The sequence below is a fragment of the Serinus canaria genome, chromosome 9, assembly GCF_022539315.1.
Source record: "Serinus canaria isolate serCan28SL12 chromosome 9, serCan2020, whole genome shotgun sequence".
Classification (NCBI taxonomy): Eukaryota; Metazoa; Chordata; class Aves; order Passeriformes; family Fringillidae; genus Serinus; species Serinus canaria.
Genome location: NC_066323.1, coordinates 11,778,562 through 11,904,498, shown reverse-complemented (window position 1 = coordinate 11,904,498; position 125,937 = coordinate 11,778,562). Strand labels below are relative to the sequence as shown.

At 46.3% G+C, this 125,937-nt stretch overlaps 4 protein-coding genes across 10 annotated transcripts; all 4 read left to right on the top strand.

The window, feature by feature from the left end:
* The first annotated feature begins 17,543 nt into the window (after window positions 1-17,543).
* On the top strand, window positions 17,544-73,115 carry ATP13A3 (ATPase 13A3). Of its 6 annotated transcripts, XM_050977950.1 has the most exons (35): window positions 17,602-17,691; window positions 18,276-18,483; window positions 18,851-18,903; window positions 37,763-37,856; window positions 39,650-39,823; window positions 40,355-40,525; window positions 40,835-40,905; window positions 44,443-44,523; window positions 45,237-45,306; window positions 46,158-46,292; window positions 47,084-47,156; window positions 47,926-48,057; window positions 49,072-49,251; window positions 50,517-50,674; window positions 51,316-51,504; window positions 52,402-52,463; window positions 53,044-53,194; window positions 53,280-53,396; window positions 54,403-54,420; window positions 54,512-54,665; window positions 54,749-54,869; window positions 56,046-56,170; window positions 57,052-57,230; window positions 57,683-57,805; window positions 57,888-57,967; window positions 58,647-58,689; window positions 58,787-58,896; window positions 59,652-59,748; window positions 60,639-60,711; window positions 61,513-61,690; window positions 62,351-62,538; window positions 62,983-63,071; window positions 63,268-63,348; window positions 67,032-67,121; window positions 68,567-73,115. In XM_050977950.1, exons 4-35 carry the CDS (start codon window positions 37,806-37,808, stop codon window positions 68,762-68,764), a joined length of 3,762 nt encoding a protein of 1,253 aa, XP_050833907.1. In that variant the 5' UTR covers window positions 17,602-17,691; window positions 18,276-18,483; window positions 18,851-18,903; window positions 37,763-37,805; the 3' UTR covers window positions 68,765-73,115. The 6 variants fall into 6 exon arrangements, with proteins under 6 accessions (XP_050833908.1, XP_030083173.1, XP_030083174.1 ...); XM_030227313.2 differs by lacking the exon at window positions 18,276-18,483 and having other exon boundaries at window positions 17,547-17,691; XM_030227314.2 differs by lacking the exon at window positions 18,276-18,483 and having other exon boundaries at window positions 17,599-17,731.
* On the top strand, window positions 71,026-79,936 carry GP5 (glycoprotein V platelet). 2 transcript variants are annotated; one of them, XM_030227318.2, is made up of 3 exons: window positions 71,026-71,173; window positions 73,648-73,832; window positions 76,821-79,936. In XM_030227318.2, the coding sequence occupies exon 3, from the start codon at window positions 76,847-76,849 to the stop codon at window positions 78,767-78,769; it is 1,923 nt and encodes a 640-aa protein (XP_030083178.1). In that variant the 5' UTR covers window positions 71,026-71,173; window positions 73,648-73,832; window positions 76,821-76,846; the 3' UTR covers window positions 78,770-79,936. The 2 variants fall into 2 exon arrangements, with proteins under 2 accessions (XP_030083178.1, XP_050833910.1); XM_050977953.1 differs by having other exon boundaries at window positions 73,648-74,393.
* Window positions 79,937-86,800: 6,864 nt separating this feature from the next.
* On the top strand, window positions 86,801-95,681 carry LRRC15 (leucine rich repeat containing 15). Its single transcript, XM_018913331.3, has 4 exons — window positions 86,801-86,927; window positions 88,504-90,248; window positions 92,781-92,966; window positions 93,849-95,681. The coding sequence occupies exons 2-4, from the start codon at window positions 88,509-88,511 to the stop codon at window positions 95,472-95,474; spliced, it is 3,552 nt and encodes a 1,183-aa protein (XP_018768876.3). The 5' UTR covers window positions 86,801-86,927; window positions 88,504-88,508; the 3' UTR covers window positions 95,475-95,681.
* A 91-nt stretch (window positions 95,682-95,772) lies between these two features.
* Window positions 95,773-102,164, top strand: LOC127059913 (leucine-rich repeat-containing protein 4-like). The gene is made up of 2 exons (XM_050978095.1): window positions 95,773-97,461; window positions 98,950-102,164. Exons 1-2 carry the CDS (start codon window positions 97,412-97,414, stop codon window positions 101,612-101,614), a joined length of 2,715 nt encoding a protein of 904 aa, XP_050834052.1. The 5' UTR covers window positions 95,773-97,411; the 3' UTR covers window positions 101,615-102,164.
* The last annotated feature ends 23,773 nt before the right edge of the window (window positions 102,165-125,937 follow it).

The window sequence follows — 125,937 nt, the reverse complement described above, 5'->3', positions numbered from 1 at the left end:
GAAAATGTTTGTATATCCTTTACACTGAGCTGGTATCAGTTTTTTTTGTGTGACTTCCCCATTGGCTCCATATGACTGTCTAAAAACCTGGTGCTAATTTGTCCTTAAATATACTTGAGATTTTACTTCCTGTATATGTGTCATGATCTGTCTCACTGCCCTAAGTCAGAGAATTGTCTATTAGCAGAATTAATTGAGTACATAAGTATTTGATGCTAAAAAGACTTTACTTACCTGGGGTCAGATTGAAGTGAGATTTACTTCTCAGCTGCCCTTCTGAGAAAATGTTTGTGCACTTGTTCAGAGCTCTTCATTCCTTGTTCAGCACAGGGAGTAATGATAGGACTGGAAAAGCTCACGAAGACGAGTCATGCTTTGTTTTTAGGTGGTGGAAGGAATAACAAATGATACTGGTCTCTTGATGCTATAAAAAGGGATTGCTGTCTTGTAATTCTGTACTTTCCAGGCTTTAAATGTGGATGGAGAGATGAAAGCAACTGCCACAGCAAACCAAGCCAGTTTTGGCTTTGTGACCCTTTGTGTGTGTCCTGTACAGGCAGTTTGCACTGTGTATGCAGAGGGTCCCCTGACAGCAAAGCTCTCATTTCAGCTCCTTCTTCCCCTGGGGTGCCTGCTCTCAAGTTCCTAATTACATCACTGGAGGGAAGATAGTTCCCTGCCATGTGTAAAGTTAAAGTATAATTTCCCTGAATTAATATGGTCAGTGGTATTTAAAATCAGTGTACCGTAGTGGAAAGTGGATTCTCAGCAGAGACTGTTTAATCTACTTCTCCTGGAGAAGGTGATCTTTGCCTTTGTTTCCTGAAAAGGTTGTGCCTTAGCCAAGTCACTCTGATCTGACTTCTCCACCCTCCTTGCAGGAAAGATACCTGCTTTTGTCCCTTACAGTGCTTTAGGGACTTGATTGCTCAGAAACACTCCTTTGGTTTTGTCCTGTTTTGTGTGAACGTACTAACTGTCAAACTGGAGTATCTTTTATTGAAGATGTAGAACTTCTTTTTTCAATTCTGTTTTTCTGCTTTAGAAGCATTTTGAATTGTTAGCCCATGTTGCGTGTACCCAAGTTCTCTGCTTTTGCATTGTCTGCCCTTTCCTGTTGGCTGGGTCTCCATGAGCCACCTTGCTGGACAGGCATAAGGGTCCTTATGTAGACCCTTCCAAACCTAGTGAGTGACAGAAATCCCCAGGGCCTGAGAGTTGGGATGACTTCGTGTTGCTTGCAGAAACTATTTGCCATGAGACCTGCCAAGCAACTTGCAGTGTTTGCATGAGTGAATGGAAGATAATGTAAATATGACCAAGCAAGTAGTGTGTGCTCAGGTGTTAAATGCAAACTGCTCCTTGCTGTGCTAAAGGACTCTTGCCTCAACAGAAGAAGGATGTAAAGACCTGTTAATATTTCATGCTGTTACTGAGCAGTGGGCAAAATAGGTAAGAGGCTTTCCTGTGGTGGTTTGTTTTGTTGCTGAACCAAATCCCTCACTGGGCAGTGCCAGCTGGGCCTTGCTGACAGCTCAGTACAGCACATGGCAGCAGCTGGCAGGCGTGAGGCCATGTGGGCACTGCTCAGAACCAGCACAAAGGAGACAATGTGCTCTGCCCTGGCCACCTGTGAATGAGCTTCTGCTCCACTGCTGTCTGGAGAAGGCCAGCTTCCATTTTGGAGTGCTGTTTTCTTCAAGGGCATTGTGTGTGTAGAGGGAGTGTGCAGGCTGCAACTGGCTCCAGTCTCTTCTTTGGGATCCCCAGCACCCCAGTGCTGTCTCCCCTTTCAGGCAGCTTTGCTTTATAATGCAAGCAGTTTGTTTTCCTGGCTGATGTTACCTCCTGCACTGATACCTGCAGTAGAAATGCAGAACTGGTTTGGGAATATGTTTTGGAGCTGAAATTGCTATTTATGGCATGTTTCACTTGCATTGAGAACTACAGTTCTCCCTGCAGGTCTCTGCTGCCCAGTTCAGGGGGTCTCACACCAGCCTGCAGTCCCTCACAGCACATGGTGTCCCCAGAGATCATGGGTGGGTCTGTGCTGTGCATGGCCCTGGGTGCCACACCTGTGGGGCAGCACTGGCAGCCTGTGGTGGAATCGCCAGCTCTGCCCTGGACATCCAGAGAACTGGGGCTCTGCTTCACACACTTGACTCGTCTAGGCCATCTAGCTACTACAAACAAGCGTTTTGCAGTCTTATTGAGGAAGAGCAGTATGTTTTACTCTGTTCCTGAAACTTGAAGCATCATGGGTGAGCAGTTGAGGGGTAGAGAATGCCAGGATGCAAATCCCTGAGCCACTCTGTTGTGGGTGCTGTGGCTCTTCTAACTGCAGTTGGTGGCAGGTGATGTAGGAGCTTTGCTCCCCTCGGCAGAGCCAGCACTGCACAAACATTTCCTCTGCCCATCACCCCACTGCAGACTGTGGGGCTGTGAGGGTCAGGTGTCTGATCTTTTCCCAATGTCTCAGGTCAAGGATCAAAGGTATGATGGCTTTTTGCACCAGGGAGTCTGCAGCAAGGAACTGCCAAGTGGGATCTCGCTGGTTTTCTGCGGTCACCACGTGGCCCAAAACTACTCCTTGCGTCTCTGGAGGAGGCTGAACTCCCCCTCTCCTGCCGTTAGGGGCCGGCCTTTCCCAGGCAGAGGAGCAGCCCCGGTGCCCCCAGCAGCAGTGCTGGGTCCTGCTCCGGTTCAAGATCCCAGCAGAGGTGTGGGTTCCCAGGGACTCACACCCCAGCACACCCCTGCAGAGCGGCTCCTGAGCTGCCCTTCCAGCCAGCCAGGCAGGGAGGTGGCCAAGAGGACCACAATGGGGAGTGTGGCTCTGGCCGTGGCAAGGCAGCAGCTGAGTCCAGGGCCTTTCAAGCTGTTTCTACAAAAGTGAAGCAACTCCTAATTCTCCTGAGACACTGTTGCTTTAAAATAAGAAGCAACCTTTCTTTTTTCCTCTCTGGTCACAGCTCCTTCCCTCCTCTGAGGAGCTTCATGCCATTGCCTGGCCCCTTCAGGATCCTTTACCCCCATTTGTCTGTGAGGAGCAGTATTGTGCTGTCCCCCTCCCCTGTGTGGTGGCTCCAGTCCAGCTTTTTTACGGAATTTTTTCTTTTTTTTTTTTTTTTTTGCTGCAGAAGGAAAAAAATATTGGGGAAAAATATCCTGGGGCAGCTGGGAGAGGAGCAGGGAGTTGCTTTCCAGAAAAGAATCTCTCCCAAGCAAAATGCCTGAGGTGCCCAGGACATCTTGAGGAAAGAAGAGAGGTCATGGTGAGGACAAGAGGAAAAGAAACCACTACTGAGTCAGAGGAACTCTGCCCCAGTGTTCTTTCTTGCTGTGGCTGTGGGAAAAGGGTCTGTCCCATGGGTGGTGTCAGGGCAGGAGGACTGCATGTGCTGGGTGGAGCAGACTTGGGTTTGCCCTTCTGGAAATGTCACCAGTCCTTCATCACTTGGGAGCTGAGGCAAAGTACCAGAAACATCATCCATGAGGGAAGGTCCTGCAGTCCAGCCAGGCTTTTTCTGCCTGCTCAGAGCAAAGGGAAGCTGGAAGCATCCACAGAGCCCCTTTGTTTTGGTCAGCATTGATAGACCAGTGCAGGCTCATCTGGGATTTCGCAGGGTTTTCACCAAGAGTGTCTCTGCTTGGAGCTTCTCAGAACTAGCTGTGCTCAGGGCAGTGCAGGGGGATGCTCAGGAATCACTTCTGGTGGTCTCAGGGAAAAGGGCTTCTTTTACTCTTGGCACCACATCTTGCTTGGCCACTCTGTACTCCTGAGCCCTCTCCTCATACTGTCTGGGCAGCAAGGGAAGTGTGTGAGAAAAATGGAAACCAGCACTATTCTGCTTTGCCACGGAGAAAGGGAGAACCAAAAACTTTATCGTTTCAAATGCAGCCAGTTCCTCTTTCTGGAAGGAGGCAGTGCAGGTCCTGTGCTGCCCAGGGAGTTGCCTGGGGCTCCCCAGAACCCAGCTGGGGCACTGCCTGCTCCTTTCTCTTCACAGTGGGACTTGGAGGATGTGATGGTGCAGTGGAGCCAGCCCAGCCCTGCTGCTCAGCCTTGCTCTGTGCTGTGCCCAGGCACCTTCAGACAAGCTGCAGCCCTTCCAGGATATCCAGCCAAGCACCTCAGCCAAACAAGCAATAAGCAGCAGAAAGTACTTCTTTGGGGCTCTCTGGAGGAAGGTGAGAAGCTCTGGGGTGCCACCACAGGTTGCCATGCCGTGTTGTGCCTGAAGCACTGCCTGGTGGACCAGGGACAGTTCCCAGAATCTTTCACGCTTGTTCTGCTGAGATATGGCATAGGGGTCCCCCTTTCTCACCACTGATGGCTTCCTTCTCTGGATCTGGGGCTTTGGAAGAGGTGCAGTCTCACAACTGGATTCAAACCCATCAGGCTCCTCTTGTGATTGTGCTGCTGTTTCCCCCTGCATTTAGGCTTACAAGCCATGCCCAGTGGAACTGAAGCCAGCTGATGCACTCAGCAAGGCAGGAGAAAGGGACAGCCTGTGGCTCCTTGCTGGTGGCCACCACATTTCCTGGTGATCCCTGGCTGCTAACTTTAGCACCACAAACCATGGACCAGTGAGATGGAAACCCATCCAGCAGGTTGAGTATGTTTTCAGTGCTCTCTGTGGGGGGCTGACCCATCATTCATGGTCTGCATATAAGGAAGAAAGAAATGGAAGATTGTGGTGTTTCAACGCCTTGGTCAATTCTCATCAAGGTCTGCTGCCTGGCAGTGCCATCCCTCTGAAAGAACTACTGAGCTGGCACCTGCCTTGGACAGTGGAAAATGCACTCATGAATGGGATGGGGATGGAGCCTGGGGCCACCAGACCCTGCCTGGTTTGCCTGCAGCAACAAAAAGAGCATTTGTAGAGCTCCTGTTGATAAGAAGGGCCTGCATTCATATTTCCAGAGGCCTGAGCACATTGGTGAGTGGCAAGGCTCCGAAATACAGACGCCAGACAATGGAAAGGCTGGAAACATAAAGGAAAGGAAATTCTTCTGCTGTATTGCCTTTCCTATGGCGATAAGATAACCTCAAGTGAAACAAAAGTCCCGGCTGCAGACGCTGGGGTGGGCACCTCGGCTGCTTTCTGAAGCTCAGGAGGATGTCCGTGTGAGCCGGGATCTCCCGGCCGCCGGCTCTGGCTGTCACGGGCTGTGCAGCGGGCACATGGTGTTCCCAGTGCTTCACAGTGAGCCCTGCACCAGCGGCCTTGGCCTGGCCTGCTCCTGCTCCATCCCACAGGAACATCTGTGTCCTTCATTTACACTCCTGCAAGGGAAATCATAGAATAGTTTAGGTTGAAGGGGACCTTCAATGACCACCTAGTCCATCACCCTGCAATGAGCATCTTCAATTAGATCAGGTTGTTCATAGCTCCATCTAATCCTGCATTGAATGTTTCTTAGGATAAGGCAACAATCACCTCTCTGGGCAACCTGTTCCAGTGTTTCCCCTCATTGTAAAGAATTTCTGTCTTATACCTAGTCTAAATTAATCCTCCTTCACCTTAAATCCATTACCCCTTGTCATATCACAACAGGCCTTACTAAAATGTTTGTTCTCATCTTTCTGGTAGGTCCCTTTCAAGTACTGAAAGGCAAGTCTAAGGTCAGCCCCAAGCCTTCGCCTCTCCAGGCTGAACAGCCACAACTTTCTCAGCCTTTCCTCACAGGAGAGGTGCTCCAGCACTCTGATAATCTTTATGGCCTCCTGTGGCCCTGCTCCCACTGCTCTATGTCCTTCTTATGCTGGGGACCCCATGGCTGGGTGCAGTCCTGCAGGTGGGATGCCATCCTTCAAGGGTGTAAGTTGCATCACACAGCTTGGTGTCTTGCTTTAAATCTTAACTTTAAACACTTTGGAAGAGCTGAGAAAAATGAGGCCACAACATTTACTAGTGATACATTTCTATTGGGTGTATGAGCATCCCAAAGCCGGTGGCAGATGTTGAAAGCATTGCTGAGTGGCTGAGGGACAGAGTGACATGTTCTATATGTTATAGGTTATTTTTCAGAGTGGGGGGACAGGGACAGAGTGGTGTCCGTGTGGGCAGGACTGGGAGCAGGATTAGGTGCTGCCAAAGAGGAGGCTGTCATGGGAGCAGTGCTGAGTGGGAGCTGGTTGGGAAAGGGCTGGATGATAATCTGATGTGTGTACAGCATGGGCACTCCCCAGAGCTAAATAGGCCATGAGAAGAGGTGCAAGGGGAACAGGTGCCATCCCAGTAGGGATAGAGGTGAGCCCCTGCAGCAGTGTCCTGTCCCAAAGAGGGGAGGTGATGGGGTGGGTACCCTTGGGGCAGCAGAGAAAAGGAGAGGAGTGCCTCTGCTGTGTCACTGAGTAAGGGGACAGTGAAGTCTGAAATGAAGTTGGCTAGAGCCAAATTCAGATTACAGCCTGCAGGCCCAGATTAACTGCGGAAATCATTGTAGGCTATTTTGGGCAGCAAGACTGGGATGAATGATGTGAGGAGTTCAGGGAGGCAGGCCAGGGCTGGCTCTTTGGCTCAGGAAGGCCCCAGGCTGTGGCACTGGGAGCGGCAGGGTGGCTGCAGGAGGTCACCCTGTGCTGACCTGCTCTGTGCTGGCCCCAGAGGCATGTCCCAAGGGCTGCCTTGGTGTTCCATCACTGACACTTCACAAAGCAGTGGGATGGGTGCTGTGCCCTGCAAACAGTGCCTGCTCCCTTCTTGTGGGGGTCCCAGGGTGGGAGCCATGAAGGTGCACACTGCTGTTTGGTCAGGCTGAGGGAAGGGACATTTCAGGGATCTGGTGAAGGCAGGAGCTGTGTAGGAGGGACTGGAGCACCTCACACACTCCTGTGGTTTGCAGTTTTCCAGTAGCTGCACTTGTCCTCTGCCCTGAGGTGCAACAAGTGGAGATCAGTGGCCTCAGCCCTTTCAGATCTTGTATTCAGTTCACCTAGATTCAGCAGAGAGCTGAGCAGTTGGCATAGGCAGACATGCAGGAGTCAGCAGCAGCTTTGCTGGGGTGGCTGTGACACTTGCAGCAGCTATCACTCTCTCCCTTCATCCAGCCCTGGGAAGCAGGAGCCAGCAGCAGAGCAAGAAAGGGCACGGAGCACCAAAACACCAGATAGGTGTTGTACAGCCGTGCAACATGGTTTGCTGTAGCTTCTGCCTGCTCCCAGTAGCCCTCACTGGCTGCTTCTGCTGGGATATTTGGGGAGATACCACTGGCACCAGCGGCTCTGATGGAGATCACCCCAGCAGCAAGCACAGTTGTGCTTAGGGGGATGAGGAGCTTCCCAGTGCATTGCACCGGAGTCAGGTTGGCTGCAGCATCTATCATGGTTCCAGTGCTGTTCCCCCTTCCAGGTGAGCTCAGTGGGTCAGGCAGGGGTCCCTTGTGGAATGTCACTGCAGGGCCATGCTGGCTGTCCCACTGGCCATCAGTCACCCTGTGATCTTCTCCTGCCGTGGGCCTGCAGCAGATGTGAGCCAAGCACCAGCTGCTCCCTGCTCTGGAATGTGGTTTGTGGACCCATTGAACAGGCTTTTGGTCCTCATGACTCTGCTGGGGAGGGTCCCCAGGTGGCCTTGCAGCAACAAGGAGCAGAGAGGTCACAGAGTGCCCTGCTCTCCTCCCTGCATGGATGCTTTGCAGGCAGAGATGGGCTCGTGGGTGGCTCTTAGACTTCCTGGTGAGATGACATAAGCTCTCCAGGTGATGATCCTCTTTGCCCTGGGACTGGGAACAATGTGTGTCTTGTTGCAACCAGCATTTCAGGGGCCAGGCTGTCCCTGGGGTCAGGCTGAGCGTCCCAGGGGCAGGATGGCCACTGGCCACCCTGGATCCCCTGTGTGGTGACAGCACTAGGCTGAGTGCCTTTGAAGTGCCCGGCTGTGCTCTGCTCCACTGTTGGACAGGATCTGAGCGCTCATTGTGCAAAGCAAAACAAACCCTTCCTATCTGTCCCAGGCTCAGAGCTCAGCTCTGCTTCCAGCTGTGAGGCTCCAGAGCCAGCACAGCCCTGCCAGAGACTGCTGATAACCATCTCCCCTTGCAAAAGAGTTCAAGTCCCTGCTCCAGGCAGTCGATGTCACCTTATCAGCACTTGAAGGCTCCTGATAAAGGGGTCAGTCTAACTTCAGCTGCATGGCCACCTGCAAACACAATGTACTGGGTGCAGCCAAGGTGAGGGTGGCCAGGCCCACTGCTCTCTTCCTTTTGGGAGGGTCATGGCTGCCCAGACTCCGCAGGGCACAGCCAGGGCTGGGAACAATAGTGGCCACTGGCGACCACAGGGGGGGCGATTACCGAAAATCATGTGCTCACCCGGCTGCTGCAGAGGCAATTTGTCAACGTCCTGTTTTCCTTTCCCTGATAAGATAGGGCTCGAGGAATACAATAATGCTTTTCTCAGATAAATTGTGGCTCTTCTACCCAGCACACACTCAGGGGAAGCTAATTTTGGCCATGCTGGACTGGTGGGGTCCCAGAGGAGGCTTCTGTCTAACGGGGCTGCAGTCCAAGGGTCCGGGCAACTCCCTAAGCCCCGAGGACTAGGACAGCCCTGGGGGCAGCAGGGGTACTGCCCCTGTGGGCTGGCACACTCCCTGCTCCCTGGGGCACTCCTGGAAGATGCTATAGCTGCAGAAGGAGCTGTTGCTGCTGGCTTCATAATAGGGAGCTGATATGATGTGGCCCAGTGCTGCAGGTCTGCCAACACCTGCTAAGCCCTGTCAGAGACTGGGCAGCCGTGGGCAGCAGTGCTACCCTTTCAGGCACCAGCACATGTAGCTGCACCCTCACACCCTCTTCCCCTGGCCCCATGCTTTGAACTTTATCCTATCCCAAAGGTGGCACCAGGATGCCAGGCCAGTGTTCATGCCCTGGCCAAGGAAAGCTGCCCACTCCCAGCTGTCTGCTCCATGGCAAACTGGCTGAGCCAGGGGGAAACTGATCTTGGCTGTCTGTAGCAAGCCAGTCTCTCCACGGGTCAGTCCTTTACTCCTTTCCCCTTGCCACCACAGTCTCAAGGGGAAAGGAGAAAAAGGCACCATTGGCAAAGGCAGACCTTGCACAATTCCCAGCCTCCCTGGGAACCAGACCCTTTTAATAACATATACAATATTTGTAGGTGGTGGATCTGGCTTTCCTCAGGAGGATAATGAGAAGCACACCCATCTGGCAGAGCTGACGTTTCCATTTTGGCATGTTGCTTGGGATGCACTTTCTGCACAGTTTGAAATCTGAGCATAATCCTATCTTCATGAACCATATTCACTAGTCTGATAATGTGACCCCACAAAAGGTCAATGGAAAAGTTAATATAATTTATTGGCTGATTTAAAAAAAAAATCTAATCATCTCTTTTTCCTTTTTCCTGACCCCCCCCACCCGCACCCAGTGCCCTGCTGACATTTTCCAGTCATTCCCAAAACAATGGCCAGGGTGGGAATGCTCTGAGCGGGTGCAGCTTTAGAGGAGGCTTTTCCTGAGGGGCTGCAGATGCATCTGCCTGCTCAGTCCCCCCTCTCCAAGAGGTGTGTCGGGGGTGATGTGCTCAGCCAAGGTCACCTGCCTGGCCAGGGACAGGGCTGGCACCAGGTCAGGTTTGGGCAGATCTTGTGGTTTCAGTGTTTGCTGGGCATCCTCTGCTCTGTGAGGTGACTGGAGTTCAGCTGCTGTGGACTGTGAGGAGACACACCTCTGTTGTTGATCATCTCTGCCAGTTTTGTAGCTGTGGAGAGTAGGGAAGGAGGATCCAGCCAGATTCCTGGGAGTCAGGCTGTCTTGGATGAAGCCATCAAGGGCCCCATGAGCCCTTTCTAGGGACACAGTGCCCTGGGAGGTGCCATGCTGCTTCTAGGCAAGGCTGCAAGAAGCTGCAGTGCACACGGGTGAGTTCCTTTGCACGGCTGTGTGTCAAAGGGGATGTGCACTGGTCTTCCTCACCATCCTCCCTTTGGGTTTCCCAGGCACCAAGAGCACCCACAGCACTCTCAGCCCGGCCTGTCTGCAGAGCACCAAGTGCTGTTTGGAGCAATTAAGCAGCCAGATGTTTGTCAGGGCATGACCTGTCCTGGGGGAGCAGACGAGCTTGCTTGTTAGGGTGGAGCTGCAGAAGTAATTACGAGCTGCAAAATTAATTAGACCTTTCTTACTCTAAAACCTCAGGGATAGAGAAGAAAGGACCCCAGAGGGCAAGGAAGGGTGGAAAGGATCCAGCAGCTTCTCTTGCAGCCTTAGCTGCTACTTCGAAGTCGTGGTTTTGGAGCTGCCACACTGCAGAGCTGAAGAGAGCGCATTGGGAAAACATCTAGCAAGAAAGAGCAGGGGAAGGAGAATCCCAGAACTGCCCACTGTCAGGCTGCAGCACTGCAAGGTCTGTCAGGTGCTGCCACAGCTGTGCATGCAAACCCTGGTTCCTGTCAGCAGCTGACTGTCCTTCCCACCTTCTTCAGAGCACTGCTCCAGGCCTGACTCTTACCAAGGAAAGACTGGAGAGAGGGAGGGAGCCTGAGCAGTATGGCTTGGAAAGCAGAGGGCAAGGGAAACACAGGTAATGGTGGTTTCAGAACAGCAAAATGATGTTCTAACATGGTCTCACCTTTATGAAGCTGGTTTGTGCACGGGGCTGGCTGTAGCCTGGGGCTCCCTGGCCGTGCAGCTCTGCCTGCTGCCCACCCTGCCTGGCACTGCCCACCAGCAAACCCAGCCTCCCCCATGCAGGAAAACTGGGCTCCCACACTGAATGCTCCCCTGCCTTGCTTTCCAGTGTCCTGAAGGTGAGCCGACCTTCTCCAGCCCTTGCATAAGATGTTCTTTGTCCATCAGCACATTTAGCTCCTGCTCTGTTCCAGCTGGTGCCAGGCCATGTGGGCAGGGAACGCCAGTCCTGATGGCAGCAGTGCTGCCAGTCTGCGGGGCGGGTGGGGAGACACCGGGGCATCAGAGGGCACTGCAGAAGCACAGTGTCTCAGATCATCATGAACTCATGGACTTTGCCCATTTAGCTGAAATAACAGAGATGAAAAAGTTATTGAGGATGACTGATGGTGGGTCAAATGACCAGACAGCGTAACCTGCTTCATTCTCTGAGGCGCCATGCCAGGGAGAAGAGCTGCACACAGGCTTTGGTTCCTGTCCTCTCTGAAAGCAGAGTCTTTGGAGAGCACAAAGCAGAAGAAAGGCTTCCCAGCCCTCTGCTTTGTTGTAACAGTGCCGACTGCCAGTCTGCCAGGCACTTTCCCAGGAGATGCTGTGGGAACAGGGTTGCAGAAGTCACTTCAGCAATAACTGCTTGGTCTACCCTGGACCATGCTAAAATTGTGTCCAGTTTCAAAGTACAGCAAGGGTTATGAGTTGTTCCTTAACCTGGCTGGATGGGGGCATCTTGGTTTGGGATCTGTGATGAAGTCCTGGAGAAGTGGTTGTGAAATGCTCCTGTTCCTGCCCATGTTGCAGTCCCTGGAGGCATGGCTGTAACAGAGAGATTTGTGTTTGGCTACCTGGTAGCAGGGTGTGCAAGGTGTCTCCTCACCTGGAGTTCAGAGCCCTTCAGCTCCATCAGAGATGGCTGGGACAGTGGCCTGTGTGGAGCTCCAGCCTGGCCCAGAACAGCTGCAAGATCTTCTGCTTCTCTGCAAATGATGTTGAAGGACAGAAGGTGGAATCAAGGGTTTCATATGCTATCAAATCAAGTCCAGGGCTTGGTTTGTTTTTTTTTTTTTGTTTAGTAGGGTAACTTTGCTGTGATAAATATGTCTCAGAAAGTGGGAACCCAAACAGCAATAGTTCAAAGGCATTTTTCCAGTGCCACACATTTAAGCTGCTCATCACAGCACAGCTTTGTTGGGCGAAGTGTAACAGGGATCGTGTCCTCTCTTCCTGCCAAGGGTGTAAGAGCGAGGCACCAATTCACAGATCTTGAAGAATGTGACAGTGGTATTTCAGCAGCTCTAATGCTCTGCAGCCTGTGAAGGCTGCACAGTAACTGAAAGGAAATATCTTTGGTTTTATTCACTTGGCTTTATTCCTAATTCACTCTTTGATGCCATCAGCCTGGGATAATAAGTTTTCAGAGATATGCTTGAAATTAAGGAAATGAGTCTGATTAAGGCCTTTAAACATACTTTGAGAGAGAAATGTATAACAATAGAGGTATTAAAGGTCCTATTTTCAAGCAATTCTAATATGAAATCAAAACATTGAGCTGCTAGATGGTGAGATCCATTAGCAGTGTGTGTGCATTCTTCAGTTGGAGAGGGTATCACCTTCTTCAGCTAGGAGAGTTGCCAGAGAGCTTGAATCTGTCCTCTGTGCTGGGTGGGCAGTGATCAGCAGATTCATTTCACAGTAAAATACTTTCAGCTAAATAATAGAAGCACAGACTCTTGTCCTTTGCCTGTTGTATTTTGCTGGGTAGAAGTGATGGTTTCTCAAGAGTCTCATGTTCAAGGTTTGTATGTAGGGGTCTTTAAGCTCAGTTTAGCTAGTTGCTTTATTTTTCTTAGCAGTTCTGAGGTAATTTAGCTGTAAATAGGTTACCTAGTATGGGGTTTATGCTGTCCATTGGTCAGGGTGGAACTTGCCCCCATTTACTGGGATACTTCCCAGTGAAGTCAGCAGCATTGCAGGTACCTCCTGGGTCCCCTTGGCAACTTTTCCCTGTGACTGGGACCACTGCTACCAAACTCAACCCTCTGTCAGTGTGGCAGCCTTTGCTCTGCTGTTACGAGCACCAGTGCTGATGTGGTTCCCCAGGATTTCAGCCCAGTCTGCAGGCTGGATGGGACAAACCCTGTGCAAGCCATCAGGAACTGGTGTCCTCAGTGGAGACAATCCCTCAGGGAGCTTTTGTGCATGTGCTGCACGGCAGCTTTCTGAAATGCTATGGTGGAGGTGTGAAAGCAGATAACAGCACTCAGATCCCACTTCCTTAGGTATGATGTGAGCTAGGCAAAGGCTGGCAGTCCTACTGACTGAAAGACTTCTGCCTTATTTTAAAAATAGAAGGGAAAAGAAAAGGGACAAGTACCAACAAAAAGGATGTGCCAAGTAGCTCCACAGTAATTCTATTACAGCTCTGTGGCAGCAGGGAACCAGGAGAGGAGAGTGGAAAGTAAATTCTGTGGAGAGAATAGTCTTCAGAGGACCTGAGAAGCAATCTGGAGACAGGAGTGACCTCCTTCACTGCTTCCCATGGCAGTCATGGGGCTAGCAAGAGGAATAGAAAAGCACAGTATTATTTTTTTTTCATCTACTGTAAAAACTGACTTTTTAAGATCTTGTTCAAGTAAATGGAGCAATGAATTTTCCTTTGCCACTGACTGCTGTTGAAGACATGCTGTTGTAATGGAAATAACTAGCCAGGCTATTTTAAACTATGAAGAACTGGATGTCTGGGAAATGGTGGAAAATGGATTGAGTGGCACAAGAGAAAAGAAACTTCATCTGTGACAGTCTTGGGCACTTTGTACCATTTCCTCTTAAAGCGGTTTCACAAGCTCATCTGGCAGAGAAGTGATAAATTGTTCAACAACTCATGCTTGCCAAAGTAGTTTAAGAGCTTTCAAAGGAAACTTTTAAAAACTTGTGGCTTTCAACTGCATGTGAATCATTTTGAAGAGTGAAACTATAATTGCTAGCCTTCATTTAATGAGTTACCATGTACCTGTCTGTGCTCATGAGCTCTGGCACTCAGTTCAAGAGTCATGTTCCCATGCAGATCCCATGCCTGTGTCCAAGAGCCCAGAGGGATGCCACTGCTGTTGCCAACCTACTGAACTTGAAAATCTAAGCTGGCAGAGCCTACAAGCAATGGAGGTCAGAGAAAACACATAAAGGTAGTAGTAGGAGTGTCACGTCCACACACACAGACAAGGCACAGAGCCGTCTCTTTTTGTTTGCCTAAGGATGTATGGGGATTAGAGAGAGCGGGCTGTGGGATTTTATCCCCTGTGTAACACCCTTGCCAGGAAAATCAAACAAACATGGCCAGAGGTGTCCCACAGGAGGCCCTACAGCTGTCCTCAGGCTGGGCTTGTTGGTACAGGGCTAGCAGAGGTGTGCCTGCAGCATCTGGGACCAGATGTGGCCAGCTGGCTGCTGGTGCACTGCAGAGGTGGGTCCCATAACCTCCTCTGAGCTAAGGCACATATTTATACAGCCCTACCAGAAAAGGCAGGGTGGAACACGCTAATATATACACATTAAAGAGACTGAATAAATAAACAGTAGGTTCTGATTTATTTTCTCTGCTACTTGGATATCTTAGTTTTGGCACAAGATAGATTTCACACACAAATGTGATCTCCAGATAGGTTTTTGCCCTGCCTGATTTAGAAACCATGTGCAAAGGAGAAAAACTTCACAAATGTTCTTAAAGCATAATGGTATTTATTCTGTTTATTGCCAAAGTACATAAAATCCTTGGCCCCTTTCAGCTGGGTAATATACAACAGGTAACAGTGCTGATCTCTGCCCTGGAGGATTTACAGTTACAGATGGGAGATAACAGTGGGTACAGTCAGACCGGGAAAGCACATAAAATGTGATTAGTCAGTCTGAGACTCACTAAATGCTGTACCCTTAATAAGCATTGTTCAGCTCATTTGTGCCTCACCTGGGAGAGAGTGCAGGGCTCGGTGGGGCAAAGCCAGACACGGAAAACAGCAAATGCCCTCGACACTGGGGAAAAGGTGAGGGGAGGGAGCAGTTGAGAAATGTCATGTGTAAGAATTGTCCTGGTCACAGAAAGCTGTAAATGACTTGTAAGTTTTATTACCAAGTGGGACTTGTACCCAGTTAAGGTTTCAGGTGGAATATGTGTAACAATGCAATCAAAATTGTCATGGGCAGCCCATTAAGAAAGGCTGCAGGGCTTACCACTCCTCCTGTCCTCAAGCCCCAGGCTGCTTACCTCCTCCCACTGAGCAAAGTCTGGAGGAATTGCACTGTCTGTGAATGGCCATAACATTTCCAGAAGCACTGACAATGCTGGATTCTTTTCTCTGGCTCATTTCCTCCTGCTAACCAATCCCCCTAAGGTGAACAGAATGGAGAAAAATTGTTGTTTTTCTTGTAATTTCTCTTATAATTTACTTCATTTTTTCTACCAGGTTAAACACCTGATGTTTTAAAAGCACTGAATGCTGTGATTTCTGCCTAGAAATAACTTGTGATGGCCTGTGAGCCCTCTCTTCCCTAGGGAAGCTGCAGCCAGGAATGCTGCAGGAGTTGAGGTTGCCAGGCACTTCCAGCAGTACAAACCAGAGTGATGCCAAGAGAGCTGGAAAGCAGGGAGTGTGCCAACCACAAAATTAATCTCTGAGTTAATAAAAGCCTGCATGGTTTGAGGTTTGTGAAGCAATAAACGAGTTCAAATTTGCCAGTGACTGAAAAAGAAAAGCAATTAGGTGTTAAGGGAAACCTTCTAATGGGGATAAAGATATTACATTAGAATATACAATGGGTTGAAAAACATGATGAGAAATTAATCTTCAATTGAAAATTACTAAAGGAATTTTGATGAAGAACATAGAAATGTAGATATTAAAGCAAACCTTTTAACTTCTTTTACTAATAGGGAATGACAGAGTAAGAGCTTCTGTTTAATAGTACTAATAATTTCATAATATTTTTCCTCTGAGTCATATGATAGGCTCTTTTTACCAGTCAGTACTTCATAAAAAAAAATCTCCTTGGCTTCTCCTCATCATAGTAGTTTCTAGGTCTGTATGACCTAGAAAACTGTTTGTACTAATGTGTTTTACCTCTGTTTTTCCAACATCCAGACAGAAGGGTACCCATTCCAATCTCCCCACATTCCTATGACTCTGCTGGAGACAGTGCTAGCAAGTTTGCAAGGCTAAAAGAGGTTATGAGAAAAAGTGAGCCTGAGGAAATACCTCAGTGTGGTCCAAATGGAACCTGGAGGAGTCCTTCATCGGTGTGTTGTTAGGTGACTCAAATGTGCACAATTTCAGTGGCATCAAAGGAGGCTTTTCTGGTTTTAAAACAAAATATCTTGCTCAAAAGGGAAGAATAGGCAACAATAAAGACATATATAGATGGGAATTTTGCAAGCTGACAGCAACGGGTAGTTTAGCAGTTTGAAAAAGGGGTAACCAGCTAGGGAAATCCAATAAAATACATTGGCCAGTACCATTGATCACCAGTGGCATTTCCTTGAGGCACAAATAGAACCCCAGCAGTGATTTAGGTTGGATGTTGGACAACAAAAATTGCAGTGCAATGAAAAGATCCTGAAATGACTCAGTAATTTTTATGTTCTTTGTTTTAAAAATTGACAGATTAGTGTCACCATATTTGAGGTATTTCACATGGTCTTTCACGTGTAACCAGAGTGAATGAAAACCACTGGTTCGTACCCATCTTTAAAACTTTCATGCAAAAGTATTTTAAGAGTCGCCTGAGAGGATCACCAAACTCTTAGTACTGATTTCTCAGTGAATACTGTATCACTGAATTTCCAGAGAACCAGGGGAAGTAACTGCTGAGTCATTCCACAAAACCCAGTCACTGGTGTGTCCCGGGTGAGCAGGGACAGAAGCTTGGCCAGTCTGACACCAGCCTTGGCAGGAGCAGTGAGGTGTGCAGTCAACAGAGAATCAAACTGTGACAGTAGAGTCGGCACATTAACAGAAAATAGGTGGTTTTGGGTTCTTTCGAGTAGAGGAAGGCGTCCATCTGATTTGAGTCAGAGCAGCTCAGCGTTATGTGTGGGTGGCTGCCAGAAGGGGCAGGTTTCTCATTTTGTTTTCCTCTCATTCCCTTAAACAGTGGTCACATGAGTGAATCAACTCACCGGGCCAACAAAAAAACTGCCTTTTCTTTCCATCACTGTCAGAATTTCCTGCTGGATTCCCATGCTGGGCTGACTCACCACAGAGCGGTGGGGTCACTGGAGCTGTCACGGGAAGCCCAGAGTGGTGCTGGGGTGATGTGATGTTCTGCCAGATGGATGTAACCCCTGTTCAGTCACTGCTGGGGTTGCATGCAATGAGATTAACAGTCAATGTCTCCCTTCATCTGCAATGGAGAAGGACTACTAGTAAAAAATAGCATGTGAAAATAAATATAGATTCTATTGTGGCTTACAAATCATCTAAATAGTTTGCAGTGCCCTTCAAAATTGAGCAGTTGACAGAAGCAGGGACGGATTATTAAAAGCAGGTGTAGATAGGACAATAGGAAAGATCCCTGATCTCTTCTGTCAGGCTGAGAGGAGGACCCACTCTGTCCTGCCCCACAAAGCCCCTCACAGCCATGTCCCTCCACAGCCATGTCCCTCCACAGCCATGTCCCCCCATATCCATGTCCCCCATATCCATGTCCCCCATATCCAGGTCCCCCACCCGTCTCCCCACGTGCTCCCCCGCCCCTGCCCCGCCCTGCCCCGCCCACCGAAGCCCCGCCCCTCCGGCCCCGCCCCCGGTCCCACGCGACACCCGCTCTTCCGGCGCCGAGCGGCGCTGGCGCGTGCCGCGCCGCCGTCACTTCCGTGCCCTCCCTGCCCCGCCCCGCTCAGCGCGCCCGGCGCGTGCAGCCGGTTGGCGGCCGATCCGCTCGCGCCTCGCGAGGCAGCCGCGCGCGGCGGGCGGGGTGGGGGGGGGAGCGCCGGTCCCGTGCCGGTCCCGCGCCCGCCCCGCCGGCGATGGGGCTGCGCTGAGGCCGCCGGTGAGTGGGGCCGCGGGCACGGCACGGCACGGCCCGGCAGGTGAGGGAGGGTCCGCGGGCCTCCGATAGCGCTCGCAGTCTCCGCCGAGCCGGGCGCGGCACGGTCGCCGGCAGCGCCCTTCAGCCGCGCCGGCCGCTCCTCCGCCCGCGGCAGCCCCCGCGGGGCGGCCCGGCGCGGGCGCGGGGGTTGTGGCGGGGCCGGTGCCGTGGAGCGGGTCCCGGGGCTGGGGCGCGCGTGGCCGGGAGCGCGGGCGCCCGGCGTGTCGCGGCCGCCGGTGTCCGGACACGTGCTGCGGCGGCCCAGAGGCCAGGCCGCCCCCCCGCCTTGCCCGGGGGCCAACCCGGGCTGTCGGGGCCCCCTCGGCAGCTCGGGCAGCTCTCCCGTGTCGCTTCCTCCGTCCTCTCAGCCCGGGCCGCAGTTGTGCCGGCGGTCCCGGTTACCGAAGAGCGCGCGTTCCGCCGCCTGGGCACACGTCAGCGGGTTCTGCAGTGGCGGGGTCGGTGGGAAGTGCTGGTGATCGCGTACCAAAGAGAAACTTTCGCAGCCCGAGATGAGGACTCAGTGCGTCTCATCCTTTTTTCAGCACATGAGTCAGTGCGATCTGCTGCTGCTGACAAAGGTTACGGAGCACTTTTCCATCAGCTGAGCTATGGAGCCGGGGATCTCGCACTGCGAGCACCTCTGACAGCCACTGCGTCATCCCTAAGAGGAGGCCTGTTTATGCCTGTTCAGGGATAAACAGCTACTAGGTGAATTAAACACTGAGAACCTTAACAGAATTGATATTGAAGGTGAAGATAAACTTGAGTTTCTACAGTACTGGCTTTGAAAGCTTGCTCTGGCTTACCTGCTGGGATCAGTGTATCCCTGCAGGTGCTGTAGTTGGAAGAGACTTTTGGAGCCCTTCAGGAAGCTGAGATAGCATAGCCTCCAGCCGTGGGAGATGGTTGACTCTCAACTGTTCTAACATGAGTGCTGTTGTCTGGCCACGCTGGCTGCTTCCTCCTCTGAGGTTGCTGAGTTAGAATTCGTTAATGTGTTTTCTTTGCGGTATGCACTCACTGCAATTGTATGGTGTTTTCTTAGCAGGGGCAATCAAGATTATGTTTCATTTAATCTATTCATTACTCTGACTGGTTTTTTTGTTTTTCATTGTAGGTGACTCAGCTGTTGTATGTATGAGATTTGTCCATCCACTGGCTTTCAGACAGGTTAGCAATATTTTTCAGCCATCAGTTCCATCATGTTTGAAAGAATTCCTACTTTTACCTTTTCTTAGCATTTTGTATGCTGTTCCATCCTGTAGAATATTGATTGTCTTGTGAGAAACAGGTTTTTTGGCATTATTTAAATTTACTCTGTGGTGTAAGTGTGGTCCTCATAAACTTAATGTCCCTGTGTCAGTGTCATGAATGACAGCAGTGTATCTTTATTACACCTTTACTGAGGAAATGTTTGTCTTGGTATTTGGCATGACACTGATGGCTACGTACTGCTGCTTTTGTTAGCTGCTTTTTCTTGTTGGCTAGTTACTAAAGTACAGTTTCACAAAGTTTAAAGAAAATATGCTGTGTAAACTTTGAGCTGTACAATTGACTTGGAAATTGATTGGTACTGATCTAACCCTCCTGACTTCTAAGAAGCATATCATTATCATGATTTAGTGAAACAAAAATGTCATCTCTTGTTGGTGTAGTCACCTGTGGGAAAGAACACTGGCTTCTGGCTACATCGAGTGTTCCAGTGTGAGCCCTAGGTCAGCTGTGAAAAACTAATGTGCTCCAAGGTTATCAGTTTTTAAAGTGCTTCAGAAAATGAGCAAGAGAGATCTTTCTGTTAACTGGTTTTGGTCAAGGCTGACTCTCTGTGAAACCAGGAGGTGTAAGCAGTGAAAGGGGTCTGAGCAGTTCTGCAGACTGCAGCAGAGCTGCTGGACAGCAGCTGCTGCTTTCCCAAATACCTCCCAGGAGCAGTGGGGCTGTTCCAAGCTCTGCTTGGTGTCTTCCTGTAGTGCTGTCTAGACTTTGAGCTTGTTTTGCTCTCCCCACTTAATTTTTTGTTAGTTATCTTCTAGGATCAGGCATCTGTTCCTGTATTTGTTATTCATTTCTTGCTAGTCTGTGGAGGACCTCATGGCATTGGTAGGCACTAATTCATCCCTAACCTGAGAGAGGGGAGTGAAAAGTCCCAGCTGCCTGGTCAGGAAGCTTGCAGTGCCTCCAAGGGAGCGTGGGGGCTGCCTAGCAGGAAGGGAAGTTGCATCATGATGTCTGAGTGATTGAGAAACTTTGTGATTCAGTCCTCTTCTGCTCCTTTGCCATGTGACAGGCATGGCACATTACACAAGCTATTTTGCTGTGTTCCTAAGAAATTATTTAAAAAGAAGGAAATAAATGTCTGTGTTGACATAGAACCCTAAGATTATATTTTCTCGTTTGCCTTGAGGAGGTACTATCCTACTGTTTTCTGTGGGGAGTATAAAACAGCCAACAGGACATGGATTTTCAGTGGGATGAAGACAAATTCCATTTATTCTGTGGAAGTAAAATACCTTTATATTGTTAAAGCCAGGTCCAAGTGGAGTGTCCAGGTCATAGAGGAAATCAGTAGTAGAACTGGGAACTGACATGGAAAGGTCAGGTTTTCATCAAGCATTTTGACCATTGCACCCTTGTTCCTTTTTCTGGAAACTTTCAGATAGCGTTTGCTTTATTTCTGTAAACCACAGAAATCTGCTGCAGGGGGTTATTTTGACTTAGCTTGTCCCAGGTCTGTTGTAGAAATTATTATTTCTGTTGTGATAAATGTCTCAATTGAGTGCTGTGCTTAAGCATCTTCAACTGCAGACCAAGGAGCATGGTTGTACACCTTCCTTATTTACTGTCTGTGTGGTAGACAGACAGTGGGTGCCAGCATCATAAAGTCACCCCAGGACAGAACCTGATGGTAGCTGGCATGGAGAGAGGATGTGTCATTCCTTTGTTGTCTTGTGAAAAAAAGTCCTTTAGTTAAATCTTCTAAAACTCTTGAGTTTGAAAATTAGAAGAAAAGGGTTTCCTTAGATTTCATTTTCTCAGTGCCCAAACCTTATCAGTGTGATGTGAACATCAGTGTTCTGCCATTTGTGTATAGGCTCATCTCATGAATGTCTGCAAGAATTCTGCCTTGGAGAACAGAGCTTGTATTTAAGTGCAGGTTTTTTTGGACAGGGATTACTGGTCTCCACAGCATGGCATCTACTATTGTCAAACCTGCTTTGGATCTGGAGTCGTGTTGTTGTGCACATAAGTAGTTTTTGTCAGCTTTCAGTGGCAAAAAACATCCCAGCATTCTGACTGGTGCTTAGATATGGTTTTGATTAGCATAAGAAGGTTCATATAATACAAATCCTAGTTTAAAAATCCTAATTGTACAAGAAAACATTGAAAAAAATGTTTTAAATAACAGTAATGCTAAAATGTTTCCCTTTCACTGTTACACAATGAGCTAAAAATAGTTTTCATTCATAAAAAAAGCTGCTTCCTCTGTTAAATAATCTGCATAGCAGAGAACAAAAGTTCATTTTATAGTAAACTGTAAACTATAGTAAACTGTAGCTGTATTACAGCTCCTTTATTCCTGATTGAAATAAGATGGTAAACTTTAATTTTTGGTAGCTGAAAACCAGGCTTAAATAAAAAAGGATGGGTGATTCACAGTTTCTGTTAAGGAGGTATGGATGTGATTTGCACAAAGAGCTGAAGTTCTGTGTCTTGCAGCTCCTTTTCTAAAATGTATCATTTCTGCACCATCTTCATGGAGCGCTGTGCAGGGGTTGGGATTGGGAAGGGGTCTCCCTGGCTGTGGAATCTTGCTGATTGCTCTGAAGTGGTGCAGTGTCAATCACATTCATAATTCTATCAAACTTAGCAGAATTATCTGCATTGCATTTTTTCTTTGTGTGTTTTTAATTTGATAGAATTTGGCCCTTTTTTTTTGTAGCTCTGCTTTATTAGAATTGTGGCATTGCATTGTTCATCTTAAAACAGCTCTTTAGATGTGGTGGTAGAACTGGTAGCAAGTCCATTACTTTTTAGTTGGATTGAGATTTTTTATGTGGTATTTAAGACTGAAAGATCATCCTTCAAAATCAAAATACACAACTCTTTTTTTTTTGACCTTTAGCAAATTTATATGGCAGTGATATTTTCAGTTTAGAGGGTGCATGCAGTAACAAAAATGGCAGCTCCTTCAGATTTTATTCTAGCTAGAAGATGTCAAAATGAAAGGTGATAAATGTCAATGGCTGTGAAATTACAGCTGATTCTTTTAAAGGATAGGAGAACAGTGTAATGAGAAGGCTTTTGAGAAACAGTAGTAAGAGCAGCTTAACTGGCTTGGGATGCAAGAAGAAAATACATGTAAAGTGTGAAATTGACAGATATCAAAAAGGCTACAGTGCAAATGGAATGACAAGTAGCAAGAGACATAAAAGTCTGAAGCTACCTGTAAAAGTATCTTGGTAGTAGTAGGAAGATTGGGAAATGCTCACTTGATTTGATTGGGAGAGCACGTCTGCAGGAGGTGCAGAACATCTGAAGGGCTTAGTGCCTGTTTTGCTTCTCTTTCACATAGTGTCATGCAGGTGCTTAATCTTACGAATATTTTTGACAAGGTAATACTTTACACTACAGCATACTTCCACTAGATGTTTCTGTGTCAACTGGCCCTGATGAGTTTCACTGTACAATTCTTAAAACTGCTCAAAAATATTATCTAGAACTACTCAGAAGTACTAGGAGATGGCAAAGGATGAGTCTTCAGACAGTTACAAAGGAGAAGAGCCGAGGAAGATGAGTTACAGTCTAACAGTTCAGTTTGTCCCAGGTTTTTCCATCAGTTGAGATTAATAAGCAAACATTCTGTTCTCAAGTACTTGGAAGATACAGCAGCATGAACTGATTTGTGGGAAAAGTAATTGTGTCTGAAGTCTTGATACCTTTTTACTGCAGAGCAGAAGGCTCAGTGGCTATAGCAGAAGCAGTGGAGGTTTAGTCTCCTGAATTGATTGATTTAAAAAGGTTTTCCTCATTTTAATGGCCTCATAAGTAAATGGAGGCATGATCTGGGGGTAGATGATCCTTTCTGGAGAACTGTAATTAACAACCTGGTGTTAAAATGAGAACTTATGTTGAAGGATTCTGTCCTGGGTCCTGGCCTTTAATGAAAATATTAGTCAGCTGGCTGATTAAATGTTCTTATTAAATTCCCAGGGATTGTGTTGGAGGACATGATGAGAGTTCAAAATAACCTGAAAAACATCACACAACATTCAGTAGGGACAAATGCAGGTACTGCTCTTAGGCAGGAATTGCCAGCTGTTGAACTGCAGGGTGAAGAATAACTGGTTAGCTACTAGAAAAAGGACCTGGGGGTGTACTGGATCACAAGTTGAACATGAGTCAGTGTCATGCTGCTTTGCAGAAAAGGCAAATATCTTACTGGGATGTTTAAACAGGAGTATTGTCTGAGAGACGTAAAGTTGGAATCCATTGGCTTTATTTGCTGTTGATGTACAGTCTGTGCAGACAGCATCTGTTTTGGGTGCCAAGATTCAAGAAGAATTTGGACCACTTGGAAGGAGTTCAGAGTAGAGAAATGAGAGTAATCAGAGTTTGAGGAAACAACTTCATAAATGTGGAAGAAAATCCAAGTTATTTTGGCAAGAGATGAGGAGTTTAGGGGGAATGTAAGAGATTTGAAGTATTTAAAAGATTTGTAAGAAGGAAATGCTATTTTCAGTGGCCATGATGGGCAGGTTGAAGTGGGATTAACTTTCATCACAGAAAACACCAATTAAGTTTTCAACATTTCTCACAGTTAATGTAGAACTTAAAAATGTCTTTACTTGTGGCCATGAAGAACAAGTTTGTATGTTTAGAAGGAATGGTATATGGTTTAGGTTGGAGAATAGACTAAACTCACAATTAATGTCCCTTTCATCTCATTTTGTAAGATTCTAGTTTTAGTTGATGTTAAGTTTGAGCCAGTGAGGGAGAAATAGACAGGATTCTTTTTGTCAGTCTCTTGGTCCTATCATGTGGGTGTAGATCTTGTTTAGAGCTGTGGTGCTTGTATTGGTTTGGAAACATAGGGTGTTTGGGATTACTTTTTTCCCTTGGATGCTGCCTCCTGTGAATGGAGTGAGGTTTCTTGTGCTGTCAAGATGTTCTAAACCTCCGTGGTGGAGGTACTGCATGTTAGCAAAGTCTGTGTGAGTTAAACCTAGCAGAGCACTGATGAATTTCCATTCATTTTAGTAGTCTTGGTAGCTTTCAGATTACTGCTTTATTATCTTATAATGTTTCTCATCCATAGTTACAAAGGTCCACCTTTGGCTTTGAGGATCTCTTTGCAGTTCCCATACTGTGGTAAATTCACCACTGCAGGGTTCCTCACTACGTGAGGATGTACCCATTGCAAAGGGGAAGGTCCAACTGGGAGTGTAGCCATGCTGTTTTATATATCATTGTTTTTATGCACTGTTATCATTGCTTTTGATTGTCTGCAGTAGTCTGCGTGGCAAAACAAAGGATCCAGCTAATCCTTCTATTTCAGCAATTGATTTGTAATGTAACTGCAGTGGGTGAAAACACTTCAATTAATCCTGTGCATTTCACTGCCATCTCATGTCTCCAAATCATTGAAGAAAAGTACAGTTACCCTCATGAACTCTGTAGTTAGGATCTGCTATGGTGTTTCACATCATCAATAAAAAGAGCTTTCTTTCTGGAGGCTGCATTTAGTGCAGCAGCAGACAGATAGCAGTAGCTTAAAGGTCAATGACAGGGATAATGGTTGGCCTCTGGTGGGGAGATTGTACAGTTGAGTTGCATTACCTGCCTGACTTTACCTTTACCCTGTAATAATATTTATTGAACTGTTTAACTGTTGGGTGCCGGTTAATTTCCTGAAAAGTCCTACTACTGTTGGCTAGAGATTTTTTTTCTCTGAGCAGAGGGATAATTTTTCTTACCTCTGTTTCTCAAACAGGGGATCTGTTTTTATCATACAGGCATGGAAGGTTCTCAACATACCTGCTGTTGTCACTAAGTTGTGAAAGCTGGATCCAACGTCCAGTGAATTCAAAGGGTTGTTCCACTGGCTTGAGTAGTCTTTGGCTGAGGGTGTTGCTGTCTGAAAGTGGTGCCTCTGTCACTAGAGCAGTACTCCAGATCTGACAAGCCAGCAAAAAGTTCTTTTCAGACCAACTGGTAATTCAAATGGAAACATAAAAGGGCTGTCAAATGTGCAGTCTTGCAGACTGCATTCTTTAGATTAACCCTATCTTCAGTTCATCCATTTGGTGAGGACCACAAAACTTTAGGTAGTGCTTTGAGAGAGGGTCTTGACATGATTTTCCTGCATCATACCCATGTTTTATTGCTAGAGGCAGCCTACTGAGCCTTAATACTGGCAATATTGAGGGGGGTAATGGTGTTGAGTCCAATTTAGACAGCCAGACTTTAAATGCCAGCAGTGTATAGATGAAACACAGCTTCTGCTGTCTTACAGTTGTACTGTTGTGATGGCCTTCAGCTGCTTGGGTGAGATCAACCTGTGGTGAAGGGCATGTGTCTGGAACAGAGGCAGATATAATGTGTCTGAGTGAACTGGAGCACTTGGAAAACCATTGTTGTGCAGTCTAAATTGGTTGAAAGTCTACTTGTGCTCCTAACTTCTTAATTTTCCTTAGTTCATCTACAAATTTTAATTTTTGTTAGAAATATAATTTGCATTTTTTAATGAACTTGTCTTCTCCAGCAGAAATAACTTTAGTAATGAACAGGCAAAAATAAGAACACACAAATTTCACCACACAAATTGCATGCCTTTGTCGGGTGAGAGCACAATGGAAAATAACTTATGGTCTTGTCAGCCTGACAGAGTCCATATTCAGTAGTGTGCAGATGGAGTTATGCTCATAGCACTCTTCATTCTGCCACCCTTTCCATTACCCAGCAAAATCCCTTCCCCAGAATGATACAGCTTTTTTTAAGTAGGGAGACTGTTGGCATGATTGCATTCTGAGCATGTATTATGGAGGGCTTTTCTGCCTTAAGCTGGTACTGCTATGCTGGCAGTATTTGTAACCCCAGTTCTTATCCTGTGGTCATTTCAGTAGTGACTCTCTGGTGTGTAAGTAGTGGCTGTCTCTGCTGGAGATGCTGTTCCACATAAGTCCATTGCTGGAATAGGTCACAGAAACCTTTGGCTCCCTGGTTTCAGAGCAGAGTATTTTGAATTAGTGCAGTCTGCCCCTTGCATCTGGAACAAAGGTTTCAAAGTTTCCTGCTTGCTGTCATCCTCTGCTGGCATAAATGTCTGTGAAGAAATAGTATCTTAAATGCCAGAATTGTCTGTGTAGCTGAAGTCTGATAACACTTGTATGTACCATTGATGGGTGTGGTGGCAGAATTCATGCAGCCTTATAGTCAAGACAGTATTGCTGGTTGATGAGGTACTGTCAACACAGCAATGTATTGGGTTGAGAATATTTTGATGTACACTCTCAGAAAATACTTTTTGTTGTCCTTGCTTAATGGAAGTAGTTCACTTTTTGTAAAGCTTGTTTATTTTGGAGGCTAATTTTTGGTAGTGCAGACATTGTGCTATATGCAGACAGTTTGCTAAGTTTGATGGGCAGTATTTTATGGTGAATCATCTGTGTGGTGTTTTGCTCTATCCTCCCATCTTACCTTTGCTGGATTCCTGAAGAGTATGTTTTATATCTATGTGTCCCTGTATCAGAGAACATCCTCATTCTTTGGTTACTAATTTTGATTTTAGCTAGGTTAGCGTTTCTCCATTTTGAAAGTGTGGTAGTATATGCAGCTATGAAAAAGAGCTTGGTACCTATAACATCAGCCTGAAAGATAGTAAAAACATAGTAACTGGTGGTTGATTCCTTTCCTAATGTCCTATAGAAAGGAGGTAGTTCAGAGCCTCAGTCTTTTTCAAACATTTTTGATTATTTTGTTTATATTGAGATGAAGTAGTTTGGCAGTTTGCTTTTCTGAATGCTGAAGGCAAGGAGAAACCAGAGTATATGTTCATAAAGCTAATAGATTGAGGGTCAAAATAAGGGCAAAATGAATCCTCTGTGAATTCAGGAGTTCTTTGCAGGATGATGGCAAGCTTAAAATGTGCCACAAAATAATTTTTAAAACACCAGGAAATATCCTCTTAGTAATAAATAAGATGATAGGGTATTTGGCTCATGAAACTCTTGAACTACAAGTCCCTGGGACTGGAGATTGTGCACGGGGGAGCATCATTATGTCACTGTCTCCTTGGCTGCAGGAGAAATGCACATTTGATCTGACCTTTCTGGCCCATTGTTTTGTTGCTCTATTAGCCTTTTTGTTCTTCCATGCCACTGATACAAAGAGTATGGAGTTAAAGCTACTTGGGCATTTAGTATAAGTGAAATTGTGGCAGTCCTCAGTGGTACTTCAGTATGCTGACCTCAGTTTTCACCTAACATTTATGGAAAAGCAAGGCTGAAGGGGGAAAGCTGGGTCCAGCATCTGGACTAGAGCTATCTGGGAAGAGGCTACTTCTGAATGTTTGGCCAGACAGTGGTGATATTTCAGTTAGTGAGGTCAATGCTTGAGGAAAAAGCACTCCTTGATACACTTCACATACTTGAAACATTTCAGTCTTGCTTTTAAGGCAACTTTCCTCCTCATGGGGGAATAGATAGATACAGTTACACCTCTTAATACTGTTATAAAATTTTTCATAGCTAGGAAAGAAAGAAAAATTCTAAAAAAGGTATTTCCATCAGAGATAAAAATGTTGCTCTAGGCAAGATATGTTAAGGCAGAATTCTCCTTTAAGGTAGGTGTGCAGGATAAAAGTTAACTATAAATGGACTGATGAGCAAAAGCTATTACTTATGGGAGAAGCAAGATTCAAGACATTTACTGATGATCATTAGGACTGAGAAGATTGCAGCAGTTGAAGAGATATCCCTTGTCAGATTTTTGCAGTCTGTTGCCATTACACAGGAGATGTCTCCCACTGCTGATGCTGTGGAAGTCATTCCCAAGGGGCACAGAAGTGCTGAATAGTGTCATTTAAACAGAGCTGTTTAAGGCAATGATGAAATGTATTGTAGTAGGATGTGGGGAGTTAATTTAATTTCATGGATTGTAGGAGCCCTTCTCTGAAATACAACTGTTTACTAAATCTCTGAAGCTCTTCTGGGTTTGTAGGACTGTTCTGAATGACTGGGACATAGTAGTCAGATGGATGTGGGCCAGGGTTTACATTACAGGCATGGAGGCATGGAGTTAAATATTACAGTCCTGCATGTCTGTTCTCTACTTGCCTTTGTCAAACTTCTTTTCATGGAAACAGAGACTGCAACTTTTCCCCCTTGATTTTTTTGTCTTGCCTCATATGGTAGTTCTGAGCGTAAATTAATCAATTTCAGGAGTTAAGTTTTCAGGTTCTATAAATTTCTGTGCATAAAAAATTGTCCTGTAATGTAATCCAGTCTTGGAATGGAACTTGTTTGGAGATTTTTGTGTTAATTATTTCAGTTACTGTAATTTGAGATCAAAACAAATTGTCATATGTGACATCTTAAATTGAATCTGTACAGTCTTATAACATTAATATTTAATGTTGTTATATTTAGAGTTTTAACAGTTTCTGTCATGCACAGTATTTCTATTGATTGACAAGATTGTACACAAGAGTTTTTTCCTTGAAGTGTTTCTGATCTAAGTTAAGTGAATGTACCACATACTTCAAACTTTGTGTCAGTTTATTATGACTATTTTAAAAAATTGTGCATTCAGTAATCAGTAGAACCCCCTGGTTTAATGTACAGATTTTCTTACAGAATACTTTTTTAGAAATTAGTACAATTTGGTGTATAATTAGTACAGTCTGTTATTCAGGAATATACTCTTGTGTTGTGTACTTTTAGTAGTTACATAGTTGAACTTTAGGATATCTGAGTTTTGCATTTTGACTTAATGAAACTGAAGAAATACTGCTGCTTTGTCTGAGAATGCTGTGCTGAATGCAGTGAAAGGTATTAAGTCATGATTAGGATGGGAAAGGAAGATGTGAAAGCCAATTGCTTGCTTATGATGAGTATGACTGCTGTAGTCATAGCTGTATGCCACAATATGTGCTTCTGAGGAAACAAAAGTTTAAATGTCTAAACTTTAGAGGAAAGTTCATCTCTTGTCATTAGTCTAGTTGTGCTTAATGATCTCCTTGCAGACAAAGAGAAATTTGATTCAAATGTTCTTATGTTAACCTCAGAAATATTTTCCAAGAATTTAAAAGGAAGAGGAAAAAAGTCATTGCCTCCTTTTATTGAGCATCCATACTACAAAAGCAAATATATCCCAGGAAGCAGATACTCTACATTGCACAATAAGGCGGCAGCCACACAGGAAAGGTTGGGCTCTTGGCACAGCCCCTAAGGGGAAATGCTTCCTTGAAAGGACCCATTGTTGCTGGGTCTGGGTCTTCAGACTCCCAGTTCTCCACTAGAATGGCTGCAGGTCTCTTGGTGCTGGGATGGGGCATCTTTGCCATCCCCATTATCCAGCCAGAATAGTCTTGGTTATTTAATCACATAGAAGGGCTGAGTGAAGTTCACACCTCATGTGAGAAAAAAACGTTTCTTTGGAAGCAGCCTCAGTGCTCAGCTTGAGAGCTCATGCTGGGTGTAATGGCACCATGCCTTACCCAAGATATTTGGAACAGTTTAACTTTCTCTTCCAAGAACAAACAAAACATAGTCTGTGAATTCTAACCCAAATGTCTGGTATACTCTTCCCAGAGACAAAAGAGCTAATAAGCATCCAAAATAAATGGATGCTCTGTTGGATTCCCTGACTGTGGGACAGGTCTTCTTTCTCTCATGTCAGTTAGGTAAGAGATTCAGAAATCTGAAAAGAAATGGGTAAAGACTGTCTCTGTGAGCCTGAGAGTGGGAACAAGCTTTGGGTGATTGTGATTTTTGGTGCTTGGTTTCCAGTTGAAAATTTTCATTAATGTGAATTGCTGCTGCTTGAAGTAAGATAAATGAGATGGTGGGAAGATTAGGTGGTAAAATGCTTGACTAATTGTCCTTGAGATGACCAACAGCTTTCCTAAATTCTCTTCCAACATATCTTCAACTTCTTCATTGCTGCTATATTAATAACAAATTTCTAAGTGGTCTGAAAATAATGATCTGAAGACTGGTTAGAAAGTAAGTTTTGAGTGTAGTATTGGCCATAGTACTTCGTTATCATAATGAATTGACATACTGAATTTATTGTTAGATGTAGAATTATCTTTCCTTAATGTAGCCTGTACTCTATTATAAACATTGCAATTGCTCTTACAGCCTGCAAAAAGTATACTTTACAAAGAATACACTCTACAAATGTAAATACAATTTTGGTTTGGTGATTGTTGGATACAATGGTCTTCCTTAAGCCTAAACACAGAAACAAAAGCTTGTATTATAACAGAAAGCCTAAGATGGGAAGTGATAAAATAGGTATTGAGTGGAGGGCTTTGTTAAAATTTAGCTCGTGTACTTGTAAAATTTCCATGTATTCATTAAACTATTATGTCATTCTTATTGTTAGAGCTTGGTTAGTTGACTAAAGTGTTAAGCTTTGTTTGTAGTACAAATTATAACCTTAACTCCTTTCAAAATGCAGCTGAAGGATTTTTGATCCTCCACAGTTATTTTAGTTGCGTGTCTTACCTGAGCATCTGTTGTACATTATGTGGATAAGTTAGTGTTTAAGGGTTCAGCTGCAAGGTACTGGAGAGCTGTAACTGCCTCAGCTCCCATTTCTGTAAGGTGCATTTCTTCTGTGAGGCTGCCTCTCAAGTAGAGATCTCTTGTGTTTGTAAACCTCATGTTTGTAAAAATACAGATATGTTCAAATAATACTGAAAGCTTTACAAGTGCATTATGTGTGTAAGCTCATGGTAATGCATGTTGAAGCAAAAGTCAGAACCTTTTGGTTTTTAAAGTCACAAAAATGTGATAGCCCCAGGCCTTTGAGTGCCATGGGTTTTATGTTTTAGGACAGGCAAAGAGGCTCTCTCATGTGGGGTCAGGCTTGCCAGGTGGTGTGGGACGTCTTTGGCATTGTGCTGCTGATCACACATGGATCTTCCAAGTCCAGGGTGTAGCAAAATCCATCTGGCACACACCATGGCTCTGGTCCTGGCTACCTGCAACAGTGAGGCAGAATCAGAGAAGCAAAAATGCAGAGTGCAGGCATACCTGTGTACAGAAGCTCCTTGGAGACTGAGAATCCAAAAAGAACAACTGAGAAACTCTTTCCTTAAAGGATGGACAGAGACTAATGGTAAATCCTGATTACAGACTCTTTGGTGATAAGAGGCCATGAGGTGCATTTTAGTAGAACTTTCTTATAGCTGTTTGAGTAGATTTCAAGATTTTTAATTGCAAATGTATTAAAGTGGTACTTCTTTAATTCTCAGTGGCTGCAGGTTCTGCCTGTCTTGTTTCAAAAGCTGCCAGTAGAGAAATTTTAGGAAATAATACATTATTTTTATAGATGCTAAAGTAGGATATCTTATGTAAAAGACAAGGACTGGAAAGTAAATACAGGACTTATGTCCAAGACACTGTGCACAGGAACGTTGATTTCATCCCTTGCAAGCTGGAAATGCTGTGTCCAGATTTGCTTTTTTGGGGGATTGATTTTTAGCATGTGCAGCATATTATGAAATATGTTTTGAGAAGAACATGCTTGTAAGCATTTTATAATCTTTTTTCTTAGCCTTGTGTCAAGGAAAATATTTCCTCATGTCAAGGAAAATGAACTGCCATCCCTTTCTCATAATGATCAGCTGTTGCCCAGGCTGAGTTTTCACCTTTCCTAAGAAGTTGGATGTATTTTCAGGTGGAGTATTTTCTTAGAAGATACATTCATTCCTCTTCCTGGCCCATTACTGCCCTTCCAGTTTGAGTGTTTCTTCAGTTTTAATTTCATTGCTGCCAGAATGGCAGAGATTGAGCATTAGCTGATGTTTTGTGTATGTGTAGCAATTCTTTTACCACCATTTTGGGCCCATTGCATGAATCCCAAAAACTTTCACTATAAAGTTTGGAAAAAATGGACTGTTTGGTAAATCATCTCAGTGTGTGTGAATCTCATGGTGCCGTAACAAGAATAAGCCCTAGTGGTAAACATTGCCTTTGTAAGGTCTATTCCCCTGTAGGGTTGATTTCTTCTTGGGGCAAAGAAGAAATCTTCTTTACCCCAAGAAAGAGGCTGATTTCTTTCTTGGGGTAAAAAGTTGAAAGTTTGGCTCTAAAGTGTAGAAATTCTGAATTTATGAGTGACTAATGTTTGGCTTTCAAGTTGCAAAAAAACCCCTTTTTTTCCCCCTGTGTTTTGGCAACTAGTTGGGATACAGTTGAAGATGATGACTTTCAAGGTGTTTTTTAGTCAGAAATATGAAAGGCTTTTCATGACATTGACCTATTTAGAAACTTAATTTTTAATACCGGAGGTGTAAGGTGGCTCTTAGTGGAAGATGTACTTATTGTAAATAAGTTCTGTAAGAGGAGTTTTAGTCCTTTAGTAGCCTGTTTGGACCCAGGAGAGCCCGGTGAGTCACTAGGACAGTAGCTCAGATGTCAGGAATAGGAATTGTGTTCAGTTGTTTTCTAGACAGGTCAGTCAGGTTTTTTTTGTTAGTAATTTTCTTCCTGTATTAGTTTACTTTGTTTGATTTATTTATTGAGAGTAATTACATAGGGTGCTGAGGAAGATTTACTTGTATTAATCTTTGCACAGAGGTGAATTTGAAGTTTGGCCTCTCTTATATGTCTCTTGTTTTTCTGTCTGCCTTGCTGTCTCTTGGTTTGCCTTTTGTGTTGTTACCAAAGCAGAGCTGGTTGAGCCTTGCCTTGTACAGAAAAGTACCTTGTTTCTGTGATGTTCAGGTAATCACAAAGTTCACTTTCTTAGCTTTACAGCACTCGGTCTCTAAAGGTTGTCTGATCTGGTGTGTGTGATTGCTTCATTATGCTGTGTGATAAACTGCAAAATGCTGAGTGAGAAATGCCTGCATTTCTGACCTGCTGCCTTTAGCTCCTCTAAATGAATGTTGTTGTCTTCACTCACAAGCGCTGTAAATACAAGGAAGGGTTTGGTCAGAAGCATAGATGCTTTTAGCTGGGCAGATAGTATCAGGGCTTGTGCATAGCCCTCCGAGTGTCTGCAGGCTCCCGGGGAGGCATTTGTTGTTTGAATAGAAGGAGCTGGACCGGGCGGCTGATGCCTGGAAGCGCAGCCTCCGCGCCAGCCCGGCCACAGTCTTGCAATTGTTCGGCCACTCTGGAGGGAAGAGGGAAAAAAAAGGCATTCCAAGCAGTGCCAAATTTTCTTTGATATGTTAATCTTTTGATAACAGTTTGAAAAGCCCTTGGAGACTTTTTTTAGATTTTAGACAAAATAGTTCATTTGTCAGGACTTCCCTTGTAGATAGGGTCTCCGTTATTAAGAAGTGCCTCGCTAACTCATGGTAACAAAAGCAAGTGCAGAGGACAGCTGCTGGACTGCTCGTTGGTAAGAGAAACTATTAGTTATCATAGGACTTTTTACAAAAATCTGAGAAGAATAAAGTAGGGAGTCTTTAAGATACAAATGTGTACATTTACTCACATATTTTAAGCAGACAGATCATGAGAGCACAAGCAAAATTAATGACTCAATATTTTTTTATGTGTGTCCATACATGGATTTTATTAAAGACTTCAGCTTTAATAATTTTTTTTAGTCTCAGAAATCTGGGGTTTAAATTACCTGTGGTTGCAGGAGATATTGAAAGTTTCTTCTTTTGGAGCTGTAATTTGTCCAGACTTTAAAAATTTTCTCTTGAAGCTATGAAACTGCCACTTATATTGAAAAACTGGAAGAATAAACAGATGGCAACAACATGTGTATTATTTAGTTTTTAAGGATTGTGGAGTTGGGACAAATGTTGAAGGCAAGAGAGGGAAGATTTTCTTTGCTTCCCACCCCAAAAATCAAACTTTTAGGGTAAAATTTGCACTGAAGTAGTTTACTAATTACGCCAGCTGTTAGAAAACTGACTTGAGATAAGCCTGTAGTCCTTTGAAAGTGTGGCTTGCAGAAATCCTCAGGTGTATTGATGGAGACTTGCTCTGGTGCTTTTAGAACAATTTCTTTAATAAATGCTCCATAACTTGCACCTCTTTTACTGTTGCTACAAATGTTTGTTGCTTTCAAATATTTTGGTGCAATTGCTTGGTATCCTGGTTTAGTCAGGATAGACGAACAAATATGGAGTGGTGTAGTAATTGAGAAAAAGTGCAGCATTTTCTTGATTGTGAGGGATGCATATAGTTTTAAGCTCTGTACACTGCTGTAATTTCTTTAGTGGTCCAATTTGTGATTTATTTTAGCTCCAAAATAAGTATCTTATTTGGACTTAAGTATCAGCTCAGGTCTGAGGCAGCAGGTGCTGCTGTCCTGCTCACAGCTGCACAATCTTCAGGACAGTAACACATTGGAAATGCTGTTCAACTTAATTTTTATATACTGTGTTTTGCAGAGTTGCAGATTTACTGTTTAAGCTTGTGACTCAAGTGTATGCTCTTAGAAGTACTTAACGTTCAGACACTATTCAGCTGATCTCTCCACCATTTGTTAAATTTATACCTACATTGTTACAGAATGTTGCAAGAGATTTCAGTCTCTTGATCTCAGTGGCAAGCTGCCTTTTCTTTTACAGACCTTTTTGATATTTCTTACTAGTCTGACTCTAGAATATGCTTAGCTATACAATAGCAATGCAATAAGTAAAAATTATAAGTGGAGTAATAGTAACTTTCAGCATTTCCATTGGTTATAAGTCTTCTTTCTTGAAAAGGTTGCTATTTTTAATTTGTTAAAAGGGGCAGAGGATTTCTCTGGCTATTCCCTCCTAGGCCAGAGAGAGGCTGAGTGGCAGCCTGTAATTTGCATCAGAGGCACATTATATTTGGATATTCCCATGTTCATATTGCTTATTGCAAGTGGACTTCTGCTTCTCTTCAAGTACTAGTAAAATGTCCTACTTTCTTACTTGGTCTGGAAAGACCAAGGTTTACATTTAAATCTTTAATTGAAGGTTTAAAGTAGTGAAATGTTTAATTCCCAGTCATATTATAGAAGGAAGGAAATAAAACTCAAATGCAGATTGCTAAAGTCTCTTCTGTATTGGTAAGGTTTTTTCAGTCTGACCCAGCAGCCTGAAGTCACCCAAAGAGGCAGCACCATGTGGTGGTGTTCAACCCCAGCTTTCAGCAGGGCAGTGGGACACAAAGAATTTGCCCATTTGAACTCGTGGTGACATGCTTGGGCTGATGGTGTGCCAGAAGAGATATGATAGGAGGGAGAGTGCAGTTCTTTCTTCTGGAATAGGAATCATTTTCATCACCCATCAATGAAGAAAATAGTTCTATAATGCTTTTTAAGTTTAGAGATTTGAATTGGACTTTAATATGGAAAATTACCAGTGGTATGTGCCATGTTGAGAACATCTATTAGTTGAAGGTTGTTCAGTAAATGATTCTGTATAAAATAATGCAGATGGAGCTAATGATGTGAGTCAGAAATAGCCTCCTAATTCTCCTCATGTATTCCCTGTCTCATTCGAGCCAGCTGTTCAAAGAGCTTACTGAATCACAGGAATTATTGCTAGTGCTGAGATTTCCTTTCATACTTCTTCAGACCCACAACTTGATGTTCCTTCCCATTGCCTAAATGAAGGCAATTGCACTTTTCTCTCACACTCCCATGGTGTCCCATAAGGTCCCATAATGGCCAAATGGAAATCTCAGTTGAGATCTGGAAGCTATTTACATTTAATTTTCTGCCTGGTGCTTTCCTGTATCAGGCTCCTTCTTGATATGTCCATCAGGGTTGGAGAGTTGCCTATAGGACCCTTTTTGATCTTACTGTACATCATAGTGGGGAAGTGTGTGTTTGTTTAAGAGCAGACTAGCTGAAGTATGATTAACCTAATAATTCTTTCCTGGACCTTTGAACTTTATTAGGAGTATAATTCTGTAAATACACAGAATATTTCATGACTTCTTGGTTGAAAATATGATTTGTATGGTGTACATAAAGTTGTTTGATGTAATTAATTCAAAGATTATCCTCAGGAGCTTTCTTAGCAGTCCTGTGTAGATTTAGGACAGATTTTTAACTGGTTCTATGTGTTATCTACATCTTTCACTGGATAGAAAGCTCCTTAGTAAGAAAAGTGGCAATTTAAATGAAAGTGTGGTTTAGAACTTTAATGACTTGTGTGGCTTAATTTCCAAATAAATCTGCAGTAAAATTATAGTATAGCAATAGAAAATTGTCAGCTTAACAAGTCAAGGGAAGTGTGAGCTGATGTTCCAATCAAAGGAGGCAGTTGTTGGCAAGTTCCCTCCATTCAGAACAAAATGCCAACTGTATCAGTTTATGAAGTACTGAGCTTCTTCTCTCCTGAGACTCAGCTTTGTGTTGTGATGCAGTTCTCTCCTTTGAGTGTGTGTTTCTGAGGAGGTCCAGTTTTGGGTAGCAAAAGAAACCTTTCCTGTTGGGTTCCTGCTTCATTTATTGGGTTAAGGAGATGGTAGGTGGCAGAAAACACGTGTGGATATGATGCTGTAGATAAGCTGCAGGAGATGGGAGGAGGGACCCTTTGAAGCTGGCATTGCTCGTGAATGTAAGTGCATGGATCCAGGAGCTGGCTTTGAGAGGATCTGACTTGTAGTCTGGTGATTTGGTTTGTGAAAATGTTGGGGAGTTAATGGCAGAGAGGTTGGTAGTGATTGTACTTATTAACATTACTTATTAATAATAACATGTTCTTATTAATAATAACAGCCTGGAAAAGGACAATTAGAGTAGCTGCTTGTGCTGTGACTTAATACTTGAGGACTGGTTATAAGCTGTGGTAGTAAGTGCTGTATTCTGAGAGATTTATCTATGTGCAGTAAATAAAATTGAAAGCTGTACCATGTCAGTGCAGAGAATTATAGTTAATCTATGTCTTGGCAGCTGAGCACTGGCTATTTAGTGATTTTAATTGTGGTAGTTTTTTGTTCCTGTGCATTAATTATAAATTGTATACAATTAACATGTACAAGGGTGCCCAAATAAAGGTTAGATGGTACTTTTGATTTTTCTTGTTAATGCAATGAGGAAAATTCTGATAAGCCTCACTGTATTTAGCCTTAGTTTGTAGCTCTCCCCTTTTGGAGTTGGGATCTGTGTGCACTACATTCATGTTGTAGACAGTGCCATATTTTTTCCATGCCTTTTCTTTTTCATGAAAATTGTGATCATAATCTGTCCTCAAAGCACCTCTCAAGATTAGCAACTGTGAGAGATTTTGATGCAAATTGAGTAGTAGAGGAATTGGAAAGAAGGGGAAAGACTGACCAAAAAGCTTGTCTTGATTTAGAAATAATGAACTGGGGACTAAATGTTTTTAAGCAAGTATTTATTCTGCTCAGATGAGAAGTGTAGATCTCAGGGGTACTGTGTGTTTCCTCTTGAAGGGTAGCCTGACTTGTGAAAGCATCTGATTTGAGCTATTACATATAGAGGGATACATATGTGTAATATTAACCTACTTCTTTTAAGCTTTTTTTTTTAATAGGATTAATTTACATTTCCAGCATGAAGCTTCTAGAACATACCAAAATCTGCTTGCTGCATGTAAAATGTAGTCAAGCTAAATTGGTACAAGCTTCTTCCTCCTCTTAAAGCCTGGTATTTATGCAGGGTTTCACTTGTATTCGTCTGATGTTCAGTCATAAAACTTTTATAGACCTCCTTGGATAGTTACTTCTAGAAACTAGTAACTGTGCAAATTGAAGATAAATATTAATATTTGGTCGGTGTTGGGTTTTATATATGTACTTACTGAAAGTAACTTGAAACAACATAAAACTTAGATATAAAATCAGTAATGTTGTTTCTATTTTTAATTCTTGTCTTGTTGAAGGTCTTCCATATCTCAAGTTGAGAAGTTCCATATCATACTAAACATGGAGAAAGAAGAAAAGAAATATGTCAATAAAGCAGAGGAAGATGAGATGGTAATGAATTCTGTTAATGTTTTTTTATACAATGGAAGAAACACATTTTCAGGGTTTTCTGCTTAAAGGGGGCAGTACATTGGGAAGTGAATTGTCTCTGTTTAAATCAATTTAGCAATTTTATAAGATTATCCTTGGCAATATTATTTGGTATTAAGAAATTAGTCTTGGGAGAGGAAAGGTTTTTGTTAAGGTCAGTAGTCCAATAGATAACACATTTTGGTGCTTAACATTTCTACTTTTACACATGAAAATGGAAACAAAGTGAGTTGTGTTTTGATTTTTCTGTTATTACTAATATTTTAGTGTTCTTTGGTTGTTTGGTTGTTCTTTGGTTTGAAGAAACTTTGGAGTTACTTCTCTCCAAATCTTGGAGATTTTTTGTTGTATTTTAAAACAGGTTAATGTTTCATAATGTGATTCAAAGCAGTAAGCTTTGACGGGAAAGTACCAGCAGCTAGTCTTTCAATTTCTAGCCCACTTGGGGTTCATAGGGATTTTTCTAGTCCATTTGGTATAAATAGGGATTTTTGTTTCCAAAAATAATAGGTTTCTGTGAACTGAAGTTCTTGTTCTGTCCTTGTCCACCCTGCTAGGAAAAGTAGTTCTTCACTAGACAGCTCTAATATAGGAAGTAAGCAAATGCATCTTAGAACAGGAGGTGCTTATGGCCTGATCACTGAAGTTAATATTTTTTTGAGGAAATAATTTTATTTTCTCTTAAAAAGAAGCATTAACTTCTCTCACCATCTTTCACTCTCCTATTTTTATTGTTGAAGAGTGTTTTTGAGCTAAGAGAGAATGGGCTTTATATTTCTGCTTTTTGTCATCAGCAAAGGTGGCAAACCAAACTTCTGAAAAGCCTTTTCTTAGGAAAGGAGTTTAAACAATTTCTAACACTGTTTAATGAAAAGTCTGTTTAAAAAAAAAAAATCCTAGAAGTTCATGTCAGTATGAACAATGGGTAGGACTCAGTGGGAAACTTCATTACCCTTTTACAGCAGGAAATATAATCTAATGATGTAATGTGAAACTCAGGAATGTAACACAGTGTCCAGTAAATCACTAAATTATTTTCTGTTCCTGGCTGTCATCAAGTTAACTTGGTGCTTGCACACTGAAAACGTGGGGTTTTTTTCATGGGAGAAAAAAAAAACTAACTGGTTTTCTAACTGGTGCAAGTTACAGAACCTTAGAGTGTTGAGTTTGTAAAGTAGCATTTCTTGTTAAATGTCAGGCAAACTAAGCAAAATTCTCTACTAGAAAGTGATGTTTGATATATTTAGGGGCTTTTTTAGAGTGTATAAAATTCAGCCTGCAGTAGTAATTCAAAACTGTGAATGCTAGCTAATTAAATGCTATGTCATAAAATCAGCGTTTGACAAAACCACACACTTTTGCTCTTAAGTGTTCAGCTGACTTGTGCTGTGTCATGGTCAAAAATGTTGCTGTTCACTGAGAGTTAAGGCAGGTTGTGTTGCAGCCTCAGTCCTTAGGGAGTAGTGCAGAGAGGAGACAGTCTTGCAACAAAATGTTTTACACAGTGTGGATGATCTGCCTCTGTCAGGCTTTTATTGATGTTTATATTTCTGACTAAGCAAAACAGTTCCTTTTTGCTTCCACTCCACCATGTATTAAGTGTTCCAAATCTTTCTTTCCCCCACAAAAGAAAAAAGAGGAAATGGCTTTGAAATTTGATTTACTTTAAATACTGCACATTATGAAAAATTAATGTTGGCATCCCAGGCACAGTAATTAAGAGAGTCATCATTACTTGTTTTACTGCCATGCAGGAGATCTATGGCTATGATCTGTGTCGCTGGAAGTTGGTGCTAGTTACTGTGGGAGTGATCTGTTCTGGTGGCTTTCTTCTCCTCCTCCTCTACTGGATGCCCCAGTGGCGTGTGAAAGCAACGTGCAGAAGGACTGCTCTGAAGGACTGTCAGGTGGTTCTGCTGAGAACAACTGTAAGTGTGCAGGGGGTGTGCTTCTCCCTGTTTGCAGTTCCTTCTGTGTGCTGGAGTACACCAGTCCCTGCCTTGCAGTGTAGATATGACTGTGCTTTACAGCAGTGCAGAACAGTGCTCCTGGGGACTGGCTGTGTGTAGCTGTGTGCCTCTGTGGGAAGGCTGAAAGCTGTTTGCAGTGGGCAGAGTGAGTAGTCTGTCTTTCAGTTTGAGAATCAAATACAGGAATGCTGTTGTCATCAGCAGTTACAGAACAAATACCTTGCTCCTATAAGCTGAAACATGGTTTCCCCTCCCTCATTCAGCAAAGATGTTTTTGTTCAAGTGAGGTGTAACTGCTGACCCAAGTGCAAAAATGTGCTTTTAGAATTGGGGAAAGAAAATTATTCTTAAGGTAGCTGATATGGAGATATGTTCTGTAGTTCTGTATGGGCTCTACTAATCTATGATCTGTGATTTTGCTGCAGCTGTTGTAGTAAAATGCTGTTCAAATGCTCTTTCAGCTAACTCATTTTTCCCCCTCTTTCTAAGGATGAATTCAAGATCTGGTTTTGTGCAAAGGTTCGCATTATGCCTTCCTTGGGAGCCAATCCTTTACAGAATCCTCACCCTGTCATGCACAAGGTTTCAAATGGCCATGCTGTTCATTTCTCTGAATCTGCTGCAGAAGAGAATAAAAACGATTCGAGAAAACATTTGCCTGTAAGTAAACTTGCAATACTTTGCTGGCTGATTCTCAGGTACTATTGAGAATAAACACACACAGTACAGTACATGTGAGCTGCTGCTTTTCTTTGAAAAGCTAACTCGTTTTTGAGTTGAACAAACATCTCCTCAATAACCTGTTACTGAAAATTGTGGAAAGCTTGAAATATTATGTTGAAAGAAAAGTATTCATTTCTCAGTGAAGCTTTTCTAAATTCAGTTTCTGTCACCTCTCAGAATAAAGTCAGTCAGAAGAGAGGTGTTAAGTGGTACCAGTTTGACATCTATGTTTTCTTGCCCTTACAGATTCGTTACTTCACACATCACAGTGTGAAGTATTTTTGGAATGATTCAGTTCAAAGTTTTGATGTTGTACGGTAAGAATACTTTTTTCTTATGTGTTGTGCTTCAAACTGTGTTTAATAAAAAATAAAATAGCATGCCTAAGAACATGCTGAAAATTTGTGTTATTTTCTGACCAGCTGTTTTAGCTCATAGAGTGTTTGTTTGAACCATAGTTAGGGCAGGGAGATTTTAACTCAGTGTGAATTTGGAAGGAAGGTGTTTGTTTAATCTGCCTTTATCAAGTGTGATTTGTGTAGGGTGACAGGCTGCTTGCTTCTGCAGGCTTTTTTGCCTGTTCTTGGGGTGTTACTTCAGAACCAAAGCACCTGTTCATAGACAGTAGTACTTCTATAAACACTAAAAGGCTTTGCTTATGATGAAATAACTTAGATTTTTTGTGTTGCTGAGCTATACCCAAAAGGAGTATCCAGGAAGAAGAGGAATTCACCAAATACCTTTTTTGCTCATGTTTTTGTGTGTCTATTTCTACTTTAGTGCGGTTGAGCTGGATCTGATCCATCTTTTGTTACTTTTTAGTAACAAAACCAGGTCTATTGCACTGATAAAAAATGTCTTTTAGTGGGCAGTACTAGCTTGTGATGCACTGTATTTTCTTTTATCCAGCAACACTGTTGCATGATGTTAGGGTTGAAGAAGAAAGTTTTTCTTTCTGCGATAAGGCTGTCTCATAGTGCCACAAGTTAAATGAGCACAGGCTTCTCCATTTTTGGCAACTACCCATTAAAACAATAAATTCAGATCACAAAATCTATTTTAAGCTTGAATTAGTAGTGTTCACTGCATTGAACCATCATGTGGAGATGGGTTTTTTCCCCAAAAAGGTGTGTGCAAATAATATGGAAAGTTATTGGCAATGAAAACAATTTTAAGAAATTGCTGTAACACAAGCAATTACAGAACTGAGCTGTCCTCATCTGGGAGGGTGGAAATGTCTCAGTTCTCAGGAGTAAATAATTAAAAGTTTTGTATGCATTTTTTTTGTGTTAAGTCTCCTATGAAATACAGTTGTGCAGGTAGTGACACTCATCATTTTGCATTTAAGGCTCATGTTTTCATGCCTATAGTGCTCCTAATTTAAACTGTTCAAAGGGAATAGTTCTCACAGATGAGATTAAGAAACTGTACTTGTATGTTAAGAACAGGTATTGGAAAAAAATCATATGATTCTATGTGTTTAGAAAAAAAATGTTGTTCCTTAGCATTAAAGCAGTGACTTGAAACTTAGCATTTGTGGCTATTTGACTGTGCCTTTTGATGTTCTTGTGATAACTCAGCCAATTTATAAGCACTGGAAAAATCTCAGATATGCCTGTGAAGTTATGGGAGCATTTATTCAATCACATTCTTGCTGATAAGCCAGACTTTCCTTTGTTTGATGTATTAGCCATGACTGAGCCTGGCCACTTGTTTAGTCCGGTACAGTAGCTGAGCTGGACATGATTATTTAGCTATTGAATAATAAAGAGGAGAAAGAAGTGGATCTGAGACATACTGGATACTGTTAGAGCACTAAGTCACTTTTCCACAAGGTCAGATAAAAATCCCAGTTTGTTACAACTTTCCTCTAAAGGGTATGATTATGTAGTGAAGTAACTGGATACCATGTGCAAAATAATATCTGAGCTTGTGAATGATAAATATTCGGAAAAGAAGTCTTGAAAAATTTGTCCTTCTCTAAGATATGTCTTCTTATTCTGCTCTTCAGTTTGTAGGTATAAACCAAACATTGATATTACCTAATAACATGGTAGAGAATCAAGTTAATATTTATAGAAACAGTCTGTGAGACAGAGATCTTTATAGTAAAACCCTTAAAGCAGGCAGCACATTTGTAGCTGTGATCTAAGCACAACCCTGCATCATGAAGAGCATTCACTTTGGGCTGCCAGTTACACCAGCACTCAGAGACAGAACAGCTTGATCACATCATGAAAGGCTTAGCACAACACAGAAAGGCAGCAAATTAAGATTTCTTGGGCAACTAATTCAGTTATGAGAGCTTGAGTTTCATATCATTGTTCTTTTTATATTACCATAATATTAAGATCACTGTTTTAAACACAGGAAATGAAAGTGTAATTGTTCTTGGACTAAGTCAGACTTGGTCACATAGCCGAAGAGGATGCAACTCTGACCTTGGATGTCTGTTTTGTTTTAGCTACTGTCAACTGAATTTCTGAGTGGGTTGTTGAGTGCTTTATATAATAAACTCTACACACAGGGATTTTAATGCCCTGGGAATTCAGTCTGTAGCAGTAGTGTAAAAAGCAGAGAACATTGTGCTAGAAGCTCTGTCCTTGCATGGACATAGCACACATAGGTATGCATATTTGCATATAGAGCACTTACCTTTAAGGACCCTCCTTAAATCCACTGTTACATTTCTTTTCCTACAGGAAAAGAAAAGTTGTTCATGGTAGAGTGGGAAGAAAAACACAGCTATTAAGAGTTTTGTGTGTTTTTAAATTTAAAATAGTATTTTTAAAATCCTTGGACTTAAAAAGGTTTAGAGAAACCTGGTAAACCTAGGGCCAGGTTAACACATAATTTTCATCTTCTGTTCATGTGCAAGCAGTTGGTGGAAATGTGATCATAGGCTTTGCAGTAGTGAGGATATTTAAAGCTTTCCCTGTGTTCTAGAGAATGGAAGTAATTGTTCTAAATACGCACAACAAAGAGTTGGATTTTTTCTTTTTTTGTACTGGGACAACTCAATCCTTTTTGACAGATAACAGATATCCAATATAAAAAACATTTGTGTGAAATAATGCTAGTTTTGTCATGATGTCTGTGAAAGCCTTTTGGAAGGTGAAGATATTTTCCTGTGTATCCAAAGTATGTCCATGAGAAAATGCCTGTATATTGGGCAGCATACATCTGATTTACTGTGTTTGGTAGTCAACACAATCCCATAGCTGTAAACAAAACAATGTTTTAGATGTTTCTGCATATATGTAGATTTCTAAAGCACAGCATTGGCTTTCACAGCGTATGGAAAAGTCCTGTGAAAATGAATCTTCTGGTGATAAGAAAGAAATGGAAACGTAGGATGCATTTTTCCTAGTCATGGATAACTCTGTGATAGTAAGATGATGTAAAATAGCTGTGGTATAGATTTATTTAATAAATTGATTAATAATTATTTATAAAAAACTTCTATTACTACTTAGAGTCAAACAAAGATAATTTGAAGAAATGTTAATTTACATTGATTTCATATAACATTTTATAAAATTGCTCACTTTTTAGAAGCCTTTGAATACTAGTTATGCTAGTATTATACTTCATTTTTTAAGTGCCTCCATTTTGATTGGAATAGATGTTACTATCCTACAGAGTAAGATATATCAACAAGGAGATTGCTTTTAATGTGTCACTGGTATCTGCAGTTGTGACAAAACCATCTAAGAACACATTTGTCCATAGATTTTGTTGTTTTATAAAATGGTGTCTACCTCTTGGCAAAGACCAAGCTCTTTTGAGTCACTGAAGACTTAATTTTAAATATCAGATTTCTTAAATAATTCACTGACTTTTCCTTTATTTAGAGGTCTAGATGAATCTACCTTCTGCTCTGCAATTCATAACGAACACAGCACAGGACTGACAAAGGGAATGCATGATTACAGGTAATATTGCAGTAGTATTTGAGGGAAGAGTTGTTGATGTTTCATTACCTGTGCTGAGAGTGTTAAAAAGCCCAGAAGACAATTGAGTGATCTGTGTCTGATTTTTTTTTTTAAATGAGACCTTCATACAGGTTGAAATTTGGAAGCATCTGCTTGCTTATCAATTCATCTTCTGGCAGTCTGTGTCTAAAATAAAAGCCTTTCCCTTCAGATAATTTTGAGGGCTTTTTCATGTCACTGTCATTTAATCAGCTCTGATCCCATCAGAGCTTGGTTTCTTGCTCCCTCTTTCATGATTTGCCTTTTTTCATCCTGAGAATAAAACTTAAGATACAGGACCTTGAAAACATTGTTTTACTGCAGGATAAGAGTTAACACTGGTTTAAGCTTAAGCTAATGAGAATCACATACTGGATTTCAGAATGACATATTTAATAACATTGGGCTCATACACAGTTTACTGAGAAATCTTGTTATGAAAGAATCTAAAAAATAAGCTACAGTTTAAATTGAAGTATAAAATAATTATCTTTGTATTGGAACATCTCACTAGGTAACTGTTTTCTGAAAAGCACTTTTTGAAACTATGATAAGAAGAGAGTCACAGATTTGGGGACATGTTATACTTTATCAGATTAGTGGGATTACTTTGACATCAATAAGACTCCTACAAAAATATTAACTTTTTTTTATTTTTCTTTTTTTTAATGCAGAAAAGCATTCTATGGAGTAAATGAAATTGCTGTGAAAGTGCCTTCCATTTTTAAGCTTCTGGTTAAGGAGGTAAAATCTTTTCTTTAACAAATTAAAGAAAAAAGGTATATAATGGAAAGTTGTTTCAAGTGCAATGACTGTTGACTGTTGGAAACCTTCCCTTAGAGCCCAACATTCTAAAACAAAATGGCATAGACCATTTTTTTCAGCTCTCCAGCTCTCCTTAGAGGTAAAGATCAAAGAGGCCTCAGCTATAAGCTCTCCAGAGTTCACAGCCTGATGACTTAGTAAGGACATTAGAAAACATATTAGAATTCTTTGAAAGGGTCAGCATCTTACTTATTTATTGTAGTTAATTTAGAGCATAAAATGACTTCTGTTCTCCATGAGGAGGCCAGGGATTTTATGTTACAACATATTTATTTTAACGAACAAATGAAATGTAGTATTGTTGGATTTGTTCAGTTTTCCTTGTATCATGTGGATTTGAATAACTGGTTTGTTATTTTGTGTTATAATAATACACAGTAGAACTTCTGAACAAAGAAACTCTCCAACCTGATCTAACAGAGTAAGAACTTGAGGTATCAGGGTATTTATTAAGAATAAATAGAAAATAACATCCAAATTTGTTTAAGAATTACAATTTAAGGTGCATCAGATATTTCCATTACCTTGTTTTGAGGTGTAGGGGAAAATGCATGCAGGCTTTGAATTCTGTATCTGTTATTATTTGAGTGAGAACTGTGCTTTTGAGGGGCTGAGGAGGTAGTGAAAAAAAGGATCATTTTGTCAAATCAGAAAGTATGTATAAAGAACTGAAATTGTCTTCTCCCTGGAGGAGGATGATTTCAGCTTTGTTCTGCTGGAGAACCCATGTGACCTTTTGGTGTAACTTGAATGTTCTGTCACTCTTCTAGGTTCTCAACCCTTTTTACATTTTCCAGTTGTTCAGTGTGATATTGTGGATCACTGATGAGTATCACTACTATGCATTAGCAATTGTGATTATGTCTGTAATATCCATTGTTAGCTCACTCTACACCATTAGAAAGGTAAGTTGAAAGAAAATGGATGCATCTTTTTGGCTTTTTACTCATTGCCTTATTTTGTTATGAAATTGCCTACAAATCTTTAAGAATTTTTCAGAATTATACAAATAGAATATTGTTATGCATTTTCCCTCTTTGAACTGAAAGAATTTGGATTTATAGTTTTCTTTGAGACCTTTGCAGCCTTTCCACGCTGGTAAATCAATAGGTTGGCCTCAGGCAGCAGAAACACTCCCTTGCTTAAATAAAACCCGGACACAAGTTTATGTACCAAGTTTTATTGACAGTAGTGATTCCATCTTGCATTGTTTCCTTGTTTGAAAAGGCCCTGCTGAACTGAGCAGCAGTGAAGCATATGGATTGTTAAACTGGTGATTCACTTTGCTCTGTAGACTTAGCTGATGGGAATCAAGGTAGTAATTATCCTTCAATTGCAATCTTTGAATTCAGACCAGAGACAAAAAAAAACCCCAGACAACTTCTACCTTAATTCAAGTTCATACAACTACTGCAGCTGTTACTTTTGTATGTTAATGACCAAATGATTTTATAAGATTTTACAGGACAGTGTATGCTTGCTTCCAGAATGCTGTTAAAATAGGATCCTGTAGGGGTTGGTGCACTCAAACTTTATTTGCCCAAAAGTTTTCTAAACTATGCTCAAGAGAATGTTTTGAGTAGTGTTTTGTTGTTAAAAAATGTTAGTTGAGAATCTCATCACTTGTACTGTAGAATGTGCATTTAGAAGAAGACAAGCTTTGCTTTTGAATAATGAATTTTTCTTCCCTTTGCAGCAATATGTTATGTTACATGACATGGTAGCAGCTCACAGCATTGTAAGGGTTTCTGTCTGCAGAGGAAACCAAGGTAAATGTCACAGGTGGCTTGGAAGGTTTAATTTGCTTATGAAGTGTGAGTGTAAAGTGGGTCTGCATCTGTTCTTTCTTTAATCAGCTTGAAATGCTTGCATTCCTTAGCAAAATTGCATGGGAAAAGAAGTTCAGAGTGGAATTTAGATAGTATAATGTTTTCAGGGTTAATCTTCTCGATGGAATTTTCAGTGAGCATCAGGTTTGTTCTAGATTAGGTGCTTGTTCTATTGCTGTTTCTCATTCTCTACCATTCCACTTCTGTAATTGTCATTCTGGTTTCTTTCCTGACTTAAAGATGTGCATGTGTTGGGTCTCCATTACAATTTATTACCCAACAAGGGCTGCAAGATGATTTCTGAACTTCCCCTCATTTGGATATCACAGCAGTTAAAGGTGTGGTATCCAAAAGGTGTGATGCATGATACTGTTTTTAAGACATACATTGGTGTTGGGTTCGTGTCTTTATACTGAAGTTACACTGCAGCTAATCATTAATATCTTTTGTATAAGCTCAGTTCCTTTCATTTGTCATGTTGCACTCTATCCATGTGCTCTGGAGTTTATTCTGTGGTGGAATTGGGGTTTATCAATGGCCTTTTCTTTATATTTTTAAAATCTCTTCATCCCATTACTGAAATGAAGTTGTATTTCATTTTGTTAATAGTCATGCTTGTCACCACCTGGATCTTGAGTGTGAGGATCTTTATCAGGTTTTATAGGTGGTGGCTATTTTCAAGTAAACTTGTTTGTGTTCTAATATTCAGAAATAGAAGAAATCCTTTCCACTGACCTCGTGCCTGGAGATACCATGTTGATTCCATCCAATGGGACAATTATGCCGTGTGATGCAGTGCTGCTCAGTGGTACTTGCATTGTAAATGAAAGTATGCTAACAGGTAAAGTAAATTTGATAACACAGTGCTGCAGGGCTAAAAGTATCAGCTTATACCTGTGTGCATGGTTCCTTGCAGTATGTTTTAGCAGAAGTGGTTATGTTTATTTTGTTTGAAATGTGTACGTTCTTACAATTAGACATGTTCTGAAGTACTTAGGTACCTGTGTCCTGCTTATCTGCAACAGCCACCTAATACTGCTTGGAAACTCCAAAAATGAGTGATTGTTTCTTGTTAAAAAAATTTCTTCTTAATAGTTTGTCTTCCTGCCTCTTTACTTGATGTTCTCAGTGCAGATGGAATTCAGAAGCCTATCTCTTCAGAAAATTTGTGCCCAAACTTTTTAGCTTCTTCCAAAAATGAAGGTAGTGAGTAGAATGTTCTACTGTATTTAAAACCACAAATTATTATCTCAAGTTGTGCCTGCATATGCTGAAATCAGGTGTCTGATGTATTTAAAGGACAGCTTCAGTGACTAGGATGGACTTTTTGTTATTCCTAGGATAATCTGTCCAAATTGACAGCCTTTAGAAAATTTTAGTTCAGAGATTGTGTGTTGTATCGTGTTCAGTTTTTCTGAATATATTTGATCCTATTGCTACTGCTAGCAACTGATAAAAATTGATTGTTCCCGTAGTTTGAGTGCACTTGGTCACCAAAGGGGCTGAGAAGAATTTTCTTCAGCTTCTAGTTTTTCTGAGTAAAGATGGGGGTGATGCTTTTCAGCAAGAGAAGGAAGCTTTTTATTTTTGTTTTTTATTTTAATGAACTGTGTTTTATATCACAAACTGTGATTTGAAGTAAGGGTCACAGAAGCTCTATAAGGAAGTTAAAGGAGGATAAGGAGTTAAATACCATTTGGGAAGGTGAGAGACTACCTAATATGCTGAAAGGAAGATGACTTGCATGTCTGCCTGTGCTGGTGAAGTGAGATTATATTATTCTACTTGTAGTTGTGAATGAAAAAAAAATGTCTGTTCTTCTCTGATCTTGCTTAGAGACTTTCTTTCCTTTAAGGTGAAAGTGTTCCTGTCACAAAGATTAATCTGCCAAACCCTTCAGAATATCCAAAAGCAGTGGGAGATGAGATCTACAGTCCCGAGGTGCACAAGCGGCACACGCTGTTCTGTGGAACCAACGTCATCCAGACCCGCTTCTACACGGGGGAGTTGGTCAAAGCTCTGGTAGTGAGGACAGGTACTGATTGTTACATTTATCCCTTGTTAATGTACTACTCCTTCTTGTAGGTTTGTGTTAATTGGCTGATACTGCTAAACTTGGTAAAGGAATGTACCCCAGATAGCCTGATAGAAGTCTTAAAACAGTGATGAAACTAGATGATGGTCTGAAGATTAACAGTTGTCAAGGAAAAAAGTCTTCAGCATCAACTTAAAACTTATTTGAATGTGTTTTCATGGTGAACTGCATGTGCCTCTTGGAAAAGGTTTGAGTGGATAGTGGGGAACAGCTGATTTTAGCAGAGTCATTCACAATGCCAAATGTTTTTCTTTACCTAGAGTTATTTCAAATGTTACAGAACATTTACTTAAAAAATGAGTTTGATCTATCTACAGAAATGCTAATTCATATGTTAGAGATCTGGTGTTAAATAATAGTCTATGAAAACCAATTGCATGTACAGCAGGGTGAGCCCAAACAGCAACAGAAATGAACTGCTGAAAGCAAGGCCCTGAGCAAGGGCTCAGCCTTTTCTGTGGTGGCTTGCACGCTGAAAAGCTGTCAGGGAACTGTCACTAATGCCAGAAGACCTGGCATTGACATTGAGGTTGTAGTAATAGACTTTGAAATCTAAGCAGATGAAAAATGTTTTGGGCACACAAAATTGGGCAATGATGTTGGCCTATTTTAAACGTCGAGGCAAAAGTTCAAGGAGGGCCTTGGGATATCTGTTGGTTGTTCAAGTGTAAGACCTTTAGAAGGATAATCTTCTAGTATAATTGTCAAAATGCCATCAGGAGGTGCCTTTCTCAGAAGATGACTCTCCATGCTGCAGTTTTTTCTAAATCTTTCATTCTGGCTCTCAAGGGAACTTAAGTAGACCTGCCATTTAAGTATTTGATGTTGGACTCTGAATATCTTAATTTTCTTTCCTGCAAGTACTGGCTTAATTAGACAATAAATATACCCACTAGCTCTGCACTGTGAGGGACAAAATGCAGTACAGCAAACTCTGCCAGGCCAAACCATGTGAGGATTTGCTGCTGCTGCAGAGGAGGGGTTTGTTTGCATCAGCTGCAGGTCCTTGCCATAGGAGAAAAGCCCTTAGTATGATGTGCACATATAAGCGCCTTAATTACAGTATTGCAAAACATCTGCCGTGGATATTGAGAAACAGTTGTAATGAAATTAGTAGCTTAAGGGTTTTATTGAGGTTTTTAATGTATTTTAATAGCTTTGCTCTTGTTTGTATTTATAATAACTTACTCCTTTTTTGTTTCTAGGCTTTAGTACTGCTAAAGGACAGCTTGTTCGTTCCATACTATATCCAAAGCCAACTGATTTTAAGCTCTACAGAGATGCCTATTTGTTTCTCTTGTCTCTGGTGGTGGTAGCAGGCTTTGGATTTCTTTACACAATTGTCAATAGCATCTTAAATGAGGTATGTTTTCATTTCTGGTCCAGAACTGCCTTACTTTAGAAAAGGGGTGGCCATGACTTCCATCACACTTCAGATGATGTGAAACTATTTGATTTAAAGTGAAAATTTTTTGCTCTATTTTATATCAATGAAATGAGACAAAGTTACTGAGACTAAAATTCAGCACAGAAGCAGAATTTGAGTATCTTACAGAGAAATTTGAGTTTACCTTGGTTTCTCTTGATTCAATTACTAGATTTTTATCTTTGTTATATGTAAGATTACCATCTGACTTATATTTGGAAGAAATAGGATACAGCCCATCTAAACATGCTGCAGGCAAAAAAGTCCTTATCAAGGAATTTAATTTTTTTTGTTGGTTGTGGTTTTTTTTTCCCTCTCCAAAAATTTTGCATTATTCAGCTAATGTTTTAAAGTAATACATTGCCAGGGAGAAAAGTGCACATTTCAAGTTATGATTTGTGTATAATTTAGGACTGGATTATTGTGGTTGCTGATGGTGGGTGAAGATTGTGCTAAAATTCTGGGCAATCCGAACACACTGTACTGGGGAAAACAATGTGTGGGTTTTGCTCTTGGTAGCACATCAGTGAATCTGTAGGCAGTGAGTTCTTGCTCATTGACTCTGACCTCTCTTGCAGGTTCCAGCTCGTACCATCATCATCGAGTCTCTTGACATTATCACTATCACGGTGCCTCCAGCACTCCCTGCTGCTATGACTGCTGGCATCGTTTATGCACAAAGAAGGTTGAAAAAAATTGGCATCTTCTGCATCAGCCCACAAAGGATAAATATTTGTGGCCAGCTGAATCTTGTGTGTTTTGATAAGGTTAGGTGAATTTTGAAACCTTGCTACCTGAAGGAGCATTGTCTTTTAAAAGGGAGTTTGTATAGATAAAAAGGGAAAACTCATTATTTTTCATGTAAGTTAGATGATTTGTGAACTGTTAGCTTCCAGGTATTCAGTGTTTACCATCTGTCAATTCTCCTAATTTAATCTGCTCTAAAAAGTTGTTGCAATTGAGCTGCTTTCTTATCTCAAGACTCCCGAGTCCCAGCTTACTACTGGCACCTCAGAAATGTGAGAGTTGAGGGATTACTAAGAACTTTATTTAGCACACAAGCTTCTGAAAAGCTCAGGTGTGAAGTCAGCCTTTTTCTCATTTTCATTCATTTCAATGAAAAGCTGAGTGAGTGCATTTTGTTATTATTTGTTAACCAAACATGAATGAAAGACAGCAATGCTGCTAGCCAGAATTCTTTGTGTTTGGCTATTTCCCAGATAAATTCATTTTCCTCCTTAGATTTTATCTCAAATAATAAGTATAATACTAACTGTATTATTTCAACTCTAAGTACATTTCACTTATTGCTTTAACTATATAAGCTGGTACTAATGGTTTAGTACCCATTTTCCATTGTCCCCAGTCCCTGAATATTGAGATGTTGTCCAAATCATCTTTGGATTTTAAGGGTCTGTTTCATTTGTCCTGTCTCCAGTGAGGAGCATGACTGCTTTGAATGTTTTTGAAAGTTATTTAACAGGTTTGGAACTTAATTACTAGCAAAAAGCAAGGGAGACACTGTATTTTCTGTCCTGAAGTCTTGATTTGGATGTGAAAACAAAAGAAAATTTGCCTAAATAGCTGTTTATTTTTGCTTTGCTGGAATATGATTTGTTTATGGAGGCATTTTCTTCATGTCATGCCCTTGGTCTCTTTTGCAGACTGGCACACTTACTGAGGATGGCTTGGATCTTTGGGGAATTCAGCGGGTGGAAAATGCTTGGTAAGGATGATCTCGGGGCTGATAGCAAACATGATACTCTTGTACTGTAACAGCTTCAGCAGAAGAGAATAGAAAATTCAGTGTGAGCTCATATATGTTTACATTTCTGTAATGCACTGTAGGAATGCCACTTAAACTGTGGTTTAGGTCTAGTGGAAGTTACAACTCCACAGCGAATCTGAGGCAGAATTTTATTTGTTAGAGTCTGAGACCTCATCATGGTCATACTGCAGAACTGTTGCATATTTCTTTAATCCTGTCCTCCTAAGCGATGACTTTTCAGGCTGCTAAAATGAATTAGCTTAGCTTATTAAGGTAAGTACAAAGTGATAGGAGGGCTTTGTATGAGAGATCAAACTAGACAAGGAAGGAATGAACACTGTGTGTTTGAAGGAGGAAAAAGTTGTGATAGTTTCTGAAGATTCCAGCCCAGACTCTTAATTTATTTTCTGTGATGTGTGAAAACACAAGTGAAGGGACTTGTGCAGTTAATTTTCTTCTGTTAATCTAAACAAACCTTTTGAAGTGGCTCATAATAAATAATTATAGTGCTAAGTATATTATTACTTCATTGTTTCAGTTTCCTTTTGCCGGAAGAGAGGGCTTGCAGTGAGAGCTTGCTGAAGTCAGAGTTTGTTGCTTGCATGGCAACTTGTCATTCCCTTACAAAAATTGAAGGGGTGCTTTCTGGGGATCCACTTGATTTGAAGATGTTTGAAGCAATAGGATGGGTAAGTGCCTTTTTCTCCCTGAATATTGCATCATGAGCAAGTCAAAGTTAATGAATGTATAAATTAGTTGATTTTTTTTTAACAGATTTTAGAAGAAGCAACTGAAGAGGAGACAGCCCTTCATAATCGAATCATGCCAACAGTGGTTCGACCTTCAAAACAACTTTCCGCAGAATCCAAGCAAGCAACCGATCAAGAAATGGTATAAAAACTAAACAATTGATAGGAATTAAAGAACCACATTTTACTGTATTATAAAATTGAAATTGGATCAAAACTGTGAGGGCTTTGATGGCAAAAATACAACTAACATGTTTAAACCATTGTTGAAGGTAGTGATTCAGTATATGCCCTTTTCAAGGTGAGCAAAGTGAGTGTCAGCATTATTGCCTTTATTGGTTGGTTAAGAAGTACAGTAATGCTTTTTGAGCTTATGCCTTTTAATATTGGTATGTTACCAAATTCTTATGTTTTAATGAAATGCTTAGGTGTGCTCCCCTTGCAGTTTCAGTTTAAACAATAATTTGTTAATGTCACTGTGTGGCATGGAATTCTTGCTACTCTGGTACCTTACAGATAATATTAAGTGCTGAGTATAAAAACAAAATGTACTTAGCACATGTAAAAGTTTCTTCTAGCTGTATTTTGAAGTATTTTTAAATATTTCACAAAGGGAAATTTTAAGCATGTGAGTGTATATCCAGATTATCGCAGAGTAGGCTAGTGGGAGGGTATAACAAGTCAGTACATTTGTCTGAGTTGTATTTTGTAGTAGATAGAACTGTCTTTCTTTTGTTCAGAGCTCAGTGTACATGCACAGTAATTTCTGTGCAATAGTTGACATCTGAACATTCTTGCAACTTAGTACATTATTTTTTGGAGGGATATACTTAATAATCATGGCCTCATTCTGAAACACCATAGTACTTAAGTCATTTACAAAGGCTAAACATACAGTTTGGATGTGAAAGGTCTTGGAAATTCTAAACAAGAAATCAAGCTCTACAGTTCTACTGTGTCTCACTTAAAGAATACTAAACAGATGCAGTATATTTATATCCAGCTTTTATGAAATCCATTAAAAATACAATGACTTGATATGAAGAATACTGTACAGTTTCATTTACTGATTTGTGTTGAAATAGTTTGTAGCTGAAGAAATACTCAAAATTGATATTTAGAGTGACTGTATATTTTTTGTTTTTCAGGAGTTGTTTGAGCTGTCGGTAAGTATACTTTTTCATTTGGCACATTCCTGTTTTTCTGAAGATGCATGTGGATGTAACGCTTTTGTTCCTTCCTTCCTGTCTGACACAGACTGGGTATGAAATTGGAATTGTGCGCCAGTTTCCATTTTCCTCAGTGCTGCAGCGCATGTGTGTGATAGCCAGGGTTCTAGGGGAAAAGAGAATGGATGCTTACATGAAAGGTGCCCCAGAAGTGATTGCCAGCTTGTGTAAGCAGGAAACAGGTAAAGGAGCAAATTTTTTTTATTTCTTCCATAGCTCAGCTGAAATATGAATATTTTAATAATTCAAACTTGATCTTTTAAAGTTCCTGTTGACTTTGAGCGTGTCCTGGAAGAATACACTAAGCAGGGCTTCCGAGTTATTGCTCTTGCTCACAGAAAACTGGAGTCTAAGCTTACGTGGCACAAAGTCCAGACTATTAGCAGGTAAGACTGACTTTACTTTTTTAATAAGTAAGAGACTTTAAAAGCTGCATGCTTTGAATTAATATGTAATGTATTTTTGTTTAAATCAATTACTACTCTTATTTAGCTTTTTTCTGTCTTGGCATACATAGTTCTGTACATCCTTTAATGGTGCCCTGGACACACAAGATAAGGAAGTTTTTTTCTGCAATGAAGTGAATTCAGAGGATGAGCTTTAAGCTGGAAATTAACTGGAATATTATTTTCATGATGTCTGATTTACATTATTTTGGCAGAAGACCTCATCTGATTTCTTTACTTGCACATACTTACATCTTCTATGTTTATTAAGGATAATAGCAAGTAATGAAAATCCTCCTATGCATGTTTGATGCAGTTTCTTTGTCTCCTAAAGGCAGCATGTCCATTTTCTCATTGCAGAGGTTTGAAAGGTAGAAAGGTTTCTTCCTTCAAAGAGTAGTACCTCCTGTGAATTATTTTTCAGCTGAGCCTAGTTTTGTGGATAATGTCATCTTTCCCACAGTGCTTGAATGTGTAGCACAGCTATGAAAATGCCAGCTTTGACTGTGTTTTTTTGTATCAGCCCTGTGTGCAAGGTGAACATTTGGCAAAGCAGAGAAATGAGTTTTCCAGTTTCAGCTGTGAAAGTCTGCAATAGCAATAGAATACCCAAGACCTGTAAATACACTGAATTTTAATGTAAACCAATGGGAATTCGTTTCTCTGCCTAATTAGCTAGTGCCTATTAATCTTACATGCCTTTGTAACAATGTGGTAGCTTTTATTTTAAGGTTCAGCTAAATTAGAAAATAGAGGTGTGCACTCTAAACATATCTTAATATTTGGCCTGTGAATGCAGTTAGTTTCAGAGCAGGTTTTCTACCTATAACCTATTTGAGACTGTAATTTCCTTTAGAAAGCATTCTCATGGAAGAAACTGAAAATTGTGCTTGGGAGGAAACAACATTTTCTCCCACTGATTTTCAAATAAAACAAGGGAAATAAGTATAAATTGTTGTGATGATATCTTTCACATCACTTTCTATAAAGCAAATTACTTCATGTTTAGAAATACACATTCCTCTTTACTTTGATAAACAGAAAGTCAGGTTTTTAAAGCTGCATCTAATAATTGTAAATCTTAAAATCTTCTCTTCCTTGTCTCATTTTCATCAGAGATGCTATTGAAAGCAACATGGATTTTATGGGGTTAATTATAATGCAAAACAAGTTAAAGCAAGAAACCCCTGCTGTACTTGAAGATTTGCATAAAGCCAACATTCGCACTGTCATGGTTACAGGTTAGCATGTAAACATTGATACTCAAAGATCCATCTCTTTCTTGTTTTAATTATGTGCATGAAGTCAGATAATAGTGTCAGTGGGTTTACACTGTGTTTATAGCAACAGGGAAGTTTAGAAACTTGTGAAAATATTCAGACTCCAATTTTTTTTCTTTTTGGGTGCAAGTTGCTTTGGTGAGTCAGAGAAACCAGAAAGGCTTCAATTCCACTTTGTAGTTTCTTCTACCCAGCTCCAAGTATAAGTTACTTGATACTGAATTGGAGAATGAAAACCCTTAAAAGTCTTCCAAATCAGGCTAAGTGGAAGGCCTAGTCTAATTTTATGACTGAACTTGCTTTGAGCCAGGAGGTTGGACCGGATGTCCTGAGGTTCCCTACCATTTTGATTTATACTATGAAAAGTCACTTTGTATTGGATTTTTTCTGGGAGAATGACTTAGGTCCTTATAAGCATTCTAGATGTCTGTGCTCAGTGTTTTTTATACAATATGTGTTTCCATTTTAAATCACAGGTTTTGTGGTTTTGGAATGTTTTGCTAGGCTAACAATACAGCTCTGTGTTTGCATGTTCTGTGACTGTAAAAAGCAGTATTTTAAATGGCTGCCTGTTTTCTGCCTGATTTTCCATATACACTAAGATTTGGTCAATAAGACATCTTTACAGCTCCAAGCAGCAGACAAAATTTGTAGAGGAGGGGGTTTACCTGGGTGTTTGAGTGTTGTCTGTAAGCTTGGTTTGCTCTGAGGTTGGCATTGGTATGTGGGGCAGTCCTCATAGTTCTGTACAGGCTTTGTTAGCTTTTCTCTTATAGGGAATAGCAACGTATGTTCTTGATGCTTTTCTGACTGAAACCCTTTTAAATGCAATTGTTTAACAGGGGATAACATGCTAACTGCTATCTCTGTGGCCAGAGACTGTGGAATGATTCTACCTCAGGATAAGGTCATTATTGCTGAAGCACTACCTCCAAAGGATGGGCAGGCTGCCAGGATCAACTGGCATTATGCAGATACCCTCGCAAAATGCACTAGTTCATCACCAGCCATAAACTCAGAGGTAATATGACCATATTATGTATCTATATTAGAGTGTAAGCTGTTAGTTTTACTGTTCTTTTTATGTTATTCCATTAAATAGTAAATCTGCTGTTAAGTGTCAGTTCAGCACTGATATACTGGTTAACTTTCAGATCTTCAAATACCAAAGACTATTAAAGCAGCTGGGGGAGGTAGTTTTTCAACTGTGATATGACATTTGACATTTCACTTGACAGGGTTTTTTTCCCAATATTTCAATCTGTCAAAACTTCTCTAGCTGCTTGTAGTTGAAACATTAAACTACATTTTCTTAGTAATATGTAAGTGGTTTTATTGTATGGGTTTTTTTTTTTCAAATGACCTTCTTATAAACCTAGTCATCTCTAGGAATACCTCTCTGAGTTTTAACTTAAAATGGCAAGGAATCTGTGTAAATCCATTACAGCTAGAGTATTAAACTACTTTTGATAGGATATTCCAGTTAAATTGGTCCATGAAAGCCTTGAGGATCTCCAGATGACAAAATACCATTTTGCAATGAATGGGAAGTCATTTGCAGTGATTTTGGAGCATTTTCAGGACCTGGTACCCAAGGTGAGCATTTTACTTGAGTATGGCACTTTGAGTGGTGAAGAGCCTTTGCCCTGTGAGTATTAAGAGCTCTCCTGTCTTGCAGCTCGTGCTACACGGCACTGTGTTTGCTCGCATGGCTCCTGATCAGAAAACTCAGCTGGTGGAAGCTTTACAAAATGTAGAGTAAGTATTTGCTTAAGCATAGAAAGCAAGGGGGTTGATTGTGTTTGGTGTGATAGGAGACAAAAATTATGCATGCTGCTAGCTGTTTTGCCTAAAGAAAAATGCTGAGCTGAGAGAACACCTTGTGTTAATAGATCAGCCTATTAGCTGATCTAACAGAAGGAGAGTAGTACCATCTGCTGGCTAGTTGGGAAAGTTTCAGACTTTTCCTAAAGTTTTAAATGAGGAATATGTGCATAAACTGACTAACATATTTTATAAATGCAGTTGCTTGGTTTATGAAACAAACCCATCAAATGTCTTCTGTGTATTACAGAAGTTTTATCAGGATGACTTCTGTTTACACTGGTCAATATGTGGCGGTTGGTGTCAGGCCTTGCAGCTTTACAAAATACCACAGAAGTGTCATTGCCTAGAGCAAAGATTCTTTAGACTCCATTGGATATAGAGAGCTAATTAACCATTATTGCTTTGACTGACCTGTCATTGTCGTGTTGCTTTTCTGTCTACTTCCTTATATGTATAACAGCAACAGTAATTGATTTCAGCATTAATGATCACTCATGGGTATGCAAACCCTGAATAACTCAAAGTAATATAGAAGTAATGAACGAAATCTGCTAAATGGACCATGGTTGGAGAATGGTCCAGGATGCTGATATCTGTTTGCTTTTTATAGTTACTATGTGGGCATGTGTGGAGATGGAGCAAATGACTGTGGGGTAAGTGTGTTTGTATTTTCCATACAGAACCATTTAGTTAAATTGTACAGCTGAAGGCAAGTTCTAAAAATGGTCTCTATTTAATGTTACCTGGCAGGCACTGAAGAGGGCACATGGTGGTATATCTCTGTCTGAACTTGAGGCTTCTGTGGCATCACCATTCACTTCCAGGACACCCAGTATTTCCTGTGTGCCAAAGCTGATCAGGTAATGCCACTGACTGTGGACTTAAATGTGTCTGTGTAACTGATTTTGCATGCTCTGTTTTAGTATATATTTGACACTGCAGGCAACCAGTGTGAATTATTTTGTTGTAAAATCCTTTGTCCATGTAAAGTTAATTTTTCAAAGCATGACCAAGCCTTCTACACATTAGCCTTTAATTTTGTCTTAGTCACTTTGCTAGTTTCCATAAAGGCTGTTTGTAATTGCAAGCAGTAAAAATTTTCAGATAATTGCTCAGCACCATACAGAGTAGAAGACAAATTTTCTAAATAGGGTTTGACCAATTTTTTGACTCTAGAATTGGAAATTAGGTAATGATTTTGGATAAAGATCAGCCAAAGAAGAATCTAGGGGTCTGTGGGGAACTAATGACGTAATGCATTATCAGAAACATTTCTGAAGTCAGCAGCTCTGTGGCTGACTGTGTTTATTCAGTCCATGCAGTAAATTAATGCTTCATAGATGCTTGTGTAAAAAGACATTTAAAAACCTCTGTTGGAAAACCGCATGAAGTCCAAAGAGGACTGAAGTTAGGTGGTGGCTGAGCTCAGAAGACATACCCACACTTTGATACTGGGGAGAGTGTACCATTCTGACTCCTGTTTTTCTCATGTCTGTAGCCTAATGTCCCTCAAAGGTTTGCTGGTGTGTTTAATTGCAGCTAACATTTTGGTCGGCAGAACTTAACTGCTTGCACAGAAAGCTTTCTAATTACATGATTGCACCTGTTTTGACAGGGAAGGCCGTGCTGCTTTAGTTACTTCCTTCTGTGTGTTCAAGTTCATGGCATTATACAGCATCATCCAGTACATCACTGTTACTTTGCTGTATTCTGTAAGTATTCTGTCAATACCTGTGCAGTGTCAGCATAATTCAGAGATTTGAAAGTTGATAGATATTTAATGCAAATTATTGCCAGTTTCTTTGAGTACAGCATATGCATTCAAAAATACATTTAGTCTGAAAGTATTGTTAGTATTTTGTTTTTTTTTTTTTCATATTAACTGTACAAAATATATGGTAGTATCTGTTTAGAAAAGGCAATAACCAGTGGCTGAGAAAAGAAAGTCTCTACAGTAGGAAGACCAAATAAGCATATATACAAAGCAAAAATACGGGTTTCAGTTATTTAAAAACTTTCAGCATTTTGAAATAGCCTAATTTATTTTAATGGGCAATGCATTCATTTTATGTTAGAATTTAAAGAAAGTGGAAGTACTGATTTGGATGTGTGTGGGGGAAGCAAAATAGAATATTTCCTGTTAATATGATTGCTTTCACAATAGTGGCATGTGATAGAAGTCCTGTATTTTAATTTATATTCTGAGCAAGTTAAAGGCGCAGAGTATTAAAGGACTTTTGAGGTGAAAATTTTCATAGCTGTATGAGTACATAGTAAGGCTGTGGTGTTTAAAGAGCTGTGGGCCTAAGCTGTTGTTGCATTGGTATGTAAGATTCAATAATAAAATTATGATTACAAACTAATTTCAATTACAAATAGCTTGTCCATCTTGAAAAGAAAATTGTTTCATACTGGGATACATCAGGAATTGTTCTGTGAATTGTAGAGTATTCAGGACTCCTGCAGGTAAAGGAGGCCAGTTTGACAGGACACTGTCTTTTTCGTAGAGGGAAGTTCAAAGAATTAATGCCATGAGAGTGTCAGTATAAATTTTCTGTCGTGTGAAGAAGTTACCAAAGTTTCACTTGTTGTTTCTCTCCAGATCCTGAGCAATTTGGGAGATTTCCAGTTTCTCTTCATTGATTTGGCAATCATTTTGGTGGTTGTCTTCACTAGTAAGTACTCTGTACTGAATTACCATTGTGGCTTCTGTGAACCACTTTTTGCTTGGTCAGATTTTCTTCAATACCTAATTACATGTGGTTTTGAGAAAACACTGTGACATACAGTGAAGATGTTCTGACTATTACATCTATGCATTAAGAAACCCATACCACACTGTGTACTGAGTAAGATTCATCTGAAATTTGTGAAATGTCCTAAAACAAGAAGCAGGTCATGCATGATCTTGGGGAGCTAAGTCTTCACAGTACAGGAAGCCAGTTTTGGAATCAAAACAGGAGTTAGTGCAATATCATCTTGCTCAAATGTTTTGATTCCTTGCATTCCTACTTTGAATTTCCGTCCACAAAATGTTACATTCGAAGTATTGCCTGGTGAACCATTTGATTCCACATACAGGCCTAGCATTCAATTCACTGGCTAACAGTAGAATTCCATTTTCAAATTTAATAAAAACGTCTTAATTGAAGCAATGGCAGTCCAAAAGTCAGGAGGCAAGCTGTAAGTCCTTGTGCCAGACAAAGGGAATTTGGCCAGACACTACTAATTCCTTAAGTCTGATGGCTGCTAGTGTCCCCTGCTATGCTGTGCTGCTGGGGAACCAGCCTGTAGAAGGCACTGTGGTGTTGTTCTAGGGTTCTGTGGTTTTTTCAAAGTGGTTTCACATTTGTAGTTCTGGACTAAATTTTAAAGTGATGTCATGAGCAAGCCATTCTAATCCCACAGAATGTGAACAGGATAACTCTTGAAAACCATAATGATGCAATGTGTCATTTGTTTTTGTTCTTCTGCAGTGAGTCTGAACCCTGCTTGGACAGAGCTTGTTGCACGAAGGCCTCCATCAGGTCTTATCTCAGGTCCACTTCTGTGTTCCGTGTTGTCTCAGATCATCATCTGCCTTGCCTTCCAAACCTTGGGGTTCTTTTGGGTCAAACAGCAGTCCTGGTACGAGCCTTGGACACCAGACTCTGAGTAAGTGTTTCAGTGGCTCTGGGCAGGATACAGTAGTGATTGGAAAGCTATAGGCAATAATGCTCTCTTCTTTCTTGACCGGCCCCTGTGGGGACTTTGAAAATAAAGCTTCTGTATTGCAGCTTGTTAATCTGCTGATTTTCTGTGAAAAAATAGATGGGAGCTACCCACTGGCTGAAAAACAAAACTGGGTCAGAGTCAGATGGCTTGGTCTAATGACTCTTCAGCTTTGAGACAGTTGAGGTAGAAATTTGAAATTTATGGTTCAGATCTATTCTATCTCTTTCATATTATAAAGCTTTGTTTTGCTGTTAGAGTTACAGTAAATCAAATTCATATTTTTGAAAATAAAGAGGTGTTTTAATTTTTTTTTTTTTAGATTGCAGTATTTCCTTACCTGTCTCTGAAGTCTGTCTACAATGATGGTTTATAAACAGTTTATGTAGAAAATTTACAAACTGGCAGCATAAAAGAACTTGAAGCTCTGAATTCACAAAAATTGCCACCTCCCTGCCACAGTTTTGAGTTATTTCTTACTACCTGTAATATGTTCTCAAGTTTAGGCTTTTTTACTACTGTAGCAATTTGTTACTTTTTGTAAGTAAGTGGCCCTATTTGCTTCTTCTCCATAACTCAGTGTTCAATGTTTTTGTGTTGTAGTGCATGTAATGTGTTGGATGCCCAGAACACCAGCTCTGCACACCGTGGGAACGAGACTATTCATGATGAACATTACATTAAAAATTATGAAAACACAACTTTGTTTTTTATATCCAGTTTTCAGTACCTCATAGTGGCAATTGTCTTTTCTAAAGGAAAGCCCTTTAGACAACCATGCTACAAAAATTGTAAGTCCTTTCTTAGTATATACAGTATATTAGTACTTAGTATATTCCAAGTGACTGTGCACTTGTTGACAATTCTGTTGTGCCACTTCAGAAGCACTAGTGTTGCTAGCAGATCATAGTGGAGTTATCCTCTCATAATCACAGCTAGAAATAAGGAAATACTAAACTGTATGGAGAAATTTATCTTAATAGTTGCTTAATTTGTAGATGTGAAAGTATCTGTATATTTCAACTTCCCAAATGAGCCAGTGAGGAGGAGTCAGGCCTTCTCTCTCTTTATGGTTATCAGCACAACTAGTATTGCCCCAATTTGCCTGGAGGGGATTTAGGGGGAGAAGAGAGAGGTTGTTTCCAGGCAGTAATGAACTCGTGATACATATTAAAGCTGTCTAAAACTCTTGATTTTGAGATGGTCTAATTAAAATATTTTTTTTTCTTTTACAGTTCTGTTTGTTTTATCTGTTATAGTTCTTTATGTCTTCATATTTTTCATCATGTTGCATCCTGTTGAAGCTATTGATGCGTTTCTTGAGGTGAGAGTCAGCAGATCTCGGGTGTGTCAGCTTCCTCAGGGAACTGATGGGCTGCCTTTGGGGCAAGCATGAGCCCTGCAGAGCTTTAGCTTCATATCACTGGGTGGGGAAGGGAGAATTTCTAATGCTGAGTCTGTTTTGGCTGTGTGTTTACTTCTCATGTGTGTTTCTAACCTCTGGCAACTTGTTTCCGCAGCTCGTGTGTGTGCCACCGGAGTGGCGCCTAAGAATTGTCATCATTGTTATTCTAAATGCACTTGTATCCGTGCTGACAGAGGTAAGAAATCCACATGGAAAAATGCTGCTCTTTCAAGTGCTTCTTTTTGCAGGGTGCTTGTTTGTCCTTTATTTAGATCACTCTTCACAGCATGCCAATATGAGTGGCTGCTGTTTTCTTGTTAAGTGTGTATTTCTACAAATGTCCTTTTAAGCTAGATTTAAGGTGTCAGGACTTTCTGTGTCTAAAGCGTAACTTTAAAATCTTTTTTATTAAAAAATTGGGGCAGGAGGAAGTTAGAAAACTTAATTATTCAACTATTTCATATTAAAATACTCCATTTTTATTTTCTGTGTTTCTTCAGAATAACAACATACAAGAGGACTATCTAAAATCCTTAGGTGGAGCCCCCCTTCCTTCATTTGGATCATACACATAGCTTATTGTTCAGAATTATGCAGGTCTGTGTAATGCAGGTCTGTCTGATATGATCAAAGTCCAGAAGTAGAGATGTTCATGCAAATCTGCTTTTGCCATCACTGAGCTTGTCTGAAGTCAGTCACTCTGGATGTTGACCTCTTCTGCTATAATTCCAGAGTTAATGTATGCAGAAACATGCCCTACCTTTCATCCAGGTGCCTTGTTATTGTTTCCAAGAATCAAAGTTGGACAGATAAATCTTCCAGAAGAAGTTTGGATTCACAGTCAGTTATTTATTCCTGTGGTTAGTTTTTCTCCCTGTTAACTGACGTGTGATTTCCAACCTGAATATGTTTGGGTTTTGGTTGCAATCATGAGTCACTTTTTTCCTGCAAGATGAAAAGGCTTTCCAGCATTATCTAGCACACACTACAATTATCTCTTTTTACTGTGTAACATTTTCTACAGCTTCTAATCAGTATTTCCATTACAATGTGAGGGATTGCTACCAATGTAACCAGCATAATACTTCCTTGGATCATGTAATTTTGGTCTTCAAAGAGTACTACAGCATTAATATTCTGTCCAATTGACACGTTTTTTTCCCTTAATTAGTGACCTAGTAAATATTAACTCAAACAAAGGGGTTTTTTAGATACTTGAATCAAAATTACCAAGATTTTAAAATGTTTTTCCAAATAGAATTTGCAAAATATGCTCTTATGTTGCTGCCTATTGGAACATGGTTGTGTGTTTTCACATGGCAGGCAACAACTTTTCCAAAATGTGTCAGTAGTTACTAATTTTCTTGGCCTCTTGTCTTGTTGTTAACAAGTTTATCCACTATTAAAGCTCCTGTGCCTTTCTTACATTGTCCTGCATGTACTCTAGCTCTTCCTCTGATGATTTTTCTTTATGGCTTTGAATTCTTTTGGTTTTTTGTATTAGTGAATGCTTAGTAGTTTGGGGTTTTTCTAGCTTTCTTTTATTTGTGAAAAGTCAAATTTTATGTATTTTGCTGTCTTTACCTCTTTACCTCGAAACAAAACAGTTATTCTGAAGCATCAGAATCATGGCTTTTTTTGTCTTCTGATAAAATTAAAACAAACCTCCTAGACAGAAGTATTTTTTCCAATTCAATTTTCAGTCCAGTGATAAAGATTACTGAGGAAAATACATTTACCATCTGCTTGAAAATTCCTTTGTTCTGTAGGTGATCTTGTAACTTTTATAGACTCTGGTGTTGTTTCTGTTCTGGATATGTAAGGGCTCCAGAACAGAAGTCTGTACAGTGTGCCAGTCCATGTATCAGCACGTGGCTCTTGAGGAAATGGTTCCGTCTGGTTTAAATACATGTTCACCAAGTTCTACTTCTGGGCCTTCTTGGTTGTCACATCTGCCTGAAAACTTGTGAATTTCTACTAAACATCACCTAAGCACCATAATTACCTGCAGACTGTTCTTTCACCCAGTATTTCAAGCCTCACCCCACTCTTTTCCCTATGGAAGTTTGAGTTAGCATCTTTGTGCACTTCAGTCATTTAACTTTCATTACCAAAGCTGCAGGGGTGATTTGACACATTTCTTCTAAACAGCCTTCCCTATTTATCTTGTTGCCTGTACTTTGGTAATAAAACAGAAGTAGCTACTTCTTGGCAGTAATTGTGTGGACTGTTAGGCTCTGTCTTAAACCAAGTTTGTCCCACTCAGTAAGTGTAAGTTGAATGCTTTGTTATGGCAGAGGAATTGTTTTACTGTTCAGCAGGTGTCCCAACAGATCTGTTGTGTAGCAATCCTCAAATCCCAAACCTTGTTTTACAATATACACTTCACCTTCCATAACTGGTGCCCACCTCTTGAATTGCATTTGCCCAATTCCAGCAGTGTTACTCTGCACTCTCTAAAGCTTTGTCATGTGGTGCCAGCTCCTTGGGTCCAGTGTGTTGTGTAGAAATCCCAGGCTATTTCTTTCCTTCACTCCAAGTATACCTCATTGTCTCTCTCACCTTTTGTACCTGGCTGGATTTTCTGCTCCCTCCACTTTTCACTACAGACCTGTGCCACAGGTCACATTCTGAGTATCTGGGAGAGGCCACTGGTAGCAGCTCCTTCCATCTTTTAACGAGGTACCCTGTATTTCACCTAGAGTTTGTTCTGCTGAGAGCTATCCCTCAGGAATGCCTCTAAGTATCTCACAATTATGAGATATGTGAGAAATGGGATCTTCCTTAGTCACCCTTGCCAGTGTGACACTTTTGTGTCACCCTATTGATCATACGTAGTTTTGTCAGAAACTATTCTACAACAGGAATAGTTTCTGACTGTGGTTGTTTTCTGTTTGTTTTCTGAAATACCCTGAAAAGCTTTTGCTCCTTCCATGTGGGTGCCAGACTAGGTTCACAAAGCATGCAGATTCTTTCTACCATATGATAGAAAATATTTCACAACAAAGGCAGATCCTAGCAGCTGTTCCTCCTCACTCCTGATGCCTGGTATAGACATGCTTAAACCAGACTGGCTTCAAAAATGAACATCTAACAAGCTGAAGATTTGTTGGCTGATGCTTTGTAAAAGCATTGTCAAATTGCAGTATATTATAAAATCATAAGCATTATAAAAATCTGTTACAAAAGTCTGAATAATCAGCTCCCCATTTTCAATGGCAGCAGTTAGTCAGATGTTGGAAATGGAATCTGTCCAAGGATCAGAGTTGTAGGCTCGAGGCCATGGAAAGTACAGGTTCACACCTGTGTTGTCAGATTTGCTCAAAGCTCCTGAGTCCGCCCATGCAGCTGTGTGAGGATAAGCAGATGTGCTCAACATACTATTCAAATTCTGCTCTCTTTTAAAAACATGGAATTACACATACCACATTCCTTTATTCCTGCTGGTGGCCCAGCTTTGCCACCCCACTACTACTTTTCTGAGAATGTCACTAGTTTAAAATAGACTGTGTAAAAAGGATACATCCAAGATGGTTTATGGGGAAACTGCTCTCACTGCACTCATGTCTTCATGTGGTGCTTCACAGGTTTTTAGAGTATTGAAACACATGTGTATTTTTTTTTTTACCCATAGAGATGGATGCAGATTTGGTCATTGTTGCTATTGATTTTAGAGTACATGTTCATATTCCTAAATTTTGTGTGACCACTTATAGAATGGAAATGTTTATCACAAAAGTATCATAAGCTCTCCGTTTTGCTTACCACTGAATTAGTTATGGCTAACCCACTGTTTCAGGTTTTATTTGTAATGTGCACACTAACAACAATTGATCATTAGTTTCTTTAACTCTTCCCACTCACTGTAATGTCTCACAGAATGTCCTCCTTGATATGATCCTTTGGAAGGTTGTGTTCAATCGAGACAAACAAGGAGACTCTCGCCTCACCATACCCCAGCCGCCTCAGGTTGGAGACGAGTATTTTGCTGTCCTCATTTGAGTGCATGTGGATTAATTTGGTTTTGTCTCTTATCTATAAGTGTCTGTTGCCTTATCTTTAGCTTAAGTCTGCTTAAATTAGATTTCTGTAATTGGAATGTTTAAAGCAAAGGCTTCTGTGTTTGTATTTTTTTTTGTATTGGCACTTAAAGAGTTTAGTGTGTGTGCAAGAACTGTGAAACATAGAGTATTGCTTTAAGACTTTTCTCGCTTCATTTTTAGTTTCCACATCAGCAAATTTTTTTGGTGTCACAAGTTAGTACACTAGGACTTGGAACATCTTGATTTGCTTAGAAGCAATTAACATAAATTAATTTGGTTTAGAGCTCTGGGTCCTTTTCTGAGAGCAGTAATTTTCAGCATGTACAAATGAAACAAAACAAGATGGCAAATGAAAATACACTATTACTGCCTCAGATGGTTTAGGATACTGAAAGGTTTTTCAGGTGACCATGAATTTTGGTCTGGTCTGCCCATCTGCTGTTAATACATGAAGGAAATCTATGTCAATCCCATAAAAAACAGCTTTACTTTAAGCCTGTTGACTTATTACTTTTGGCTGATTATACATTTGTGCTTTCTAGAATTATAGTGGTTTATTTCTCAGCACTAAATTTTATTAAATATATTCACTTCAGATTTACATTTGTCCTTTTGAGGCTGTTGTAGAACAAATTGTTTTGTGGTCACTGAAGAATGGAAACTATGCTCAAAGCTCACATTTGCTTCAGTTCACCATTGATAGACATTTAGAGTGTGATGAAAACTATAGAATATATTACCATTAAAATGTCAGCCCTGCAGACTGTGCTCTCTGAGACATGAGAGGGATTCAGTCTCAAGAATGAGGACTGTTGTTTCTCCTCCCAGCTAATATAATTACATACATTTAAGACTGGGAGAGAAAACATAGGAAGGAAGTCTTAAGTTTAATAATTTGTGTCCTTTTTAATGTCTATTAATACCTGCAGTATTTAGATTTCACATGCCAGCAAGTTAAATTCTGCTAGTTTTGTCTGCCTTCAGTTGAACAATTCACGACTTTAAAGTGTTTTGGGATTTTAGGAATTTGCTTTTTCAAGACAAGGCTTTTATTCTCCAACAGTAAAATAATTTATTGTTCCCTGTTCTATCTGTGATTATTGAAATGATTATAAAATAGGCATAAAAACTTCTGGTGGTCTTAGATGTTACAACAATGTGAAATACTTGGTTTTTTTCTCCATGTTTTTGAATGTCATTACTACTATAGTATAGAAGAGATGACACAACAGAAGAGTTTCTGTGCCACAGGTCCAATCCAATGTGATAATGAAATAGTAAATTAAAGACTGAAATAAGTTTTTCTTGTAGTAATTTCCTGTATTGTTACTGTTATGGTAATCTGGTTTTCAAATTTGTTCACTTCTGCAGGAGGCTGGGGACCGCTGTGGAGTCTGTTTCCTTTCTTCCCTGTTTGGTTGTAGAGAGAAGACACCAAAAGCCAAGTATATGCACCTAGCTCAGGAACTGCTGGTTGATCCAGAATGGCCACCAAAACCCAGGACAACAACAGAAGCAAAAGTACCATCCCAAGAAAATGGTTCATATCAAATCATCACTGTAACGTAGCAGTGGATCTTGGTGGCATGTATCTTTAGTAGTATTCAGAAGAATGTAATTTTAAGGCTTTATTTGAAACTGCAGTGTGCTAAATGTCAAATTCTAATGCAGATATTTCCAACTGTTTTGTCTCTCTGAATACGAGATTCAGAGCCAGGTGTCCTATGGCTATACATTTTAAAAATGTAAGTTACCTTAGGCAGAACAAAAATGATTGTGTATCCTTCCACCTTCTTTCAGATTTCATTGTTCCTAAATGAGATGCATTTGAAGGTTTAAACTGCAGGGCAGTTAAAACAGGTTCACATTAGTTGCCTGGAGTATCTTAATAGTTGTTCTAACTTGCTTATCTGGGCATGTGTTCATGTAAACCCTATGATGTGATGGTTTCATGGCTGTACTAGAGGTGCATAATAACCTTGTCATGATTTGGGGTTTTTTTGTGTCTGTCTTTTTGGTTGGTTGGGGTTATTTTGTTTGTTTAGTTGGTTTTTATTTGACTGATGAAAAGTTTTGTGCCTCAGAACGGTTCTAAAGTTTGTGTGTGTACCTCTGAAATTTGTCCTTATTAGTAAGGAATGTTTCCAGGTGTAATGTTTGGGTTTTAAATTCAATTCTTTAGTCTGCCACAGCAGGAATTGGGAATGCTGTAGAAGCAATATGCTCTGTCCTTAAGAAATAAGCACATTGCTTTCATGTGGATTCTTGACTTCTCTTCTAGCTAACCACAGGGAAGACTTAGGTGGCCTCCATGGGAGGAGCCATTTGGCTGCATTCTTAAGTTTTTGGAAAAAGAAGGATGGAGAATCTAAACACTTTCTTCTGTGTCATGTTTTATTACATTTAGCTATGCATTTCTCCATAGACCTTGCTTTTTCCAGCAGAAGGGTTGGATTATCCCTTTGTGGACCATATTTTATTTGTAAATCTAAAGATAATTTTCCTGTTTACCTTGAAGTAGTAAGGCCAGAGTTACTGCTGCAAGGGATATGGGAGGGAGGTATTGTCACATGCCCACGTGTGGGGTTTGTGCCCGTGAAGAGCACAGGCATTTCAGAGAATCTGCCGGTGTCTTAAGTGCTACATGTAGCTGCACAAAACAAAATTAAGAGAAAATTGAGCTAAAGTCTGTCTTGCTGCAGAACTGTAAGGCTTATGCAGATTTTATTTATTAAAAAAAAAAAAAATGAAAAAAATCTTGTATCACCACTAATGCTGCTTCAGCACTAGGGGTAGCCATACATCATTTTGCCATGAGGCAGAATCAGAACACAAGACCACTAGAAAAATAGGTCTACAGAGAAGTAGAGGCAGACAGCACTTTGACTTGCAAGGCTTAAAACTTTTTGTTGTTTTTCTTTTTTAACTACAAATTACTTATCTCGAAACCATTGTCAATTTTGTAAATGTTTGGAAAAGTCTTCCTTAGTGTCTTTGGGAAGATGATAAATATTCAGTCTTGATCAGTCTATTTTTGACCAGGGGCAATTTACTGGTCCAGACACCACCAAGCTTTGGGAGGAGATCTGGGGTCTGAAGGAGTCATGATTCTGTAGAGATCCTTTAGAGAAGGAACTGGGATCCTTTAGAGTAGTTGTGGAATGAGGGCCCCAGATGCACTGGCCGGCTGGGATTGTTTTGAAGTGCGTATATTCTGATGATGAAATTGGAGGTTTTGATGTTAGGGATTTTTTTTTTCTTTTTTTTCCTTTTTTTTCCTTTCCTTTCCTTTTTTTTTTTTTTTTTTTTTTTTTTTTCCTCTGGGTTGTCTTGTTTTGTTTTCTTCTTTTAAATTCCTGTGGAGACAATTCCATTCCAGCCTTGTTTTAATAAGCAGAATTTTTCAGATCAGGCCTAATTCCCTTGTGCTGTTCTGTAAGACAGTATGGACAGTGTGCCCTGCTGCTCACAGAATCATTAAGGTTGGAAAAGACCTTCAAAATCATCAACGATTAACCATGTTAATGTCAATCATGTTGTGGTTTCTGCAGTGTTGAATATACTGTGCCAACAGGGAATTTAAAAGTGGTGCTAAATGGTTTGGAAGACCTTTTCCTAGAACTTGGTTGTTGAAGTTACTGCTCCTCCTAAATAGTATGCATATGGGTGTACTATCTTCCAGTCCAGCTGTCAACTCTTTTCCTGATTTCTGTTGTTGTTGTTGTTTGTTTCTGAGGAGTGGAGCAGGGGGAAAGGGGGAAGTGGTTTTCTTAACATTCATTCAACAGAGCAATGTTCTTATTATCCTGGCTTCATAAGGTCATAAACATGAACAACATTGGTGGCTTTTAAAGGGTCTGCAAACATTGGATACATTAATTAGTCATGAACCTGAGTCAGTTGGCTAATTTCTGCCGATGTTGATTTTAAAAAATCTTTGTAGCATGGAATAACTGATGAAGAATAATTCTTAGCTGCGTAAGTAGTATTCAAATCTAAACAAAAATAATATTTTAGTTGAAAAATATTGTGAAGCTATGCATCTTGGACCTGGAGCTGTGACTTATCCTTCTGTTTTCCATTTCATTGACCATTTTAGATCTACTGTTTCATGAGGACTGAAAGGAAATATTTGTGTCTTTCCCTTTTATATGCTTTTGCTTAATACTTTCCTAGACTGATAATTTCTCTCGGCTTGTTTGGTTTCTGATGTTAGTTTTTCAGTCTTATTCTAGTTTATTAGACTTACCTAGAAAGTGAGGAGGAAAACAGCTTATTAAGGTGGGCTTGTCTTCAGAGAGCATTTTGGGGAACTCTTACTAAAACAGAAATTGCCAAGTGTCTCCACTTAACTGAGTGACTAATGGCTCAGGAGCGTAGTAAACTTGAATGTTTTGCAAATGGGAGCTTGTTTCCTCCAGGTCTGTGTTCAGGGTTGGTAAATGTTCCTGAGGTTGCATGCTTGAGCTCTGATGCTTAGTCAAGAATAATAAATCAGCTTTTCTGAGAATCCATCTTGTTATTGCAAGTTCAGCCACAAAATAAGCTTTTGCATTTTCTGCAATTATTGGGATTTATGCCTTCCTGCCCAAGAGCTGAATTTGACCACCTATAATTTTTCTCATTTTGAGCAGTTTAGTTTCTCTGGTTTTCAGAAATGCAGCAAACTAGATCTGCACTAGTGTATTCAGTTTCTGTTTTGAACTAAGATGAAATTCATTTTGTAGTGAAAAAAAATCTCTTTCAGTGTTCATCTTGGAAATCTAAATTCGGGTGAACAGACCAAGTTAGTGAGCTCCACTAGATACTGGGTAGACATTTTCTTCCTGCTGTATATTTTGGCCTTATGTGAGGAGTTTGATTTATTATTAAATTATTTGTGTACGCAGACTTCAATCTGTACGTATTTTATTTTGATGTATTAGGATTTGTAAATATTACTGATTTTTAAATATTATTTATGCACATACTTAAAGGACTGGTCTATCCAGAAAAGCAGTTGCTAAATAATAAATGTTACTTTTTAGAAATAAATTACAAGATCATGAAATTGTATATCCCTCAGGGTTATTTTTAAGGTTTTTTTCCTTCCTTTCCCTTCAGATTCAATTAGCAGTAACTCTAGTTTCATGTACTATAGAACTAAATCTACTGTAAAAAGAAAATGCTGCAAATAATGCTTGAATAGAAGCGGCTGAAAAAACCCACAGAACTGACTGTCCATATTCATCTGAACTTTAAATTGGAAACTCTTACTGTTGCACTTTTTAAAAAGTTGTTGGTTTTTTAATTCTATTTATTTTTTTCTTTCTTCATGAAGGTTGTGCTGAACAGTCATCCCAAATTGGGTAAATAATCCTGTACTGTATATGTGTATATGCAGTATAATACTAAGCAGATGTGGAGTCCTTTTTATGCTGCAAATTTTTAATGCTTATGTTGGACATCACAAAATGAGAGAGCTCAAGTCCTGTAGGATTTCTCCCATGAAATTCTGAATTGTAAACTTAGGGTTTTGTATGTCTAAGGGAAAGCTGTGGGTTTTTGACAATTTTTAGAGTCTTGAATATGTTGATTTTATATACAGTAAAGCTTCAGGTTTTTAAAACTATTTTCAACAAACTGCAGCTTGTTTAATAATTATGTGAACCAGAAACTACTCAGTTTGTCATTAATTCCTCGAGCCTAACACAGATTAAAACATTCATCATTACAGCACTCTCTAGAAGCTCAGCTTCCTTTTATTTTTAAATCTGAAATGATACTACATCTTTGTATTTAAAATATGTATTGCTGCTCTAGAATGGTACCCTGTTGTCAAGAGGCATACATAAATAACTGTACAATAGAATTGTAAATAGACTTGTAAATCATTTTTGTGACTGAAGCTCTTTGAAAATAAAATTAAAATGAAAGGATATTTTCATTCTTCTCATTAGTTTCATGAAATTGTTTTAATTTTTTTTATAGAATTAGATGCAAAGTTTGTTGAAGAGCACAGGCTTACTCCCTCTGATGTCATGGATATGTTGTTCAGTGCCTCCGTGTTTCTGCAGATGGGGGTGGGAGGGGTGCCTGCTGTGTTAGTGTTCCGGAGGGGATTCACACTGACTGCAGCTTTTCCTGGTGGCTTAGGAGAGCCATTCTAAAGCCTTGCACATGTGATAGCAGTTTGTTTCCACCTCTGGTTATTCAGATGTTCCTTCTGTTTGGACATGTGGGAGGCATGATCTGAGCTGTCACCTTTGTCACAGTCATATTCAGAAAAATCATGTGGAAATGAAGACATCTTTTCTGTCCTGTGGCTCGCCTTCCATTGAAACAGTCATTGGCAGAGCATATTGTTTTAAACTTGAAAACAAGATAGTTGAAATACCTTTTTTACTTAATAACAAAAACAAAATCTTTCAATTTCAAGCTTCTATTTTTACAACTTAGCTTTTCTCTTTCAGAATCTTACAGGTTTTAGGTTTTGTTGGCCTGCCACTCCAGAAGACTTGGAGGAAACACAGAAACTAAATGTGTCAACCTTGGAGTACTTAGCCAAAGCATTAAGTAAAAAGTCCCTTCATTCCTTACTGAAATTGCTTTGACTCCAATCCTGCAAGAAATTAAAAGTCAGAGCAGCTTTGTGAAGGTAGGAGCACTTGGTTTAAAGTGGATGTGTTCACTCCTTCAAAACCTAATTTAGCAGACCGGTGACAAATCTGAAATTTCTGATCCCATCTCACATTGAAATGTAGATTTCTGACTTCACTCGGATTTGCTTTGGGTTGGCTGAAGCACATATTTCAATGTCACTGCCAAAGAAGCTACAAGTGAGTTTTCTGCTATTGGGTGTGCGACTTCAAACTTTCTCCTGTTATGAGAGTGGCTTCAAGCCCTACTTTTGGAGTTGCTTACAACCTGTGGAAGTTGGTTGCTTGAACAATTATAAGCAAAAATCTGCTCTGAAGCTTCAAATATTGTTTGTCCTTTGGCCTGTCTCAATAACTGGGCAAATATGGGTGAAAGTGTTATCTAGAGGATGCCTTTTGCTGTTTTACTTCCCATTTAAAGTGCAGTGTCATGGTGAAGCCTGATTGCCTGCTCTGCTCCTAGTAAGTTCCTTTAAACAGCAGATAAGTTTCTAAGGTACAGCTCAAAATTTCTTTGTCATGCTTGTATGAGTTAAGGAACTTGCAAGACAGTAAAAGAGGTAAGCAATACATGTGCTCAGTATTCTATAAATTCAAAACTGATTTGAGACTTCTGATATAGTAACAGTATTAATGTATTACTTCTGGCATCCTTTTGTAGTCTTGAGAAATATTTGGGGGCTGGGGGGGGTGGGGAAGGGGGGCTGAAAGGGAAAGAGGCTGTAGGCCAGACTTTGGTAAATGACCAGCCAGGCTGGTGCATTTTCTGGAATGCCAGGTGTCTCATATGAGGGTTTGAGAGAATTTTAAGGCATGGGAATGTATCATTATCTTTATTGTGGGTATTACTGTATTCTGTACTGTTAAAATCTTTAATTTTTTTTTTTAATATGGTTAGCAGCTCGAGATGTTTGAGATCCACTGGCTTTTCCAGTTCTTGTGGCAGCACTTATAGCCTTCATATCTTGCAAAGAATTTAAACCATTTTGCTGTTTGTCAAAACTAGTGCTTTCTAGCATTTCTGAGCATCTGCTTGTCTTCTTGTATACTCTCTTATCTTTTGCTGTAAGACCAGGAAAACAGTCATCACAAACCTACAGTCTAGTGTTAGTCTGTTTCTGATTTTACAGTGACCTGTAGTCATACCTTCCAAGGGACCTGCATTTGCAGTTTCTAGCATAACAAATTGGGGGTTTTTCCATCCATTTGGTTCAAGTCAGGGCTTGAAACAGAAATTTCTTAAAGTGTTTCTGGATGGAGGGTTCTGCTCGTGGGGATATGTAGGATCAGGGACAGGCTGAGTTACAAATCCATTGAGGTAAAAGCATCACTGGCTTATGACAGTTTTGGGGTAGGGAGGATTACTAGGAGGGTGAGATTCTCTGAAAGATTCTTGTTTGACATGTGAAAGACCTTTAGAAGAGTGGAATCTTGTGCTGTTCTTTGGTGATGCCTATGTCTCATTCAATGAGTCGTGAAAAGCCCACTGAGACGTTGTTTTGTGGCACCGTGTTGCTGGTTGTTGATAGCCCTAAATGCCACATCCTTCCCTTTCTGAGGGAGAGTTAGACATTTTACCAGACTTCAGTACTCTGAAGCTGAATAAAATTTAATTTTTTTTAAAGCACTCCCTTTTGCTCTTCTGGCTTTTTTTTTTAAATGCAGTAGCTGGTTTGGACATGCAGCTGTTTTGGGTCCATTGTGGTATGTTCTTGTCAGCTGTTCAGGTGCCTGAGAAGCTCTGCTGTCCTTCCTGATTTCTCTTTCAGCAAAGGGGGTTGAACCCAGCAGTCTGTGGGATTGCCCCTGAAAAGAGTATGTGGGGATGGAGCCTTCCTCTCCCTCCATGTTCCTGGTGCAGAGGAGTGACGTGTCAGCTATCCCAATTACATCTATGGAAATTTTGTAGCTATTCCAGTGGTCCCAGCTGCAGCTTATTCTGCTGCTCAGCCAGTGCTTGACATCCAGGTTTCTGATACACTTGGACTTGTTGATTTCATTGAGGAAGTATTTCTAGACTGTGGGTTTCTGTTTGACTTGCTCTTTTAAATATTACCATTTATACCTACAATGATTGCTTTCCTGTTTGTTTGGAAATGCATGCAACTTTCCAACTTTGTGGCGTGTTTCATGCAGATGTACCTTTATTGCTACAACTTCCCATCTAATTTTATGCACTTCTTTCCTCTCATTTTACTGTACTTCTAATACCACTGCTAGCTTGGTATTGTGTTAAGCTGTTGAAATGAGGCTTGGTGGTTATCAGAGGCTCACTACTGCCCTGTGCTGTATGGGGTCTTCTGTGTTATTTCAGGCTGTGTCAGAAATAGCCTGTTCCTTCTTGTGTGTTCCTGGGCTGTTCCAAGAAGCCATCACTTGAAAATGCTGAGACAGGATTTAACTGGACAGTGCTGTTTTGCTTTTCACCACTTAAAGTACAGGACAACCTTTTTACCTCCATTGTCTATTTTTGCAGGCTAAACTTATTTTTAAAGCTCAGATAACTTACAATGAAAAACACAGTGAGTGCAGGACCTTTTGATAATTTTTGAAAATATTTTTGGCATGTCATTTAGTATAATATACTAAACCTTGTCTAGTGGAAGATATCCCTGTCAGATGGAAAGAGATGATCCTTTCAACCCAAACCCTTCTGTGATTCTGTAATGCTTTTCTGTTCAAATAAATATATGTCTTTTGACTACTTAAGTGTTTCATCATGATTTTTGTATGCTTTTATTAAAGTTAATTGTTACAAATACAAACAAGGAATACTTGATTTACAAAAGTTAATTTATCTGTACTTCTCAGTGTAAGCTGAGCATTTCAGAAATATTGGCAGTCAACAATAAAAGAGATTTTGAAGTTGCTTTCAAGGCAAGGGAAATTTTGCACACATTTGCTGGTTTATGATATAATCACACATCTTTGTGAGCTGCTAAATTACCTATTATGAAATCCTGATTCTCTCTTATCTCTTGTAACAGCTAATGTTTCTGGCACTTCAGCAAGGATGTTGGTGTTTCGTTTGTCAGTGATGATCAAGCTTTTCTTCCAGTTGGATGCATCCATTTGTCCTGAGAAGTGTGACTGCTCTTCAAAAAATGCAATTTATTGCTCTGGCCCCCACATAAAAGACCTGGAATTGTTAAATCTGCCTTGCAACATGACAGAAATTCACATAACAAACGCTAACATATCATACTTGCAGGATGGTTTTGCTAGGATGGCGGAACTGCAGCATCTCATCCTGTCTTCAAACAACATTGCTCTGGTTTCACCATCAGCTTTTAAAGGCTTGGGAAGGCTAAAAGTCCTCAAACTGCTAGATAATAAGCTGGTTGAACTTCCCCCAGAAGTATTTGATGACATGGTACAGCTTCAGCAATTGATCATTGAAAGTAACAGGTTGAAATCTATTGAGGAAAATCTGTTTGATAAACTGGCTAGTTTGCAGGAGCTTTACTTGAACAAAAACCAGCTAACAGCAATTCCCAGTGGCATGATGAAGAAACTTGCCAAACTCAGAATACTGAACTTGTCAAGAAATTACTTAGCAGCACTGCCTAGAAATATATTTAGTGCATTAGCCAGGCTTGAGAGGCTGATGCTGTATATTAATAGGCTGTCTTCAATAGAGTCTGGTGTGTTTGATAGCCTAAAGGAGCTGCAGGAGCTTTTCCTGCATTCCAATAATATCCATTCCATTGCCGCTGACACATTTCATTGTCTTCGCAAACTAAGAACGCTGACACTCTCCAGAAACAGGCTTCAGGTTTTGCCTTCTGGGCTTTTTTTGCACTTGCATGAGCTGTCTAAACTGACCTTGTACAGGAACCCACTGAAGTCTCTTCCAGAAGTACTGTTTGGAGAGATGAGGCTTCTTGGTAGCCTATGGCTGTATCACACAAAGCTCTCAACAATACCAGATTTTGTGTTCAGTAACTTGACAAATTTAGAGCTTCTTGTGCTGAGTTTTAACCCAGAGCTTACGGTTCTTCCTAGGAATGTATTCAGTGGCCTGAATGAACTGCGGGGCCTTTCTCTCCATACAAGTAATATTTCCAGTTTGCCAGAGGGAATCTTTCTGAGCCTTCAGAAACTGCAGAACATTTCCCTCTTTGATACAAAGCTTGAGGTTCTTCCTAGAAACCTCTTTCATAATCTCAAGCACCTCCAGAAAGTTTACCTGAATAGTACTAACCTGCAGTCTCTTCCTGCAGACTTCTTTACTGCTTTACCTGAGCTGGAAGAAGTTGTCCTTGACGACAACCCTTGGAAATGTGATTGCCAAATTCTTGGGTTTCGAGAATGGCTCCAAAAGAGCACAGCAATAGTTAAAAATGTGCCATCTCTGATGTGCCACAGCCCAGTGGCACTGCAGAATATTTCTCTTGTGTCTCTAAGCATCGATGACCCAGAGTGCCTGCCAACCACAGCTATGACCTATCAGACGTGCAGCTCAGCTTATTCCCAAACTTTGACATCTCCTGTGACAGAGCACTTCACATCATCTCAGGGGACTGCTGTAACAGTGCAGTCTGACATGGAAATCACCAGCACACCCACGTCAATTCCTTCTGCAACTCCAGGTTTTACCTCCTCCCACGTTGAAGATGTTGGACAACCTGGGCTACATTTCTCAGATGTTCCAGTCCAAACTTCTCCCAGCATCATAGCACGAACCAGCAGTGTTAGAAGGACAGATTTAACTACTCTTGTCTGGTGGAATGAGTTTCCAGCCCACAGCAGTGCTAAACCCTATTTTAATTTTACTTACTGCCAGCTGTTCTTGTGTGTTCACAGTTTGATTTTAACACTCCAGACTGTAGTCATTGTGCTCAGTCTATATGTGATGGGTAACACCAGGCAGCTCTTGCTCTCCAGAAATATTCCTGCTCAGCCTGTAGTTCTGAGAAGAATATTAAGAAGATAGAGAAATCTAGCCTAATGAAGAACTGGAAGTATTGCTTTGGATGCTTTTTTGAACATTTGAGCAGTTAATACTTGATTGAGATGTGGATTACAGATCTTCATAGCAAAGACCATAAGGATCTTGTCTTTATAACATAATGGAAATGAGTCTTATGCACCTTGCATCATTTGCCAAGAGTGGCTGTAATCACTGTAAATTGCTACAGCACTTAGTGCATGAACCCAGAGGGCAAGATGGAAGTACTGTGGTCACCTCTACATGTGTGCTGTGGGTTTCCTGCCTTGGAGTGCTGCCCTGTCCTCTGCCAGAGACTGTTGCCTGCTGAGTGTTCACTGCTCAGATGGAGTCCCATCAATGGAGGAACTCTCTGTGCTTTAGAGATCGCCCAAAGAACTTCAATAATATTATTTCCTCTACTGCCTGCAATCTTTTGTCTCCTTACTGAGAAAAAAAATGGTGGTTTTGGGAGGAGATGCTGGGAAGGACCTTTAAACAATGAGGATGTGTGCAGAATGGTGTGGTGCAAGTGTCTTAACTTCTGCTTTCTGTCCTCAGTCCCTTTCCAGGATGTGGCACAAGGAAGGGATACCAATTAAAGCTAACAGCAGAGGACGATCTTGATGTGTTTTATTGTTTGATTGGAGGTTTTCTGGAACCTTTGTAAAGTTCCTACAATTCTAAATTTTAAGTAAACACTTTCATCCTTAAACTTTGGCCAGTGGTCTGAAAAAACAAGGTGTTCCTGGCTGCATGATGCAGGGAATCTTGAAACCAGAGTACCAGGTGGATGCCCAGCACTGAGGAGGGGCTCCACAGGGATGAACTGGTTTGAGAACTGATCTTGACTGAGTTGGGAGAGAAAAGAATGGTCTCTCCTGGGCTTGGCTAGCAAAACAGCAGCATGCAGCTGAGGGGCAGCTGAACTGAGGGCCACAGTGTCCCCTCCATTTTGAAGTTGGCTGGGGAACATACACAACTTCATCAACTTGGAGACATTTTCAGTCTCACGATTTTTTACCTTATTCCATCCTGCTATTCCCTGACCTCCAGTCCTTTCAAGTGTTGATGTGCAAAGGCAACTACTAGGCAACAGTGTGGATTTTGGTCTTTATACAACATTTTATGAATATTTTGAATTGTATGAATATTTTAGTTCATGGGTAGACTGGTGGCTGTCAGACTGCCTGTGCTTTAGTAGCTCTTGGATTTAACTATCATCTTTTATCTACATTATGGGACTTAGTTTGCTTGTAAAAGCTCTGATGTGCTTAAAAACCTCTGGGTGTGAATCCCTGGCTTCTTGGGCCAGAGAGCCTCTACTCTAGGAGTCATTTTGTAACCTTAGTGACTTTCTCACTATGAGGGACTTTCCTGCATGGCCTTTAAATGCATAACAGACTTGAGGTGAAGAAAACTTGCATTTCCTACAGGTTGGTTTTGGTTGGTTCCCTGCTGTGTGCTACTCTAGGCAGTGAGAATAAACTGTGACTTCTTTTCTTCAGGGTGCTCTGCTGCTGGGCCTAAATTCCTCTTTGAAAAGAGAGAATGTGCTTCTATAGTGTTAAATAATCATTGTCTTGCTGGTGAGGTTTAACAAAATTTAGCAAACCTGGCTAAATGGGAGTTAGAGCTATCTCTAAAGAAGCAGAAATGCAAGTCACTGCAAGTGGTGCAAAGCAAGCTGTGACGGTAGTCATAAACAGATGCTCCAGAATATTTACTGCAATATAATTGAGAGAAGCACAAAACCAACAGTAAGCTTTCTCAGTGGTGGTTCTGGGTGGTTGAATGTAGTATTTAAGAAGAGAGAGTTGTTGCAAATTTAGGTTCTTGGTTGGACAGCTGTAATAACCACTCAGTGCTGTGCCAGCCCCAGTGCTGTTGCACGGTGCCACGCAGGCAAGCTGCTCGCAGCAGGCAGGTCAGGATAATCAGGACAAGTGAGGAGACTCTGACTTCGACAAACCAGGCTGGGGATCAGTGATGGAAGTGTGCTCTCGGCACCTGCATGCACAGTGTCTGATTTCTGAGGAAAAGCACCTGTTTGCCCATGGTATGGGTATGACACCTTGCTGTCCAACCCGAGGGCAGCAGGGCAGCACTAGCTGCCGCCTTTCTGAGCTCTCCTCTGGCTGCCCCGGCCCTGCAGTGCAGCCAGCTGGGCCCCTACACTGCTCCTTGGCTCCTGCTGCAGTCCCTGAGCTCCAGCTCTGGCACAGAGCTGCGTACAGTCAAGTGCTGGGACAGGATGATTCCTCTTCCCAGGATGATTCCTCTTCACACGCTGTCATCGGGCTTTCCCCACGCTTGAGCCAGACGGGGGAAGTGAAGTCATCAGACAACAAAAGGCTGGAGCAATGAGTGAGTGCCTGGGGCTGTTTACTAACTTTCCTATGAGGTGTACTGTTTTGAGCTGCCTGTGATTCATTGTTTCTTGCCCCTGGGAGCTCAGCCCTTCCTGAAAAACTCCCTGGCCTAAGAAATCCAAGGACATCCTTGTGCATACCCCATTTCTGTTTTTCCTGCAGAAGGGATAGTTGTCCAGGTCAGCACGATGCAGCTGTGGCAGGAGGAAGGCCTCAAAGCACTGTTCCCTTGTGTGCAAGGATTTTCTCAGTCCCTGCAGCCCACGCTTGCATCATCTACTGCCCAGCCTTTGCCACCAGGCTGGAAGGGAATACAGTAGGCTGGAGGTAAGAAACTGGAGGAACCTATCTCTGATTCAGCGGGTCCCTGATATTGGGGAAGAGGTGAATGCAAAGCACATCTGCATACAGTGGCTGAAGGGGTTGGTTCTGCTCTCTTGGCCCCTGAGGGGGGTGCAGAGTCATGGTTAACAGTCCTGCACAATATCCAGACCTCCAGGTCAAGGACCTGCTTCCAAGACCACATGCTGGCTGGGAGTGCTTTGGTACCTCACCACCAGGCCGGCTGTGCCAGCCCAGTCAGAGCTCACTCTGTCCCTTCAAATGCTTGCTGCTGTAGCAGTTGCTCCTGTTCGCTCTGTTGAGGAAATCCTGGAGCAGTGGGAGCTCTGACCTACCCTGTGCCAAGCCATGGGACTATTCATTGTGTTTCCAGCTTGATGTCACCACAAATGTCATTCTCCTTTGCTTGCTGAGATTTGAATCTAGAGAGTCCCCAAAGTACAAGTTGCTGAGGCACAGTTGAACGAACTGCTGCCACCAACACTGGCAGCTCTGCCTGTTTCACAGACACTGCAGCAAGCATTTCCAAGCCATCAGCACACACATCCTTTCCTGGTGTCCCTGGTGTCCTGGTCCTTTCCATCCCACCACCTTTGCCTCCTGAGACCAGGAACTGCAGGAGGGCCCTTGTCACTGCTTGCAGAGGGCAGTGAGCTTGGGCAGCTGGCTGTGAATGCAGTTCAGTCCTTCAATGCACAGGAGCAAGATCAGAGCCTGCACTTCAGATCTTCCCTGTCCTGATGTCAAAGAGACATGTGCTTGGAGCAGGCCCCCAGCAGTGCTCTGTGGTTCAGGAGTGCATGCAGCTGCTGGCTGCAAGGCAGGAGCCCTGGGAGCCTCTGCCTGACATTTTGGAGCATTGGCTGTGTCTCCTCTAGGCCTCCAACCAGCAGGGCTTGCTTAGGGCTGCTGATTTGGCAGCCCTGATATCGGAGCATTTCCTAGGGATGTCAGAAGAGCTGGGAGGAGACACAGCCCAAGGCACGTTCCTGTTCCCAATGGACAAGGCCATGAGAGTTAACAGACTCACGGTGAGCAGAAGGCCTGAAGCTCCTGCTTTGTCCCAGCTAGGGAGTGGCAAACTAGGGAGGTGTTATGCCTCCATTTTTGTAGCCAAAATCTGGGTATATACCCACCTGTGGGTGTTAGTGGGTGGATATGCCCTGGTATAGTCTTTTACTTGGGCCAAGGGGGTGAGTCCCAGTTCACTACAGGCTGGGAGCTTCTGTTCCAGCACCATCCACCACTGGGCTCAGCAATTGCTGCTGTAGGACTGGCATGCCAGACTTCCAGCTGTGCCTTTGTGTCTCTGTGTATGGAGAAAGCTCAGGGCAGAGAGCCAGCGATGGCTGGCAGCAGCTCTGCACTCTGCTGTTCACTGCTCTGCTGGCTTCTCCTGGGAAGAAATGAGGCCCCCTTCCCCCTTCGTGTGTTGGGGAGAGGTCCCCGGGGAACTTTGTGGTGCCAGAGGTAGCTTTACAGAGATGGAGCTGATCCAGGGAACATTTCTCAGTGCATGAGCCCCATGCCATGGTCTCCCGCTCCAGCTGGTCCTTCCCCCCCTCACAGCAGTCGGACAAGCTCCTTCCGCTTCGGATTAGCCCTGCGGGCGGAGCTGGCCGCGGCCCCGCATTCCTTCCAGCCTAGCGCTGCCCCGAGCCGGGGCCAAGCCCTGCTGCTGCTGCTGCTGCTATGGCTCGGGCCGGGGCTGGAGGAGACGATTCTGCTGCTGGGGCTAACCCCACTGGAGCCTGAGATCCTAAATGCCATTTTCCTTGAGCTCCAAGAGGGTTGTGGTGGGCCTGGGGCTGGTGCTTGGATGGAGGTCAGCCTGATGGCCATCCCTGCTCACCAAAGCTGCTGCTGCTCCCTCCCAGAGTTTTCCCTTCCCAGGGAAGGCAGGGCATGTCCTTGTCCCTTGGGGCAGATGATGGCATGAGCAGTGAGGCAGCCCTGGCCCTGCATTCCACAAGGAGGCTGGGAAAATGTCACCAGGGCTGGATCACTGGGCCTGTGGAGGAGCTCTCTCATTTGGGCTCCTCAAAGGACTGGGGTGGGCCCGTGGTGAGGCAGGGGCTGCTGGTGCTTTTCTAAGGGTGGAGGTGGCCCCAGCACCCAGTCCCTGAGGGACCAATGTCTCTTCCTTCACCTCTCAGCTGTGGTGTGAGCCTGTGGGTCCTGCTGCAGGGCTCAGGCCCAGAGGTGTTCCCCTGTGCTGGAACACAGGCAGGACTCCCTCTGTGGCCCCAGCCCAGCCCTCCACCCTCCTCCTCCGCTTCAGCAGTGCTTGGCCTGGTGCCTGGGACCAGCTGGTCTCTGTGTGTACCGGGGGCCACCGGGCTGGGGGGATCACAGCAGGGTGGGCACTTTGCAGCAGCACAGGGTAACTGGAGGGGTCCCAGCACTGCCCTGCAGGCCATGGGGAGGGCTCACCCTGCCCAGGGTGCCAGTTCAGGCAGGAGTGGAGGACTAGGGGCTGAGGGGGGAGCAGAGTCTGCATGGCGTGGGGGAGCATGCTCAGCCGCTTGGCAGATGAACAATGTGCTCTCCCAGCCAAGCCCACAAACTGCTAATTTTAGCGATTACATGAGTTTTTCCATGCAGTCTCAAGTCCCTTGGTGATTCAGAGCCACTCAGCTTTGCTGCATCCGCCACCCTGGCCGTAGGGATGTGCTGGAGATGTGCCAATATGGACAGACACGGGACTGTCCTGCTGTCCTGTAGCAAGGCAGGCAGCTACAGCAATATGTGACACTGCTGTTCTGGGGCTCCATCATCTCCTTGAAAGCACAGGGATACAGCAGTGGCTGGCAGCAGCCAGTGATTCCACACTGTCCAGGGCTTGGTCAAGGGGCTGGTGCAGCTGGAGGTGGGAAAGGTCCCCAGGCAATGCTGAATCTGGGGCTTTCCTGCAGCATGGACCCACTCCCTCCAGCACTGTGTGAGTTCCTGGCTATGTGGAACAGCCTCTCCCTGCAAAATGCTCATCTCACCCTCAATCACATCTGTTTGATGTCTCAGGAGCTGCCTCTCCCCTCCAAATGTGTGGGGTGGGTCCATGCTGCTGTCCCGAGCTCTCACACCCTCTGTTCCTCTCCCCTGTAAGTAGCCTGGGGCAACCCCCCATGTGCTCACCTCTGGGAGTGGCTGCAGAAGTGGCTCACGGGCGTGTGCCATTTGTTACTCAGCCCTGCTTTATTTTTAGCGATGTCTTGAAAACAGTCATCTTTTCTGGCCAGAAGCCAGAGGCAGTTTCCTGAGGCCTGGGTAGAGGCAGAGAGGTTTTTGTCAGGGCTGTTACCTGGACTGCTCTGAAATTTTGCATTGTGGTAGGGACCATAATCTGATACCTCCCCCCCCCCGCCCCCCCCCACTTGGGGCAGGGTGTTTGAGGTACCCATCACTGCATCCCTGTCTGCCCTGGGGCAGCACTGCTTGGAAGAAGGTGACTCTGACATTCCTGGGATGAGCTGGGCTTGGGGCAATGATTTATCTGAAGTGCTGAGGTTTGGTTTCTGTGCTGCCTGGCTGAAAAGCTGTGAGCTTCTGGGTGAGTCAGAGCAGGCAGAAGCCCAGCAGCACTGGCAGTGGGCAGACAGAGCCATGATAAGGCTGTGATAAGGCTGTGAGAGCCCAGCTCTTGTGTCAGGGCTGCAGGGAGCAGGCAGCTCCCAAGCCCAGTGCCTGACCTCCAGCTGCAGTGCTGTCACAGAAGTGGGGAGACTGTTTTGGGAAGTGTGGTTCTGGGAAACTGTTGTGTCACTAGAGTATGAACTAGAGCACTTGTTGGGTGGTGTTTTCAAAATGCCTATTCTTTGTGCCCAAATGCCTGGGTATTGCCACAGAGCAGGCAGGAAGCGTGGTCGGGGTTGTTTCACCCACTTTCCAGCCAGAGGGGTCTGTGGCCATCCAGCATGTCCTATGGCAGATGGCCTCTCGTGCAATGTGACATCATGGTGGCTGTGTCCTCCAGCTGAGGTCCCACTCCCTACCACGTTCCCACGATCCCTGTCTCCTTCCTTTGAGACTGTCTGGGAACTCTGCTCTCCATCCCTGCAGTTTGCTGTTTGTCCTGGTCTGGTCCCCTCTCTGAACAGGGCAGCTGTCCCTTCCACTGCCCTGCAGGCTCCCAGCCCTCACAGCATGACACATTTCCTCCCTTCCCCAGCAGCAGCCCCTTGCTGTTCCTTCGGTGCCACCGGAACCTGAGCAGAGGTTGCTGCAACGGCAGAGGCATGGGTGGGGTGGGATTAGAGGCAGGCAGGGAAGTTCCAGCTGCCCCATGCTGACCAAGGGACCACAGTGTCTCTCCAGGAAGCCCAAAGGGGCCACATGCACTGACTCTCCTCACCTCCTTCCTCCCGAATATCCGTTCCCAGCAGCTGTTGGACTGGGACTGCCCGGAGGAGGTGGGCCAGGTGGGGAGACCTGGGCTGGGTGATGGGACCCAAGGGCACCCCAGTGCACCCCTGTGTGCTGGAGGAGCAGGGGAGGGCTGGCAGCAGGTGCCCCTGAACAAGCTGATGGATACTTTCCAAACACCCCTGGGTACCAGGCTCCATCACCTCTGCATCAGGACTGCTGAGGGGGCAGATCAGGGGCAGCCACTGGGAGACAGCTTGTGCTGCTCTGGGGTTCCAGGGATGGCTGCAGTGGGAGTTCCTCGGTGCCAAGGTGTTCCTCATGGCTTGTGGGCAATGCTCTGGCTTACTGAGGGCTCTTTGAAGTGGCCTGGTCCATGGCTGGCACCCACACAGCTGCTGACCCTGGCACAGTTCTTGCTTCCTGGCAGTGCTGGTTGTGGTGCCCACAGGACAGAGCCTGGAGTGGGTGCTCATGGGTTTGTGGCCCCTTGGCATCTGTGGCTGTGGGGGGAATGAGAGCTGTGACCTGGGCAGGGGCAGTGTGCCAGGGGTCTGCCTGCACTGGTGGCCCTAGGCTGGGGCACAGCCCGAGGTCCTGACACAAGAGCCATAGATGGGGAAACAAGAGCTGTGCCTGTGCCAAGGTAGTGCCATGAGCAGCCCTGGTATGGACTCATGCCAGGGAAGGACAGGGTTTCATGCCCAGGGGTCCGGCTTTGCTTGTCTGCCCCCATGGGTCAGTGGCTGTGTACTGGGGACCAGGGGGACTCTGAGGGCCAAGCCACTGCCTGGGCACTGGCTGACCTGAGCAGCATGTTCACAGGGCCCTCTGCTTGTCTTCTTACAAGAGCACTGGGGTTCAGGAGGGGAAAACCCAAAACTGATCCTTGAAATGCTTGCTCTGCTGAGGAAATAGGAGTTGGAAGCAGCTCTGCTCCAGCGCTTTCCCTAACCCCGCCACTGCCCCTGTGCTGATTCATTGATTTGGACGGGTTATATACTGGGAGGGGAAGAATGAACCACACTCTGCTCTCCTGCCAGCACGGAGCTGTGCTCACTCGGTGCTCGTGGCTGCAGGACACTCGGGTAAGTCTCCTTCTCCTGCTGCCCTTCTGAGTGGACACAGATTCCAGGGACTGCCAGGGCTGCTCTGAGGGGTGGTGGTGGAGTGGTGGGATCTGCACATTTAGCATTTTTTCATTTGATGGAGATGTTTATCTTGCAAGGGTTCTTGAAAAAGTGAGACCACGTAGATACTGTGGGAGCTGAAAAAGTTACATAGGCAATGTATCCCAGACAATGATGAACAGAGAAAATGAAAGGGGGCAAAGTAATATTTTGGAGGGGCTGATGTTAGGAGCAGGGGGATGCTGAGGGACTGAGCAACAGAGAATGTTCTGCCTCTTGGTCTGTAAGTTTTTTATCCCTAGAAGAAAAAGAGATATCAATTGTTTCCAGCTGCCTTTCCTGAAGGTTACTGCAGTGTGTGTGCTCTCAGTGCTGCCTTACCAGGGAGTGACATCAGCAGGGCTTTTGATGTGCTGAGCTTTTGGGGAAGTTTATAAATGTCTTGCTATAAACATAGCTGTTCTTGGATGCAGATTGTTTCCATATGGGAAACATAAACCATGCTGGCTTGTGGAGGGCCCTTCCCTCCCTGCCTGAGAGCAAGAGTGTTCCCTGAGGGGAGGGCAGGGAGGAGGGCAGGGGCTGTGCCCCAGTACCTTGGGTGCCAGCTGGGGCACTGTGGCCAGACCCCTGTGCTGCCTGAGTCGCCTGTCTGGCTGAGCAGGGCTCAGAGCAGGAGCTGCAGGTTTTCTCCCTCCCTTGTGCCACATGAAGTGTTAATGGGGGGCTGCTCCATGCCAGCCTGGCATAAGGCTGCTGCTTTAATCTAGGGAGGGAGGAAGCTCACAGGTCAGAGGAGAGAGGAGAGGGTGTCCATGGTGTCTGTGCTCAGGGGTAATGGAGAGCTTTGCTGGGCACCACCCCTGGGACCAGCCTGCATGCACGTGCCCACATCAGACACTCCACTCATGGCAAAAACAGGCCAGGCTGAGACCTCCTGCTAGGGATGGGGGAACAGGGCCAGCCTGTACCCAGCCTGTGCTGGAGAGCTGGCAAGGGTCCTGTTCACCCACACTCCTGCAGGACTGGGGCTAAAGCATCCCTAGGCACTGCTCTTGGATTTGCAACAGGAGCTCAGAGCTCAGAGGGTGCTGGGGGCACTGGGGCAATGCTGGGACCCTCTGCAGGTGCCACGAGCCAGCTCTGGTGAAGCTCTGGGCTCTTTGGTGGTGCTGGGAGGCCAGTGTTGCTGGCAGCAACTCGCCACACTCTGTAAAACAGGAAACCACACTCCTGGCTGCCAGAAGAGCCCAGAGAGCTGGGACGCCAGGGATGCCACTAATAGCTGTGGTATGGCAGCCAGGCACTGTGGCCTCCAGCTCTGTCTTGCTCTGAGCTCCTGCCAGGGCTGACTCAAGCCTTGCCTGCCCCAAGCCTTCCTTGTCTGCCCTTTTCTGCCTCGTTGCCATGCTGGGAGCAGGATGGCCACAGCCTCGGTGCCTTTTCCAGGGGTAAAGCAACACCCATCCCTTGCAGTGCCTCTGGGAGCTGGGAACCCCCAGGGTTCAACCCCCCTTCTTTGTTTTTTCTGCAGGCCCAATGGAGCAGGGAGGCTGGCAGCGGTGGCTGCTGCTGCTGGTGGGAATCCAGCTGGCCAGCAGCCAGTGCCCAGAGCAGTGCCAGTGTGTCCGCAGTGCCCAGGTGGAGTGCTTTGGTGCCGACATCAGCGTGGTCCCCAGCCCCATCCCTGCCAACGCCATGACCCTGCAGATCATCAACACGCGCATCACCGAGCTGGGCGACGCCGCCTTCGGCAACGCCTCCCTGCTGATTGGGCTGCGCGTCGAGAAGAACCTCCTGTCACGCATCAGCCCTGGGGCCTTCCAGGACCTGCCTGACCTGCGCTACCTCAGCCTGGCCAGCAACAAGCTGCAGGAGCTCCCTGTGCAGGTCTTTGAGCCTCTGGACAAGCTGGAGTCTCTGCTTCTCTCCAGCAACCAGATCCTCCAGGTCGAGCCTTCCCACTTTGCCCATCTGAGCAACCTCAAGGAGCTACAGCTGCACGGGAACAACCTGAAGGAGCTGCAGGAGGGGGTGTTTGACCAGCTGACCAGCCTCACCAAGCTCAACCTGGCCAGGAACAACATTGACCGCCTGCCGCCCCGAGCCTTTGAGCGGCTGGCACGGCTGCAGGTGCTGCGGCTCTACGAGAACCGGCTCCGGCACATCTCAGTGGGCACCTTTGATGGGCTGCCGGAGCTGCAGGAGCTGGGGCTGCACCAGAACCAGCTGGAGACTCTGTCCCCGGAGCTCTTTGTGCACAACACCAACCTGCAGAAGCTCTACCTGTCCAACAACTTCCTCACCACTCTGCCGAGCGGCGTCTTCTTGCCCCTGCATGCTCTCGCCAAGATCACCCTGCATGTCAACCGCCTGCGGGACATCTCCCCCAGTGCCTTTGGGCCCACGCCCAACCTGCAGGAGCTCTGGCTTTACGAGAATGAGCTTTCCACCCTCCCTACTGCCGTCTTCAGCAACCTGACCCAGCTGCAGCTCCTGGTTCTCAGCAAGAACCGGCTGCGGTCGGTGCCACCGGGGGCTTTCCAGGGCTTGGGGGAGCTTCTGGAGCTGTCGCTGCACTCGAATGCCCTGCGCCGTCTGGATGCCCGGGCACTGGAGGGGATGCCCAAGCTGCAGAACATCTCTCTGCACCACAACCAGCTGCAGGCACTGCCACGGGGCCTCTTCAGAGCCACCCCTGGGCTGCGGCACCTGCAGCTGCACTCCAATGCCCTGGAGTACCTGCCTGCCGGCATCTTCTCCCCGCTGACTGCCCTGCGAGAGGTGAGGCTGCACAACAACTCCTGGCGCTGTGACAAGGGCATCCTGCCCCTGCAGGGCTGGCTGGAGGAGAACCCTCACAAGGTGGGTGAGATACCCCCACTGTGTGCCCAGCCTCCCTCCCTGCAGGGCATCCCCATCGCCGGGCTGCCACAGGACCAGTTCATCGACCCCCAGTCCCCCACGGCTGCTCCTCATCCCAGTACTCTGCTCCCTGCTGACACCTCTGAGGCAGCATCAGATGATGCCTCAGCAGCAGAAGATGCCTCAATGGAGCCCACCACAGGGCTGCCAGCCTCTCCACAGGAGGATGAGGAGGAGAAGAAGGAGGAGGAAGAGAGGGGGCAATGGGGGCTGACACGCCTGCAGAGTGGGGTGGTGGTAGCAGTCATTGTGCTGGTGTGTGTGGCCCTGCTGGCTGCTCTGGTGGCACTGGTGGTCTATGGCTGTAGGAAGAAGAGCCACGTTGTGCTCATGAGGATGAAAGCTCCAAATGAAGCCTGAGTATCTGGCAGACCCTGAGGGCAGAGGTGCTTGTGGGGTCAAAGGACATGACAGTGGCTCTGCATCAGCTGCCCTTGCTGACTGGGATGGGACAACATCACCGTGTGCACTGTGTGTACCACTGTCCTGCTCTGCTTTGCCTTGGCCCTGCTCTGCAGCAGGTCCTCCCCACTGAGTGACCTCCCATGGCTGCCCACTGTCCCCAGCCCTTCCTGCCTCCAGCGCAGCCTCTGTGCTCATTCCCTGCCCGGGTCCAGCAGCTGAGGTGTGGGATGCAGAGACCCCTCGAGCCAGGAGCCACAGCTCACCGGCCATGATGGTGCTTTACCCCAGATAATAGGACTTCCCCATCCTCTGCCCTGCCTCCTTCCCTGCTGTGCTGCTGCCCTCATGCTGCCTGCTACCCTCAGCCCTGCCCAGCCCCTCTTCCCCGCCTTCTACCCCCGCCATGCCTGCCCCCTTGTCCCTGCCTGGGCAGGCAGCGTGAGCCATCATGCTGGGCCAGGAGCCCCTTTGCCCCAGGGGAGCTGCACGTCCTCTGCTGCTCTGTCACTCGCTGGTGCCTGGGCAGGGCTCCCCGCAGGGCTCCAGGCTGGCACACCCTGAGTGTCTCAGCTGCGTCCCAGTTGCCCTCCCTGCCTGCAGGCAGGGCAGGCCAGAGCACAGCCAGCATCCTCTCCTGCTCCTGGCATCTGCTTCCTTCCCTTGTGCTCCTCCAGCCAGGAGAGCCATGGGACAGTGTGCTGGCATTGGGGATGGGCAGGAGCAGCCCCCCAGCCCTCACTGCATGCTGGTGCTGACCCTGCTGTGGCTGTGCCCCTGTCTGCAGCTCCCTGCCTCAGCCCCACAGGGTGCCAGGGGGCTGCACTCTGAGGGTAGAGGAGTGGGACAATGGGTGTGAAGTGTCTGCAGCGGCTGGGAGAAGCTCCTGTGCTCGTGTTCCTGGACTGCTGGAGCGTGTTGGGGCTGCTTCTACTCCACCCCATTCCTGGTCCTCATTTCCTTAACACCCTCCACCAGCTAGTGAGCAACCTGGTCCTGCTCTGCTTGACAAAGCTTCTTCATCTTCTTCTTACTCTCCTGAGCGCCCTCCTGTGTGTGCCCAGTGCCCCTGCTTGATGGCAGCCCTTGGCCAGGGGGGATGCTAGCAGCACAGAGTGCTGGCTGCTCTGCAGTTTGCAAATGGGTGCCATGCCATCCCCCTGTATCCAGCTGCCCTTCAGCTGTAGCACAACCTTGATTTTGAGCAATTGAGCTCATCTCCATGTGTGCTGCAGTGGCACCAGGCTGCCTGAGGACTGCTGCTGTGGGACAAGGTGCTTGTCCCACAGCAGCAGTGTTCCACCTGCAGCGCTGGCTGCTCACAGCACCTCAGCAGCCAGTGCTGGTACAAGCAGTTCCATGCTGGTGCATGTGAGGGGTCACCCCTCTGGGCCAAGTCCTGCATGGTTACAGGAGACTCATGACTGTGTCACGGGGCTGTTGAGTGCTGATGTGTGACCTTCTCATTAAAGTGCCACTGTCCACTCCAAGTGCCAAGAGCTGTTTATTTGCTCCTTTATGGTGGGCAGCAGGGGAATGGCCCAGCAGGTGGGGCCAGGGGCTGCACTTGATTTCCACTCCTCAGAGATTTTTTCAGTGTTGAGGAAAAGCCTGTACGAGTTGGTGAGGCTGGGAGAGGGTTGTGGGCTGTTTGCAGAACCCTTGCTGGTCCCTGGACTCAAGCCTGGGATGATAGACCAAGGAGGGCTAAGCATACAACAGCAGTGGGTGGGCTTTTGGACAGTAAGCTGAGACCTCAGCAAGCTTCTTGATGGAGACACTGACTGTCTCCAGCACAGTCCTCTGCTGGGGTGGTGGGAAGCTTGCTTGGCTCCCTTCAGAGCTGGCTGCCACAGAATTGTGTCAGCTGTGTTTTTCCATGTGTCACCATCTGCTCCATGAGACTGAGTGAGTGCAGTGAAGTATCCCTCCTCCTGCCCCTGGGGGTGTCTCCGTGGCTGCTGCCAGCCCAGCCTGTGCCAACACAGGCCCTTGCAATGCAGCTTTTGTGGTAGTGTGGGCTGCTCCTCCAGGCAGGCTGAAACTCCTAGGGAGTTCAGCTGATCCATGGATCCTCCGCCATCCGACTGCTGGCTGGGATGCAAAACCCCTGGTGACCACCATGATGGTCCCACAGTGGTCCCATCCCCAAAGAATCATAAGGTTGGAAAAGACCTCTAACCTCATGTACAGCCTTCATCTGCCTTGATAAGCTGCACCTGGTCACTTCTCTCATGGCAGAGATATTTTGAGCACCATTTCCCAGTGAGATTTAATAAAGTTCTGGGGCTCTCTTAGGGGGCTTCTGGAAGCAAGTATGCTGACCTTGGTGTGGGACTGGAGCCACCTGTGACAGCAGCACCCTGCCACCATCCCTGCCCCAGTGGATGTCCGGGGCCAGAACCCCACTTCCTTGCCAGGATGCTCACAGGCAACTGCCTCTGGCCTCACCTCCAGTGCCCCGGAGGCCGGGTTATTTTTCAGAGTGCTCCAAGGACACGGGTTGTTGTTGCAGATAACAGTGAGGGGCAGCTCCGCCCCAGCAGGAACAGCTTGTCCCTGGCTTTCCTGGCTTCCCATCTGCCCCAGAAAACACTGTCCCGTCCCAGCAAGCAGCATCCCTGCACATCTGCCACAGGTTTGGCGACCGTCCCTGTGATGCTACACTTGGTAAGTGGTGCCCACACTGCTTGGGTAGTCTGGGGGCCTGGGATGGGTGGGAGCCACTGTTGGCTCTGTGAGCACAAGCAAGAGGGAGGAAAGGAAATGCCAAGCCCAGTGTAAGTCCAGGGGAGCTCCACTGATGTGGGGTGTCTGTAGGTGGGCCTTGCTCTGGGGTGGGCAATATCCCCCATCACGAGGCAGCACTGGCATTTATCCCAACTAGGGAGGGACTGGCAGAAGTCTAGGAGCCACCGCCTCAAAAAGAGCTTCTGTGGGCTGGGAATAGGCATTTGGACAGGCTGAATATCCCTCCAGCATGTTGATGCTGCTCTGATTCCCTCTGGGAAAAGAAGTACCTGACAGAAAACTAGAAATACAAGTGGTGGAGCACACAGCTATTGCCACTGAGCTCAGAGCAGCCCTGCAGGGCTGTCCCCATCACCCAGTGTGCTCAGCACAGCCCGGTGTTTCACAGATTCTCCTGCCCTAAAACCTGGCTTTGTGCCTGTGAAGACATCTGATGATGGTACAGGTTTCCCCGAAGACCTCCACAGACCCACACAGGTCCCATCTCAGCAGCTGCTCTGCAGGCTGTGGCTGCTCACCACCTTTGGTGAGGGTGGCATCACCCCTGCTGTCACAGAGTGGGCTGGGGCACAGAATAAAAACCCTGGGCAGACAGTTGGGAGGGAAGTGCTCCCCATTCCTGCATGGGGAGTGCTGGGGAGGTGCTGGCAGCAGGAGCTGGAGGGATCCCCATGGCCAGGGCAGCTGCCTATGCCGGTGGTGTCTCAGAGGTTGATCCTGCTGCATTTCTGGCTGCAGAAGCCCTTTCCCCAGCAGTGCCTGCCTGTGGGTACACATGGTAAGGCTTGGTTCCTTCTCCAGTGCAGGCTGCTGATCTATGTGCTGCTGGGGCTGGGGTCCCTGCTGGTGGGGGCACTGTCCCCATCCTGCCCCCCAGCCTGCCAGTGCTATGACACCTCCAAAGTCTTCTGCTCAAACGAAAGGGTACGGGAGATCCCAGAGGGCCTGCCAGGAAGTGCCACCCACCTCTTCTTTGTGGAGACAGCCCTGAGCAGCATCCGCAGCGGGGACTTGGGCTCCAGCTCCACGCTCACCAAGCTGGTCTTCATCAATAACAACATCCAGGAGCTGCAGGCTGGTGCCTTTCAGGGGCTGTCCAGCCTCACTGAGCTGGAGGTGTCAGGCAACTCCTTGTCAGCTGTCAGCCCTGGGATGCTGGCAGGGCTGACCAGCCTCAGCAAGCTCTCCCTCAGTGCCAACGCCATCCGCACCCTGCAGCCGGGGCTCTTCACTGCCTCTTGCCGCCTGCAGGACCTGAGCTTGTCAGGGAACAAGATCGAGGCACTGCCCCCTGGCATCTTCCACCCACTCCGGCGGCTCCGGGCCCTGGACCTGTCACAGAATGCTCTGCCTGAGCTGCCGGATGGGCTGCTGGCCCCACTTGTCGCCCTTCGTGTCCTCAAGCTCAGTGACAATCTGCTGGCACGGGTGCCTCCTGGTGCTTTCAGGGCACTTGGCCAGCTAACCGAGCTCCACCTGGATGGCAACCGGCTGGAGGAGCTGCCCTCGGGCGTCTTCTTCGGGCTGGGGGCGCTGCGGCGGCTGCATTTGCAGCACAATGCCCTGGGCAGCCTGGCCCCTGACATCTTCATGGGTCTCCTCAACCTCACTGTCCTCAGCCTGGAGGGCAACAACCTGGCCACCGTGCCTGCCATCCTGTTCACTGGCACCCCTGGCCTCCTCCACCTCTCACTGGCTCGCAACCAGCTGGAGACACTGCCCCAGGAGCTCTTTGCTAACCTGTCAGTGCTGGAAACACTGGAGCTCTCACACAATGCCATAGATCACCTGTCCACTGGGGCTTTCCAGGGTCTGGAAGGGCTGAGAGAGCTCCGGCTGAGCCACAACAACCTCTCCAGACTGCCGGCGGGGCTGCTGGCTGGGCTGCCCCTCCTCGCCGCCCTGGTGCTGGACCACAACCGCCTGGCCCGCCTGCCCCCGGGGCTCTTCGATGCCAACGATGAACTGGTGCGTGTGGGTCTGGCTGACAACCCCTGGTTCTGTGACTGTCACCTCTCCTACCTCCTGCACTGGCTCCAGAGCTTTGCTGAGCCCCTCATCCACGGCCAAGCCTTCTGTGCCAATCCAGCTGCTCTCCAGGGCCAGTCCCTGCTGAAGGTCTCTCGCGGGCAGCTGCAGTGCCCGGGAGCAGACGATGTCCCCTCGGAGGAGGGCTGGGACACCGATGTTCCGGGGCAGTGCACCTACACCAACCCCGAGGGCACGGTAAGCGTGGCCTGCAATGCCACACGGTGCCAGCAGCTGAGCCTGCGCCTCCCTCCTCCCGGGCAGGAGCCAGGCTTGGGGCCAGCCTACCGGCGGGCATGGGTGCTGCGCTCCCGCTGCGGCACGCTGCAGGTCAGCGTCCTTGTCACAGCACAGAGAGGGAACGAGGTCACTCAACCAGGTCTGCCCGAGGTGCCCTAGAACTTGGGCAGGCGTTTGCTTCTGCTCCGGCAACCTCTGAACCAGCCTGGGAAACAAACAGCTCTCCCTCTATCTCTGCTACCGCTTTTCCCCAGCTGTCCCCGAGCTCTCCACAACAGCTGGCTTGGGGCTATTTATCCTCTCAGCTATGTGTTTCCTGTGTATTTCAAATATAATTAAAATTTGCCTATTATTTCTGTGCTACTAGTTCCCATTGCAGAGAGAGGAATCATTCTGTTCCCCCCACCACTGTCTGTGTGTCTGGGAGAGACATTGAAGGTCCCTGTGGTACATTGGGATCTTGTCAGGAGCTGTGCATGGTGGGGCAGAGTGCAGGTGCCTGGTGGTGAGTAGGTGCCACTCTGGCATTCTCATGGTGTGCTCGTGTCTGCCTGCTGCAGCCACCTTCCCTTGGCACTGCAGAAGGAAGAGAGGCTCAGCTGCAGCCTGGCAAAACCTGAGGACACGGATTTCTGTTGTCCAAGGGAGGTGTGGGTGAGTGCTGCTGATTACCCAGCAAGGGGCATCAGCTGCCTGGCTGCAGGGTGAGCTCCAGCCCAGGTAAGCACAGGCAGGTCCCACCCCTACCCTGTCACGGCTTGGTCTGCAGCCCTGCAGCCTGAAAATGGAAAGTGGCAAGTTTCACATAAATGAGAGGAAGAACTTTGCTGTGAGGGTGAGTGGAACAGGTTACCCAGTGAGGTTGTAAAGTCTCCTTCTCTGAATATACTAAAAAGCCATCTGAACAGAGCCATGGGTACCAGCAGGGAGGCTGGACTAGATGACTTCCACTGGTCCCTTCCAACCTCTCCCATCCTGGGATTCTGACTCTGACCTGTGGAGACCTGGCACAAAGTTCTAGCAGTGCTGCCCACCCGGGGGGTGACCGGTGACAGGTAAGGCATGTGCTCCCCTGGGAGCATGGGTGTAGGAAGGGCACAAGTGTCTGTGTGTGTCCGTGTGAGAGTGTCCTTGTGTCTGTGCGCGTCAGGGCGGGCCTGTCCGTGTGTGTCTGCCCGTGCCCCTGAGTGTCTCCGAGTGTCCCTGAGTGCCTGTGAGTGTCCCCGTGTCTGTCTGTCCGTGCCTGGCGGTCCGGCGGTGCTGCGGCACCATCTCGTGGCCATCGGGACCGGGCTCCGCGGGCAGAGCCGGCGGTGGGGAACCCCGGGGTGGGGACATGGATGGATACAACGCTGGAAAGGGGTAAGGCTGTTGAAAATGAGCAGTAGTTTGTTTATAAATTTGGCAAGAAAAGTGCAATGAAACCCAGCAAGCAGAAGCTGAGCTTTTATAGAAGCAGGTGAAAATGGAAGAAGCTTAAATGCAGCCATTGCAATTACCTATTTGGAAGCAATGGATATCCTGGCAGTTTGCCTCAAAATGAGCATCCCACAGGATGCCCTGCACTAGCCAGGAGCTCTGGGTGTCACCATGGGAGGGTCTTTGGCTTGCACTGGGGTGCAGCACACAACTCTGTTGAACCACAAATGTTTTCCTGTTTATAAGCATTAATAAAATGGCTTCAGAACTGCACTTTTAGCTACATAAGGCAAATGCTGAGGAATGAAACAGCTGTCTGCTGTGTCAATGGGGGGGAGTGTTTGTGAAACTGGGGAGTTACCCTGCTGGAGATAGGGGTCCACAGAGACCATGGCTGTAAACAGGCTGGCCTGGAGATCTTCAGCTTTCCCTGGATGTGACGAGTCAAGTGGTGACAGCAGATAACGCCTGGCAGTACGTGACTGCGTCCCCTCCAAGGGGTTTCTGCCGTGGCCTCCTGCACTGGGGGCACAGCTCCCCTGCCGGCTCCCCGGCCGTCCCTTATCTCCGCACACAGACTTGTGTCCTGACCTCACGTGAAACTGAGCCCCGTGCCTGGGACGTGGATAAAGAGCTGGCCAGGTGATGAGACCCCCATCCGGTGTCCTCACTTCTCCATGGTATGGCTCACCCCGGTGGCTGAACTCGTTTGCAAGTTCTCAGCCAAGTAAGTGATGCAAAATGCTTCTTTTGTGCTCTTTAAAATGTGCTGGGAGGGGCGGTGTGGAGGGCTGTTGGTGTTTCCTTGCAGCAACGAGCAGGGCAGGCTTCAGTGCCATGAGAAAGGACCATCTCTCCATGACTCTGTCTGGCTGGAGTGTGGGACAAACATGAGACCACAGTAAATGTTTTAAAAGGGTTTTGTGGTTCAAAACTGTCTATTTTCATCCCCACACCCTCAGATGTTTCCACATTTCACCCACTGCACTGCCCCTGCAGCAGAAGTGAAGCAGGCACTTCTACAGCCCAGCCCCAGCTCCTCCACCTGGGTCCCTGGGGAGAGGATGGGCAGGGATCAGCAGTGCCTTCTGCCTGGGGAGCCCTGGGGGGCGGCCTGCACAACCAATGTTACCTCCCATCCATTTCTCTTCAAACCCAGTGGCTTTCAGTCTCCTGTATTTGCTGTTGTCTCAACATTCTTTAAAAAAATAACTTTTCATAGCAGATTTACCCTCCCAGAATAAGCTCTTCTTGCATGGCCAGCTTTGATGGTCACCCAAGAAGAAACTCATACCTCTATTCCCTGCTCCCACCCAGGGCTGTGAATTAAAAGTTGGAAATATGGTCCCAATGAGGTGCTCATGGCAGTTAAACCCAGTTAATGTGTCAGCTGAGTGTTTCCAAATGTTTCCATGGAAGAAGTGGGCTCTGCTAAGTAGGTGTGCATCAGCGATTTCACTTCCTACCTGCAAGGTCAGAGCCCCAAATGTTAGGTGTTAAATAGTTCATCTGTGGACATTCCAAGATTTTAATGAGCCTTGCTGTAAAGCTTGGTAGCTGTTCTCAGGTTAACTATTTCTGTCTGTCAGAGCTGCATGACCAAGGCCCAAATATGGTACAATTAGCAAGAATCCTGAAAAAGAGGTGCTTGGAAACCATGTTTTAAATCAGCCTCCTGAACTGGGAGAAGCAGCAATGAAATAGCAAGTCTACCCAGCACAGTGTGGAAATTCTAAGCACACAAGGTCCTCTGGTCTTGGCTGGCTCCTGGGAGCCCTGCTGATCCCTCATTAGCAAGTGCAGGGCAGACTGCTTCTGTTGCTGCATGAATGGGCTGTTGCCCTGCTGACTAACTGGGGCAGCACTAATGGTAGCAGCACTTTGCCTTCTTCACCCAGACAGACTGAGCCTGCAGTTCAAACACGTGAGAAGGGCCAGAGAACAGACTGTCCAGCCCTTGTCCCTCCTGGAGCATCTCCCAGTGCAAGCCATGAGCTGGCTTGCCTTCCCTTTCCATCCCTTGGTACAAGCAGCAGTGAACTCGTGTAAAGGCAGTGGATGTTTGCTTGTCCAGTCTCTCTTTCTCATGAAATGACCCATGGTATGTGAATAGAAGAGTCCTGAGAGCTGAACAACAGTGTGCTACCACAGTTCATGAGCTGTGGACAGAGATTTATTATTCTTCATAACAGATTTTTGAAACTTTTTTTCCCAGGACAATGTACCAGCATTTACTTTTCCTTTTCCTCCTGTCCTTCAATCCCCATAAATGCCAAGATCAAATCCTGGGTGAAGATCCATATGAAATGCCCAAAGACTACCAGGAGGTCTACAGAGGGACAAAAAATGATGTCAAAGAGATCCCAAAGATTGCAAAACCCTTTGTTTCTGAGATGATCTTTGTGCAAACCAGCATCACTTCTATAAGTAAAGGTGCCTTCAGGTACATGCCCAACCTGATCAAGATTTTGTTCATTGGCAACAAGATCAAGACTGTTGAACCTGGAGCCTTTGATAATTTGGACAAGTTGAGGGACTTGGACATCTCTGGTGCCTCATTAGAAAAACTATCTGTGGGCACTTTCCAAAACCTCCCAAGTTTACAGAGGCTGGAGCTGAGAGAGAGCCAGCTCAGATCCATCCCCAAAGGCCTGTTTGATGGGCTGGAAAGTTTGGGAGAGCTCTCCCTGCACATCAATGCCATCCCTTCTCTTCCAGAAGGCATTTTTGATTCTCTTGTCAATCTAACATTTTTGGACCTGTCTAGAAATAGGATCACAGCTCTTCCTGCGAATGCCTTTAGCAAACTCACCCAGCTGCAAGTCCTCAGGCTGTATGAGAATGAGTTGCAGGACCTCCCAGAGGGACTGCTAGACAGTCAGCTGGAGCTGCAGGAGCTCAGCCTCCAGAGGAACAGGCTCAGGGCACTGCCACCCATGCTTCTGAGGAGCCTGCCTCACCTGGAGAAACTCCTCTTGGACAACAACCTCATCAGGGTTCTCCCACCTCAGGGCTTTTTTGGTTTAAACAAACTGAAGTTGCTGACTCTGGGCTCAAACCTTATTATGGAGCTCCCCTGCTGTCTTTTTGACACCATGCCACACTTGCGGGAGCTGGATCTGGGCAGGAACAGTTTGGCCACACTTCCAGAGGGCATCTTTGTCAACCTCACATCCCTTGGCAAACTCATCTTGTCCCACAACCAGCTATCAGCCCTGCCAAGAGGTGTCTTCACTGGGCTCAGCAAGCTCTTGGACCTCCAGCTGGACACAAATCAGCTCTCTGCTCTGGATGAAGAGGTCTTTGCTTCTCTCCCAAATCTGAAAACCCTCAACTTTCGAAAGAACCAGCTGGAGAGTGTTCCCCAAGGGCTCCTAGACCCTCTGAAGAAGCTCAGCTCGTTGTATCTGAGTGGTAACCCGTGGAGATGTGACTGCAGCCTCTGCTACCTGCACCGCTGGATCCTGGGCAACAGGGAGAAGGTCAAATTGTCCACCCAAGTCTTCTGCAAGAGCCCACCCCACCTGGCAGGGCAAGAAGTAACACTGCTGAGGGACGAACACCTGATTTGCCCAGGTACTCTGCCATTTAACTTCATACCATCACAAAGGACATCGGCATTCCTATCACGTGGAGCCGTGTCCACAGCAGCACCAACCATGCTGTCATTGGCATCCTTTCACATCAGGACACTGCCTACCACTCTTTCACCTGTGGTCACTTCTGCTGTGTTGCCAACCAGGCCAATGGAGGCTGCCTTCACCACTCTGTCATCAGCCAAGCCATCGGAGGTCTTTGTCACCATCCCACCACCAGCTGTGCTGCAGAAGGCCTTCAGCACCAGCCCAACAACAACCAATAAGCCCAAGAACTCCACCACCACACCATCGACAGCCAGTGTGCCAAGGTCCTCCATCACCACCCCATCACCAGCTGTGCTGCCAGAGACCTCCATCACCAGGCCATTAACAACCACTGTGCCCAGGTCCTTCATCACCACCTCATCACCAACTGTGCTACCAAAAGCCTTCATCACCACGTCATCATCAGCTGTGCTGCCAGACACCCCCATTACCACCTCATCACCAGCTGTGCTGCCAAAGGCCTCCACTGCCACACCACCATCATCAGCTGAGATGCCCAAGGCTTCTATCACCACCCCATCACCAGCTATTTTAACTTCAGCCATCGTAAGGCTGCAGACTCCTGGGGCCACCCACCCAGAACCTGCGTCACCCACTCCAGCATCTGCCACCACACGGGTGCCAACAAGCTCACTGGCAGGCACCACTGGACAAGAGCCTCCTGCTCTCTCAGTGCCCAGGGAGAGGCCAGCCACCATCCCACAGGGAGCACCCATAACCCCCCTTGTCTCAGCTTCCTCCGTGGCCCTCTGGCCGTTCCCCAGGACTGCTGTTCTGGGCACAGCCCCGCTGGCCTCACATTCACCATCACACCACGCTCCTGCACCAGGCAGGGAATGTTCCACCACCTGTGACTTGTCCACAGCTGCTGCCCAGCCCACCCCCACTGCTCCCCTAGAGACTCCTGCCCTGGCAGGCACCGTCCTGCTCCCAACACCTCCCATCCCCACACTATCAGAAAGCACCAGCCCCTCTCCAGCCTCCCTTCCCCCGATCCCCAGCAGTCATCATGCCTGGGGCTTGTCCCTGTGGACCAGCCCATGGCAGTGCCAGGTGTCCCTGGCCTTGGGGCTGGCCGTGCTGGCACTGCAGGCTGCCTGCACACTGCTGGGAGGGGTGGTCGCCTTCCTTCTTCACCAGGACACCCTCCACCACCCCGGGCCACCGGTGAGGCTGCTGAGCCTTCAGGCTCTGGCTGCTCCGGGGACCCCTGAGCCAGCCCTGGCACCTCCTTGAGATTTGCTGTCCTGTATGACCCGCGTAGTGCCAGCTGTCCTCCTTTGGGGTTTGCAGCCGTGCTGGCCGCAGGGTGCGCTGTCCCTGGGATGGGGGTCCCGGCACCCAGGCCGATCCCAGTGCAGGGGGTCCCAGCAGCCAGGCTGTTTCGCGATGACTCGGCGATGCCGGGAGCTTGCAAGCCCATGCGCGGTGTCCCTGCCTGACGGCCCTTCTGCCAAGGGACACTAGATGGCATCCCGACACAGGCAGTGGCTGCCACCGCCTGAGCGCTGCCACCGGAACGCCGGAGCCTCCGCACCCGCCGGCCGGGACCTCGCGGTCAGGAGCCGCGGAGGGTCAGGAGCCCCCACCCAGATCTCCTCCCATCCCTGGAAGGTGCTTGCAGTCCTTGGAGGAAGATATCACAAGGCTTCCTGCCCCGCACCGTGTCTTGTTCCCTGTGCCACGTTACAGGACTTGTCAGTGTCTGTACCACCGTCACACAGACCTCTTCCCCTCCCTCTCCCTTTCCTCCTCCCAGATATTAAAGCTTCCTCTGCATGTCTGATGGGCTGGTGAGAAGACTATTTTCATCCTGGGGCTCTTCTTGCCCTGACCTGCTGTGGGATATTCCTGTTGCTTGCTGGAGTGTGAGGCCCCCAGTCAGTGCTGGGGTAGGAGCAGGGCTGACCCTCCACAGGCAGTGGCACTGTCAGACAATGGATAAACTTTTCTTCCCACTCTTAAATCTCATGTCCTCCAAAACCCCTTTGTGGTGCTGCCTGCCCATACTGAAATATCAGGAAGACTGATATTTCAGTATGGCTGGCCGTGTGCTTCTTTACCATAACCTCACCTGGTGCTGAGCCCTGGCTGCAGGATGGGAACAGCTCTCTTGAGAAACTTGGCAGGAAGGGTTGATGAGAGCCTTCACCTCTGCAGTCATGGGCTTCTGCCAGGCCTAGAAAAGTGCCAAACTTAAACAAAAGTGCCTGTTCCTCTGTGGTTTCTGCCCTCACAGAAAGTGTTGAAACCTTTCCTGGGAAGCTTTATTCCAGAAGAATTTGAGCTGATGAACACTGGGGTTTTTTCCCTTGATTTGGGTCTCTAGGTAGCTTTTTTTTTGCTCTAGGTTCAGTGTTGATTTTGCCTTGTTCAAGGTAAGCTGCTCCCAAACTTGATCACAGTTTCTGCAGGGTTGCAGGTGTCTGTCTCCAACCCCTTGCCATTGCTGCTGGCACCTGCTCCATCTTGTCCTGCCTTTGGATGGCCTTCCCTAGTTGTATGGCATAGGGGCTACCTGGCTTGGAGGTGTCCCAGGGAAATGGTCCCTGAATAGTCTGGACATGTGTTTCACAAGGAAAAGTGGGAAAGCAGCTCAGAAACCTCCTGGCCAGTGAGCCCTGAGCACCCCACTTCCCCTGTAAGGCCAGAGAGGGGGAAGGGGCTTTGTGCTGGAGTGCATGCCTGCAGCTATGCATTAGGGACCTGGATATACATCCTTGCTAAGAACCTGTGCAGTGTTACAGGCCCTTCAGCTACTCCTTGAAGTGCTGCTGACGGCTGTGAAATACGGGAGGTGAGCGGGGCAGCACATCTGGGCGGGATGGAGCAAGCGGCCCCGGGGCCAGGGCTGGCACAGCAGGTAATGAGATACAGATGAGGGGGAGGGAGTGTTTTTTCTGGCAATCCAGATGGACTCGGCTTAATACTTGATTTAGAGGGTTTGAAAGTAGGGTCTGGCTGCTGGGGAGCAGACCCCGAGCACTTCCCGAGGTGATGAGGGGGGGGGTCTCTGCTGGCTTTTCAGATATTTAATGGCCCAGCGCAGTCTAAACAGGGAAGTACTTCGGGGTGAGATTAGCACAACATAATCACATCTTAAAAGGTCTTCAGAGACACAAGGCACGTCCGCTCTCATATTAATTACTGGTTATTAATAAAGCTGGGGTCAGGCACGAGGTGTTGGCTCCGGAGCCTGCTGGTTCCCTCTTTGCAGGGCAGTGCTGTATCCAAAAGCAGCACAAAGCCCTGCAGCCTCCACCTGTGCCCATCCGGCTCTGGAAGCCAAATGGCCAACATTCCTACAGCTGCTTTTAAAACTAATTCGCCCCATAATACCCCGAAAGGGCCATATCTTTCTAAGTGCCCAGAACACCTCTAAGTGCTTCAGAGTGCTGTAAAATAATAACAGCCAAGGGTGTTCTCAGCACGGGAATTTGCTGCTATGATCGATTTGTAATTTGCAATGAAAATACAGTGTGCGTGTTCCCGGGGCCAGGCTGGTGCAGCTGGCTCTCAGGCAAGACTCGGCTCCCTCCACCACTTTAGGGCCAGTCCTTGGAGGGTTACGGCTGGGCTGGGCTGGAGGAATTAGCAGCTGTTCCCATTTGCCCCTGTTGGGGCCAACAGTGTACTCCAGGAGGGAAGGAGCTTAGAGGGATGCAGGGTGTTCAGTGATGTGCCTGAGCAGACTGTGGGGCAGCACCCTGGGGTTTGCTGCTTGCTGAGCAAGAGCAGCCAGACAGCCCATGGAGACGGGGCAGAGCAGGGGGAGCTGCACCAGGGAGATCAGTGTTTGCTGCTCCAGGGCTACAGCTCGCTGCAATGAAGGGGTGTGGCTGTGGCAGGGCGGTGGAGTGCAGGGTTCCCAGCACACCCTGTCCACTTTGTGGAAGGTCCTCAGCACACCCTCTCCACTCTGTGGAAGGTCCCTAGCACACCTCTCCACTCTGTGGAGTGCAGGGTCCCCTGCACACCCTCTCTGCTCTGCTGTGGGCAGCCCAGGAATCCCTTTGCAGCACGTCACTGAACTGGGTAGTGGATGATAGTTTTCAATCTCAGAATTTCTCTGGTTTCCCTGAACTCCGGTAAGATTTTAGCATTCACAGCACCATGTGCTGAGGACTGCCCAGGATTGCCCATGCACTGAATGAGACATCTCCTCACTTTGCTCTTCCTCTGCTTGGTGCTCCTTGCGCAGGATGCCCCTGGTTATTGCTCTGGAAAAAAAAAGTTGAGCATCCCTGTGTGGCTTCTCCATGCTGCTCCTGACACTCTACACCTCTTCCCAGTTGCTGTGACTGCCTGAGTTCCTCACAGCCTCAGGTGACCAACTGTTAGAAGCAGAGACAGGACACCATGCAAGTGTGTCCTTGAGCAGCGCTGGGACCAGGGGTCTCCAGCATGGCCTGGGAGTCCTGCTGCTGCTGCTGGCTCTCTTCCTGCCCTTTTCAGGTGAGAAGTGGTTCCTACAGCACTGTCATTCATGCTGCAGCACTGCCTGTAGCCCTCTGCATGTCACCCCTGCTGGGAGCCACCCATGCTGCGGGTGTGGTGGCCTGTCCCTGCCACCTGCCTCAGTTCCCTTTCCTGTCCCTGGGGCACCCCATGGGCAGAAAGGGGACTCACAAACAAAACTCTTTATTGTGGCTCATGGGAAGGGAGGCAGTGAACACCTGCATGAGCGGATTTGCACAATAACCCGCAGGAGGAGCAAGCCTGGGCCTCTGGTGGGCAAGTCTCACTGCTGGCTTGTGACGAGAACCTGTCCCAGCTCATGGCCACGCTGCCACAGCTTCCTCCCTGCATGCTTGCCTCATGTGCTGGTGCCAGACATGTGCCAAGCTGTGCTGGAGCAGTGTCTCAAAAGCTGCTGGTGTGGTTTGAGAGGCATGGGGAGCTGGAGGCTGACTTCTCTGTGTGCTGTGGGCAGAGCAAGAAGGAGCTGGTTTGACACCTGTTCCTGAAGGAGCAGGGAGATGCCGGCAATGCCACTGGAGAGGAGGGATGGGCAACAGAGGTCCTGCAGGCTGAGAACACGAACTCGGGCGGCTCCCTGGCAGAGGGGACAGCTGCTGGGATCAGTCTCAGGTGTGGCTGCACAGGCATGTGCAGCACTCATCCATCCCCTATTGCAGCCAGCAGAGATGGCCTGTGGGCTGGCAGTCATTGCTTAGTGTGCTGCTGTGCCTCTTTGATGCTGGTGATGGTTTTGAACACCAGCACCACTCCTCTGTGTGTCCTCTGGATGGTTTGTCCCCCTCTCCATCCTTCCCATTCAGCTTCCCTCTCCACACCCAGTCACAGTACCCATCCAGCCATGTCAGGCTGCCTCTTGCAAGGAGCCCTGTGAGACACATGGGGCAAGAGCTGAACTGGGACATTCCTGCATTTTCTTTGCCCTTGGCATCTCACAGCCCTACTGCAGCAGGGGCCTGGCTTCCCCAGGGGCAGATGGGGCAGCAAGAGGACACACAGATTAGGGACGAGGCTCTGGCAGGTGGGGGGCTGACACCCCCGGCATTCTCATCCTGTCTGCCTCCTGCCTTGGGGTGTCCAGGCTTTTATCCAGAGTTTGGGCAGGGCATGAGAGCAAGGGCAAGAAAAACAAGCTGGTGCATCCTCCCTTGGGCAGTGAGAGAGCCCGGAGGGGCGGAAGTTCCTGTTTGTTTAAGGTGCAAACAAGTGCTGTTAATCTGCTGCCTGTTTGTATTTCTTTAGAGCCCCTGAGTGTGGGGGGAGCGGAGATGGGGTCTCCCCTTTGTGCGGGGCAGGGTCAGGCTATTGGAAGTGGAGGTGAGAAAACACAGAGGGGCAGCTGGAACCTGCTTTGGGAGGGAAAGATTTTTTTCGGCTATTTATGATAATTAGTGGGAAATGTTCCTCAAGCGTTTCAGATGATTCTGTAATGAAGTTGGGTCGAATGTTTCCGCTTTGTTCCCCTGGAACCATTAAAAATCCCCCTTCTTTGGCTGCCTTAATGCAATGCTGAAAAGGCACAATGGCATAAAAGTGGCTCTGGGCAGGGCGGCACGCCTCCCACCCCGCCAGATAGAGCCCTTCAGAGCCCAGATTTTCTGGGTTATAAACCCCAGCACTTGTAATGTTCATGCAGGAGCTGCTGTGGATCCTGTGCCCAGGGCTCCTTCATATCCCTAATGCCGGTCAGAGCACACTGAGCTTGGTGTGCTCAAGGGGAGCAATGGCCAGCACAAACACAGCAGAGTGACAAAGGGCAGGAACAGCCAGAGATGCCATCATTCCGCTGTTACAGAAAAGCTACTTTCTGCCCGTGGTTGTGCTGGGAATTTGCTGGGGTGAAATGTTGCACTGGGAGAGGACCAGTCTTCATTCAGGGCAAAATGGGGGGGTCCAGCCCAAAGAAAAATCCTTCTGATTGTAGGCCAGATCCTGCCCTGCCTGCTGGACCAGGCAGCACCCAGGCATCAGAGCAGAGCAAGGGGCCTGAAATCCAGCCAGGACCCTCCAGGTGAATCATTAGCAGTCTGCAAGAGCTGGCTCAGTCTCCTCTTGCTTTTAGCAGTGGAAGGCTTTTCCAGCATATGTGATGAAAAGAAAATCCACCTGCCTGATCTCACACATCTATCAGCACTATTTCCCCAGGGAGGATGTGTAAAGCTAATGGGAGCTCTCCTGCTAAAGCTGTGATAAAAAGAGAAAATGGCAAGAGCTTTTAGTATACTGGTGGGGGCTGAATGTGATGGAATTTGGCCTCCCCATCAATATTCTCACGTGGACTCAGTTGAGTTCAGTATCCTAGGCTGAGCACGGGGCTGCAGCAGGCAGGGGGGAGCTGCTTTTGGCTGGGCAAGGGCAGCTGGGGAGTGCTTGGGCACCCCGTGTGGACACCCAGCATTGGCACAGTCCTGCAGCTCTGCGGGGCAGGAGGGAGCCCTGCCTGCTGGCCAGGCACCTTCCCTCCCCAGTCACTGGCAGTGATTGCTAACTGGGACCACATCTCCCTTAATGCCCAGCCCCTGCCCTGTGGCTGGAGCCAACTAAGCCAACAACTCACTAAGGTACTAAATCATCCAGTTGTGGAGAGAGGTTAAGGACTACCAGCACACTTCTCCAGGAGCTGCCTCATCCCTCTGCCTTGCCTGCCCCTGCCATAATCAAGCAGTTGTATCAGTCCCTTCACTCCTTTCAATGGGGGAAAATTTGCAAACAAATTCCTGCCAGCAGGACTTTTGAGCTCTCCTGCATGGTGAGATAAAGATACCTGTCACCTCTGCCCTGTCCCCAACACCAGCTCCTGCTGGGAGCATGGCTGGAGAGCTCCATGCTCTCCACAGGGCTGGTGACTCCAGGCAGTGTGGGAACGGGCTGGGAGGGCTCTCAGGAAGAGCAGAAGGGCTTTAGATAATGCATGGCCCTCAGTGATGAGGTGACACAATGAGCCCTGCTGTGAATTAGCTGGATCCTTACCTCGGATTTCTGTTACAGCAGGTCCTGAAGTACCACTTGAACATGATGCCTTTGCCAGTTCCCATGTCTGTACCACCAACCTTTTTTGTGGAAAAATCTCAAGATGCACAGTAAAGTTTCTGTGGGAGCTGAGGTAGAGGTACTGGCACTGAGATGAGTATTTGGATGGTGTATGTCTGCAGGCAAGGGTAACGGGTCCTGGGCTAATTGCAGTGCGTTGGGTCTCGGGGATTTCAGTGCAGGTTGCTGCCTGCACTATGCTTTAAGGCTCCACACACAAATGGCTCTCTTGGCACAGTTTGCAATGGGAAACCAGCTCTCTTGGTGTATAGGAGTGATGATACGAAGCCTTATGGAATGTGGCAAGCCCGTGACTTCCTGAGCACACCGCAGCTGCGGCCAAGGCTCTGGCAAGCGTGTTTGACGGAGCAGGTACCTCTGGTACCACCCTGCCAGCACATCTCCACCCCTTCCCCCCGTTCCCTGCTAGGCCCAGCGATTGCTTTCCAATGAATTATTTACATAAGTTCTCAGCAGCGGCTGCAGACAAAGCCCCAGGTACGGAGCAGCAGCGTGCTCCTGACCTTTCCCACCGCCGGACAAACGGAGGCAGCAGCACGAGGCGGGCGCACAAAGGCGCTGCGCCGGCCGGAGCGCTGACCCCGCTGTGCCACAGCTACCTGCTGCTCTGCCACAATGGCCCCGCGGCCCCTGCCGGCCTGCCGGGCCCATGAAAAAGGGCCCGAGATAATAATGAGCCTGACTACCACTGCTCTCTTCAGAGAACTGAGTCAACTCCTTGGGAAGAAAGGGAAAAGAAGAAAAAAAAAAAGGAGCGGAAAAAAAAAAAAAGAAAAACCCCTCTTGGATAATAAAGAAGTAACAAATGAAGACTGAAAGCCTATAGAAGGCGTCTTAACCCAGTGAAGAAAAAAAATGTCAACATCTGTGGAGCTGTCTGCAAAAACAGACCAAACCCCTAATGAATACCCTCTAGAAAAGACATTCACTCGAGGAAAGGCAAAAGGCTACATTTTTCTATGGAGGTATAAAGATTTTGATGAATCTGCCCTTTCCCTTTCCAGTGCAGTTGAACCAAGCACTAATGTTCATCTTCAGCTGTATTAAAGAGTGTGGAGGGGGGCAGAGGGGGGAAGAGTCTTGATCTGAAAGCTTATGGGGAGGGTGGATTTAGGGAGCCTGGATAGACGTCTGAGCACTAAAGCAAGGAAGAAAAGCAACAGGCATTAGAGAAAATACTGTTTAACAAGAGTTTCCTTAGTCAACCCATTTGAGCAGAGATTGGTGCGCCATAAACGTAATCCTCTTAGTGCTGACTTAAACGTGTTTGTACAAAACAGGGAAATATAATATGAATGTAATAGTCTCGTTTGCTAAAATGCTTAATAAAAAGACAAAAGTCCTTTATTTTGATCTTCAGATCCGGTGTGGGCTTGGGGCAGAGCAGATGTTTTCTTAGAAATCTGTTTGAAAAAAGAGAAAGAAATAGAGAATATGGTTGTGTCCCGGCTGGCTGTGTCACACGGCACCTCAGCAGCTTCCTGGGTTGGTCTCTGGAGAAGGCAGCCCTTGCCTGAGGATCCCGCAGGCTCTCCAGAGTGCAGGGGGAACCACTGGGGGTTGAACCTAAAAACACGTGGTGGGGAGCGCTTGGTAAGGCAGGTTTCAGGTGAGGGCGCACAGGCAATTTTCTTTTCTGTGCCCAGAAGCTTTGTTGGGGGAAACAGAGCTAAGGAGTAGTCCCCAACTGGAAATGCTGCAGAAAAAGTCAGACTCAGACCCACCCAGAGCTGTTGTGGAGGGACCATAACAGTTGTCCTCAGGTGCATCCCACCTTGTGCTACAGATGCAGCAGGAGTTGGATGGAGTTGTTGTAATCACCATCCCAACACCTACATTAACCACAGATTAATTTGAAAGACATGAACAAATTGTTGCATGTTTTACCCCTCTTTTTTTTTTTTTTTTTTTTTTTTTTTTTTTTGTTCTGCAACATAATCACAGAAAATACTAAACTAAAATGGCAATGTTTGGGTTTGACTTTTCTTGATAAACATCTCTTTAACATTAGCCAGGACAACTGTACAGCATCAACACTAACTGAAAGCCAGAAAGCAGTAACATATTGTGTTTTCCTCAGTGTTTCCCACACAGATAGCATCTTGCCCCAGGAAATCATGGTTCCCTCTTGGGCCAGCCTGGGTGGGTGCTGGTGGTTGGAGCTTGGTGGCTTACAGAATGTGGGTCAAATCTTGAACCAATGCCAGGGTTTGTGCCACAGGTTTTGGTCATGCCACGATGCCCATATGATGCCTGGAGATGAAGCGGGGGTGTGAGATGGGGACAGAGCTGCTTGCTTTCTGCTGCAGCAAATGTCAGCACAAACTAGGTAAAACTTGTTTCCTGAGGAAAATTTCCACTCTAATAAGAAAAGAAATGCCCTGTCTATTTTGGAAGCACATCAGATATTTTCTGGTATGGTCCACAATGTGTACAGCGAATGCAAGGCATTTTCTGTGGAGAGCAGATATTTTCCACAATAACAACATATTTTTGTTTTTTAAAAAATCATCCGTTCTCCAAATTAAGAAGAAAGAAAAGAAGGCTTTGAAAGCAGACAGTTTCTGACTGCCAGGGTTCTGTGCTTGGGCACTGCAGCAGTGAGCAGGGATGGAGCACAGCTGTGGAGGGGAGCCTGGGAGTGGGAAGGTCAGGTGGGTTGGTACCTGGGCCTGGCTCCTGTTAGTGGGTATGTGCAGAGGTTTGATGCCATGGGGTTCAGGTCCCTAGCATCAACCATCACCCCCTCTTGTCACTTGTCACCAGGTGGGGAGTTTGACAGGTTCTGTGTGTCTCACCAGGCACCTGCTTGGGAAGTTCTACCAGGGCCACCAAGACAGGTGGCAGCTCCAGGGAGAAATCAGGCTAGTGGGACCATGCCTATAGTGCAGTTCATCCAGGTCTGTGCAGCCAGATGTGATGGCTGGTAAGCTCTGGTGCTGGTCTTGAAAAGTCCTGTTTTAGGTGTGAACTGGTGGAAAAAGACTAAAACCAACCAACCTGTGCCTGCAGAGCATGGATAAATTTTTGATAATGGGAAAATAGGAAATGTGTTAATTGTTATGGTCCACTATCACTTTTTTTTTTTTTTTTTTTTTTTGAGGCTGCTTCTGTGACTAAGGGAAAATTAAACATAGGTGGCTTTTCCACAGGGCAAGGAAGTTCTTGGTCCTCAGGGCTGCTGCTTCGGGCAACAGTGCCCTTGCTCTGCTCCAGGCAGCAAACTCTATGCGTCACATCTTCCAGGTGCCACGGGAGGCAGAGGAAGTGCTGGAGCAAGGCAGAGCAAAGTCCATCAAAACAGAGCCAAGGAGCCAGCAGTCACTTGCTGTTTCCCTGTCACCCCTTGCACCCGGGTCTGAAGTTGCCAGGCGGAGGACAGGGTGTGCAGGCCCGCGTCCGGGAGCAGGAGGCGCGAGCCCGGCCAGTCGGGGCTGGGGCAGATAAATGCAAAGGGCTGAAAAGCCCAGCAGCCCTGGGGGCAGGGGTGGCATAGCCTTGGTGCCGCCCCCTGCTTCCTCCCACGTCTGCTTTGTTTCTCTCTCTATTATCCCACTGGTGACAGCAGAGCCTCCAAACCCTGCTCTGTTTCCTTCCGGCACACCTGGTTCCCGAGCCTCATGTGCTAAAGGCACATCTCTTCACCAGCATCGTCGTTACTGTAACGGGAACAACGCAGTTTACAGCCCAATAAACCCCGGGTCCTTCTGTGCAGGCTCCCCTTACGTGATGCTAATGCTTACAAGATGTTCAGCGCAGCGGGACGGCCCCGGGAGCCAACGCCCAGCGAACGGCCTGTTTTACATGTTTTACATGGCTCCGCAGCCGCAGCCTTCGCTAATTAATCCCAGGGACGAGCCTGCTGCTCTCGGCAGCCCCGCGGCCGCCGGGCGCCAGCGCCCATCGCGGCTCCGGCCCCGGAGCGCCCGGCTCGGTCCCGCCCGGAGCGGTGTCCCCGGCCGAGCCCACCCTCGGTCCCCGCTGTCGCCCGCAGCTCGGGGGTCCTGGGGATGTTGATAGCCCAGCGCCGGCCGCGGCTCGGCGGGATGCCCAGGCACCGGGGGAAGCGCGGCATTGTCTCGCAGCGGCGTTGTGATCACACACTGCGTCTAACGTGATTTACATCCCATATTCGACCTCTGGCGACTTCAAAGCCTGGGCGAGAGGGGGATTAAGTGGAGGAGCTGGGGCCAGGGGAGCCAGGGAGTGGGGGCCTGGCTCACCTTTGAGCTCCCGTCATCCCCTCCCCAGTGGACCCGGGATAATCATCTCCCTTTGTGCTGCCGGGGAAAGCCGGGGTGCAAACACAGGAACCTTGTCAATATTGGTTTTTGAGAAGACTTTTTTCTATTCTCCCATGTCTGGAGTTTTTGTACCCAAATCCCTCTGGGGCTTCCCAGTCTTCCCCTGGGAAATAGTGATCCCAGGGGTCCCTGCTAACACCAGCCATTGATTGAAATTTCACACCCACCTGTTTGCACACAAGATTTAATTTGGTTGATTCTTCATGCCCTTTTCCTGCTTAATCGTCAACCTATTGACCTTAATATTAAAAGGGGCTAAGGGCGAGGGAGAGAGAGACTACATTTCTGTAAAGGAACAAAAGCTGCCAGAGAATAAAGTAGGCACAGCCAGCCCTGAGCTAATGAGTCCCCACCGCACGCAGGAGCAGGAAGCCCTGTGTGCTGCCCTTGGCTGGAGCCGTGCTCCTGTGTGACAGGACACGTCTCACTGACCGTCCCTGTCCTCGCTGCCCTTTACAGGACCCACAAGTTTAATGTCATGAGGGATGGGAAACTACGCTGGCTGAGCCTGGGCACCTACCAGCCTGCTGGGGCTGCTTTTCCCCCTGCACTTGTGTAGGGTTGCACATGTGCATTCTGCACAGTGCAGAATGTGTCTCGCTGAAATGTTTCCTGTTCAGTGGAAGATGCCATGGGATGGAGGAAACTTGGCTCCAGCAATGCAGCAAAAGGAGCAGCAGTGGACACAGGTCAGGAGTATTCTGCACACCTGCACAGAGTGTGCTGGTCCATGCCTTATCTGGGTGCTGTGCTGTGACTCCAAAACACACATCAAAGCAGCCTAGTGCCACAGCCTGCCCCCGGGGATAATGCTGCCCTCAGGGCAATGGTGCACCCAAGCCCTGCTCCAGACCCAGCCCTGTGAGCTGGGGCTGGACCAGTAGCCCAGCTGTGCATCCTGTGCCTGGCACCAGGCAGGCTGTGGGGCAGGGCTGCCCTGGCCTGTGAACGAAACAGTGCACGGCTGGCTCAGCCCCCAGGCTGGCGGTCACCGGAGCAGCCCTGCAGCACGTGTCTGTCACAGTGCAGTGGCCAGGCAGCCTCCCTGCTCTCTGGGGGTCAGGCTGCTCCCACGCTTGCTCTTCCTCAGAGCACAGGCAGGGGAAGGGCAGGATAAAAGACTCTGGTAGCCCATAGAAGTTGGAGTGAGGGAAACAGCCTTTCACAGCTTGGTGGAAGCAGGGGTGGGACTGTCCCTTCCCGCTGGCTGGACCGACAGGATGCACACAGACCCGTGGGATGCTGGGCTGTGCTGGGAATCTGGGGGCAGCAGGAGGGACTGGGTAAAGGCAGGACACAGCCCCACCTGTGGTGTGTGCACCCCCATGGGGACTGGCACACAGCTGCTCCTTGCCAGAGGCATGTGTCCAGGCCAGAGGTAGAACCCCAAGCAGCAACTTTGGATGGGGAATATCAGCCAGCCCAGACCCTGGAGGTCTCTGACCACCTTCCACACATCCCCCTCTTTCATGGGGTAGAGTTTTTGGCGGTTTCTGCGCTTGCAGATAATCTGCCTGCTGGAAAACCAAAAAGGAAAAGGAGGACTATTTTTTACCCGGCTCTGCCTTGGCTGACATGAAACCGGAGCTGTGTGGGAGCGGGCGAGCGTGTGGCTGTGCTCACACGTGTGTGTGGTGAGCTGCCTGTCCCAGCCCTGGCTGGGGCCGTGCTGGGGGAGCGTGTGGGTGCGGATGCATGTGCGCCTTCCCCTGGGACTGCCTTGGGCTGCAGAGTGCGGTCGTGTTTATTTAATATCTGACGTCCCTTCTGTCTTCAGCGCTGACATCCATTAATGAGTGTCTGAGCACTCATTGCTCAGACAATGAGCAATGGAGCCCAGATGTTCCCTGGCGGTGGCCTCCCTTCCTTCACCAGTGTTATGTGGGTGATAAAAAAATCCAAGGGGGATTTTTTGACCAGTGTTGTTCCAGGGCCATTCCAGGAGCATGTGGGGGGGCTTGCAGGTCAGTTAATGTAGTGGGGATGCCCACACACAGGCAGCTCCTGGCCCAGCCCCTCTGAACCGGGAGCTGGGCACATGCAGCATGGGTGTCAGGGAGCAGGGGCTGTGCAAAGTGCAGGAGGTGAAAGCAACTGGCAGATGGGCTGATCTCCAGAGCCTCCCCAAGCACCTCCCTGCCCCAACTGCAGCAAAGGGCTTTTGCCGGCTGTGCCCGGCTGCCATGCTGCTGGCATGCTCCCCTGCCAACCAGAGATTAACACTGCAGCCTGTTATTTCAGAAATACCCTCACCCGTGAAACAAGAGACAGACATGGCCTTATCAGAGAGCCACAGCGCTGCTGGGGCCCACACACACCCAGCTGAGCACCATGCTGTGGCTCTGAGGCTGCACAGGCACTCTGGGTGCCCCCAGGATTTGTCCTGTAGAGGTGGAGCAGGGTCAGTGGAATACTCCTGACCGGATTGTGAGGGTGAAATGGCTGGGCTGGGCACAGGAAGGCAGCATGCCCTCTGTGTTTTCTGCCATCAGTAGGACATGCCACCAAGGAAGATGCTCAGGCAGCCTGTGGGGGGTATCCTGACTTCTTGCTCTGGCAGGGGCTTAGTATGCACCCAGTGCTAATGATTGGACATTATTCTTTAGTTGGGGATGAATAATTATAACAAATGGTACTAGAGACTAATGTGTGGGATGGCACTATTTTTAGAAATTATGTCTGTCGTGGTGGCATCACTTCCTAAAGGAACGCGCGTGACAGGGAGCATAACCAGCAGATCGGCCTGACCAGCAAATAACCCCTTGCACGGTTTCCATATTGCCTTTTTAAACAGGAAGGGAACATGATACAAACGCTATGCGAATTATGATCTGAAAAGTTTTCCTGGCAGGTTGTCACATGAGTTGTTAGTGTCATTCTTTGACATGCACACTCAAAGCCTTTCTGCACCAGTGCCTTAACCCTCTCACCCCTCGAGAGAGCTGCCAGGTTGGAGCTTTTCTTCCCTGCCTTTTGGATCTTGCCCTTTTCTTAGGTACTCTGAGATGTGATTTCACACCAATTCCTGAGCAAGAGCTCCCCATCTGCTTAATCTTGGGCGCAGCTTGAGGGGCTGGTGAGCCAGGGCAGGCAGGGAGACATGATGCTCACCCTGGGGCTGCCAGGCTGGGAACTGGCCAAATAATTCCTCCCGTGCATCACCACTGCCCTACCCCAGAGCATCATCAGACCCTGAAACCTTGCTTAGCCCAGGCCAGGAGCATGTGGGGGCCCACTTGAGCCAGCAGGGCTGTGTGTGTGGGCGGAGGTCCCTGCCTGCGCGTGTCCTCATCTCCTTCTGGGCTGCCTTGGCCGCAGCTCTGCGCAGAGCCCAGCTGCACTCTGGCCAGGGAACATCCGCTGTGGAAACCTGGGAGGAGCTGACAATCCCCAAAGATTGGCTGCACACCCAGCCAAGCAAGAGCTGCTGGCTTCCAGCCTAATTCATTGCAAATGTGCTTCCATGTGGTTCCAATCTGGAGCCCCTGCTCCCCCCGTGCTGCCCCCCAGGGTTCGGCAGGGGCCGGGAGCAGCCGCACAGGGCAGAGCCAGGAGCAGCCCAGTGCTGGCCCGGGCACACAGTAGCCTCCTTGGCTCCCTAGCCCCAGGAAGTGTCCCCCAGCCAGTTCCCTCCTGGGCGTCACAGGGAACCTCCACCAGGGTGTGAGAGAAGTTCACAGAAAATTCCTGCTGGGGACACAATGTTCGGAATGGTCCTCACTAGCCTGCACCCTGTGGAGGGACTAACATCACTCCTTTGCTCTGAGCCCAGCCCCAGGCATCATCTTCCCACCGGGATTTGATGTTCATCTGCCAAAGGGCCTTTGGCAGGCGGCACTGGGCTGGCAGCCAGCAGGGCCCAGCATCCTGATTTAGCCTTCTCTTCACCCTCCCCAGCTGTCCTTCTGCCGTTCATTGCTGTGGCTGCCCCCTCGCTGTCCTTGGGCACAGGTGGGCTCTGCAGGCATATACCCCTGTCCTGCCAGGGCTTGGGGCAGTACAGAGATAAGCTGGGCCCTGCTGGCTGCTGCCAGGGCTGACCCCTGTCCCTGCTCTATCCTGGCTCTGCTGTGCTGTGCCCATCAGCCCTTGGCAGTGCTGGGGACACAGCATCACCCTGTGCATGCCTCTCACAATGGCTGCAATAGAGATATCCCAGGGCAGCGATGGGCTCCTGAGCCCCCCCTGCTCCTGCAGTTCCTTGCTGTACTTTGTTTTCCCCAGAAATGTCTCCCACAGGAGCAGGGCAGCTCTCTCATCCCCTCAGCACAGGTGTTGTGGGGACTTAGGACCAGGGAGATCCCAGCAGACACCCTGGTGCACAGTCCCAGCACCAGCATTGCCAGGCAGTTCTTCTCCTTGTCCCATGCATGCACCTGGTTTAACATCTCAAACTAGTACAGACAACATATATTCACTTCAGATCTTCTCCCTGAGGGTCCCTCCTTATCTTCTGGGGTCCTTGCCTAGTCTGTCAATGCCCCTTAAGTGCTGCCAAGAAACTTTAAGTTCAATTTAAAATGACTCAAACACCCTCTCCCCACAAGCTTGTGCATTTGAAAGGAGATTGCATCAAAGCTTCAAAATAGTCAGTAAAAAAAATTGCTCATTAATCAAAGCTGTGGGCCCTCTCCTCTTTTGTGTTTATTGCAGAACTAAAAATGCCTGGCACAAGGCTAACCCTCAGAGCATTGAAATAAAATAGCATAAAATGAATTCAGCTCTCCTCAGGTTTCAGGAGAAGAGGGGTGAAGCATGTGGGGGAGTGAGCAGGGCGGGGGCCAGCACCTGGAATAACATTTTTGGTGTTGGTGCAGGAGCGGAAAAGGAAATGAGCAGTCAAAGAGCTGGGAGCAGCACGGTGGTGGCCGGGCAGGCTGGGCTGTGATGGTCCTTGGTCACCCCTCACCAAATTGAGAGTCCCTGCAGGCAGTGCTGTGCTGCCTCAGGGTGGCTGCACTGCTGCCAGGGCAGCCTGCAGTGCCCAGGGCACTGCCAGGAGTCACCTGGACATGTTGCTGTGGTGGGGGACATGAGGAGATGGGGTCATTCTGCCTCCAGCCATTGGGGTGGGTCCAGGTGCCAATAGAGGGGAAATCTCCCAGCCAGTGCTTTTGGGCCCTGGGAAATGAGCATCTCAGCTGAAGTAGAGCAGCAGCAGGGAGGACTGAGGAGGCTGTAGCACAGGGTTGATCACTGCCAAGGCTTTTGCTGCTTGCTGTCACAGCAAGGCAATATTGGCATGGGCTTGGGTGGACCTTGCATAGCCCAGGGTACATGGGAAGCTCCAAATCTACAAGGCTGGATGCCCTCCCTCCATGAAAAGCCAAGCTAATCTCTTTGATGGGACTCAGGGCTGCCATCAGCCGTGCACTGGGGGTCTGCACTGGGGGCAGTGGCAAGAGCAGATGCCTGATGGCCTGAGAGGTGTTCAGCCCTTGCTGCTCTGGAGTGCTGCTGTGCTGGAGTGCTGCTGCCCTGGTGCAGCCAGGCGTTGTGCTTATCTTTTTAAGATCAGAAAGGTTTTTGGGCTGACACTAGCTCTGGTACGCAGAGGAAAGTGTACAGCAGGGTAATTAAAGTGTGAGGCTGGGTTTGCCTTTAATGGCTTGCAGCTGCAAATATTTTTGTCTTCCCAAGTCCACTTGTAAGCTGTCTAGCTGTATTTCTCATCCTGGCCAATTAGATTCCCATGTGTGCTGCAGAAGTGGAAATATAGAAAGTGAATAATCCTCCAATTCTTCTCTTTGCTGCAGAGGCCTTTGAACCTCTGGCTGCTGGGGCTCCTTTCCACCCCAGCCCCATCACCACTCTGGCCACCCCTCTCCACACCAGTCCTGGCTCCCTTCTTTGCAATCAAACTTCAGCAAATCTGCTTTGGGCATCACCATGATTCATCTTCAAGCTTTTCTGATCAAAGCTACAGGCTGTTTCTCCTCCCTCCCCACCCCTTTTTTGCCGAGCTTTACAGCAATTTTCCCTTTTGGATGCTGGTTTTCTGCCAAAAGTTCCACTCTAAAATCAAAAGGGGCAGTCCATTAATACCGGGCAGCTGTAACAAGTACACTATTGTGTTGTCTCTTCCAAGGTACCCAGGATCTTTAATAAACTGTGGGGTGTGGAGAGCTGGTTGCCTGCAAGAAAGGGGAGACAAAGGAAGAGGAAGAGGGAGCTGGCAGAAACTGTGGTACCATAAAATGCAGCCCAGAGGTGCGGAGCCCACGGCGTGCTTGGTGCTGGGCGGTGGTGGGAACAGTGAAGGAGGCACTCGGCAGTCTCCCGGCTCTCTTCCAGCACCAGGATCAGGTATCGGTCGGGAAACGCTGCTCACTTTGATCTCTGTGGGCTGACCAGGCTCTGTGCCAGCACCCATGCTGTGGAAACAGGCTGCCTGCCCTGGCTGCCCTGTGCTGGGAGCCACGGCTGCTGGGGCAGCTCACTCCAGGGCACCCACGCACCAGCTGGGAGGCTGGTAGGGAGCTTTGGTAAGGGCAATGGGGTGTAAACCTGAAACAGACACTCGCTCAGTCAGGTTTGGGTCTCTGGGAAACATCCATGTTATTCTCAGCCCAGCTGGAGAAGGTCTCCAAGATCTTCCCTGTCTGGTTCCCCATGGGGGACATCAGCCAGCACCCAGTGGGGTCACATGCAAACTGCCTTGTCCAGTCAGGAGGTGTGAATGATGCCCCTCAAGCTCACAGCGGCCATAGCCAAACTCCTGGAGACAGGTGGGTAGGGCAAACCCCAGACAGGACTGCCACAGCAGCACCCCTTTCTGCAGATCCCTGGAGATCCTGCGCTCTGCTCCTGTTGGGGTGTGGGGAGCGCCCTAGGGCAGGGGGGCTGAGGGCCGGGAGGCAGGTTTCTGCACCAGAGTTTGGGAGCAGCAGGGCAGAGGGGCTGACCCTGTGGGCTCACCACTTCAAGTCAAGGTGAGGCCGGGCTGGGAGCAGATGGGACCTGCTCTGCTGGTGAAAGAGCGTTTCTGCTATTTATGCTAAGCGGTGGGAATGCTTCTCAAGCATTTCGGATGGCTCTGTAATGAGGCCGGCCTAAATATGCCAGCATTGTTTGTGCTGGACAATTAAAAGCTCCCCCTTGCCACATGAACGGTGTCTCTGGTGGCGGAAGGGCCCGGGAAGGCGCGGGCGAGGGCAGCCACAAAGCCCGCCTTTTGTTCCGTGCTCCTTTGAACCCGCTCAAAGCCCCCGTTTCAAGGGGTGGCTTTTGTTTCCTTTTCAGCGGGCCTGAACCCAGAGCCGCCTGTTGTTTAGCAACACAGAAATGTGACCTTAATTGACTCTGCTCTCGGGTGCACTGTGTAAATCACTTCTGGCACCCAGGGGAGTGCGTGACGTGCCCCTCTCCCTCCCCAGCCCCAGTACGCCCAGGGACCATCCTCCCTGCGGCCACTCCGGGTCCCTGGCAGAGCGGACCCCGGCTCTGCGCATCATCCCCCCGTCGCAAGCTGGCAGAGCAGTGGGATGGGAAATGGGGCTGGGAATACTCCTGTCTCCATGACAAAGGGTTTCCCATTTTCACGAGAGAGCTGATAAAACTGTTTCTCTCTGTTCTTCAAACTCTTTGCAATCCACTGCCTCCTGCTTGTGTTTAAGGTCCAGCTGGGCTAGCAAGCCTCTTCACCTACCTTGCCTGGGACTCACCGGATTAAAGCTTATTGCAAGATAAATTAAAAGATGATGATGAAGAAAATGATTAAGTGATGAAAAGGTAACAACTCCTCCTGTGAACCTCTGACACACACTTAGCCAGACGACTTATTTGTAGGATACCAGGGGGCTGATACATTAACAGATATAATTTGCGGTCTCCCGAGGAGAGGTTAAGGACTGGGAGCACGGCTCCCTGGGAGCTGCCCTGTCTCTCCACCTCGCCTGCCCTGGCCTTAATCAAGCGATCATCTCAGCCCGTGCTTCGCTGGCCCCCTCTCTTCTTTCAATGGGGGAAAATTTGCAGACAAATTCCTGCCAGCGGGACGTGTGAGCTCTCCTGCGTGGTGGGATAAAGATACCTGTCACCTCCACCCGGCCCCGCCGCCGGCTCACGCTGGGAGCGTCGTTCAAGGAGCACCATGCTGATACCCTTATTTGATTACGCCTCTTCATGCCTTCCTCTGAGCGGGAAGAGCTATTCAACAGCGGTACTGCTGCGCTCCCAGCATGGGCTGGCCCTGCTGCTGGCCTTTTGTTAGCCCCACTGGCAGCACGCCGGGCATCAGGGCTGCACACAGGGTCCCCACGCCACCACCAGGGCCAGGGCTCTTCCCAGTGCTTTGCAACAAGGCCTTGGCCAGGCTGTTGGTTTTTAACTAGAAAAATTGCAAAAATGAGGGGATAATAGGACTTAAATAGAAATATGAATAGCTCCATGAGATAAGGGCTCTGTTCCTCCTGCTTCACCGTGCTTTTGGCATGATGGAGATGGGGCTGCCCAGTACCTGTTATCTGCGTCCACTGGGAGATCCCAGGGGCACATTATCAGGATCTGCTCTGATCAACAAGGGTGCTGCTTGTTGCTGGGTGATCCAGCTCCTCTGTGGCCTCAGGAGCTTTTGGTCAGGTTTGTGAGCTCTCAGAGAGGGGATTAATTATCCCTCTGCTCAGGAGTTGGAAGATCAGCACCTGGAGATCCCCTGGGCACCAAGAGCTGCAATCTCAATGGAAACACCATTTTGCAGATTCTCTGGCCAGAAACACGCTCCCCATGTCACCCTACCCACTCTTCCTGAACAGTGCTACATGTTCTCTGCTGTGTCCCAAGGACCAGCAGTGACCACCTCACCAGATGAGAAGATGTGCCCTCTGTAGCCCAAGCAGAGGGGAGAGCAGAGCTCTGTGTCCCAGCTCTGAGCCTTTCTGCCATCCCCAAAAGTTTCTTGTAGCTTTTGTTTAGGTAAAATATGTTGTTTTAGGTGACACTGAGGTGTGAGTTCCCAGCCAGCCCCCCAGCAGCCTGGGGAGGGCAGACTGTGTTCCTGCCTCTCCTTCTGGAGTTAATCATTGGACTGCTGGAAATGTGGAGCAATTGGCCCTTGTTTTGCCTTTCCCTGCTAGATTAAAGAGCTCTTAAGTACCTGGTTCGTTATTTCTGCCAGGATACTTTTGAACCAAGGTCCTTGTGACTGTAATCAAGCCACCTCTTGATCTTCTTCCTGATAAACTAAGTAGGCTGAGTGTCCTGTCTGCCTCCATCGGAAACGTCCTCAGTCCTTGTCTCGCTCTCCTGGGGTTTCTCAGCCTGGGTACAGCCTCCTTTGGCAATAGCTTCAAGTGTGTCAGGATTGGACCTGTTGGTGCAAAGTCACTCTCCTGTGCCAGCTCCTCCAAAACAACCCTTAAGTCTTGCAAAGCCAGCGGTGGAAGGAACAAACAAAGAAAAGGCTGCACAAACCTCCCTGCCCACACAGCTGCAAATGCCCCCACAAAGCCTGAAGACTTTGGGCATCTGCCCCTTTTCCCCTTCCCCACACCAAAGTTTACTCAGCATAATCCCCCCTAAAATCTCCCTTCAGTGAGTTCTGCTCTGCTGGGCAGGAGAAAGGCTCTGCTGTTATGAGCATGGTTGGGGCTCAGCATCTCAGGAGGTGAGGGGCCTCTCCAAGCTGTCAGGGAGGAAACCAGTGAAGGCCAGCCTTTACCCAGGTATCACATCCACCCCATCATCCTCAACCCCAGCTCCAGGCTCTCAGAGAGCCCCAACGGCTCTGGTGCCAATTGCTGCCTGTTTCTTCACCTTAGAAGCTGATGGGCCTACACATGGCTGGCTGGAGAGTGGTGACCTGGGTGGCCAGTGCAGCAGAGATGACATCTGGGACCTTGGATACAAGGTGTCACCTGCAGGAGCCCAGTCCCTTGAGCCACACTGCAAGCAGCACCAGTGGTCTTCGGCAGCTTCACAGTCACTGTGCAAAGAAGTGCCAAATGGGCCAAATCACCATTGTGTTTGTAGAGATAAAATGACAGTCTGGTACTTAATTAAAGTAATCTTTCGTATCTTTTGACTGAAATACCCTGCAATACATATTGCAGGGTATTTCAGTCATATGCAGACTGGGGCAATTCCTGCCCTGCAGGGAGCATCTCCCAGTCCCTGGTGATGAGTCCTGGTGCTGCCACCCTGTGCACACTTACTGCCCCGGCCGAAAAGTGGCATTTGCAGGACTCAGGTCACTGCTCCCCAGCAAAGGAGCTTTCGAGCGAGCCCCAGCAGCATGTCCTGCCACCGGCACCTCCTGAAAGGGACCTTCCGCTGCAGCCCCAGCCCTTTGTCCACAGGGATAATTGGAGGGAGAAGTGAAATGGGGCTGTAATGAATTCTGCAGCTATTCAACAGGGCTGAGAGGCAGAAAGCTCCCTGCTCCTGACAAAGTGCTGAGGCTGCTACTTCCATTCTGTGTCCAGAGGGGAGGTCTCTGGAGGGCAACTTACTATTGAGCAGGCTCTGGGGTTGAAACAACACCCGGTATCTGAAGTTTTACTCTTTCTGTGCAAACATGCTCTGACATGGCTGTGCACAGGGTCCTTCCCTGCTTGGGGCTTGGCAGGACTGCAGCTGTTGGTACTTCCCAACACACACAGTGAGGTGACAGGGTGTCCCCATCACTGTGTTCTATTGACACCAGCCTCAGCTCTGCTGCCCTTCTCCCCAGGCTGCCTTCATGGGCTCTGCCTGGCCAAGTATTCATTCACTCATCTCTGGGGTCCCATGCAAAACTTCCTCAGCCACAGTGACCCCAGAGACCAATACCTGTGCCACCCCAGCACCCAGCAGCACACATACAGCTCCCTCAGACCCCTGCCAGGGACTAGATTGACCCCTTCCTATAATTTTGGGTGGGATGGAGCAGCTCTGGAGGGAGTACCCAGTTTGGGGGTGGATGGAAAATCTGTGCTCCTCTTTCCAGGCATCCTGAGGCTGTGCAGGGCTGGAGGGCGAAGCGTCTGTGTGGTCCCTCCCGTGCAGGCAGAGCCCCGCCGAGGGCAGCTCTCTCCCACACGCTCCCGCCGGTAGCTGGCCGTCTCCAGACATCTTGCATCGCTTTGCTCAGCCCTGCCGCAGCTGCAGCCGAGCTCCTGCTGGGCTCTCACACTCCGGGTGGGGTTGCCCTTTCTCCAAAGCCTCCTGGCAATATCCGGCTGGAGGCAGGGACACCGTCAGGAGCAGTCCCCTGCGATGCTGGGCCGGCTCTGGTGCAGAACCTGGGTCCGCGGTGCCTGAGCCCTTGGGGAAAGCTTTCTGTCAGTTTGCCTGGGCTGCAGAGGGATTGAGGGCAGAAGATCTGGAAGCCTGTGCAGGGGTTGGCCTCCTGCTCATGAAGCCTGGAGGGGATGAGGGAGTGCCCAGCTGCCTCCCTGGTGCAGACAGCGAGCCTGTGTCACAGGGCAGTCCCCACGGATGCTGGCGATGCCCTTGCCCTGAGGTGCATCACCCTATTTTACATCCAGATGCTTTTGAAGCAAATGCATAAGTAACCCCCTTCTTCTTGCCCATTGGGATGACACAGTTTCAGACCCTGGAAGGGGTTTTAGCTCTTTTGTCTGTGGCTCAGTAAACCAGGTGAGCATGCAATCAGCAAACTGCTGGCATTTACAGCCATCACAAATTTCTGCATCAGTGCCATAAACAAGTGGGAGGGGAAACCCAGAGTACAGAACCCTGAAGAGCAAGAGAAGACAAACAGGACTATGTTCCAAGGTTTAGATGAGGCTGCAGGCATCCCTAGGACCCAGTACTGTTCTTCCCAGTACATGGTGCTCTCGTAACACCTTTGCTCAGTGGAACTTACCAGGCCGTCTCAAGCTCCAAGGAAAGCCCTCCTGACCTTCCAGGGAAATGACTCCAGCAAGCAATAAACTGGCTCATGTTTACTATGAGAGGGGTGTCTCATTGGGCTTTAACACAAGAGGGACAGCTCTGAGCTGTGAAATGTGGCTGACACCACAGCCATGGCTGGAGCAACTCGCAACCACCAGCACATGCGTGGGACCAGTTGGGCCCGAGCCTCCCCTGTGAAAGATGGGAGGCCATAGATAGTCCATCCTGTCAGACATTTTCCTGTCCTTTTTCACATGGGTGATGGTTAACCAGCTGCAATGACAGCACACTTCTCCAGACTGGCAAACACTGAGTGAGTGAAAAGAGAGCCCTTCACCCCATGCAAGATCTGCAGTGGGGGTGAGGATGAAGGAAGAGGGAGTGGTGACTGTGCTGACCCAGCCTGGGAGGAGCTTCCCAAGAGGTTCTCTGTGACCCTTGTGCTCACTGTGCTCACCGTGACACTGGCTGAGCAAGCACAATGCAGCTCTCAGCCATGCCCCTCTCCTCTTTGCCTGGTTTTGGGCTCTCATCCCACAGCCCTCATCCATTACTTCAGCCGTGGGTGGCCATGGTGGTCCAGCTCCTCATCCCTTTGAGGAGACACGACCCCACTCAGCCTGTGCACCAGGCCCACTCTCAAACGCACACAGGCAGCACTGCAGGCAGGGGCTGCCCGCCCACAGGCTCTGCCTGCAGCCTGCCCGCACGCAGCTGAGCCCAGCGGGGAAGGCAGGGAGCGCCAGCCCCGGCTGTGAGCACAAACATCTGCTTGGAGCCTGCTCAGAAACACCAGCCCAGGCTGTTCAGCTGCCAGCCTCTGTTTTGAAGCACAATAAAAGCTGAAGGGTGGCTGAAAGGAAATGCCCCGTGGGAAGTGCAGAGCTCTGTACTGTGGGACACAGCAGCACTGATCCCACAGTGAGGAGCGAAGCTTGGCTGCAGGGAGCAAGGAAGTATCCATCAGGCCTGTTGGAGTCTGCTGTGAGACCCTTGTGCAGCTGATGACCAGTCAGAGCCCCCCAGATGCAGAGCTAGGGATAAGTGCTCTGATTTCCCTGTCCATTCAACATGCAGGGGACTGGTTTGGTTGAAAATACTGCTTACTGGAAGGATTTGTCCTGATGCATCATTATCCCAAAGCTACCCTTTCCCTTCCAGGCTCATCATCTCCTCCAGCACCCACTGTGATGCAGCCCTGAGGGATGTCCTGGCTCCTCTTCCCCAGCCATGCAGGCCTGCAGTATTGCCTTGCATTTACATGTTGCTGTCGAAGGCCTGAGTGCAATGGACCATTTGCTCTCCCCTGCCATAAACAGGATTCGTGTCACTGCTGGAACAAAGGCAGGTTGTCTCCCAGGTCTGGACATGAGCCTGTTACTGATGGAGGCAGGAATGAGGCTCAGGCTGATACTAGAGATGCAAAAAAGCCAAATGTTTCCCAAGCCTCGAAGGATCAGCCTGTGTTGGTCTAGCTTTATACCTGTCAGCTTTATACCACCAGTGAGGATGCTGCTGGGGCCCAGTACCACTTCCCCTGTTTGGCAGATGCCCCATGTGTGTCAGCACTGCCAAATGAGATGGGGGTTTATCTGTGCCTGGGGGGCAGCAGGGCTGTAAGGGCCAGAGCCAGGCAAGATACATAACTGAGGTTCAGCATGCATCTGTATCCCTCTCTTGCTACAAACACTGTCCAGATTTCCAGCGTCAGAGGAAGAAACACCAGCCAGATTGTTTTACGGTTTCAAGAACTCATAATGTTTTCCAGAAAACAGAGGTACAGCCCATCTTCTGCAGTGGGACAAGCTGTGGGAGCCTCCAGTCATTGCTGACAGCCCTCTTTTAAAGGGATATTCCTGTCTGAGCATTGAGGAGCCACTCTGGGGGTCA

Coding starts and splice junctions, on each gene's coding strand:
- LOC127059913 (XM_050978095.1), top strand. CDS start 97,412: ATGGTATGGCTCACCCCGGTGGCTGAACTCGTTTGCAAGTTCTCAGCC. Junction 97,462..98,949: donor GTTTGCAAGTTCTCAGCCAA/GTAAGTGATGCA, acceptor TTTTTTTCCCAG/GACAATGTACCAGCATTTAC.
- GP5 (XM_030227318.2), top strand. CDS start 76,847: ATGTTGGTGTTTCGTTTGTCAGTGATGATCAAGCTTTTCTTCCAGTTG.
- ATP13A3 (XM_050977951.1), top strand. CDS start 37,806: ATGGAGAAAGAAGAAAAGAAATATGTCAATAAAGCAGAGGAAGATGAG. Junction 39,824..40,354: donor TGGTTCTGCTGAGAACAACT/GTAAGTGTGCAG, acceptor CCTCTTTCTAAG/GATGAATTCAAGATCTGGTT. Junction 49,252..50,516: donor AGCTCTGGTAGTGAGGACAG/GTACTGATTGTT, acceptor TTTTGTTTCTAG/GCTTTAGTACTGCTAAAGGA.
- LRRC15 (XM_018913331.3), top strand. CDS start 88,509: ATGGAGCAGGGAGGCTGGCAGCGGTGGCTGCTGCTGCTGGTGGGAATC. Junction 90,249..92,780: donor GGATGAAAGCTCCAAATGAA/GCCTGAGTATCT, acceptor GTTATTTTTCAG/AGTGCTCCAAGGACACGGGT. Junction 92,967..93,848: donor TCCCTGTGATGCTACACTTG/GTAAGTGGTGCC, acceptor TTCCTTCTCCAG/TGCAGGCTGCTGATCTATGT.